This window comes from Orbicella franksi, chromosome 12 (assembly GCF_964199315.1).
Source record: "Orbicella franksi chromosome 12, jaOrbFran1.1, whole genome shotgun sequence".
Taxonomy (NCBI): domain Eukaryota; kingdom Metazoa; phylum Cnidaria; class Anthozoa; order Scleractinia; family Merulinidae; genus Orbicella; species Orbicella franksi.
In genome coordinates this window covers 25,715,585-25,830,275 of record NC_138156.1, presented here as the reverse complement: position 1 = coordinate 25,830,275, position 114,691 = coordinate 25,715,585, and the positions used below count along the sequence as shown (strand labels likewise).

General features: G+C 38.7%; 10 protein-coding genes and 1 long non-coding RNA gene across 17 annotated transcripts; 6 read left to right on the top strand and 5 right to left on the bottom strand.

Annotated features, from left to right (window-relative positions):
- Positions 1-1,117: 1,117 nt before the first annotated feature.
- On the bottom strand, positions 1,118-5,577 carry LOC145463252 (acid-sensing ion channel 1-like). Its single transcript, XM_081446989.1, has 5 exons — positions 4,677-5,577; positions 3,889-4,143; positions 2,971-3,124; positions 2,285-2,350; positions 1,118-1,558 (listed from the first exon to the last, which is right to left on the bottom strand). The coding sequence occupies exons 1-5, from the start codon at positions 5,238-5,240 to the stop codon at positions 1,344-1,346; spliced, it is 1,254 nt and encodes a 417-aa protein (XP_081303115.1). The 5' UTR covers positions 5,241-5,577; the 3' UTR covers positions 1,118-1,343.
- Positions 5,578-24,946: 19,369 nt separating this feature from the next.
- Positions 24,947-28,929, bottom strand: LOC145464268 (uncharacterized). The gene is made up of 2 exons (XR_014041410.1): positions 28,206-28,929; positions 24,947-25,732 (listed from the first exon to the last, which is right to left on the bottom strand). It is a non-coding gene; the product is annotated as an uncharacterized LOC145464268 (long non-coding RNA).
- A 4,092-nt stretch (positions 28,930-33,021) lies between these two features.
- On the top strand, positions 33,022-37,314 carry LOC145462581 (flotillin-2a-like). 3 transcript variants are annotated; one of them, XM_081446145.1, is made up of 4 exons: positions 33,022-33,299; positions 33,982-34,075; positions 35,461-35,659; positions 36,042-37,314. In XM_081446145.1, exons 1-4 carry the CDS (start codon positions 33,251-33,253, stop codon positions 36,108-36,110), a joined length of 411 nt encoding a protein of 136 aa, XP_081302271.1. In that variant the 5' UTR covers positions 33,022-33,250; the 3' UTR covers positions 36,111-37,314. The 3 variants fall into 3 exon arrangements, with proteins under 3 accessions (XP_081302271.1, XP_081302270.1, XP_081302269.1); XM_081446144.1 differs by having other exon boundaries at positions 35,461-35,705; XM_081446143.1 differs by having other exon boundaries at positions 35,461-36,128.
- A 677-nt stretch (positions 37,315-37,991) lies between these two features.
- LOC145462578 (uncharacterized) lies at positions 37,992-48,637 on the top strand. The gene is made up of 7 exons (XM_081446140.1): positions 37,992-38,175; positions 38,446-38,533; positions 38,957-39,025; positions 39,363-39,488; positions 42,901-43,040; positions 43,859-43,926; positions 44,696-48,637. The coding sequence occupies exons 1-7, from the start codon at positions 38,159-38,161 to the stop codon at positions 45,478-45,480; spliced, it is 1,293 nt and encodes a 430-aa protein (XP_081302266.1). The 5' UTR covers positions 37,992-38,158; the 3' UTR covers positions 45,481-48,637.
- A 101-nt stretch (positions 48,638-48,738) lies between these two features.
- Positions 48,739-49,890, bottom strand: LOC145462579 (uncharacterized). The gene has a single exon (XM_081446141.1). The coding sequence runs from the start codon at positions 49,676-49,678 to the stop codon at positions 49,007-49,009; it is 672 nt and encodes a 223-aa protein (XP_081302267.1). The 5' UTR covers positions 49,679-49,890; the 3' UTR covers positions 48,739-49,006.
- A 1,880-nt stretch (positions 49,891-51,770) lies between these two features.
- On the top strand, positions 51,771-52,856 carry LOC145462580 (uncharacterized). The gene has a single exon (XM_081446142.1). The coding sequence runs from the start codon at positions 51,928-51,930 to the stop codon at positions 52,597-52,599; it is 672 nt and encodes a 223-aa protein (XP_081302268.1). The 5' UTR covers positions 51,771-51,927; the 3' UTR covers positions 52,600-52,856.
- A 2,786-nt stretch (positions 52,857-55,642) lies between these two features.
- On the bottom strand, positions 55,643-62,939 carry LOC145463906 (serine racemase-like). 4 transcript variants are annotated; one of them, XM_081447697.1, is made up of 7 exons: positions 62,796-62,939; positions 61,390-61,567; positions 60,426-60,656; positions 58,875-58,997; positions 58,473-58,526; positions 58,095-58,266; positions 55,643-57,604 (listed from the first exon to the last, which is right to left on the bottom strand). In XM_081447697.1, the coding sequence occupies exons 2-7, from the start codon at positions 61,561-61,563 to the stop codon at positions 57,318-57,320; spliced, it is 1,041 nt and encodes a 346-aa protein (XP_081303823.1). In that variant the 5' UTR covers positions 61,564-61,567; positions 62,796-62,939; the 3' UTR covers positions 55,643-57,317. The 4 variants fall into 4 exon arrangements, with proteins under 4 accessions (XP_081303823.1, XP_081303826.1, XP_081303822.1 ...); XM_081447700.1 differs by having other exon boundaries at positions 61,390-61,534; positions 62,796-62,937; XM_081447696.1 differs by lacking the exon at positions 62,796-62,939 and having other exon boundaries at positions 61,390-62,097.
- A 51-nt stretch (positions 62,940-62,990) lies between these two features.
- Positions 62,991-78,493, top strand: LOC145463901 (E3 ubiquitin-protein ligase BRE1B-like). Of its 2 annotated transcripts, none has more exons than XM_081447693.1 (21): positions 62,991-63,180; positions 63,734-63,901; positions 64,683-64,959; positions 65,630-65,766; positions 66,091-66,300; positions 66,913-67,038; positions 67,134-67,226; positions 67,449-67,529; positions 67,985-68,120; positions 68,619-68,662; positions 69,082-69,159; positions 69,301-69,518; positions 70,741-70,825; positions 70,936-71,118; positions 71,784-71,912; positions 72,271-72,420; positions 73,929-73,988; positions 74,229-74,300; positions 74,799-74,867; positions 75,390-75,491; positions 75,936-78,493. In XM_081447693.1, the coding sequence occupies exons 1-21, from the start codon at positions 63,079-63,081 to the stop codon at positions 76,107-76,109; spliced, it is 2,694 nt and encodes an 897-aa protein (XP_081303819.1). In that variant the 5' UTR covers positions 62,991-63,078; the 3' UTR covers positions 76,110-78,493. The 2 variants fall into 2 exon arrangements, with proteins under 2 accessions (XP_081303819.1, XP_081303818.1); XM_081447692.1 differs by having other exon boundaries at positions 70,741-70,831.
- Positions 78,494-78,536: 43 nt separating this feature from the next.
- LOC145463904 (ARF GTPase-activating protein GIT2-like) lies at positions 78,537-93,410 on the top strand. The gene is made up of 21 exons (XM_081447694.1): positions 78,537-78,715; positions 78,865-78,998; positions 80,302-80,414; positions 81,179-81,284; positions 81,635-81,721; positions 82,344-82,474; positions 82,887-82,981; positions 83,339-83,384; positions 83,759-83,810; positions 83,945-84,017; positions 84,467-84,564; positions 84,697-84,808; positions 85,396-85,502; positions 85,907-85,945; positions 86,313-86,396; positions 87,339-87,407; positions 87,945-88,031; positions 88,531-88,780; positions 89,554-89,746; positions 90,251-90,314; positions 90,424-93,410. Exons 1-21 carry the CDS (start codon positions 78,655-78,657, stop codon positions 90,619-90,621), a joined length of 2,199 nt encoding a protein of 732 aa, XP_081303820.1. The 5' UTR covers positions 78,537-78,654; the 3' UTR covers positions 90,622-93,410.
- Positions 93,411-93,504: 94 nt separating this feature from the next.
- LOC145463905 (ankyrin repeat domain-containing protein 13D-like) lies at positions 93,505-106,865 on the top strand. Its single transcript, XM_081447695.1, is given in 17 exon segments — positions 93,505-93,872; positions 93,875-94,041; positions 94,159-94,294; positions 95,952-96,076; positions 96,274-96,319; positions 96,601-96,654; positions 97,849-97,938; positions 98,636-98,705; positions 99,071-99,184; positions 99,936-100,081; positions 100,608-100,687; positions 100,968-101,067; positions 101,558-101,676; positions 102,422-102,500; positions 102,623-102,874; positions 103,558-103,699; positions 104,330-106,865. Coding segments are annotated over 17 exon segments (2,031 nt in total). The 5' UTR covers positions 93,505-93,784; the 3' UTR covers positions 104,553-106,865.
- A 2,339-nt stretch (positions 106,866-109,204) lies between these two features.
- Positions 109,205-113,744, bottom strand: LOC145463907 (uncharacterized). The gene is made up of 4 exons (XM_081447701.1): positions 112,673-113,744; positions 110,501-110,854; positions 109,823-109,951; positions 109,205-109,340 (listed from the first exon to the last, which is right to left on the bottom strand). Exons 1-4 carry the CDS (start codon positions 112,761-112,763, stop codon positions 109,303-109,305), a joined length of 612 nt encoding a protein of 203 aa, XP_081303827.1. The 5' UTR covers positions 112,764-113,744; the 3' UTR covers positions 109,205-109,302.
- Positions 113,745-114,691: the final 947 nt, after the last annotated feature.

Sequence of the window (114,691 nt, the reverse complement as noted above, 5' to 3'; positions counted from 1 at the left end):
TTGAGAATATATCAGCTATATTCCAAAAGTCACGTGACGATGCATCTTGAAAAGCTTGGCATAACCATCTCAAGTCAGTAGGTGTTCATAATCCTCCACCATCATCCTCAAACGCGTCAAAACATGGCGGTTATTGTGAATAAGGTCCGTTTTGTAAGGTCTATTAACCTGGCCCGCAAAATGGAGCACGTTAGCTACTCGAAAGTTGCGATCTTCCAGAGCTATTGTTTGCTACAAAAGATAAATTAGAAAGCAGAGAGACTCCCTACTTCCATAGCTTTGCGGTTTATCAACTTTCCATAATTACCGCGAAATTCGGACCTTGTCGTCGCGTCTGCACTTTCGTAAGCACAACAAAATAAAAAGATCCACAAATTCAAACACCGACAAGATACTGCAACCCAAGAAAAGACCCATGTTTCCTCCAACGTCAGCTGTGAATCAACGAACAGGAAATGATGTTAGTAATAGGTAAAGGCAAAGTAAGTCTGAGTCGGTGAAGTGGTCCACACCGCCGAAGTGGTTAGGGGTATTTCTATTCCCCCTGGATGGTATTCTAGTCCACTAGATGGTTACTGCCCCCCCCCCTCCCGCCCAGCTAAAGGCTAGAGAGCTAGAGGGCTGTGATAGTTAAGTGTCTTGCTCAAGAACACAACACAGTGTCCCGGGCCAGGGGTAAACCCGGACTGCTCGATCCGGTGTCCGGCGCACTAATTTTCTGGCAACCGCGCTCCCCGCAGTAAGTTTGCACCAAGAGGAAAGAAAAACTGAGAAAAAAGTGGAGTTAGCCTGTCTGTATTAAACTCCACGATGGCAGTAGTAAATTGTTTTTTTATCAATAATAACGACGACAATAACAGCAACAAAAGTTTTTGTTCCTTACATCCAAAATCATGAATATCATAAGCAGGCTTCTCTTTCGTTACTTCGGTAATGACGCTTTGGTAGAATACGTTTAGCTGAAGTACATTCCTCCTGAAAAAGAGGACACCATTTTGATATTTTAGAGCAATCAAATCTAAAAAAATTAAATAAGTAAGTTGCCAATTCCCTCTAAAAGGCGCGCCTACAGTGAATCATGGTAGTTGTATTCACCAAAACAAATATCCAGGCCAAGATGGCGAATACAACTACCATGATTCCCTGCAGACGCATCTCATAGAAAGAATTGGGCATTATGCAGTTTTCCTAGACCAAATAGGAAATACCAAGAGATTATCAAGGTACTTACCTTGATAATCTCTTGGAAACACTCAATAATTATATCTCGTGCTTTCACATTTCACTTACGTCGTATCCTCAGATGTGTTTTATGACAGTTCTTCATTGCCTTAACTTATTTTTCAAAAAGAATCAAACTCGACGTACCTAACCATTGCTTCGATCTCACTCCACGTCTTGTCAGTGGCATTGAGAACTACGGATTCATTGATCATTCTTCTGACCAACATTGGCAGCAAATGTCTTGAAGGATAACTGGAGCTGGATAATTGGACTTCGTAATGAATAGTCTCGCATTTTATCGGACAGTCACATTCCAAACTTCCCAATAACTTGCCTATAGAAGTTTATATAACAAGTCAAATTACTCAAATTATTCTCACATTTTGATTGGGTCTTGCTTATGATCTATTGGAGGACAGACGTCTGGATGACGTCATTAGCAAAGTTTTTCCTTCTTTATTTTATAAAAGAGATAGATTCCATGTCGCCCTACGTCTGTTGACCTGTTCAGTAATAGATCACAGAAGACGTCAAAATGTGGTAAAAACGTCAGTGACACACTCGGCTATCGCCTCGTGTGCCACGTTTTTGTTTTTACCACATTTTGACGTCATCTGTTATCCATTACTGTGCAGACGCACCGCAACATGGATTCTAATATTTGTTAAACAGATAATAATTTTCTAATTCTGTGAATGGTTCGTTTTCGTATTCAGTTACCGACCCAGCACCCCGTAGGATTCCCAATTTCTCACAACCTGCTCATGTCTGGCCTCGCGTCACAGTCAGGAGAGCAAACGGCAATTTACATTAAAAATAAATAAATTCCAGGCATTTGCGGGCTTATTTTCGCCAGGGATAAAAAGTTTCTTTTAAGTCGCTTGACCTCATTCAGGAATCGGGATGGGTAACTCCCATTTAGACCCCGTTAAAATTCGTCTAAAGAAATTTTTTTTGCTCAAGCACTACGCTCAGAAGATAAATTCTGCATCGTTATCGAGTTCATCTGGACCCTGCAAGGAACAGAGATCTGAAAATATAAGAGTGCTAAGTAACTTACCGTTCACAGGAATGACACAATTCAACAGTTCTTTGGGTCCACAATAACTCAGGTTTTTAGTTTCGTCTAGAAAAACAAAGGAACGCCACAATAGATTGGTAATTGAAGCACGCTATTTCGAACTTTCAGGGGAAACGAAAAATATTTCGAAAAAGCGGGAGTTCAGAATAGCCGATAATAAATGACTGAAGAGCAAACCAAAGGGAAATAGTTATGAGTTCAAAGTAACGGGAAATTGGAAATAACAGAGTCCGAATTACCAGGGTTCAACTGCATCAGTAAGTCACCTTAGCCAGGGGGTGCGGTGGTGGGGGGGGGGGGGGGTTGAAGGATACAAAGTCTTATACGGGGAGGCTCCGCACCGAGGTCAGACCCCTTACCCTGTTGAATACCATTTTGACAGAAAATGAACCCCTTCCGTATACCTTTAATTAAAAAAAGTACCCCTTGGTTTTCGGGCAGAGCCTCCCCGTATAGGTCATTTTAGAGACTACTCTCCCTTGGAGGGTGGGGGACACCGGGAGACTGGGAGTTCTGTCTGGCAACCTCGTTCCCAGGGTCTTTTCCCTGGCTTGGGGGTGGGGCGGGGGTGGGGCCCCACCCCCGAAGCCAGGGAAAAGACCCTGGGAACGAGGTTGTTCTGTCTGGGACATTTCAAGTAAATAACACGCAGTTCGTCTTCTCACCTAACTGAGCCATGCCCAAGGTTAGACAGTGACACCTGTCAATTATAGCTCTAGTCCAGCACTCTAAGAAGCATGCGCTGTGAGAATAGGTTTTGAAGCTCGCCAACTTTCTTTCGCCACACTTTGATTTATACGGAGGTCCAAGACGAATAGTCTGAAGATAATTTAAATAAAACCAACTGCATTATACTGCTATTCACGTCTTATTCTTTTAGCTTCACTCGTTTTTATAAGAATATTGTTTTTCCGGCCAAGGCTGAATATTTTTATTTTGCTACCAATTTTAGGCTGAAATATTCATATGAATATTCTTAGATTATAGCGTACGATATTTCTGTTTCTGAATGTATTTGGTGTAATTAATTAATTAAAGTAATTTGGAGCCAGCCTGCTGGCATCAAAGTCTGATATCACACACATAACGTCTTGCAGAAATGTTATTAACATCGAACACACGGCTCGTGCTGTCTTTTTGGCTAGTTTAGCCGTTTGGAGAAAGGAAGAATTTTATACGGTTTAGTTAAAAGCAAATAATTGTATTGTATTTGTATTTATTTACACATTTTTATCACACAAAATTACATTATTTTCAAAATTTCAGCATCGGGTTTATTCTGAAAATAGTCTTAAAATTTCGCAAATTTTAGCATCGTCGACATTCTTATAAAGTACAGTCTGATCTTATGAAAAGAGAGTGCATATACTTGAAAAGCACCTTAAAATGTGCATGTCGTTCATGTGGTCACAATTTTATAAGCAAGGACATTTTAACTACTCGAAATTATATAGCAACCCCCGAAAGTTAGAACTAGGAAAAAGTTGGTCAATCGAAAAGCAAACGGGCCGTTTAAAAACTTGCGACTGTACCGTGTGCAACTAGAATTCAAACCGTGAAGGCTGTTTCAAAGGTTTCATTACCTTATGACGTTGTATTCGAACAGTGTTACTAAACCCCGGAGACACATCTATCCCATGATTCTCCATGTCAGGCCATTCACTTTGATCATGAACAAGCATGCGAAACCCTGTCCCTTCGAACACGTTAAACGCTCCATAATACTGCTCGGGCTGTGCGTTGAGTTGAAGTAGAAGTCCCTCGCTCCTTCCCGCAGAGGACTGCTCAAGTAATGGGTAACCAGGCTTGCCAGAGTTAAACGTGTAGCAGAGACCACGCTGAAAGAAGAAAACAATAAGAACGAAGTAAATTAAAAGAAAAAATACCTATTTCGTTTGCTGCCAAACCGATTGTACAATTTGTGTTATATATACCAGCTCAAACATTAACTGATTATTTCACACTTTTTATTACAATGATAACGAGGATTGTTTTGATTATTTTTTCCTCTCAGTCTGACAAGAAGTACCTATTTTGTTTTCTACAATACGTTTGGCTTGATACCCTAAAAGTTTTGAAAAAATATACCTCGAACAGTGAAAACATTTTACCAATTTTATCTTCAATAGGATCAAACCAAGATTTGCTACAATAATTACTCCTACTATTCTAACTGAGATGGTTCCCTCCTTCCGCGAGTGGAAGCGGCTAATAACAGGAAAAATATAATAAACATAAATGGTATAGTCATATTTGACACTATATACGCTTAGCTTAATATTTAGGGGTCTACTCAAGTGTTAAGTGCAAAGCTAGTAGTGACGACGTATGCATGTGGAGAAGAAAACAGCCAAGAAAACGTAGTCCTTACTAGTAGAGAAACAAACACGAAGAAATCCTTTGGGCCGCATAGGCGTCCGTGCCAACGGCACAAAGATAACATTTCCGATATGTTATGGCCAGCCTCTTTAACCACGCGCTCAAGGTCTAGCGTAAACGGTTCGTTCGCATCATCGTTCAACCTCTCGCCAAACACTACAGATTCCATTTCATCCATGAACTTTTGAGCTTCGGTTCCCAGTATCTTATCTTTACGCAGCATGTTAAGATTACAGATGGTCACCGCTGGAAAGGTAATTTTCTCGTCACGTTGTTGTTCCTTCACCGTCACGGAATCGTGGTCCGCAAGCTTAGAGAAACCATACAGACATTGCATAATCAACATTGCAAGCCCAGTTACCAGTAATAAACCCCACACTATTCGTCGTATCAGCGAACAGGATCCGAGAATAAAATGGAATCCATGAAGTGTCGTGTACGAAGCAAACTCGTCGAGAAGCTCTGATGAAGCAACGATTCCACCTTCGTCTGCATGTTTTGTCTGTGGTTTTTCCTCGCCGCTTGTTTCCAGTCGAACATCTTCGAGTGCCATCATTTTTCTTGTTCTGTATGGAATTTTGTCAACTGTCTGGACCTTTGCGTAGAAGAGCAGTAAATTCACTATTTATTTAAATTATAGTTAAAATGTCCGCCGTTAATCGCTTCTTCAAAATGGCTGCTGTAAGGACTGTAAGGTGGGAAAAAGAAAATCCCAGCAAATAAAAAACTACATATTCAAATTTTGTAGTCACTTTAAATTTCAATTACGCTTTAGGTAGACCCATGTAACGATATATTTTATTTTAAGTGACTGCTATTTTTAAGCCGCAAAACAATTAAACTGAAATGACAAAATGAACGAGTTTCTGTCAGTGGCAACGACAGTGGCCGGATTGGGCCAAAATCAGGAGAACTCGGTTTCTGTTAAGAATGTCATAATTTATAATTTCAGTTTTTGAAAGAGAAAAGTCCCTTCAGCCAGAACACCCGTGGATAAATAAATATTTGAATTCCACAAAATTGGAATATATATTGACTACCTTAGGACTTTATCGGTTTTATCTACTTTTTTCCACATTAGAATATCGTACATAATCAAAACTATAACAAAATTCTCGAACATAATTGGCTATCAGCAGCCCAATTTGGGCATTAATCGGACAGTGTACGCGTCATGCTTGTAATTGGACAGTACGCGTCATTTTGCGCGCGCTGTTGCGGTGCACTTCATTGAGTAAACTGCTGTGTTTTTCAGCATACATAACGATGTTTAATCGTTGAGCGCTCAATGGATAGTTTGTTCGTTTCTCGAATTTTGTCATAGTTTTGATTAATTGGTAACAGAGCTTCGCGCCATCCAATTCAGTCTGTAATCATACTCGTGATTAACAAATCGGACTCCCGCTTCGCGGTCGTTCGATTTGTTTATCATTCGTATGATTACAGACCGAATTGGACTCCACTCAGTCCTATTACCATTATTTACAATGCCCGTCATTAGTTATTATTATTTACTCACCTGTACAGTTTTAAACGGACAAAGTAAACAAAATCTAGCAATCGGTTGCTCTTTTAATTTAAACGTTAACTGGCCGTTGGATGCTATAGCTAAGCTGTTATTCACTTCACTAAAAACTTGTAAATCTCTTCGTCCCTGCTGGGTTTTTTAGAAAAAGGTGTGCAACTTACTCTTCGACAAAACGAAATATTTAGATATCTTTCAAGCAGGATGCTGAAAAATTTAAATTAATTAATTAATCGACTGGTACAAAGACACCGATCGCAAGTCTGTTTAAAATGTATGTTAATACTACTTATGGGGATCGAAAAGGACACGATCTTTTTTTTTGATGTGGACACAAATAATTTATTTTCATTTCGTTATCAAAAATACTAAGCCATGTCAGCAATGCACGACGTTACTTAAAAGCAAATTACATGGAAGAGGGAGTTTGTCGAAAATGGTAACTGAAAATTGTTTATTTTGCCTACAAATTTAAAACAATTGACCCTCTAACAGAACATAGCAAATCTTTTTTAGTTGAATAATCTACTATTTCTTAACGGGCTTTCATACTGTATTTCTGTTTACTAGAACGAATTGCAGTTTCTGGGGTTGACCAAGTTTGCATCTAAGCCGTTCAGTTATTGTGCTCAATAAATTATTAAAGAGTTGTTCATTGCTAGATATTATGAAAAAGGCAAAGCATTGTGGCAATCAATTTTAAAATAATTTCTTTAGCCTCAATTCCGGTTTATTTAGTGTACTTTTTTAATGTATTTTCCTGACTTTTTGTTGTGTTCTTGATCGTACGTATTTCAATATGATGTAATTGAGTTTTCTACGTACATGTCTCTAATTCTAGTTGTCGATAAAAGTAACAAGAAACGGAACATCAAACCGTGCTTATGGCGAGCGCGCGCCTTAATTTAGTAGAAGTAAAAGCAAATTTAAAGTAAATGTCTTTCACTGAGGTACAATAATAATAAATTTTTATACACTGTAATTTGTCTATCGATAGTCGACCTCATCGCTAGATGAAGACTCCGGCTAACAGTATTCAGTCGGAACGTTGCGATCTATAAATCACAAGTGACCACATCGAGAGACAAGCGGCTATTGCGCTAAAATGTTGTAAAAAAATTACTTCACAAATACCTTAAAGACATATCAAATCGTTTTCACTTGCGTCCACTTGTGGGAAGACGACATGGCGGCTAAATTCTTTGCAGTTTTAAAGGCATTTTGTCAGTACAGTGAGGACAGCTGTCTGAACCACTCTCACGGTCTTTTCAGGTTTACTTTCCATAGCAACCATCTATCCTTTTTATCTTGCAAACAGAATCCCTGCATCGAATACCATTGATTTGTTTTCGAGGCTTAAGAATATCGGCAGAAGCAAGTTTTAATTTTAAAAATCATTTTGGTAGACACGAATGGGTTACTTAGCAGGAAAGAACACATTTAGCTGAAATTCAAATTGAAAACAACTTCTTGAGATTGAGATGTTAAATTTCAATTTTAATTAAAGAAAACAGATTTAAAATTTTCATAGCAAAAAAATACGTGATTAAAAATTCATGTGAAAGTAAATATTCAAGCAAAACTACAACATAAAACTTGTCATGACCTCACCGCGTTTTAAATCTCACTGTCTTTCCTATCTCTGCATCCACTGAGCTCACACACGTGGTATGGTTTACTGCTTATAACAACCAAGCCGTATGGTGAAAGACGACGAAACACAGGGCTTCATTTCCATTTTCGTGGAACACAACAGATCCATGTAAATGGATATAAACGCTGTTAGTGTAGATCTGTAAGCGCTCTCTCATTAGGTGTGCTACTCACTATCAATGCTGTTGTCTGAGCCGGCTAACAGTGTGCGGTTGTTAACAAAATGGCGGCCGCTTCTCTGCGTTTTCGAAGTGTCTGTGAGGAGTATTTAGATAATTTAATAGTCAAGGCGATTCGAAAGAAGACAAAAGTTGCTACGAAAAATGGAATGAAGATTTTTCACGGTAAGAACAAGAGGGAATGAAATGCAAAGGCGCGCACACAGAAACCAACACAAGGCAGCGGATTGTCAATCATCCTCGTGACCAGAGTGGATTCATCAGTTGCTTTGATGCACCATGATCTTTATTGAGCAAACTCGTTCTGGATTTTCTCTCAGTCCAAGCAATTGCCATATAAAAACTCAATTAATACTCAATTAATATTTGCTGCGCAATAAACATTCTCAGAAGTTATCGTTACTGACAATCGATCAAGTGTTTAGTATTGCTTAGAACATTTTTCTTAATCTTACCACAAGTGACACAAGGCAGTTGAAATCTTCTTCTTAACCCCGGTAGAAACTATGTTTTTCTGTCATGAAACTATTCTCGTATCATTACTTTCTCCAGCCCCCTGGGTGATTTACTGCGTAAAAGCCCACCATATATGGAAACAAAGTGCATTGTTTTCATAAACAATTTTACAGTGTAGACAAAATCTCCCCGTGATCACGGAAGCTTTTTATGTTAGTTTCTGATGCAATTTGCATACGGTGTATTTCGGGCCATTTTTTCTTTGCGTGTAATCCTTGGTTTGCTCTGTGACCATAAACACGTTTATAGCTTGACAATACTCCTGGCTGGTTAATTTACTTTGTTACTGAATACAGTGGAATTCCGATTTCTCAAACCTCTCGATAACTCGAAACAAAAGTCGTTTCTCTTCCCTTAGTCCAACACTGTTATTATAACCCTGATTTCTCGAACTAGACACGTGACAGAAAAACATGTTCTAATTGGGCGCAAACATGACGTGCTTGGTAACCAAACATTTCAGTGAAGTTTGAAGGGTGTTCGAGCAAGTTTTACCAAAATGGCAGAAAGAATGGATATCGATGACTTTTTTGAGGATATTGATCCAGACCTGCTAAAGTATGCTTCCGCTTTTCGTAAATGTGGGTTCTCATCAAGTGTTACGATGAAGTACTGGCGCCAACAGGATTTCCAAAACTTAGAAGTGGAAGTTCCAGAAGGACATCGTCGGCTTATCGAGTAGCCGCCATCTGAATCACCTCATTTCTGAAATCCTTGGACAGAGGAATACCTGAAGTTTCGAAGATTTGAAGTTTCGGCCGTATTTGTTTATCGAAAACATAACAACAAATTCGAAAACTTTCCAACCTTGGTGCGAAAGTTTGCTTAACGGCTGTAGAACTTCAAATGTTTGGTTACCAAGCATGTCATGTTTGCGCCCAGTTAGAACATGTTTTTCTGTCACGTGTCTACGCTTAGATGAAAACGACGGTAATTGCTAAAACCACCTGACATGACTCGTAGTCACAAACTTTTTTTACTGTCACTTTATCATCTTTAAAAGTCTCAGTTTCAAGGCCGTGTCCTTAAAATTCATTTTAACACTCCGTAAAAGACTCCTTGAAAGTTTCCCTTTTAAACTCCTTAAAGAGGCTAACTTTTAAGACCCTGTAAAAAGTCCCACTTTTAAGGCACCTTAAAAAGTGTGCCTTTTAAGACTCCAGAAGTGTCCCACTCTAAAGAGTCCGTGCAGAAAAGTTTCCCTTAAAGACTCCTTAAAAGTCTCCCTTTTAAGATTTCTTAAAAGGCTCACTTTTAAGACTCCGCAAAAGTCTTTAAAGACCGCGAAAGTGGCTAAAAGTTCTTTTTAATAATTAGAAAATATAGTTTAAATAAAATTATAACAATATATATTCCTCTAGGCCATTAAGCAGAGACATGGACCGTGCAGAACCTGTGTAACGTTTTCAATCATTTTTGTCTGAGCGCAATCGAACTTAATCGAATGAATAAGTTCGAAAACCGAAATTCGCCGGCTACGATACGACGTGATTTGTTGCAGCCCGTTTGTTCAAATCGGAAATCATAGCTCATAGTTTTAGTTAACCTGAACAAAAGCTCTATTTTTCACATTACGCGTGACAAGAAGAAGGGAGCTTATCTCAAGACATGACTTGCGTTTTACTCGTTCCGCAATAAGTTAATTTTCAGCCAGTAAACAAAACGAAAGTAGATTGCAAGATTGTTTCTTTCAAATCATCGCTTATTTAGATCGACAAACAATTACAAGAAACCAGACCTTGCACCATGTAACCCAAATTCTGATTGGTTAATGGCCGGACTGATATACAGACGTACTTCCTGGTTAAAAGAACGGTTTTTTCAATGACGAGGAGTGTTTCGTGGCGAAAAAAAAACGGCTACTGATAAGGAGATTAAGCCAGATTTGGGTATGCACCAAAGCACACAACTCACAAACAATGTGTGACGATGTGTCTCATCAATTAGATTTTGTTTGAGAATCATTTCTGCTAGGTTTCTAACTGATTTTGAGAGGTCGTATACCAAATATGAAAAAAGCCGAAAACTTTGTTAATTGCTTTCAGTGGCTAAAATCGAGCGAGAGCCAACACGACTTTTCGACAGTGTATTAAATAACTGAACCGTTTGAAGTGTTCAATAGCTTTCATTTGAATGGTGGTACAGGGCTGAGTTTCATCCACTGACTTGCAGACGAATCAAGTAGATTGGAAGTACTTAAATAAGTTCTAGTCAGAACAAATTTCAAAACTAGAAGCTGCGAGTGCTCCAGACCTTCCTCTTAATGGGAAACTCTGAATCAATCGGGACTATAAACGAGTGTTTTTGGAGCCGGTGATATTAGAGTTTAAGACTATTGCGTTCATATCGATGGTAATAGTAATTAAATTAAGTCTTATTTTTAGCTCGATAATCATCAGTTTCAAAAGTTTCAAGGGGCGAGCCCTTTACTCTTTATTCAAACGCAAAGTCAATGGTGCAATTAAATGAAATAACATGGTAACTGAATATGATTACACACAATCGATAAATCGGCTACATTCAGGAATAAAAGTGTTTAGTTCTCGTGAGCGTATTCCGTGTCCGATCCGATTTCATGATTCGACGTGCGCCTGTCTGCAGCTGATTTCCTTGCTTTATTTTTCATTATAAGTCACGTCTTGGTGCGGCTCATCTTTCCAAGAGTCTTTGAAAGCCACATTTTCATCCGCTTGTTGTAGCTTACTCCTTGGAACTTTCATGAATCTCTTGTTGTATAGTATTACCTTATAAGGTGACGATAAGGTCTCCTGAAAGACGAATAAGACGAAAATGATTCTGGTAAGTGGTAGTTTGAAGGCGATAGTCACAGTTTGACCTCTCTCCTGAGCGGAGGAAGTCGATGCGGGGGGTGGGTGGGGGAGGAGGGGGATTACGTTCTGTCTCTTTCTTCTTCTTTCTTTTTTCCTATGCTTTGTTAGTTATTTTTCGTTTGCCTCTGAGGATGTGAGATACAAGGATTATATTAACAAAATATAATTTAGATAGATCGATAGTCTTTATTTTGACACAGGCAAAACATCCGTTGAGCTAAATAAAAGTATTTATCATGACTAGCTATGACTATTTTGAAACTAAAAAGATTCATTTTTCATTCCTTCTTGTCTTAATTAACTGTGTATAACTTTTAATGATTTTAAGAAACTTGAGTTAATTGGCTATTTAGTGTATTTTGGAAACTTTTGTCGTTGAATTCTTCTGCTTCCGAGTTCTGCAATATAGTTCAATGTTTTTGGCTGGATAGTGACCGGAAATGTCGTATTCTGAATTACCCTCGGTGGTTTTAAACGGATTTAAACATGTGTTTTGAGTCAAATTCATTACAATCGTCAATGAGCCGATTTTATTTCAATTGCCAGAAACAAGCTGTTGCAATAAATTTCCTTTTCAATCCAAGGTCAAAAATATCTAATGTTTACCTTAATAGAGAATATGTTTTAAAGAATATCTATGGGTTTCATTTTTATGGCCACTTTAACACAGCAAGGGGGTTAAAGAAATTTAAAAAGGAGTTTAAGGGCATACTGTAATGACTTCACAGGCCAAACAAACTGGCAACACATACATATAAACAATTTTAAAATATAGAGATTCCGTTTCTTCCGCAGTTTATTTTTCGCAATTCTAATTGCGTTTAGTTTATGGATTTGTTCTAGATCATAGCTCGTTAGATCTACTATCAAATACAAAAACAGGAATTACGAAAAACAGAAATATAACTGTAAATAAGTTGGATATCCAAAAAACGTTCACTATTACTTTTAGCGAAAACAGGTGTCGAGATGGTTCGTAACTTAATTTCAAACACGCTTCTTTTTCTAGCAACGGAACATTTTACAGATTAAAAGTAAAGGTACAAAATACTTGCGAAAAAGTGTGGCACAACTACTAATATGCCGATACACAAAGGTAAGTGATTTATCAGTTCAGTTATGGCACTACGAGAGAGTTTCATGATCGCCTCAAAAATCAACAACTTATCGTTATTATCAAGGTTAACATGTGCAGTTATTTCCTTACCGCTGGGTCCGATATCTGATTGCGTCCGGTCCGATACAAATACGACAATTGGCCCTGACTTTTCTCAAAACACAGAAGAACAAGAATGCATGCAGCTACAAACACACTCCTCATCGTTCTAATGGTCATGGCTTCCTCGCTAGCAAGTTGTGAGGTTGGCCTTAAATTGTGGTCTTTTAATACCCAGCGGGTATTTATGTCAGTGGAGGCGTAACCTAACTTTATTGGCTTGTTAATGACACCATAGGGAAGACTTCGCACGTGTTCAATACAAAACGTAATATTTGGTTCCCTAGCGTTGAACGGAACTAAATCACCTGCAAACGTTCATGGCGTCAATTGGAAAAACCTCTCAAAGAAAAATTGCTCTAATGGTTTAATAGAAGTCTATTTTAACTGTCTTCATTAACACGCCATCGCAATTTAGTTTCTCTTTTGTTGTCGTTTTGCGCCTCTGTAATTATTCAAACAACACTTGAACTTTTGTGGTTTCAAGTAATTGTTATGTTCTCTTCTTATGTTTTCTCAATGGGCTGATGAAATTACCAAAAAAAGTAGTCCTTCTTGGTTTAAACTTGACATCCTAGCAAAATGGACCAGAAAAATCCGTTGTCGAATGGCTTTTATAGCGAACCTTAAAAAAAGCATCTGTCATTAAAAATAATTTTGAGTTTCGTCTAATTACTTTGTGAATCACAAAAGCTACCCCAACCTTGCTAAAAAATTAATGAGAGTATTTAAGTAATTCTGTAAATAGAATCATTTGAATTTACAGACCGGAACAAAGCTTGTGTAACGGTATTTATTTATTAATGTGCTTGGAAAGCTCTCGCTCTCTAATGAATGCTTAACAAGTGATATTTTCTTTTGTCTCCGCGATCATTATTCTCTGAGTACTTAAGTAATTTATTTCCTCCGTTTTTTAAGTAATTAATTTCCTCCGTCGCAAAATTCCCCTTTGACCAGCCCAGATAACAGAAAACCAAAGGTGTTTTTCTTTTTCTTTTTCTTTTTTACAAGCCGGAAAGGAAATCCTTTACGCAAAAATGAATGAATTACGCAAATCTATTAAAGGCTATACGAGTCACTACATAATAATACTTACAAGGACTTCGAGACTGTATTTTATTGCTACGCAATAAACTTATGAAAGCAACTGTTATCAAAATGTCGTAATCTAACTAGCTGAAGAAAGCAATTTTAAAAAACCGCATCGTATTTCGAAAGAATTGTTTAAGGTTGGATTTAACTGAAAATAGCCTGTGGACCCTATGAAAATTTTGAAACGCTGTATATACACAATAGCTATCTGCGTTCTGGGAAATATTTTTCTACGTATGCATTAGACTATAGATCAACGTATGAACTAGTGCTCGACATTCATTTCCAGCGTAAGGAACTGTTTAAAATCGCATTCTTAATAACGAGGGTTGTTTTCAGGCTGTATCTAAACTTCAGTGATAATAGTGTCAAACTTGGAATGCGGCTTTTTAAACTAAGCCGAATTCGAATCACGTTCATGATGATGTCAAATGCGCGGAAAACTAACAAGACTCAAATTTGATGAGGGTGTAAAATGGCTTCTTCACATACCTTTGATTTAAACATTATGCTCTGTAAATACCATCTTCACACCACATTTGCATCGCTTTCAAAACGGTGGGAAAAACGCGAATTAATATCGAGCTCTATTCATTAGTGTGGGTTTGTCAAGAACCAGTTAGATCTGAGAGTATCACATTTGTATTTTCTCCATTGAAGAGATTGTTTCAACGAAAATGGGTTGTCAACCTTATAAATGGTGCTGTGATAAAATATTTATTTACCAGTAAAGGTGTTTCTTTAATTACTAAAAACACACTGCTGCTAAAAATATGGCTGTGAAGTCTATTCCTGTGCACCTCAAGGCTAATATACCCAAGGTACATGATTACTCCAGCGCTATCTTGTTATTTGATCTCCAATAGCAATTTTCTATTCAGAGGGTTATGCATGGACCGGGAATTGACACTGATAATACATATTTATCTCGCGCACTTAATCATATGTTCAATCAGATTCATTATGATGTACATGTGCTACCCACCTACATGTAGCAAGTTCGAGAAGACTTGGAAAGGTGTTAATTACCTAGGACCGTGTCGTCCAGATATCTTAAAAGCATGGTAAGTCTCGCCGTTTTTCTTTACAATCCTTGGACAGGGCCTTCGAGAACACAAGATGAAAGCTCTCTTCCCGTTCGTTTTTGTAGCGACGCTGCTCTACGTTCTGGTTAATGTCAGCGAAACGGAAGGACAGCTCTCGTTTAACACAAAACTTGGACGCTCTTTATACAATGTAAGTACAGGAGAAAGGATTAATTAAATTAGAAAAATTGAACTGTAAGTTATTCATGTTTAGAGGGACTTAGACACACTGGGTTTGAGAAAGCAAGAAAGTATTTTATAAAACCTCACGACACAGTATTGCTCAAAGCCTTTCATTTAAACTATTATATACGATAGTCCCAACCGTGGACAGGTTCCTGGAACGAACATTTGCCCGAAGAGCAGTTTCGTACAATTCATCAGTTTCAATTGAATGGTCATCATTTTCGCACAAAACCTTTAAATTAGTCGCAATTGTGTAGTACACATACTTAGTAAACAGTACGACATGAAAGTACATTACACCTCGCACGATCGACCGTCATTACACTAAAAAGTATGAACAACAGTAATCAGACGGTACTGCTCAATGGGTTCATTTGGGTAGGCAGTTATTAAGGTTTTTTTTCCGGAGGGAGAACTCCCACATGAAAAGATCGGGGTTGCTGGTCGTCTCGCTTATAGGGATATAAATCAAGGACTCTGTTCTCACCAAGGGTGTTCATGACGAAACGCCATTATTTTTAGCTGTCAAAGTATCTTTTAGGGTGCACTCGAAGAATTAGTAATAATAAAAACAAAACGCTCTTATTTCCATTTTTAGGCTCAGTTTTCACCGGTCTCTCGACGTCGGTCTACTAGGCCGAGCACTTTTCCCAAACAGCGCCTGGTAATCGAGCCTATGCTGTTTAAGTGCTATCTTTTAGGGCTCAAATAAAGCTCAACCTACACCCAGGTTGTTCTCCTTTAGAAGCTTAGTTTCAATTTTCCGAGGGGCATCCCTGACCTTTTCACATGGGAGCCCCCCGGTATTTTTTTTTTTAATAAACCATGTCATGAAAATAAACAAACTGTTGGGCGTGAAAGAACTGTCCAATAGCATTCAGGAGTACTGTCACACATACGGTTCCGTTCTTTTTCATATGACAAACTAACAACTGGAACCATGAGCTGCAAGAAAAACCTCATAAAAAACTGCTTGCTCAGTAGCTTTCATTTGACTGGTTACGTACTGGGATCTACGTTCACGGCTTAAAAGTTAGGTCTATCTTGCACAGCACAATAAATAGTACCATACGGAAATGGCTTCGTTGCAAACTGATAACAATGGTTACACATGCATATACATATATATGAGGGTTCCATCCACAAACTTAAAAGTTATAACAACCTTAATTATACAGTATTGTAAAGAGTACCACATCAAAGTACTGCTTGGTAGTTTCCATTTAAGAGGGTTTCATCTACGAATTAAAAAGTTGAAACAACCATGTACAGCAAAATTAATAGTACCACGTGAACGTGCTGCTCTATAGCTTCCATTTGAATGGCCACACACTAGGGTTTCATCCACAGACTTAAAAGTTAAAACAACGTTGTACAGCAAAATAGACAGTGCAACATGAAAGCATTACTCAATAGCTTCAATTTCAGCGGTCGCATACTAGGGTTTCATTCCCTGACGTAAAAGGTAAAATCACCTTGAACAGCATTTGAATGGTCTCACATTAGGTTCGCGTCCACAGACTTAAAAGTTAGAACCATCTTGTAAGGGGTAACACAGAACCAACATGAATGTATACCAAGAGAATATGAGTAATTCATTAGGTTTCTTGAATATCTTGTGTGGGAATTCTTGTTTTTTAGAGATACGCAAGAAAAATGATCACAAATGGATATCCGTGGATGAGGCTTCCAAGCGCTGACATGACAGAACAAGAACAAGTTGAGAGAACTCCAGGGATACCAAGAAGAAAGAGGCCTGCCAGAAAACTTCAACAACCTTGGCAATAAAAATGGATGTCGGAACTTTGACATTTAACAACCAAAAACTTGTAACTGTATCTTAAACAGCGAACTAAAGGGAACGGCATAATATATAATACCATCAATTTATCATTTTACTTTTGTTAGATTTACGTACTCGTATTTTACTTGTCCCTCGGTCGCGGGTAATGACTGGAATTTTAGAATGCTTTGTCGTTATAAAAAGAACTTTCTTGTGGCACAAGTGTTGGCGCTAAAAACGAAATTATTTTTATTGTTATCTTTTTTATTTTAAGTGCAGCTTCCAAAACGATATTGTTTGGTTTAGTACAACCCAATAACGCACCCTTGATCATCCCAATAAATCAGTATATTTATTCCCAATGTCTGTATGATTCTGTCAGTAGAATGTTGCATGTAACGGGTGCGGAAGTTAAGGTTACAAAATTGCACAATTTCCTACTAACTGAGTTCGAAGTCCGTAATGAAAATCAGGGATCGAGTTTTTAACCTCTTAAAAGGGTAAAAATCTGATTTAAAAAGAAATTATTCCAGACGTATATTGGTCACTCGTGAATCTTGTTTAGACGAAGTTGCAATACCAGGCCCAACAGCGTGCTTTGCGCGCGTCTGGCTGAATTTTCGACGTGTGTATTAGTAACGGAAAACCGTCTTAAGACGGAAAACTCGTCTGCCGAGCTCGGGGGGGGGGGGGGGGGGAAAGGGAGTGACTCCCATACAAAAAGGACGGGGGTGCTCATCGAAAATTTTGAAAAGAATCCTTAAGGGGTACCAAGATCTTGATTTGTTGGGGATGGCTTAAAACGTTTTTCACCTTAAAGAGGTACCAATTATAAAACAAAACATTATCTCCTGTCATATTTTTTTTCGGTTGAATACCCTATCAGGGCCCCGTTTCTCGAAAGGCCCGGAAACTTTTTGGACCCGGAAAGCCATAGTAAAATCTCGAACCCTACGATTACAGAGCTGTTTTATTCACGTTTTCTTAACATGAACATAGGTTTCCTTCATACAAGAAGTTTCAGGGGTATACACTTCTCTGTTTTTAGATACGGATGAACTAAGAATGGCTTTACGGGCCCGAAAAGTTTCCGGGGCTTTCGAGAAACGGGCCCCTGGTCCCGTAAAAGCTCCCGCTGTGGACATTATGAGGCTGAACGCAGTAGGAGGCACCAAAACCCCTTTTTTAACCCTCGTCTCATAAATTTTCCGTCTACTTTTCCGTCCAAATTGACGGAAAAATAGGACGGAAAACCCGTGTTAGACTGAAAACTCTGTTAAATTCGTACGAGACGCGAAGATCACGGCAAGTTTCAGTCGCGCTTTTAAGGTTTACCGTCCTCAAATTCATCTGAAACGGAATTCTTTTATGACATGAATTTGGCGATTCATAGGCTGTAATGAAAAGATGAACACAATTCCATGAGCACTTCATGGTCGTTCAAGATATGATTTAACCAGATTTTGAACCTCGACTGTCCGGCATTGTCATTTTGGCGAACACAACGAAGCGCTGGTGTTATTGGCTAATGAGCAAGCCGCTTTTCTCTCTAATCAGCAATTCCGAAAGTTGACACCAGAAATAACCTTAACCTGCAGCCTAACTCATATTTTAGGTAATTTTTATTTTTGAAAATATCGAGGGAACGCGGCCACAGTAAATCATAGTGAAATTTAAAAACGTTGTCTGGTCAAAAAGAGGGGTGTATATGTCATGCGATGTATAACTTGGGCTACTTTATAATAAATTAGCGTGCAAACAGGCTCCCGGTTGGGTTCAGTGCGAGCTAGCCGATTATGGTCTAGGGCTAGCGGGGCCTAGCCGAGAGCGGTCCTGGTGATGAGGGGGAGCGCATACACTCGCTTCGCTCGCGGATTCTGCCACTCGCTTTGCTCGCGGATTTCTTTATTTCGCGCAAAACGGCTCACTTCGCTCACCGGATTTTTTTTCCGCCCTCGCTGGGAGCTTGTTTCCAGGCTAACAATAAATAGTTTGTAAAAAATGAATTAATACATATATAGGTTTTATCGCATTCGTTCATACTTGTACAGTGAATCGTCATACGTATTTAAAGCAGAATGGCAGCTATACCGGCGCATTGTAAATGGCTTTGCTGACTGAAAAATGTTAAAAAACGCTCTGACCCCAATGTTTTTTTCCTTTGATTAATTTCGTCATTGAAGTACGAACGTTTCAGTCATCGATAAAAGTAACTATATCGTATTAGAAAGCTCTTGAAACCTTGGCACACCATGACAAACCCCCAGTGCTAAAAATAGCAAAAAATTATTCAATTTATGTCTATAATTTATTTAAATTATATTGTATTCTTTCTATCACACTGTTTTTTTTTTAGAATTTTTAGCGTCTCTTTCATCCTGTCACCCGTTGAAGACTAGAGTTTAGGCAGTCGAAAGCTTGGGTTTTGTCATATTTTTAGCCAGAGAACGTTTTCAAATGTTACGACAATTTTAATTTTGTTGTGAACACTTAACGTGCTAAGCACGTATAAATTCCCCACCTTCCTGTAATTCGGTTTTGTATTAGTTCCGGCTAATGAACCTAAAAATATCAGAAACGTTCTGTCTGTGAACTACTTACACATAAGTGCTTTTAGAAAACCACTTTCACAATGGATTTTAAGCGTTTCTGTAGGTTTCCTCGCCGACAAAACGTATATAGGCTAAATTTAGTGCCAGTGCTACAACAACTTGTAAGTTTTAATCTCAACCATGACATTTTCACCATGAGTGTAAGGCCAAGTTGAAAAACCAACAAGACATAATTTATGGGTGTTTCATATCAGAAGTCTTACAACGGCTTTTGCGTGGAACGTTGGAAGGCACTAGGGTGATAAAAGAGAATTCTAAATCACGTTTCACCACATCCCAATTCACGATTATTTAGCAGATCACGTTTTTTTTTTTATGAAGACAAAACAGTCAGTTCCTACCCACCAACCTCCTCGACCGCCCCCGCCAACACCAAAAGAAAACAGTCAGGAATTTGCTGCCTAGGGCAATAAACCGACTAAAAAACAAAGCAGTACAAAACGGAGGAAAAGTCGCGTAAAAATTAACAACAAAAATCTCTGTTGTTCCCCAGTATATGCAATTAGCCGCCACGTGCGTTTTCAACACAGACGACGTCGAGTGTGCTGCATTTGAACTGAACAGAAAACTCTTGTACAGCGACAAGTTAAACCTTTTTTAGAGTTGATTGTTTTGTATGACTAAGGCATGCCAATTTGAATTTAACGGCGCCCGTATAATTTATAAGTTTGGGCGTAAAATAGAAAAAAAAAAAAGGTTCTATGGATGGTTGAAATTAGCTCGGTTGAAAATGTGATATCGCCCCGTGTTGCTGTTGTTTTTTGCTTGTTTTCAGTTTTATTTTATTTTATTTTATTTTATTTTGGGGGGGGGGAGTGCTGTTGTTGTTGGACTGGCTTTATACGTTGATTTAATTAAACCAACTGGTTATTACTGGGTTGTAGCTAGTAGCAGGCGAACTGCGACACTTTTCTTGTGCAAAATTGTGAAGTTATGTATTTGCCATGCGTTAAAAAATAAGCCGATGTAAAAGAAATACTTTCTTTTTCTGAATGATTAAGGTAGGAATTTCCGATTGCCTACGACCCTGTACTGATATACTTTTTTAAATTATACTTCACACTGTTAATTATATTTTAATTTTTTACTTATACCGCGAGTTCTTTTAAAATGTGTGAAAAATTAATTGTTGAAAAAGATTTGTGTTCGAGGTCTCCCACACTCTAAGATTTGAGTGGGACCAAATTTGTTAGTTTAGAATTTCGACAGAAAATGAGTTCACCGTTCCATACTGATACATACATCACCGAATCTTAAGATTGCGCAACCTTGACCTGCATATTAAATATAAATTACCTTTTGGAGGTTTAATCAATGCGTTTAAATTATAAATAAAGCTGCGGACATGATGTCGTCCTACTCTGGCTAAAAACTCTAGTTAAGTTCTTCCATTTATTAAGATTTAACGACTTTCTCTGGCAGCAAACAAGGGTTATCCGTTCGCATAAATAAAATTAAATATCATCTCAGTGAAAAGGTGTATACATGCGAGCTTAAACTGACTCATCTCAGTGAATATAGTGATTGATGCTTCTTTATCGAGTGGGTTAATCAAAGATAATTGTGGAAACCAAACGTATTTCATTAAAACTTGGTTATCTACAGTAAAACTGTAATTTTAGCTAAGCGCTAACCAGAAAAACCCGGTGGCGAAAAATAGAAACATTAACTCAGTAACAGATAACGACAAGATTACTTCAGTTTACTGTTTTTATCAAAGTTCCAAAACCACTGATCAACAAATGATGAAAGAAAAAACTTAAAATCAAGGCCAGCGAAGTGTTAAAAAGTAAGCAGTGAAGTAAAATTTCACGCCTGCATGTTTCCTGTCGCAAAGACACCTTGAACACCTTCATATCCTGATAACATTATCAAGAGCCATCTGTGAGCCACTAAAACTTAATTATTGGCTGGCAAATACGGGATAAAATCTTATCTTTAGTTTATCTCTCTCATGAACGAAACACGTCCACTTGCAAATTAAGAACTTTATTTTACGTTTTATTATCAACTTTTCTTTACTTTTCTGTCATTTTCTCATTGCACTGTAAGTTCTCGCATTTCTTGACACTTCTTAAACCTCGTAATTACACAGCAGCCCGTACAGGCATGCTGACATCGGTTAAGACTTATTTGATTAGTTTCTAAAACGAAATAAATTACAAGCACCTAGTACAAAATCGACATAGGCTATCGGTATTTTTAATTGATTTGTTATTCCCAGTCAGGCTTATGTTAACCGGCAGGTGGACTGCAAAGCTTCCTGAAGCGGGCCAAAGCGTTTATCAGTCCCTTCATCAATTGATTTCCTTCCATTGGAACTCCCCTTGTTCGTTATTCCTCGTGATTTCGCGTTGATGCTCTGATTCCACCTTGGGATCATGACTTAAAATCTCGTTCCTTGAATGCCCCTGAAAAACATTAAGTCCCTGTTAAAGTTTAAATTTCATTATGGATTAAACATCAAGTTAAATAAAAATAATGCAACAATGTCAAACACTTCGATCTTTTTCCGGCGATCGATTTTTTTTCTTTTTCTTTTTAATGGCATAGAATTTCTCTGGAACTAACTGCAAGAACGATTGCCATTTTACAGCTTAACAGAGCTGGTACATCTTCTCTGAGAGATTTCCTCCTTTCACTGAAAACAATATTTCCAAATTCCTGAAGGATATATTTCATCAAGCTCTGGAATTTAACGACTGTAGAGATATCATGATCTGTGGGTTACTTACGATCTTAAAAGAACGGCCTGTCCTTCGAAATCTTCCAAATCGACAACACAGTTGTCCTTCTGTGTCATGCATGGCTAACAAGGTGAAAACGAGCAATACTAGAACGATAAACCAAGCAAAACGTTTCATCTTGTGCACTTGTCTTCGATGACTGTACCAGAGATGTATACAAAGGAGTCTGCCAGGCCCAAGACTGATTTAAAACTGAATATCTTGAGATGAAGAAAGATTCCTTTTAACACATAACGCCTCTAATGTAGGGCAGCCCACACTCTGACGTAAACATGACGTACAAGCAATCAGCAGACCAAGTTTAGGAAGCCGTTAAGTCAACATTTCCTTCGGGGAATTGAGTTTTATTTAGCAACGTGTGTGGTGATCGAGAAACAAAGTAGATTGATATACCTTCCTTCATGATACTCCGTGCTCGAAAGCATGTCAAACTCTTTCTTGTAGACATTTAAGAGCTTATGACTAAGAGACGCTGTTAAAGAGATGTTATTCAGTTAAATGAGTGAATTCCGTCGAAAAACAGAACCGTGTTTGAAGATGTAATACTCAGATTTACTACTTCAATATTAGTTTCGTTGTAATTGAGAAGTGGTGAAAATTGCTGTTTATGGTTAATTTCAGGTGTTGTTCGCCCGTTCCGCAATAAATAAACTATATATAAAGATGTCATATTCAACTTCCCAACTTCTCAACTGAAAGTCTCGTAAATATCCTTGATTAGTTCGTCAAATGAACCAGTTCCTTCCTATATTATGGGTACATGCAAAACTCGAGTTTCATATGATTAGCTAGACATCGTGTGTTTGTGTTTATTTGAGGACTTCTTCAATATTTAGGAAAGTTACATTACGTGTACTGAAAAATTCAAAGCTGATTATAAAACACCTATATAAATCTTGCCGTTGAATGCGATTCGTTTTAACATTAACTAGTAGCTAGAAGGTGTTAGAACAAGTGCGAAACCGCTTCCCAGAGCAACAATGAAAATTGTGAGTAAAAATACAGCTGAAACCAGGATAAGACATATTAAAGTGAAAAAACGTTCTCTGGTTAAAAAAAGATTAAAAACATAAGCTTTCGGCTATCAGTCTATAACCTTCGTTAAAGGCTATAGACTGATAGCCGAAAGGTTATGTTCTTAATCTTTTTTAACCAGAGACCGTTTTTTCACTTTAATTGCAAATTATATTAAAACGGAATCTCTTGGTTGACGTTTTTCAACACGTACAGCGCCTGAAAACGCTTATTAACTGTGTTCATAAAAGCATTGTGTGGCACAGCTTTTGTATCAGTTCTGACCTTCGATAATTCAAAACAAGGTAGGCTAGTAGAGCATCCTGTTTCAATGAACCACTTCTTCCAGAAACAGTTTCAGCAATTAAATTTCCTTTTATGTGACAGCTTCTTACCGCGCTGACAAATGGATTTGCAAAATACAGCCAAAATAGACCGGTCAAAGGCTAAATTACTCACTTTAAATGCTTCCCTGTTTAAAAATAGAGCAGTAATAGATGACATGAGATCGTCAATGTTGTGCTAACTTTAACAAAAACAAGCCGGAGCAGTTGGGAAACATTTGCTAGACTTTTCAGAGTAAATTACCTACTCCTCGTGCAATGTATTTGTAAAGAACATTGGCACCTCTGACTTAATAATAATACAATTTTTTTCTACTTATTTCTATCCTTCCTCGTGAAATCACTCACAATAATAATATACATCAGTTGAAAAATATCGACTAAATGCCTATTCGCTTGCCACAAGAAGTTGCGATTTTTTCTTTTCTTCTTCTTCTTTTTTTTTTTGGCAAACCATAAAAAAAACTCGTCAATTCTATTTTTGGGTGGAACTGATGACTCGACTGAAAAACGTATTAAAACTCACCCATTTCCAGGATGCTGTATAGAAATAAACTAGAACAAGAAAAGTTATTGTTTTTTTTTTGGAATGAATCTTTCCAACTTCCTGGTGAATGAAACAGCTGTAAACAACCTTTTGGAATGTAACGTCTTTTTGAGTTCGAGCTTTGTCCAATTTCTAACTGAAACCCTTAAAGAGACGTCAAAGGTTTATGAAGAACGTTTGAAATGCCAAATCAAACACGCCGAAAATAACTCAGACTTTCAGGTCAATAAGGCCATTTTTCATCTTATGTTGACATATCGCACGTTTTAGATGTATTTAATATACTGATGCATCTTCCAAGATAAATCCGTCCATTATACCTAGTATTTCCTTTCCGGTCTTACCCACTCACTACTTTGAAATTAGCCAAAAACTCTTCCATATTTGTTCATTTCTGGTTTGTTTTCGATATTGAACAGTGTTGAAAAGGGCCAAACTGTTTAGAAAAATCACTGTAAAAATCACGTAAAATAACAAGTTACTCTCGCTTTACTGAATAGATCTGTCATTTTGTTTTTGTTTCTTATAATTTATTAACTAGCTTGTTGTTGGTTGGGAGAACCACTACACCTCCAGTTGTGGTTTTATTAGCATTACGCTCTTCTTTAAGAAGACACATGTTTGTAGACAGAAGTCAGGACCGTTGGTAACAGCTAGTATATTAAACATCGAATCGAGGTGGTCGTCACAAATTATGTGTCACACCTTAGCACAAGGGATTCTCGTGCCCAGAGCCTTCCGTTTCTTCTTGCTGACGTGGTCGAAGAGGTCTGGGAACAAGCTCAGTATATGTATATAAGCACCGATAAGAAGATGAAGACCTGCAGACATTATATTTCTTAGTTATTGTAGTGCTGAATTATATTTAGCCAGGGAACTGGCTATGGTGGGTAAAATTTTGAAATACCATGTGCTGGAACAAGAAAAAAACCAAGGTCCTCATCTTGAACTTCTCTCGGCTGGAACAAAGACTCCTCATGAGCTGGTTGACGTTCGCTAAGTACAGGAGGAGGCAGCGTAACCGAGAGGTCAGGGCGCCGGGTTCAAGTACCGCTCTGACCACTAAGCTGGAGTTGTTTCGCGGCAGACCCTAGTTCGACTCCTCGGTCATGCTTGTAAATAACCAACCGGTAGGGATTTTAAGCCTATTATGTTTAGTTGATATATTTGTTTCTTTCCGTTTAAGTGGCATGCCTGTGAACTGGCTAAGTGGCGGTAGCTAAGCCAAGAGATTATCAAGGTAAGTACCTTGATATTTTCTTGGCTAAGCGCATTGACCACTATAAACAACGACATTTGAACATTTGACAGACTCGCGTTGATTCGGTTTATTTATGGTTTGTTTGATTATATGACTGTGACGCAACCCTACAGTCAAGGGTATTTTATTTTGACATTAATTACACATGTACTATTTTTCTTTAATTAAACGATACTGAAAGACAGCGGTAGAATAAATTTTCTCGGTTTATCAGCCTGCCATATCTTTGACAAGAATATTTTAGAATCATTACCTTAACTAGATATAAGTAGTCGCAGCATCAATTTGCAAATGATTGTATTCGCTATTAATTCAAACGTTTTCAGACACATCCGAAAAACTTAGGTCTACTTCGAGTCACTTCATGTCTTTTTTCCTCCGGCTGTTCTATCACAATGTCAGTTCTCTTCTGCTCCATCGGTGAATCGTCAATTGGAATTGTATTTCTTAAATTTTCCTTAAAAACAAATGAGAAATAGTTAAATTTTGAAAAGGGTCCAAATGAATTACGCTAACTTAAAGTTATTGGTGATAACTAAATATTACCCATTATCTATATTAATTTAATCACAACTGAAAACTTTTAGCAGATACCGTAAAATCCCACGTTTAAGCCCAAACGGTTACAAGGTTCCTCCCCCACCCCCCGGGCTTCGCGGCTTTTGAGCAACATTTTGCCGTTCTACCAACCTCGAGCAAGTTTTGCCTTTCTGAGCAACTTTTGAGCACAATAAAAGTTTAGAGCACATATTAAGCACGAAAAAAATCAACGAATTTTTAAATAGAAAACTTCAATTTATGCGCTGTTTTTTAATGTTTGTCAACTTTTCGAAACGTAATCTGTCACTTCATTTGACAACGTTCGGCGAGACGTCAAATGATCCATTCCGTAAGACTTAAAGAGTGTCCTTAAATTTCGCTCATATTTGCGAGCTACTCTTCAAAGCTAGGTTTCAAGCTACAGTATTTTTCTTGACTGTTGTTAGCAATTATTGTGAAGAACGAAAAATAAAGCTTTTAATTACCGTTTATATCAAAATATCTAGAAGTTGAGGTAGCAACTTTTGAAATTTAGGTGGCAACTCTTTGGATTTTTGGCAATTTCACTGCAAATTTTTGGCCTGATTCCAGTAAGCATTTTTCCAGCATTTTACGAGCACAACCGTGACAGGCCTATCCAAAACCCCTTATGAAGTTATATAAGCCCAGGACTTTAAGGCGGGACCTAAAATTCTGAAAGAAATTCGAAGTTTTGTTTTTCACGGAACTCGAATCTTAAGGTACTGAAGTTTTATTTTGACAAGTACTGTTACTGTAAGTTTAAAGCTCGTTTTCTCAAGACGAGTTATTTTCGCCATCGAGAAAAGATATCTTGGGAAGGATTTACTCAATTGAGCTAAAATTTTCAGGATTTGTTGTTCTTAGTGTCCTGTGGGATAAGCATAGACCTTTTCCATGCAGTGCATTCTGTCGAAGTTATGTATTGAAACGTATGCTAGATTTTCTGTATCAGATTTAACTGGTCATCATTTCATGTGTTTTTAACTTTTCAAAAATCTCTATGCTTATCCCAGCAAGCTATTTGTCTTCTTTTATAAAATGTAAAAATTATTCCTTTTGATCAGTTCTTGTAGGAGTTATCTTTTCTCAAGTCAGCCCTGGAATTCCCCAGCAGGCGGCAGATTTAATCAGCCGGTGTCAGGTTACAATACAGTTATAGGGTACACAGGTATTTTCTCCATAATTTTTTGTCTTTAAGCTTATTAAAAATGTGTACTTTGCATGGTTTGGAGTTATATCTTAGTCGCGAGAAAATGTTTAAAACATAGTGGTAACTGACTGGGCAGTGGCAGACCAAATTTTGAACTAACAAAGGCCCAAATTTTACTGTCTACTGTAACTGTTGAACTAACCACTGAGAAATTTGACAAATGCCCTGATATTTACAGTGCGTTTACTGAAACCGGGTCCACCCAGACAATGATAACCAATCAGATGGCCGAAACGTTTGCTAATTGAAAAATGAAACAAGAGAAATTTCGGTGACATTTGAACAAATATTCAAAAAACAATGATATTGAAATTTATTACTCAGCAAACTGGCCCATGTTAAAGGGATAATTATCATTGATTCCCTGAGCGGGCGATCCGAATTTTGCGATACGGACCCCTATGTTTCGGTGAATTACGCATGCTATAACAAAATGTTGCACAGAGGAAAACAGTTTGCAGAGTAGAAATCATTTGTACCTCATATATATACATGCACCTTTTCCAAGGATTCTTTGGAGTTCTTTACTCTTCATATCAACACGCCCAAGAAAGTGTGTGTGTATGTGTCTGTGGTGGGTGGGGGGGGGGGGGGGAGGACAGGGGGTGGGAGCCCGGGAAAGTAGGGGGAGGGAGTCAGGGGAGGGAGCTGGAGTTCTAAGAGGGCGGGAATTGGGAGAGAAATGTAAAATGCTAATTTTTGTCATAAAATACTTTCAAAAACAAGACCCAAAATGTTATTTAACTAACATTTAGCTTATTTTGAGACTTCTTGGCTGACGGACAAACGAAAATTCACCCTTGAGCTAATAATAACTGAGGCTTACTTCCAGTAAAATTGGAAACCCTTTTACCTTGGTTACGTAACGAGGAGCAGTGCTGGAAACAAAGGAAACAAAGGGAGAGGAAACGCCTTAAGATTGCGCAGCTAAATGACTAGGATGTGTTTAGAGTTTCCTTATTTACAGGGGACGGGAGCAGGACGGACAAGGGCGGGAGTCGAGAGATAAAAGTACGGGAAGCGGGAGAGCAGGGTACGGGAATCTGGAGGTCCTGACCACTCCCCCCCCCCCCCCCCCCCCCCGCACAAGAAAACTAACAAAGTTACATCTCTCATTCCGAAATTTAACTCCTGCGGACTGGAAAAGTTCAGTACTCACCTGTTCTAAAGAGCGTCCAGGTTTTCCGTTTGGCCAGCCTGGGGTAAATGACAGTTGTCCTTCTGTCTCAAGTGTGCTAAGAAAAAAGCACAGCAACGTGACTAGAATCACACACAATGTAAAACCTTTCATTCTGTGACGTCGCTGCTTTTGCCCAAACTCCGCAGACAAAATCTCGCAAAATAACCAAATTGAAAGTAGCCAGGTTAAACCTACACCGAATGGTTTGACTAAGAGAAAAACACCTTTATATAACGCCCTTGACAAAAGTCCACTCTTTGTTGGGAGTCACGCTAAATTTCCGTGTTTGATAAGAATGCCAGACAAACTAAACCCTTCGGAAGCAATCTCGTCAACTTGATTTCAATTATGAGGCTTTCAGTACGTGGGAGCAGACAAAAATGAATAGATCTCGTATATTTCCTGTTTTCTTACGTTGATGACAAAAACGTTTCTTAACCCTCACTGAAAAAGACCATTTAATGTACTTGTCTTTTATCTACTCTAACTGATATAGTAAGTGTGAAATGTGTTTCGCGAGGCGGAGCAGTAAGCGAACGCTGAAAAGATAAGCCTCCTACATGACGTGATATGTTATCAGCGTAGATAAAACGTTTTCTTTACTTCGCCTAAAATCGACGAATTAAAATAAGGTTCGCTCACTCTTCTAAAGAGTGAGTGGCTGTTCTAAATGTTCGTTACGTTACGTGATGCGTTATGTGATGATGCGTTACGTGATGCGTCAAGACTGGCATATGCTGTAAGCTCAACAACTTCAACGATTTTGTAATGCTGGTTTTGTTCAGTTCTGAGTGATGTTCTTTCCATTTATAATCGATGTCTCCAGCTGCGTTCAGGGTAAAGATAACGCATCATATTTACTCATAGTTTTCTCGCAACAAGTAAATTGCTTCCTTGGTCAATTAAGTCAGCTCGAATATTGGGTCAAAGAAAATTACCGATAAATATCTTTCACTTGTTTGTTTAACTGTATGGGGCTGTTTTGCTGTGGGATCTCTGAACTTTTCTGATTATGCAATGGTGCATTTTTTGTCCTCTTTTTGGAGCTTTACTCAAGATTGCTGCAGTTGTCCATGTAAAAAAATGAATGCGAAATAGTATTTATGTCGACTACAATTGAATCGTGTTTTTTCGACTTCCAAAGGAAAAGAGAGGAAAAAGAGGTAAAATTACAGTTTTGGCAGTGAGGGGAGGAAACGACCTTTGGTTCGAATTATCAGAAGGTTTGAAAGATCGAAGGTTTGAGAAATCGCATTGCAGCATTTCATAAGCATTTAGTAAATTATTCTCAGCTTTCTCACTGTACAGTGAATCAAGTTTAACATACAGCCTAAATATTTTCGCTTATTGAATATTATTTTGAGAAAGTGTACTATTCTTGAAATAACACAACCTCAATTTGTAATATTGAGGGAGGTTGGTTTACGACTATTACTAGCCACTCTGTTTGTTACTTCGTGTCATGAAAATTTGAATATAACTTCAGTTTCTTTCGCCGGTTGAAACTATGGAAGTGAAAAGACTTCAGTGAAACAGCCTGAGATGACAAGGCAATTTTTGACAACTCTTTCAAAATCTGTTCTATATCTTTGTTTGCCAATACAGTTTGTGGTTTCGTAAAGGTGCTCAAAATGCCTCAAGGCTTAATTGATCATTTGTTTTATCAAAAGAACGGGCACCATTAACGGGCTAATGCTCTCTGTATAAGTTATCGATGATTTAGTCCAAGCTCTTAGTGCTAAAACACAACGTAACAGCTGCACCGGAAAGAAATGCCTGTTTTGGACTTCGACATCACTTTTAGACTTTAATTCTTTCGTTTAAGTGTTTCCCTCTGTATAAAAACCGATATGTAACTACTGTTTCAAAGACTGAATTATGTTAAAGTTTAATGCTACTTCGCCATATATATATATATATATATATATATATATATATATATATATATATATATATATATAAACAACAACAACAACAAGAAGCTTTATTACCAAATAGAAAAAAAGTTAAACTTTACAATATAATATATTGATACAAAAAAGAGGTAATGTTTACTTAGGATAACTATAAAGCTAATCAAGCTGAGTAAAACTAAGTAATGTTTAAGTACAGAAGATAGGTTGGCACTAAAGTTTGATGGAAGCAATTAATTAGTCAATAAAAAAGAGACGAAAAGAAGAAATAAATAAATAGATAAATAAAAATAAAATATAAACAACAGAGCAAAAAGATGACAGGACAGTAGCAGGGAGAAACTTAATTTCCATTCAAGGGTCACTCTCCTTTCATTCGAATTTATAAACTAAAAACCTAAGAATATATTACGAAATAACATGGTTTGCTGAAACAAATTTACAAAATAAAATTGAGAAAATACAAGAAAACTAGTGCTACTTCGATCGAGCGCAGGTAACTTAATTAAAGGAGGTAATGCCTGAATACACATTGTATAAGAAGGGGAGAGAATTGCCCTCAGTTAACCACTTGGATCTGAATAGCTGTTTTCTGATTCATAGAAACTTTCTGTTTACTTTGCCATCTAATTTTAATGAGCTCTTTGACGATTAGTAAAGATATTGGCACGCCATTGAGTCGCCTTGTCCCGTAATCGAAGGCCTGGGGTTACAAAAGTACTTAACTAAATTACCGTTTCTGCGATAACTTGGATATACGTCCTGCCCACAGATTGATAACCACTCTGATAACATGAAAATTAAATGCTCAGGTATTAAAAGGAATTGAAATGTAACAGACACGAAAAGAAGAGGCGTAGGAATAATAATGAAAGCTAAGGTCGGTGCCATGTTTCCCTTTTTTTTTTCGAGTTTCTGTACTTCATGTTGTGATAGTTTTCTTCTGTGTAATGCATCCTAAAAGCTCTAGCGATATAATGTCATGATTCTGAAATTAGCGTTAGTTTCTTTGTGTTAGTGGTGTGTGTGCGTTATTATTTTAGTATTAACGTTATAGTAGTGTGCCTGTTAATTATTTTTTGGTTTTTTCTTTGAAAGGTTCAAAAATATTATTGTAAGCAGTGTACCAATTTTGTATTGTATTAACATTCATTTTGTAAGTAGGTAGGGTAAATGACAATGTTGTAAGTAATGATAGAAATCAAATTGTCCTTAAGTTTGTAGTAGTTTTTATTGTAAGTAGTTTCAGCAATGTTTTGTTTTGTGTAATAAATAAATAAATAAATAAATAAATAAATAAACAAACAAACAAATAAATAAATAAAAACTAATCATTTTAGAAAAACACGAGGTTGGTGGGCCTATACCGGAAATAAGATGGTACTGCTGTTCTATGGCTTAGCTGTCATCATAATACACCCTTGAAGCTGTTCAACACTTATGATAATTGCAGTTGGATCCCATTTTCTCAGTCGAACCTCGAATTTTCAAACCTCCAATAACTCGAACCAAAATTCGATTCCTTCGTCTCAATCGTGCACTGAATTTTATCCCCGACTTCTCTAACTACCCGATTTTTCGAGCTAATTTTCGTTTCCCTAGCTTTTCCCTTGGAGGTTCGAAAAATCGAGATTTCACAGTATTGAATATGTTTTGACAAAATTGAGCGACCTTTTTACAACAGCAACAGCTGAAAACATGAGCTAATATGCATTGTCAAGCTGTAGAGAATACTATCAAAGATTAAATGTGGCTCTGAACAATGTGAAAGGACTTAAATTTAGATCATTACCGATCAGGATTTTCCCATGACGTACGTGAAGGTTTTACTTTTACGGTGAAAATTTTGTTTTCACATCTTTACATTGGTTTCGCTCTCATATATCCGTTTATTCATTTACAGTCTTTATACGTGCTTATTCTTTCACTTTTTCATTCATTCCTTCATTCCAATTCTCCAAATCATTCTTTCGCTCAATCATTTGTTCGTTCTCTCCTTTTTCGTTCATTTACTTATTTTTCCATAGCCATTCATCCGTTGATTTATTCTGTTTTCGTTCACTTGTTCATTCCTTCATTCACTTGCTCGTTTTTGTCCTACTGTTTTTATATCTAATCATACCTCTTTGGTACGCTTCCGTGGCATATCACTGAGGCTCGTTTGTTCTCGCCATGGTTCTCATTTTTGCGAGACGTAGTCGAGCCAAAATATCCATTGCGAGACCAAACGAGCCAGACATGATATTTACCGTACCCAAATTCGGCCAAGTGAGCACGATGTCGTAGCCATATCATTCGCGGATATTAGGATAGTACACACGGCTTCTGATTGGCTAATAATTGCGAGTTTGGGTCCGGTAATGCGTCATCACCCATACTTACTTGACCTATTGTAACCTTATCCATATGCACCTTCAAAACCTCGGTCTTGAATTCAATTCATACCGATGTGTTTTGTCACTATCATCTATTCAACGACCGATTAACACTAGTATTCTTCCTTGCGTTCTTATGTTGATCAAGGCTGGCGCCACAAAAACGGAACTAATAAAAAAAAACAGGTAACCGAAATAAACTTATCTCGTTTTCGTTGTGCGTACAATACAGGGGTCCAGCCCAACATCACCGTCCAATATTTTCGATGTTCAATTTTTCCTGTGCACGTTTTTGCATGAACTTTTAGGAGCGTGCTTTGTTTGAAGCGAAATCCCTAGCGCACGTTTCTGGCAGTTTCGTGTTATTTTAAAATAGCTTAGCTTCCTTGTGACGTTGTGTCAAGCCGGATGAATTTAATACGCCTCTATATGCATTCCGACATACAACAATGATTAACTCGTTCGGGAATGTCAAATATTTGCCGATAATTCCATCATTCTCGACTTTATAATGCCATGCCATACCTTGTGCGGCCTGAATAGAAGTGTTATCAATAAACGGCTGATATTCGGTCGTGAAGAATATTATTCTAAGTTAAACTGAGCAAGCCTTTCTCGCAGTCAGACTCGAGACTCGAGACTCAGGTCAGCTTACCGCACATTATTTGGTCTGAAAGGTAAATAATTCGTTGAACTGCACAGTGGAAAGGCGAAATCGAGCTTAAACATCTGAAGAATGGGAAACTGTCACATGGCAAGCGATAGAGAGGCTGTCGTTGTGTCAGGTAAAGTTTTGTTTCATTGTATTGATCTGAATTCGTTAACAAATATTTTCCGATTTTGAAATTTATAATTGAACACTGGTATGTATATTTTAGGGTTCACTCGAAGCTAATGATTGAAATGATGCTTCTCTCTACCAACTAACTGAAAGATTCAGATTGACGTGTTTAATAATAGCGAATTAAAGAAGATAGATAGTTCGTATTATAGCATCAACACTGAAAATTCGTCTCCCAAGCCCCGTAGTCCGCAGTACTTTAGTATTGAATATTATATATTTTTTTCCCTTTGGGTTATTATTGTTTGTTTTTATTGGCAACTGTTTATCGATTTAGCAGGGCCTTCCACAGTAGCAGAAAACACTGTTTAGAGTAAACACGGTTTGAAGCAGACTAGAATTTAAGATGTCCGTCCTGTTGGTTTCAAAATACGAGAGACGTTTTGTGATCACTACATGTGGTATGCATTGAACTTCCAACAGTGTCTTGAATCAGATTGTCAGCGATCACAAAATTGAGCTGGTTTTCGATGAGAATTCTTACACTCCATATTTTACCATTTCTTCCATTCAGAAGGCTTAATTTACTTGCGATCTGATAAATAATTAAATGCCATTAATCGCGCACACTATGTGATATCATAACTGTATACCTGAAAGATCAATACATACACATCTTGTCACAGGGGGATGTTGTATTCCCAGGACTCAGAAGTATAAGGCCGTGGCAGGAAACTGGAAATGTTTGTGGGCCTGGGCAGGACTGAGTAAAGTTGACAGGTATGGTAAAAATTTTCAAATTACGTAGTAATAAATGATTTAATGATTACGTTGGAAATTGGGTCACAAAAGCCAGTATCAAGAGATATTTGAGTCCGTTCTCGAGATTCCTTAGTCTGTTTTGATTTTATATTTACAAATCCGTGTTGACCGTGATCCGACTATTTTAGACACAAACATATTCTGGCATTTTAAGCATGTTTTTCTAGACGCGTGCCCGAGAAAAACACCTCCATTTGGAATGAGGATACGTGAAACTGGAATATTTGGTTACATGCCACAGACATCACGAATTAGACGAAAGTTTATTATAATTTGCGAACTTTTGTCATTTATTTCCAGAAAAAGGACTTGCCTGTGGACTCCTGGCTTCTTTTATCGCTCAGTGATCTCTACGGCGATACAGTTCCTCTTCCTTAAAAAGGAGTTGGTCATCACAGGCTATTATCAGTCAATGGCGAATTAATGTCGGCCTGAAAAATGTTAACGTAGAATCATCACGTTGTTTTATCACGATATCGGGTCTCTCTTGAGTCTGGAAACTATCGTTCATATTTGGTACCGAAGCAAAATGCAGTGTAAAACGCAGACTGCGGACTGCGGACTGCGGACTGCAGAACGGGGTTAAAATGCAGACTAAGGGTAAAATACAGACTGGAGACCAGGGTAAAATGCAGGACTGCAGTCTACAGACGTTTTTAACAACTTCTTTTAACGTTCAGCCTGAATATCACTCAGGTTCACTCGAGGCTAACGCTTCGATTAGCCTGTTTACGGTTTGCTCTTAGTTGATGGAAACAGCAACACGACGGAGTTAAAAAGTCTGCAGCCGTCTGAATTTTACCCCTAGTCTGCAGTCTTCATTTTATCGTCAGTCTGCAGTCCGCAGTCTGCGTTCTACACTGACCACTCTGAAGCACACAACAAAGAACTTTGTCAGGTTTCATAACAATTTCCCTCTATTAACTATGGTTTCACCACTAACAAAATAATTTCCTCTGGCTCAGCTTGCAACTGAGTATAGTCGACTGTGATAACCTCTGAAGTCGAATTCTCCTTATTAGTATTTCGAAGGAACCTATTTTGAATGGTATTTCGCACGGTAAGTTTAGGTGCTCCCCTTTCAAAATGCCACGGCAATTTTTGCCACATGCAAAATCATGATACTTACTGAACCTCTTAAATCTAACAGTAGCCTGTTCCAGGCTCTCGGTCAGGGGGACGATCGAAAAAAAGCGCGGGCGACGAGTGTGGTCTGGTGTCCCGCTCGTCACTGATCCCGCTCTTCGCTGATCCCGCTCGTCGCCCGTCCACTTTTACGATCGTCCCCACTGATCGAAAGCCTGGAACAGACTAATTATAATCTAACCGCAAAATTTCCACAGGTTAACTCTGGACGTGTTAACATTCAAAAAGGTTTTCAAGAGTGTGAAAACGGCGCGAGGCAGGCATGTTTCAGTGTCAGTTATAACCGAGGTACAAGTCATGCAGGATCTGCAGCACTTTGCACGAGCTAGCGATTACTTCCTGGGAAAGACAACCGACGAAATAGCAGAAGTTATCCTTCATGTTCTGGAAGCACACGTGCGTGACATCTATGAGCATGTAGCTTTGAAATACATCGAAGAAGGTGATAAATTTTCTGTACCTGTCAAAAGTATAACCAGAAGTCTTAAACTCAGACTAATCACGTGGATTATCAGTGATAACCCACGTTGTTTCCCGCGGAACGGTCCCAGAAATCCTTGTTCCAAAAGCTAGAGTTTGTAATCAGTGTTGTGTCCTCACGCAGTTTCCGGACGTGAAAAATACAGGGTGGAAACTGCTGTTACGGACTTCAGTTGTCTTGGGAAACATCGAGGTTCTCAGGAAAGCAAAACTAACTCGAGACCGGTAATTAAGTGTATGATATTGGCTTGTTTTGAGGTATGTGAAAGTTAAACCTTTTCTCTTGGCTTTATTCCAGATTCAAACCACTTTTCAGGAAGAATACAAAAGGCGGCCACTCCTGACGTGTGGGACCTGGGAGTGTTGATTCATAACTTGTTCATCACAGACGTGACTCGAGAGGAAATGTAGTGCTTATTCTAATGGCTGATGAACACAAGGACGTTTTCATTGGTTCGTACATGCAGTATCAAGATGAAGCCTGACTCTTGACGAGTCCGCTGGTTACGTGTATGCCATTTGTTGCGTGACCGCGTTAACGAGCACCTGATAACGCTACACGAATTCTAGTTAGAACTTTAAAACCTGAGAGTAAACGTTTCCATTCTCCCAAACTGCTAACACATTATTTCGTATAAGACAGAGTTGTTCAATAACTCGCGTCTCCCTGTTGCATTTCCAAGACAGCAACTCTTGGTAGCTCAGTACCCGTATATAATTGGGAACCTACTGTTCCTTAATGAAGTTATACCGACACACGTTTCTTTAACATGATGACTAGACTAAACGCATTTCGTCCGTCCACGTTTTTTCTTTGCCTGTATACAACCACCCACTTTTCTTAGAGAAACTGGCGGAGGCGCGTATACCTCCCCTCTCCCCATCCCCTCCCCCCAATCACCGATATTCTTCAGGAGAGTGAGATACTGAACACGGGCTACCTGTTTTGTTTCTTGTTAGGTTTTTTGAGCTGTGAATATATTGTCATTCCTGACCCTAACTCTTTGTTAGCCGGGCATGTATACATGTATATACGCTTTCAGTCTCGAGTTATAAAAAATAGCTTTTCGTTTAAGAGAATATTTAATAAGAGTATAAATTATAAATAAACGCCAATTGTACTGCAAGAATCCATACGTACTAGCTAGGAAATACTCTACAGAAAGCATAACCATGTAGACTGTACCATCTAACGATTATATTTGAGTTCGCTTAAATACAAAAGATTTTAAAATCAATTAAAAAGTAGAAAAAAATATGCGTTGTCTGTACTCAAAATAGTTAATCGAGATTTTCTTTCGCTTACAGGACCCTCACAGTGACGTGTAAACTTAGTTTAAAATTCCTCCTATTTCCTCCCAATCGATTGTCTATGAGTTTCTGACGTGGTACGAATTTAATTTTACATTGCATTGCCTTCTTACTTTTTCCTTTATATCTAAGCACTATTGCCCGAGCGTGAAAATCTCAGTAGTTTCGGACGCTGAAATCCTGTTCAGCACAATATTCTTTTTTGCAATAACTGCAGAAATTCTCGCGCGCTCATTGGCTAATTTTCATTGTCAATAAGCCGGCAGACGCATGAATTGCGATGTTGACGCAACGAACGACAGCGGACAAGTTGACAATTTGTTATTGTAAAAATCAAATTGACGTCAGTTTCTTATGCGTCTGTCCTGTTATTGACAATGAATTTCATCATAACATTGTCAAAGATATCTGCGGAGCTGTTATTGCAGTTGAGTCTGCCCTCAAATATTCTTTTGTTTTAAAAGGCATTCAAACGAAGCGAAAGGGTCATTATAATGCAGAATTGACCCTGTCGCCTCGTTTGAGTGTCAAGCCTCTGATAACTGCAACAACAGCTATTCTGACAATTTTATGACAAAATTCATGATCAGTAACAGGACAGACGCATGAAAAACTGACGTCAACCCCTCTACACTCAACTTTGTTCCCATGGCTTTTTCCCTTTCCCGTCCGCCATGGGGATGAGGTTGGTCCACTTGATTGTTGGCTACAAACTATATATAACTTGGACAACCTCTTGAAAACTTACCTAATTTTCTTGTTTCATACGGTATCTTGCTAGAACATATGGTGTGAGTGCTACTGAAGCGTGCAAAATTGTCTTTACTGAAATTCTAGCCAGTAAGCGCTGGCGCGAAAATGGAGCTTGTAACCGAGTGCGTCGCAGAATAATTACGTGTATATAAATGCCTATGTGACCGCTGACTAACGGGCTCAATTGTATTTGAAGACCTTCGAGCAATCAAAACGACAGTCAGACATAACTGATGTGGAAAAGGGATCGAAAATCGAAAGAACTATCGGATTATTGAGAGAAAAGTGAATGCTAACGATAGAATGATACTCTTTCTCGGAAACTGAATAGCCAGAAACGCTGTTATCAAGATGGGAGAACCAAAAAGGTTGGTCGAACTTTATAAACTCTAAACTTGAGCTCTATAAAAATTATATGGTTGAGCTGTAAATTACGTGGTTGTTCCATAGTAATTGCTTGTTGCAATTGTTCGATGTAAACAGAATTGCAATAGGTTTTATGTTGTATTACAAAATTTTGAAAGGTAAAGGTAGCTGGTGTTCTGAATACAACATTTATATCGATCACTTCCATCTGCCTCGAGTCTGTACAGTATTCTACTGTGTTTCGTTAACTCCACTGTACATGTTACATGTAGGTATGGACTTATCATTCCAAATAAAAAGGCAGCAAACAAACCAGTGAAGAAACTGGCGGTCTTTAGTAATGATTCCAGTGATGATGAGGTAATTTTATTTCAATAATAAAATAGTAAAAGAATAATTAAACAAGGAGTACTGTTTTTTGCCTTAAATATTTATTCTTATTGTGTACAAACAGTGTAAGATCTTATCAAAAGGACGATGATTATAGATGTAAATATGTCATAATAGTCCTTATCATGGCCGACAGTGAGCCAACACTTAAGTCTGAAACATAACAAAACTGTCAGCTGACTGTAGGCAGTTTGTAACTTAACATTTTTCAACCAACAGATGGTCGACATTTGACAGACCTTTAGCTAACTGTCAGCCAACAGTTGGCCAAAAGTCGACCAACAGTCGGCTGACAAATGACCAACAAGATTTTTTGGGAACTGTTCTTCACTTTAAACAGGTAATTTAAGGTCTATTCATTATAATTGTTATGGTGTGGTTCAATTTATTCAGGAAACTGCTCACAAAGAAGTGAATTTATCCCTCATCCAAGAAGCACAAAAGAAGAGGCAAATGAAACAGGTACGTGTAACTCTTTTGTTTCGGTTGCACTCTCAAAATATCATGTCTCCACTTGTATCCTTACATTTCTTTAATTGTTAGTTTGGAGAATCTGGGGTTATATCAAGATCATTTCTCCTGGATGATGACTTTTTTTTTTCTTGTTGTGCGTTTTGTAGATAATGAATCCTTATTTCAAGGTACTAGTAGTAGTACATGTATGAAAAGAAAGCAGGACTTAGCCTCGAAAAAAATGTCCATAGCAACAAGTATCCCAGTCCTTATTTATTATTCACAGACCAAGCAAAATTTGGAACTCTCCTGACTCAAAAGCATCTTTGTTATACTTTCTATACAGACACAGATTGAAATTCAGAAAGCATTGAAGGATGACCCAACGGTCTATGAGTATGATGCTGTGTATGATGAAATGGAAGAGAAAAAGAAAGCTATGAATGTAAAAGTTCCAGAGAAGGACAGAAAGGTATGTGTACAGTTATTGTAGCAAGAGAAAGAAATGGCCAATTCCCTCCGTGAGATGTGCTTGTAGGTAACTGTATTCATAAAAACAAATATCCAGTCCAATGTAATGAATACAACTACCATGATTCAGGGATTTCCTTAATGTTTTCAGCAGGAGGGTAACTGGTTTTCACAGGGAGGCAAAACTTTTTGAACTGAAATTCTCTATAAGAAAAACATTCCTCTAGATGATCAAACCAGGCGGGCAAAATCATCCTCACAGCCAGTCAATTTGCCCGTGCCCAACCCTTAATGAAACTCCTGATGATTCCTTGCAGGCATGTATCATGGAGGGAATTGGCCATTAGGTAGCTTTTAGTATTTGTTGATGCCATTATTACATGAAGAGCGCAAACTATATTTTAGGCCTCGTCCACATGTATCTGGATATTTTTGAATCTGCAACTTTTTCTCTCCAGATTCAAAAATTCCCCCGTCCACATGTAGCATATTCAAATTGAATTTGCCTGTCCACATGCATCTGATGGTATCCAGATTCACTCTAGAGAAACTAGGCCTACACGTTGTGCTGCCGTATTGGTTTATTAGGGAACTTAAGCACGCACGTTTTTGAGACACGGACAGTAACCCGGAAGTGAGCTTTTTTCACTTAAAACTTGCCCTCACACAACCATATTCACATTGCTAAGTATCTTTTCTTCATTAGAGATGAGTAGTATAAAAATCTGGGGGACAATACGGTCCAAGCATGCGAAATCTTCTCTTCCGGTTGCCGTCCGCGTCTCAAAAACGTGCGTGCTTAAGCTCCCTATTGCTTGGTAAGAGACTGTACACGATTTTGCCAAGTCATCGGATTTGAAAATATCCAGATTCGCTGTCCACAAGTTATCGGATTTGTTGCGGATTTATTTTTTCCACTCTGGAGAGCAGATTGAAAAATATCCGGATTCTCTGCCGAATTTGCCAGATAGGTGTGGACAGAAGCTGTATCCAGAAAGAAAAAGTTGCGGATTCAAAAATATCCAGTTACGTGAGGACGGGGCCTTACAAATCATGAAATTGGAAAATTAACCCAGCAGGGATGGTTCACAAGAAGAAGGGAAGGTCATGGTGCAGTAGTGAGAGCAGTTTTTTTATTTTAGTTTGTTAATAGTGGTACTAGTAAGAGCATTCGCCTCCTACTAATGTGAGTAGGTTCAAATCTTCGACCCAGCATTGCAAGGCTGTTGCCTAAGGAAATTTTTAAGGAGCCCTTCGGGCTTCTTCTACCAAAAGTTAGGAGCCCAAGCCACTTTTTCAGGAGCCCAAATAAAATTCTCCGTGGTCAATCCGGGGGAGGGGGTTGGGGAGGTTGAGGAAGATGGCGGGAGGTTAATTGCGGAAATTTTGGGGAGGAGTCCTGGGGCAGAGATTTTTCATGAGACACTAATATGGTCTAATATCAATCAAATTTTATAAATAAAGCATTTAGCAAAGTGATCAGGTCATGACTGAGAAAGAATACTATTTCTGGTCAAACTCAATTATTGGTGTATCCATGCAGGTGCTGCAGCTTTTTTTATAAAAATTTAAATTGCTGCTTTTGTTTTTGAGTTTTGCAATTCTATTTTAAAAAGACGAAATACATTGTACAAATCATGAAATGCAAGCCACAAATGAAAACAAACAAAAATGAAAGAGGCATTTGGGGGGGGGGGGGGGGGGTTGAATTTGGCCTCATTGAAATGTGCGTTCCTTCCCCAGGCTTGGGACATTAGTATAAACTAAAGGTGATTTTGAGGCAGCATTACAGCAATATTGGCCACTTCTTTGGAGAAAATAAATTCTTGTATATTGGGCGGGGTTGCGACAATTGATTTGATAATTTAAAATATAGAACCCTAGTATGCAAAGAGAATTGCAATGATGTGTTCTTTTTGGTGGCTAGTTACTTGAATTATCCTTTCAGAACCTAAAGAAATTCATTCAGTACATCTAAGTGAAGTTTTCTGAAGTATCAGACAAATATTTAGACACATTTATCTTTTTTCAACTGTAAATATAATGTCAGCAGGATCATCACTCCAATTCCAAAAATATTTGTTATCAAAGTAGTTAATTTGCAACTTGGAATCAGTAAGGCATCAATAGAGACACAATCCATTGGCATACATGACGTACAGTTATTCAATACTGAGCTTGCAATGCATTATAGGGCGATTTTCAAACATGGCTGTTTTCGGCTGTTTCGTGAGTGGACAGAGACTTTGTTGCCGTGCTTTTGCCCAGATTTCTCGTGATAAAAGCAAAACAGGACCAGAGTAGCTGTTGTTTTCCGTTTAATTTATTGTGTGAGGGATTTTTTGACCAATTTCATGAGAAGATTGAAGTCATCGGACATATATTACATGGGAAACAAAACTCCATGTTTAGGCGCCCACTCGGGCTCCTTGAACAAAACTTTAGTCGCCCGCACTCGTAAGTTAGGCGCCTCAGGCGACCGGGCGCCCGTTAGGCAGCAGCCTTGCAGCATTGTATAAACTGAATTTGCAGGTCCTCATCCTTGCTCATTCTTGCTCTTAGAATAGTTCTCCAGATTTCCTCCCTTCAAACCAACAACATCTAAATTTCAATTTGATCTGAAAGCAGATGATTAAATAATATTCACTAGATGGATGTGTCTTTTTTAATAGTAAATACCCTTTTGTATTTTAATTGTTGTTGTTTTTTTTTAAATTTAAATTTTTAACCTGCTTTTGGCAAATGAATATAATTTTACTTTAGCCTGACAAAATGAATCATTCTCAACTCCAAAATAAACTCAGTTTGTTACATATACCCTGAGCACTACACAGACAAGCAAATCTGATGACCCTGGGCACTAATTAATATTGAAAGATGGAAGCTTGTCATAAAGTGCACCTATTGAGGATGAGGTGCCAACACATTCAAAGCAGGCAAACAGCAAGCTCAAAGCTTACCTGTCACATTATTTTGGACGTGTCTATGTGGCGAAAGAGTAGCCACCTTGGGACTTTTCCTGTTTTCTGTTTAAAAAGCGGTGAACTGTTCATGAGAGATGATAAAGTTTGCATAGAAGGGTTGAAGGTTACTTACTGTGAAGGTAGAAAGACCTGAAAGGGAAAGCCACCGTTTTACCTTGATGAAAGATAGATGAGTTTGAGTCACCTACTTTGCACTACTAGTTCCCTTCTCCTTTCCTTTTGAACGTCTGTCACACGCCTGCACACGCCTGCCACACAGCCTGAATTAAGACAGGTCAGTGCGTACAGAGCCTGTGGGATCCCTTGATGGCATGATTTAAACGGGACAACTTTTCCTATGTAAATGTGTAGTAAAACTGAGGTGGGTCCAGAAAAACTGGCCCTAAATCTTCACTGGTACTTTTTGTTTGCCTTGTTTTTGAAACTTAGCCTAAGTACATTGCGGGCCTGTTGAAGTCAGCAGCTGCTACGAAGAGGGACTATGAACGGACTGTAGAGCGGCAAGTACAGAAGGAGAGAGAAAAAGAGCAAGGAGAGTTTGATGATAAAGAAGCTTTTGTTACAGAGGCGTATCCTTTCAAATTTATATTTACTTCTAAAATTTACACTATGAGTAGTCTCTATTTCGCTCAGCTCGTCGTGTGTGACGCGAAAGAAACTCTCACACTTGACGGACTAAGTGAAAGAGGGACTATTCGCAGTCTAGTTAAAATTTGATTTAACACCCTCCCTTCAATAAGCGCCTCCTTCCTAACCAGTGCCCCCTTTTCAACATGTTTGTATTAATAAGCGCCTCTATTCCAATCAGCGTGCCCCATACCAGCTCATACCAATACACGTCCCCATTTACGTCAGCCTGTCCCTCCCTACTCAATGACCGTGCCTCCAGAGTTAATTGAGTTCATGTATCCGTGGTTTATTTCCCTTTTAAACAGCTCCAAGCATACCCGCATTACAAAACAACTATTCTTCTTATAGCTTTCTTATTGTCTCGACTGTTATTTCCGTGTGAAAAAACGAAAGAATCGCCCCGTACCTACCAAGCACCCTACCTTAAGCACTCAGAATTTCATAAGTGCCCCGGGCGGTACTTGGGAATTGCAGCTTGAAGCTGCCCAGATTCGAGCCCTGGCTGGGGCCATTTTGTTGTGTTCTTCAGCAATACACACAAACTCGTAGGGCCTCTCTCCAACTGAAACTACAAATTGCTACCGGCAAATTGTTTGGGGAACCTCGCAAACTAGAGGAGGGAACCTGGTGATGGACTTGTAACCGGATTCAGGATATAGGGACCATGATATTGAATTGCACAGTCTGGTAACCAAAGGTTGGTTTCCGCTTACGAAAGGTTGTCTGTGAGAGTGTTTCTTAACTGAAATTAAATCAGATTCCGTAAGAAAATGCAAGAACAAGCAGAGGAGGAAGAGAGACTCAAACGTCAAGATGCCATTGACGGTAAATATTTTGTTATGTTTTCTATCCTTCGCAGCTTTTAGTGAGCGCTTCAAGCGTCACATAGCGTTGCGTAACGAGAAATGTTGCATGACAACCCACATAAGTCCTGTGAAGGTATGAAGGGATGGGCCTGTCTTTTTTTGAGGCAGGGTTTTGCAATTTCCAAACAAAAAAAATACTGCACAGCAAAAACTGCTGAAAAAAAATCGTGCAAGCGGAGCCATGGGGAACAAAAATCTAGCAAGTGCTTTCTACTATCCAGCTGAGACCAGTTTCACGAAGGTCCCGAAAATTTTTCGCACCCGAAAAGCCGTAGCAAAATCGCAATCCTTATGATTACAGAGCTGTGTTATGCATATATTCTTAATATGAACAGAGGTTCTCTTCAGACAAGACGTTTCAGGCGTATACACCTCTCTGTCTTTAAATGTCGATTAACTAAAAATGGCTTTGCGGGCCCGAAAAGTTTCCGGGGTTTTCGAGGTCCTTTTTTGATGTTAAAAAATTCTTGCATAAGCAATTGCCCATCAAAGAAAATTTTGCACAACCTAAAAGTGTGAAAAAAATTCCATGCCCCAGAAAAGTCCTCAATCAACCCCTCTTCTCCCCTCTCTCCTGTCAAAAAAATTTTGATGCGTCCCTAAGAATCGTTTTCTGACTGGGTCAACACGTAAAGCCTCTAGCCTCAGGTAGCGTTGCGTGACGGCCAACGTAAACACTGCGAAGGTGTTGATAACCTCGAGATTTATTGAGCGGTTTTCTTTTTCAGCTGCCAATGACGTGACGAAGCAAAAGGACTTGAGTTTGTTTTATCGAAACCTTCTGGATCGAAACGTATCTTTGGGCGGCTCATTCACCGGCGAGGATGCAACGAAGAAAGATTTGCAAAACAAGGAAAGACACGGTAGATCCGAACAAGAGGATAAGAAGTCATCTCAAGAAAACCTGGACGAAAGAAAACACGAAGAATATAGAAATAAGGAAGGGAAGAAACATTCAATTGTTGACGAAGAAATGCGAAGACACCCGAGAAGTCCTGTTCGGCATTCGAGAGAACACGACCATAGCAGTCGGAATCGGAGAGACAGCGAAGGACACGAGGAACATCGAAGACGCTCGCTGGATTCTTCCGACAAGGAACGAAGACGACATAGTGGTAGGAACTTCGAGGATCGAGAAAGTCAGAGACATCCAAGTCACTCCGAGAGACACCGATCAAGCCGAGATGATCGCCGGCACTCAGAAAATTCCGAGCGGAGTCGAACAAAGCACGATGATCGACGAGACAGAGTTCGGAAACGCGAGCACCGTGAAGAGGAAGATCATGAGGTAGATAATGGGTCCGTGGCCGAAAGGGATGAAAACGAAAGTGCAAAGATTGTTAGAGAAAGTAAAAAAGCGGAGGAAACATTGAGCAAGGAAAGTCTCAGCAAATTTGCCAAACGCAGTACAGGTGAAACTGTTTTGTCAGCTAAAGAACGCTACCTCGCGCGTAAACGCGCGCGCGATGCCGCTAACGATGCAACGCGAAACCCTGACGACAGCGACGATTAACACTGTTCTTTCGTTTGTTTGATTGATTGTTTGTAGCCAAAACGGTACCTCTTAGGCGTGAAAAAAAAAAAAAAAAAATTCAAGCCACGTCCACAAAACAGGATCCAGGTAATTCTTAGGGGTTGTTTTCAAAATTTCCGACGAGCACCCCCGTCATTTTTGTGTGGGATTTCTCCCTCCTCCCCCCCTCCCCCCCCCCCCCACCGGGCATCAGTTACCCGAGGTTTTCATTATCGAACTTTTACGGCTGTTGAACTTCTTCCCAGCTTACTGACTGTGTGATAATTTAACACTGCAAACCTCTAGCCCCGATCATGCGATCAGTCCTCTCGGGGCATTTAAATCCTTCAGATTATCACTGGTTACAGTTCTTACATTCAAATGGCTTTCAGAGCTTGTACTGAAGAACTCGAAAGCGGCCACTCAGAGTGGTCCATCTACGAGCTTTGCCTTGTGGTAATGGTGACACTCTAAGAGAGGTGGCAAACCTTTATAGAGTAGCGAGAGGAAAAAAGTCGTTGCTTCATGGCCACAAGTCTCTGCAAGGATGGACCCCCCCCCCCTCGATTACATCTTGAGCGGTGCTTTTCTGACCCGTGACTCACAGTGAATGATTTGTGCTAGTTACTTAGCTCGTTGCCATTGGCTTAATTGGTGGTTTTCAGTGTCACGCCATAAAAAATAGATCAAAATCAAAATCAAAACCGTTCAACAGATAAAGTCCAGAATCTGATAAAAGAAAGCAGGTAAATATGCCAAGACTCTCGCCAAGATTCAGGTCACAACAATTTTTCTTATCCAAGATATGCGGAAAAACTTTTTACCTAGATTTATAGAGATTTGTATGGAGACGCCATGCTGGTGCCCATCCGGATGGGCATCAACATGGCGGCCGGAAACCAACAGAAACATCTGTCACCGAGTTTTGCTACAAAAGCGTGCATTTATCCCTCGAGGAACTCAAAAACATTAAAATAATACTTTTTTTGATACAAGAATTGTTCAGATAGCCAAATTCCTCGCAGTAAGTCACTTTTTTAACCAACATGACAGCTCTCTCCGCCGTCATGTAAATGCCGCGTCACGCCAAAGTTTAGAAATTCAAGCGTAGTCTATCACAAAACCAAGAACCCATTCGGAGCAAAAATTTCTATGAATATTAGCTTTCAGCTGCTCTTATACATCATTTAAGTAAAATCTCAGGAAGATCAATAGTTTTGTAGTTTGAATTTTAGTGACGTCATGTGAAAACCGGCAATAGTACTTTTATAGCGCATATTAACAGGTGGATATGTTCACATGCGAGGGTTATTTTGAAGCCAGGGGACGAAGCCGCAACGACGGTGCATTAGGCGCGTCCTCTTTATCCGGTAAGCGGTCACACTAGACCTGGCAAACTGGCCTCCGATGAAAAGAAGAATATGATTGGTTCCTAAAATAGACCGCTCACGAATCAGTTTCGGTGAATTGTTTTTAATTCATTGCACAAAAGAAAACAGGAACATAGAAATTACTTTAATTTGTTGATCACTTTCGCTGTTAATCAATGTGCATTCTTTCGCGAGAGTGGATCGGGTAGGCGCATTATTTTATCAGCAAGGTTTGTTAAGGGCCACTATAGCAGATATGAACATGTTTGTCCTGTCCGTGGGATTTTTCTACACAAGTTGAAGGATCTTGTTTACTAGGGTCTCTCCTGGGTATCCTGTTTACTGGGGTAACCATCTCTCCTTGTAAACCGAAGTTAATTGCACTCGAAATAGAGACTTTTCTTAGCGAATAGTAAACGAAACCTACGTCCTACAATGAAGCGATTAAGATTGTTGAGGCTTCGAACTGGTGAACTAGCTCTGTATTTGTGGATTTTAATAAAAACACACGTACCGGAGGTCGTAATCCGGCCGTGTTTCTTAATGGCCATTCCGAATACAGGATTGTTTCGTTCTTTGAGCTTCGTCTTTGAGGAACGAAATATATCTAAGCTACAAACTTAGAATAGACCAAGCATTTATAAATATATGAGGAAAGCGAAACAAACGATTAAGATTCGACTCTGGAGCTACCGACGGAGATTGTCGTGCTGATAGATCGAGAAAGCGCTTGTCAGTCAACCGAAACGCAAATTATTAAGTCGAGAACTCCCGGGTTATTAGCGTACATAAAATGGACATTTCATTCAAAATAACAGTGAAGTAGAAATATATTCATTTAACTGAAAGTATACTGAACCTCATTTCAAGATCTTGTCGAAGGATTCTCCATGATTTCACTAGTACGAAATATGCAAATTTGTGTAGCTTGTGTTCGTACATAGTAATTGACTATGCATATACTACGGTCGGTCGACAATAACGAAGCGAAAAGTTACCTCACCTTTGTATATTGTTTGTCGAAATCTCTGCTTATCTCTTATGTTAAAACTAACTTACAGTCAAATTACCAACTCTTCGTGTTCATTGACATCTTTATAACTCTTTAAGAGCTGTAACTTAACTCCTCAGCCATTATTTGTACCTTTATAACCCAAATGGTCCGCAAATTGTCGGTCTTCATCCTGGCCTAGATTACAACTCGGCGATCTCGACTGGCGACCCGCACTTCGAAATGAAAAAAATAAATACATCGCAGCCTTCTAAATGGTAGCTAGACTCCGAATTGTAATGCTAGATGATACAGTTCTTTCACTTAAAAATCTTGTCAGTTTTGATAAAATATGAATCACAAATAACCCAAAAAATGTTTTGACAGCCCTCGAAGCTCAGTCAAAAGTCTCTTGAGTGTTTTAGCTCGGTTCCCGAAGTGACGCCACTAGCAGCCCGACCCACAGATCCCGCTTTGCGCGGTCGTGAACATAAAAATTACATGTTCCAACGCCTGTAGAAACTCAGGGATTTTATCAATCGAGATAATTTTTACGCTGAAGTAATCAGAGAAACTAGTAAATTTTATTAAAGGAAAGACATTTTGGGGGCGTTAGTGACACTTGAAGCCGGATATGGTCTAAACTCTTCTCATGCTATTGTTTCCGGATAGCTGACCGTGTAAAATGTGACAATCGCAAGTTAAACATTTTATTTCTCATCGGTACAATCGCGAAATGTCAAGCTCAGATTTCCCAGTTACTCAGTTTGGGCATTCAGTAGCTGATCATAGGTCGTCATTAGCTGATTACAACGTTCAGGACCCCCTTGTACGGAACGTTTACGCCAGAACGCCAAAGAAGGCGGTGACACGAAAAGCACAAACTTACAACACAGCTTACAAGGACAGAAACAAAGTTTAATTTCATTAGCTAACTTACAATTCAATGTTTTCAATAGGTCTGCGTTAACATACAAAGGCCTCTACTCCAAAAAAGGCCGGCATTATATTTGTTCGTATCTGCGAGTATTTAATTAGAGAAAAAATAGGCAGCTAAGCAATATTCTCACATAAAATCAAGAAAAGTAGATAATCATGTCTAAATAAAATGTTTCTCAATCAGTCCTTGTGGTTCATTAGTGCTGTCTTAGCTTTTCTTTCAATCTTAATCCAATTTTGGCGAGTCCTTGTACACGGTCACCTCAATGTAGTTGATAGTGTAGCGTTCGATGCTCTTGTAGCGATACAACTCGAAGGTCAGGCCCTTGCTTAGCTTCAAATAGTCGGAATACTGGGCGACAATCTTGTGGCCGTCATCGATGGCGCAGTAGGCAGATCCAAACAGCTCAGATGGCTTGAATGACAGCTCAAATTGATCAGGATTGGTCCTCTGCCTGCTAGCCACTGTTGCTGCCACGTTGGTGTTGGGGTTTCGCAACTTGGCTGCCGCGGAATCGCCTTCAACAGCTCTGTACGGACCAAGCGTGGCGTAGTCGTGGTTTGGATCCAAGAGCTGAATACCCACGGCAAAATCCCCGTCAGATATCATGTAAGACATTGGATCACGAATCTGCTGCGGCTCGGGCAGAACGACGCCCACTTTCATCTTCACCGTGATGTCTTCACTATCTTCCAGGCAGCCACTGGGAATAAGAGGAACACGGAAAATGTTCTCCCAGTCGGAGGAGTCTGCTTTGATGATAAGGTTCAGATCATCTCCCTCGTGCGGACAGTTCCAACGTGCGTTGTTGCGCAGCCAGTTGGGGAGCATCAGGCGATGGTAGAGAAGTTTGGGTCTGACAGCCTTGCATTTGTCATCCGGCTTGTCCTTCGGCATTCTTGTTTTTCAGAAAGCAAATGAAACTGTCAAAGTCAAGCGCTTGGTTCTGGAGCGTTAGAGCAAGTGACTCTACAAACTCAGCCACGCGAATTTATACTATCTGATAACAAAACGATGGGAGTGACCCACTTGTGCGATGAGGTCAAGGTAAAGCGCTTTCGGAAGGTATTAATGAAGAATTGGTCAAGTACAACACGATTTTGCTGGCCGTGATGAGTGGGCGAGTAAGTAACCACTGCCCGGAAACAATAAATGCAAATTCAAATTGAAGTACATCGATGTCGATATTAATGCATGTCAATCATGTGCAAAATCAGTGTATATGTTATACCCCGCCCGTAGCAAAGTTGTTTTCTATGGATTTGATGCTCCGTCCCTCCGTAGCTATTAGTTATTAGTATAAATCTACTAGCGCTCTATCAGGACTGCCGTTCTCGTATTGGCTACGTTCCTCACTATCAACTCAACAATTAGATTCCGGTGCTCGTGATTCCTATCGCGTGATATAACACGTGATTGTTGAAGCGCAGCCCGATTCAATTATACCCGCAAGGGAGTACTCCCATTTTAAAAGGACTGGGGTGCTCGTCCTACCATTAGCGGTTTTCGTACCTCTTGGGGTGTTCAGCCTCAAAAGGTCCACAGCGGGAGCTTCTGCCTGATCTTTTAGGGTATTGGGCCGAAAAAAATGTAACTGGAGATAGTGTGTTGTTTTAGAATCGGTGCCTCATAGGAGCGAAAACATTTCCAGGCCGCACCCGCAAAACAGGATCTTGGTATCTCTTAGGGGTTCTTTTCGAACTTTTCGACGAGCACCCCCGTTCTTTTTATATGGGAGTCCCCCCTGGCGACTATCACATCATAATAAATCTCGACCTCATAATCTAAGTGTTAATCAGTCAATAAAAGCTACTTAAGATTGCTGCCGGGCTGATCGGTAGCAGTGATTGTTAATTGGCAGCGGTCCTTAGCCTCCAACTCAGATGATCTCATCACGCACCTTGAGATTAATCAATCAAGCATTTCAAGTCGCCTTCTAGACCAGTCTAGCAAGTGTTCTCAACTGTTCCGGAATGAAATTAAATGACAAAGCGGTGGCGGGGGGTTCTAATTCTGGGAACAAACATCAGAATGATCAATGTTGTTTGGGTAAATATAAAAACGGATTTGCCTCCCCCGCAAGTCACGTTTTTTTTTTTTAAATTTTAAGTAGGTTATAGGTCGTAATTTTGAATCACGTATTCCAAACTAGGTGAAAATTGCGCAAATTGTCCGGCCGACATAGCCACAAACGCAAATTTGCGATCTAAGTGAGATTCGAGTTAGCTTTAGAAGAGTTAGAAAAAGGAGCACACCGCGAAATTATTTAAATCAAATTAGGCCAGACAGACGTGACTGCGTTTCAGCTACCGTGCAATCGAGAAACGCGAGCTCGATCTGACGGAAGCGATTCGAGGAATGTATTTTTAGCGAAACTCCAAAAGTAACACAAGCTTCTTCGGTTTCAGAGTAATATGCTTTGTGTAAATTAATGTATTCAAGAAGAGATTCCTAAAACTGCTTGGCTCACAAGAAAACAAAATTAAATAAAACGAAAATACTTCTCTTCATTTTGTAACATAAAGAGCTTCAGAATATTTTTAATAGCAATTAGTAAAGACGCTTATTACATAATCTCACAGGGCCACTTAGCTATGACCACTAAAACAAAGAACTGAAAAATTTGCCACCTCGAGAACCCCGATTAATTCCAGGGTTATTTTAATCGGGTCGAAAGAAACTGTTAGCAGGTGAAATTTTTTTCTCAGTGCAGAAATTTTTATCGGTCCAAAACTGAGACTAAATATAAACTGGCGTGTTAGAAAGTTCTGCCTTGTTTACACAGGTTAGCCATAATATCCGGTGTACTTGAATTTAAATACGGATTTCCATTTTTTTTTTCTACAAAGAAAATTTGAATATGAAAAATGACAGCCCCATAGCGTTAACTCTTTCAGTCCGCCCCTCATACGGTCAGCAAATTAGTCTTGACCACTTAAAGGGAGTATTCATGAATATCGGTTTATTTTTAGACCATTTAAAAGAAAAGCACTTTGCTTTGTCTCTGTATAATCAGGTTACACCCGTCGCTTTGTTTTATCAGACGCTTTAAATTCGTGTCAGCAGTTTGCAGAGTCATTGACTCCGACAGCTCCAGGACCGAGCGCTTGAATTCGACATTTTCATTTGCTATCGAAAAAACAAGAATGCCGAAGGACAAGCCGGATGACAAATGCAAGGCTGTCAGACCCAAACTTCTCTACCATCGCCTGATGCTCCCCAACTGGCTGCGCAACAACGCACGTTGGAACTGTCCGCACGAGGGAGATGATCTGAACCTTATCATCAAAGCAGACTCCTCCGACTGGGAGAACATTTTCCGTGTTCCTCTTATTCCCAGTGGCTGCCTGGAAGATAGTGAAGACATCACGGTGAAGATGAAAGTGGGCGTCGTTCTGCCCGAGCCGCAGCAGATTCGTGATCCAATGTCTTACATGATATCTGACGGGGATTTTGCCGTGGGTATTCAGCTCTTGGATCCAAACCACGACTACGCCACGCTTGGTCCGTACAGAGCTGTTGAAGGCGATTCCGCGGCAGCCAAGTTGCGAAACCCCAACACCAACGTGGCAGCAACAGTGGCTAGCAGGCAGAGGACCAATCCTGATCAATTTGAGCTGTCATTCAAGCCATCTGAGCTGTTTGGATCTGCCTACTGCGCCATCGATGACGGCCACAAGATTGTCGCCCAGTATTCCGACTATTTGAAGCTAAGCAAGGGCCTGACCTTCGAGTTGTATCGCTACAAGAGCATCGAACGCTACACTATCAACTACATTGAGGTGACCGTGTACAAGGACTCGCCAAAATTGGATTAAGATTGAAAGAAAAGCTAAGACAGCACTAATGAACCACAGGGACTGATTAAGAAACACTTTATTTAGAATATTTAGAACTTTGAGGTAGCTGTCTGTTTTGTTTTCTTCATTAATTGGGTCGGTAAACATCACTGTGTACGGTGATAAACTCCTTTATTCCGATTCACACTAAAGTTAGTTTCCTGATTAATGTAAACGAACGTTATTGGAATAGTTATCTTTGCATGTTGACGCATACCTGATAAAAAAAAGCTGAAATGTAAAATTAAACTTCCATTCAGTCCTTACCAATTGTGTTGTACTTGTTTAAATTTTTCTCGTGTCGCCACCCTCTTGGAGTTTTGGCTTTAAGGTTCCTAACCAGAGAGTAAACGTTGTAATCGGCCCAAAATTACGTGAAATCAAATACCTGCAAATACTAAATGCCCCAACGGAGAAATTGGAGAATGATAAATGTTTCTACCAACCGAGAAGCAATAGGAATCAATTCTCGATGGTCTTTATATAGTCCACTTTCATCAATAGCGACGCACGCTTATTGCAATGGATTGTTTGGATGAAGGCAAACACGCGCTAGTGATTTTCAGTCAAAGCGGAAATTTTTTTTCAATATTGACTGGCACGACCGGCACGTCGCGCGAAAAAATTGCAAACCAACCTCGTTCCCAGTGGGTGTGGCTCTCTCGGTTACCCGAAAACGTTTGTTTTTTTTCGCCAAATCCGAGGTTCTTGCACTTTAAATTTGAACTTTAATTTTCTTTTCTTATATAGAGTTACAAGAATTGCTTGCCCCCGCAGCTAGTTTCAGAACTAATAGAGGCGCGCAGGGACAATGTTATGTTCATGCACGTTTCCAAGAGCTAAAGATCTTCTAGAAGAGTTCTAATGAAGCCCGGTCCTCACTTGCGGCACAAGCACAAGAATAATTATTATGTGGCCAGCTCCATGAAGGGACAAGATGAGCCAAATCTGCGTTGTGATTAGCTACCCAAGCGGACAAGATGGAGCTATTTTGCCCGCTCGGGACTACCCGCCGAGTCCCGCAAGAAAAACTTTCCCGAAGACGTTATAATAAATCCTATATTGACCAAGCTTGTTCGTTCAAGATGGCTGGATATTGGCCTCGTTCTCGTTTGCTCAATAACCCACATGTATAAGCGTAAGCATAGGAAACGTGCACGCTAGTGGGGAAGGCTGCGACATAAACTAAGCATATAAGCTTCCTTCGATGTTATGTCCAGTGAGGACGTGGTTGGCATAAACATAAAGTGCTCACTGATTGGCTGAAAGTATTTCTCTTATGCTTATACTTCAGCTTATCTCCCCATTGGACACAATAGCGACCTAAATATGAGCATAATAAGCTATGATCTTTATAAGAAATTACGCTAATGGAATAAATGTCGGAGTCATGAGTCTTGATGAAGATGGAACAGAACTGAAATTCAGTTAAAATTCAGGCTATGTAGCTGGCGATGGGAAAAAACAAGAAAGGGGGGGAAAATAAACTACAAGTATATAAAGATGAAAGTCGAGAGCTTTTACGAAGGGACTTAACAGTCCAACTATATGTGGTGACAGATAATTCACCCACCAAAGCCGCGAGCTGTGTTATGTTAACATAAGTTGTCTTTCCTGTGGTTCAAGGATTGTCCAATTTTAAAAGTGAAAGTGGCTGAAAGCTGTCTTAAAGCTTGCAGAAGCTTAAAAGTGGACAGTTTGTAGTCATAACGCCATTTTTCTCTTCAGTACAGGTAAACTACTTGAATAAGAGATCGTAGAAGACTGAACATTTCACCGCCTAAGGTTCTAGACTAGTCTAGACGGGCTGGATAAGACTCTTTCTATCGGGGGCACCTTTACCAGGTCTTTCCACTTCCTCTCTTAGAAAATATGAAGAACGGAGGATTGGGGAATGGGAACAGGGAATTCGAAATGGGAAATTATTAATAGAAAATAGAATTTTGCACCGTTAGCTTTGACTCATTTCTCTTATTTCCATCTAATGTACTGGCTTGAGAGGCTGTGTTAACTGTTCTTGCAGTTCTCAACAGATATTAACTTGAGAGATTCTAGGGTTCTAGCGGGAGTAGTTATACACTGGTAAGAACGGGACATACAGACAAATTAAATTCCAACTTCTGGGGATTGTAAGCCACGAGCCCGCGAGTTATCCCAGACAAGAGAGTGATCGCGTCCCCACGTAGCGTCTTCCAGGCGTTCAGTTAGTTGGGGCGCAACGGCGAGCATAAAAATATAATAGGTTTTCACCGCGCTTCTCCCTATTTTTTCGTTCACCGTTTTTCGCGCTGCCCCCCAACTAACTGAACATCTGCAAGAGGCTAGTCCCTAAGTGTGGGCCAATCGCACGCAAGCTGACGAGACTGACAATGTCAATTTTATCACCAACATTTCAGTCTGTCAAAAAAGACTGAGAGCTTCATCAACGATATGTTTTTTAGTGCAGAGTGCACTATTGGGATGGTTATGGGGGTTGCCTGCCGCTAAGGAACTAAGGCACTATGGCGCTATGGCGCTATGGCCCTATGGCGCTATGGCCCTATGGCGCTAAGGTGTAAACTTTAATGTTTGTTTAATTAATTAATTTCAATTAATTAATTAGTCTAGAGGCAAGGAAGTAGTGGGAGTAGGGTGGGAAAGGTACATGTGTACTCTACGTAAAACATATTCCATCGCCGTCGCTTAACTTTGAACATCGCAAAACTATATATTTGTTTCAGGTAACCCCTTGCTCTCCTTGTGGTACCATTCTCCTTAGAACAAAACTAATTTGCCCTAAACGCATGCGTAGATTAGTTAGGGTTCGTGGCTTCTATATTAGGGGAAGGATACATTGCATACGGAATCACGCACAAATGTTGAGTGGTTTTCCTTATGGTAGAGCTCAACATGTAAGACGCATGCGTTCTAGCATTGTTAGTGTTATACACTATCTTTACACGCAGTATTTTATATATCGTGTCATGTGACCAAGGACGGCAGTTATTTTTCAGGTAGCGCCAGTTGTCTCTTTTTATTGCAAAAGTGAAACGTTACTGTGGCTGCCGCGTAGCTTTTAGAATTACAAACAGGTCGGTTCAACAAATATCATCTGCTGTTTTCAATCTACAATAGTGTGCTTGTCAGAGTTCAAATATATTGCTTCTCCTTAGCGACTTGTTTATTTCTTACCTTAATTGTGTCTGTAAGAGAGACCAAAAAGTTCTCAAGTTAGTGGCGTTAATACTCCGCAAATTGTGAATTTGTAACAAAAGAAACCAGGAAACTGCTCAAATATTGCTGCAGACGCCGTGGCACCTAATGAAAGTTCAAATTAATTTAATCAGTCTTTGAGGAGACTCATTCATATCGGCCAAGTAGCGCTGTTTATCTTCAATACTTTTCGTTGAAAAGCTTCTCAGCCATCAATATCGTTGTGTGTTAATTTTGAATTGTTTTATTGTTAACAACAAAGGTGGCAACAGAAAAAGAAAGTGGTATTTCGTGACTATCTGATAATTAAATTAGTTCTTGTTCATCGGTAAAAATTTGCATTTTTAGTAAAACATCGTCTCTGTTCCGTTTCTTCATCACTACATCAGATATTTAACTTTCTTTCATTTATCTCCAAAAAACAAGGACATCTTCCGTATGTTTTGGAGAAAACAGGGGTTTCATATTACATGGCTTTGCGAGGAAAACAAAAGTATCAAGTTACAAAGTTGGCGTGAAGAGCTAAATTGTCACGTTTGCTGCTTCAGCGTATTGTTGAATTTAAAATGAACGAAAATCAACTTAAAGCACCAGTAGTAATTAATTTGTACGTAATGTTTGGACCTTGAATGAAAATACAACCTTGAAACATACACACTGCAAAGGGGAAAAGCCGTAGCAGACTACCAAGGTAGACACAAACCGGAAGTGAACCGAGCAGGGGTGAGTACTTATGGGACTACTGTATCAGAGCTATCAATTGCGCTCTGCACTATCTGAGATTGTCTCACTAGTTTTTATTTACCACACCTAATAAAAAAAGAATAACAATTAAAATAGAAAAATGATATATTAAAGAATTTAAAAACAGGTGGCAATGAAGGCCAAATGAAAATAATGCTTGTAATTTAGGCTTTGTGGTAACCGTAATATAAGTGATTTAGACTAGTTAACAAGACTTGTTTGATTGTGTTTAGAAACTGGCAATTTCAAACTATAAACGAATGGAAATAAATATTAGATATCAAGAATTTTAGGCGAGTCTACAGACTGTTACAGAAAATCAGAGATATCTTAAAATGTGTTGTCTTTGTCTCAAAAGTTATGTTTGGATGGGGGTTAGAGAAACTGACTCGTAACAAACAATATCGTCAGTTGAAGAGTTAAAACACCTTGATATCTCGAAAAAGTCTGCATTGATTCTATGGTAGAGCAGGTTAAAAGCATGAACATTTCTTGCGTTTCGCATTTCTTGTCTTATGTCTTACAAACAGAGTTGTCAATAAGCGAAAAACGGTGACTAAAACCTTCGGTGGAGAGGTTTATCAACTTATCAACTCTAAGAAACGAATGTCAAGAAATTTTAGTATGGAAAGTTCTTTAAAAATAGGGCCTGAAGGTGCTTTATGTTTAGAGTTATTTATAATTCTGGTCAGCATTTTTGTTAAATCACAAGAAGACCTTTGCACACGCTAGTTATTCACTCCAGCTATATTTAATAATTGTTACTTTTTCCAGGGTAGATTATCAAGGTCCACGTTTCCACCGCACAAAACAACACCCACGTTCTGCAGACCAGGAAGAGCTTTGAATCTCTCTGACAATACCGCTGCCACACCTACAGCTGCAGAGGGCTCAATTAACAGTTTCATTCGTTCCCAGACCACCCTCATTGCAGATATAATTTCTTCTTCTGTAACTGTTATGACGTCAGTTACATTGTCCCTTATGATTGGCCAGGTTATATGGCCCACACTAGTCCTTAAGCCATCAGCTATGGTGGATGGAGGCCCTGTTGAGAAGAGATGCAAACAGTTTAAATTATTTCTCCTTTATTGGGAGTGAAGTATGGTAGCATCATCTTGAGGGTGTCACAGTTCCTATTCATTAGTGGACTGGACTCCAGAATTAGGTGATCTGGATTTGAGTTCAGTGCGAGGTCTTTGTGTTCTAAGGCAAGCAACTAGGGGTATTTCTTCCTCTTCCTCCCTGGATGGGATGCTTAAGTCCATTGCAGTGTTAACCTCCAGCATCAAATTTTCTGCTAACCATTTATTTCACCTGGTACATGGAGAGAGGCACTGTGAAAGTAAAGCATCTTTTCCAAGATCACAACCCTATGTCCCTGGCCAGGGCTTGAACCCAGACAGCTCGTTCCAGACTTGAGCACACTAACCACAAGGCCACTATGCCTCCACAGCCAATCTAGTGACTTAAATTATGTAGCAGGCCACCTAGGCTTGACGTTGTACTTCACATTCTACCATTATCAAAACACTTGCCTGGTAAAGGAATTCTCTCTCTGGCAGCAAATGACTTTGCACAGTCATTGGCATTAAGAGGCTCTGCAGCATAAATCTTGATATCAGGTTTGAGCGATTTGAGTGCGATACAGATTCCACTCAGCATACCACCACCACCAATAGGGACTACTACGGCATCCAAGTTTGGGACCTGCTCAAGAATAATGAGATTACCAGTGCCATAAAATTAACAATTATTATTCCACCAGCACATCTTGGATATGAGATACCCTATACAAGCATTTCACATGCCCAATACGTTTCTAACCTCCCGTAAGCAACCTGTCAAGCCTAGGTGGTCGCTTACAGGAGATGGTCACTTACGAGAGCTTAGACCATATTGGGTCAAAATCTTACCTTGTTAGCATATGGTAACTGCAGAGTACCCCATCTTTTAAATGTTTTATTCGTCTGAAAAGTCAATTTTGAGAGAAATCCCGTCCTTCCCATTGAAAAATTTTTGTCTTTGTACTACCTAGGAATGCGATATGGTTACAACACCTTATTATTCAATTTCTGCTCTATTATCTGTCAAGTGGTTGCTTATGAGAGGTTAAAAATAACAGAAGATTTCAAACTTTTAGCTCTAAAAGTGGTTGCGGTTGCTTACAAGAGGTGCCAAATATAGTGATTTGACTTGGAAACCTTTGGTATTTTGGAAAACTGGTCGCTGAGGAGTGGTGGTCGCTTATGAGAGCTGGTCGCAACCAGAGGTTCAACTGTATATTTGTTTTTCAACAAAATACAGAATAAACAAACCTGTTCCAGCAATTCCAGACCAATAGAACCCTGGCCAGCTATGATGTCAGGGTGATCAAATGGAGGAATAAGATATGAATTGCTTGTCTCCTTGAGGATCTTCTGAGATGTTGATTCTCTCTCCTTAAATAAAATACATCCACACATCCACATTAATTTATAATCACACTGGATCCACACAATTGTAGTCAAAAATAACATGAAATTTCCTATGTCTGGTCCTTGTACAAAGGTCTTTTCTCATCCTTAACGATGCTACCAGAGAAGCTAACTGCATACTCTCCTGGCAGGGACTCCCATATGAAAAGGATGAGGGTGCTTGTCAGAAATTTTGGAAAGAACCACTAAGAGGTACCACGATCCTGTTTTGTAGGCGTGGCTTTAAATATTTTTCACCCCTAAGAGGTACCAATTCTAAAACAGCACATTATCCCCTGTCATATCTTTTTCAGTTCAATACCCTAAAAGGTATCGCAAAAACTCCTGCTGTGGGCCTTTTGAGGCAGAACACCCTAAGAGGTATGAAAACTGCTTTATTAACCTCTAAAAGGTACAATGGTCATACAGTGGAACCTCGATTTAACGAAGTTGCTGGGGACCGGCCAAATTTGTTCGTTAAATCGAGGGTTCGTTATATCGAAAACCTCGATATAACGAATTTGAGGGGAAACGATCAAAATGTTCGTTATATCGAGGTCATAGTTAATGATTGATTTGTAACACAGGTGACTTCTATCACGCAATTCAAAGCAATTTTCGTCATCCAGAAGTGACGTTTTGAGATGCAATTCATTAAGCATGGTGGCTTTCAGTATCAATTATTTTCACTTTTGAGCAGACACGCAGCTTTTGTTTACAAAAAACGACACTTTCAGAGTAGCGATTTAAAAATGTTGCAACGTAGAGGTTATACAGAAAATTGTCTATGTAAACAAGGAAATGGGCTTTAGTGTTGTTATATTGCACTACCCAACATTTCCGGATTTCAAGGAAGATAGAGCAGAAGTTAATTGATGTCGAAATACTATAGTGCTAATGTCTATGACATATAATAAGCCGTTGACTGAAAGACTGCTGTCTCTTTACCATAAGGATTACACGGGTTTGTTGACTGTTGATCTGTTCAGCGTTTATCTTCTGTCGCGTGTTGATATTGTAATTCATTATATCGAGGTAGATTTTACGTTTGGGCTTCCGGATTATGTTCATTATATCGAAGAATTCGTTATATCGAGGTTCGTTATACCGAGGTTCTATTCCATACATTTTACTGTAACTTTGGCCGGGACATAGAATATCGTTATATCGAGGACTTCGTTAAATAGAGGTTCGTTAAATCGAGGTTCCACTGTACTCCCTTATATAATTTATTGCAAATTCCACGGGGAAAGGGGGTTCAAAAACTATTTTTTTAAAGAAAAATATGATCCAAAACTGGAATTTCCAGAGGGATGGTGGGAGGAGGAGAGGGGGAGGGGTTCAAACCAAAAAAAACCCTTTGGCAGGGGTGCAGATATTTTCTGGAACATCTATATTGGAATAATGGCATACCTCTCCTGACACACCGCAGTCAACAATAGTTGCTCCGTAGTCTCTAACAGCCGCCTTCTTGACTAGTGGTGCATTTCTAGGCATGGCAATGGAAGCCTTCAGACCCATGATTTTTGCTGACAGTGCAATAGCTTGAGCATGGTTACCACTGCTGTGAGTGACAAGCACAGGTTTCTGATCAGCAGGCAGGGAGTTTAGCAATTGAAGAACGGCATTCATTGCTCCTCTGATCTGGAAAAGTACCATTTAATTTTAATTTAAAATTAATGTTAGTAGTTTCAATTATTATTAAGAGAATGCACCAGTATTATAGTTAATAGAGGTGCTCAAGCATATAATTTATAGAGGTTTCCAGATTACAGACTCTCCTAGCCAAGGGAATCAGTTTCCACCATTTTATGGAAATCACTCAGATTTTTTAGATTGACAGAATGATTTAGAAACCCAGGAAAGGGGACTTGAAAGAATTAAAATCCAGAACATATTCTGGGAGAGCATGACCCTGGAACCCTGTTAAAGCTTGTACCTTTTGCACTCAGCATTTAAGAAATTCATTACCATGTTGCCTGCTCTCTCCTAATGGTGGAGAAGATGGGAGAAGTCTGAATGGGTGATTACACTGCATGATGTCCATAAAGCCATGTATGTACGTTAAATTATTAGATGGTATATATTTATAGACTGAGGTTTCATACATACATTATAACCCCACCATTAATATGGCCTCATCATTGTTATGGCCACTTTATTCTGGTCTGCACAAAAGCTGGCAGTCAGTCATGTTCTTATTGATAGAACCCCTTTAATATACAGCCATGCGGTTAATATGGCCAAATTTTTGTGGCCCGTTGGTGACCAGATTAACGGGGTTCCACTGTACTATCATTAACCCAAACAGTGGTAGCAAAAGAGAGGCTAATTAGCAGTTATAAATTATACTTCATGAATATGTTATTATACTGACCTTGAAGGCTCCGATTTTTTGGAATATTTCACACTTGAAATGAAGTGCTCTACCTGCCATGCTGTCTAAAGTTGAGGACGTCATAACAGGTGTTCTGTGTATGTGAGGCTCAATTCTTTTTGCAGCTTCTTGAACATCTTTAAGGCTTATTTCAACAGCAGTGTTGGAAGCCATATTTCTGAGAAGTTTCAAGCCATTAAGTTGTATATTATGCATGATCAAGCTAACTTGCCCCCTTTGCCCATCTCAGGCAGAGTTCTTTATAAGCTTTATATAATTCATCCAGAAAATCTGATGAAAATATATGTTTAAATTTTAGTGAACAACTAAGCTTTTTTCCATCTCAGTTTGAAGTCCTTTCATTCTTGCCACCTGCTGGAAGAGACAGATCACGGACCCAGAGAAAGTGATGGGGCATCCTTCCACAATTCACCAATTCACATATAATGTGAAACTGATTCGGAGAAAATTGTTTGGGAAAGGGGTTAAAATTGTGACAGTTTGGGAGAAAAGTATCCTGGGGATTTATAATTTCATGAACAGAAAAGATTTGCTAGCACACCACCTTTATAGGTTCGATTTCCACCACTCTCTCGTGGGGAGGAACATGTGCTCCTTTCCCAAACAGCGGCTGGCAATTGAGCCTACGTACCCACCTTGTCAATAATCTAATGCTCTAATGGGATATTCCATATCTTATTCCCCCCCCCCCCCCCCTCTTACCCCTATAGAGGTCAGATTCTGGCAACCTTTTTTTTGTGGTCTGTACCTTTGAAGTTTGCATCCAAGGGTTAAAAATTTTGTCAGCCCTTTGAAAAAACTTTCCAACAGGCCATGTGCCAGAGGCTGCTCTCCGGAAGGGGGTGGGGTGGGGTGGGGTGCGGATGGAATGTCCCAATGTATTCATCTACATAAAATGCAATGGAGATTTAAGCTTTCTACATCAATATCTTCTATACTCAGGGAGACCACAGGCATTTTGGAGATTAGATGAACTGAATTTATTTATCATGCATATAGTTACACAAAATTTTAATTTAATTTAATTTAATTTATTATGCACAACCCAGCTTAAGCTACCAAGCTTTAATAGAGGTTGTCGGTCTGTCTGTCTGTCGATGTAGGATTTCATTGAGGAATTTGACTCAAAATGGGAGGGATAGGGGGGGGGGGGGGAATGGTGGGCGTTTGATATACACATCTCACAAGCATAATTAGTGTTGATATCGTAATACCCTCGTAATACGACCGTAAACACCGTTGTGGCCCGGCCCGGGCAACAAACAAAACTTGAAATTAAAGATTACATTTCCGAGGGGTTGTCCGACCCGAGTAGGGGATGTTGAACGTACAACTGCAAATTGTTCTCCCATTCTTATTGCCAGAAGGAATAAATCGATTATTACCTGCTCAAAACTTGTAACACCTCCTTTCCGTATATATATATAAACGTTTGCCAACCTGATGTCGAGAAATATGGAACGACACCCGGTCACCCTCCGCTTCGCAAGTGGGTAGAAATTGTTGCTATTATATACAGTACCTACTGCAATATTGAGAAACTGCTGATAAGGAAAGCTTGAAAGCGAGGTTAACTTCGTTCAAAATGGCGACCACCAGGTGTGCGAAAGCTAAAATTAGTTAGAAATCAGCTGTAAAGAACTGATCGCCTTCATTTAAGTGGACGGAATGAAACGTTCTCAGTCAGAATCGTCGGGGGTACCCCCGGCGAAGAAGCAGGTTTTAACAAAGATGATTCCGCCCATGAACATTGGTTCTGTTTCAACCGAGGTGAATTGACAGTTGTTGCCATTTTACGAAAAATACCACGAAATAGAGTTTCCTGTTGCCGGTGGTTTAGATCTCCTTTGGTAGTTTCTTCATCTTTGGGCTTCCGTAGAGCACTTTGCGTACTAATGCTTCAAGTCTTGATTTTCGCAACCTATCTTGAACAAATACAAATTACAAGTTAAGTTTGAGCTTATATAAGGCGGGGCTAGTAATTACTTAACTGAGCTTTTTTGAAACGTGTAGCTCACTTATCAGTCACGTCTAATCCATCAAAATCGATTAAAAAGAACAGATAGTGAGTTAGTTTCCCAGCTACATGGCCATAATGCACATGGTACATTTGAAGGTTTGTGTGTGACACGTGTATTCAAACCTTGAAAACTGAAAACAGGTTGATGTACATGCTCATTTCCATGAGTAATAAAACAAATGTTGTTTCTAACAACATTCTCTACAATAGGTGGATTTTTCTCAGTTCATTTCCACAATAGTTTGCTATTAATAATGGAATTAACAGAAAATGACATTGATTGATGCTTATTACATTTTGCAGGATGAAATGAACTTGAAGGTCTTGCAGTTTCAAAATAAGAAACTTGGTGAGAGATTGGAAGAATTAAAGATAGAAGAAGAGAAGTTAAAAGAACAAGTGGATGAGCTTAAGAAACAGAGAGAATCTGATCTGGATATCATCTCTGTCATCAACAGACATTGGATGCAGGTATTTTAAAATTTTCAAAATACAAGGACACATGCTTAAAGTGTTATGGCCAAAGGTTTTACACTATGAATGAAAAGAGAAAAACAGTTTAAGGGAGGGTTTTATGGCTCGGTGCATGTCTCTAAATCAAAATATTTTTTGTTTGCTTCTTATCGACGTTATTGCTTAAAAGACCCCAATCAGATGTAGTTCAGTTATCAGAATGACAGATGACCCAAATTCTCAGTAGATTTCAGTGAATTTTACCTTCGCTGTCGACCGTTGAATATAGTGTTGACCCGTACAATTTATTCTACGGCTGATGATTTTATGGCTACATTGTATTTGCATGTGAAATTAGATAACTTGCTTACAATTGGTTCATAAACAATGAAAAACTGGCCTGTGCCAAAAAGTGTGCACAGGCGTATAAATAATGCAGACATGTGCCGAACCGTGAAACCTTCCCTTCAATGGTTGGGTGTTTTGTATGTTAAATTATAACATCCAGTTTGAGCCCTTGTTGGTTTCTGTGTGACATTTAAAAAGGTTTTTTTTGCTGTGTTTCATACATGTACAGGTAGTATTAAAATTATTATGTAGTGTCCAGATATTCTTTAGTTCATAATACTTCTTAGAAGGATATGGTTTTACGAGGAGGCAAGTTCTCTTTGGTGATTATTTTCTTGATTGCCATTAACTTTACAATCAAGTAAGTATTAAAATTAATATGGAGAATTTATAGATACACCATGTATCTCTTAGAGATATTACAGTAGATGTTCTTTTCTTCACTTTACAGCTTGATGAAGACATCAAGACCATATTACAAAGATATGAAGGTATCGTGGAAGAGGACTCAGAGCAGACATCCAATGAGGCTACTCTTTCATACTTGGACTACCTGGCCAATTTAGACTCGGAAGAAGTTCGGCAAGAAGTGGCCAAAAGATCTGCAGCCACTAAAGAACACACAAGAAAGCTGTTACACTATGTAGAAATCTCTGGGCCATACTCATCCACAGTGTCAAAAGAGAAACCAAATAGTGAGAATCAAGCTGAGGAAGAAGGACATAAAGGTGCTGTGACACAAGAGAATTTCTGTTTGTTTTCAGCAAAAAAAAATTGTTGGTATATAAGGCTGAACTCAATTGTCATGGCTTGTTACAGGGTTGTCATTAAGTTTTGAATCACCTGAGTGTTATCCACACCTGTAACAAACTTGTTACTTTGTGGGTGAATTCTACCAACAACGGCAATTTCACCCATAGCATCAAGGCAAAATCAAGTGTACTCAGCCATGACAGTTGTTACAGGTTAGAGCCCTTAATGATAGCCCTGTGTTACACAGTGCAGCTTAGAAATAAGGGAACCAAAATAAACACGTAATTCACTAAAAATCAAGCAAGTGTTAATAAATAGTAGCTTGTTGGGGAATTTGACAAGGGATCAAAAACGTGAATATGATAGCGTTCATTGAAATTTTGACAGTATGCAAATTTTGCACTGAAGACCAACACTTTTTCATTCCTAGAAATGCCCTTCGTTTGTCCAACAATGTGCTTCAAATAACGAAACTTTTACGCACATTTATATGCATAAGGGCACATGCATATGTGAAAAAAATGTGCGTATATATTGCGTATCCTTACTGGTAGTTGGCTTATTTCTGAGCTGCACTGTAGATGTAACTATAAGCAAATCCTTCATAACTAATTCTAATGTTGTTTATTCTATTTTCAAATTAAGATCAGCAAGGCCAACAAGAATCAGCTCCAGAGCCAAGTTCTACTGAACAGCCAAAACTTGACTTGGATGCAGACAACAAACAGCTGAGGGAGTTGGTCACCTCACTTCATCAAAAACAGCAGACTACTTCACTAGAGGTTCTCGCCTTCTGTTGAATTATTGTTTGAAACAAATGGACAGAGGCATTTGCAAAACCCAATGTTTAGATTACTTGATTCTGGTTTTCATTTGTGACTCAAGCATACAATGTGGACACTTGCACCAGAGGCCATACAAACACATAGAAACATAAGCACCGGCATGGTGATCAAAGTACTTTTTCGGCATTTCATTGGACTCTTGTGTTCGTATGTATGCTTGTGTTGCTTGTGAAAAGGCTTTAGTAAGCTGTATACCTGTACATGTGAATTGTTAAAATCGTGTTCAGGAACACTTGGACTGAGTGCTTCTATCATTTTCAGTTTTCAGAAATTCGTGATAAGTATGCCTTGGCTCAAAAAGAGATTGCTCAGCTTAACACTGAACTTCAAGATGCCACGTATGAACTTCAAAAGGCCAACCACAGGGTGGACAACTTGGTGAAGAGGCTTAATGAACTGGAAGATATGAATAAGAGACTGCGTGAAGGAAATACAGCACCAGGTGAAGCAGGGGAAAGTGAACCAGTGCAGGTAATCATGGCTGCCATGGTATTCTGACTTATGAATTCTATTTCAGAACCATTACTTTGATTGAAATATCTCCGTCGAAACCTGGCCTAGTGGTTCAGGTATCTCTGGCCAAGTGGTAGGTATCTCTCAGAAAGTTCATGCAATGTGAATGGTCAATTTTTATGTGGGGAATTATACAATATGGCACATGGATTTATCTTTCTCAATGTCCCTGGCCCATGCAAGAGATGTCATAAGGATTAAAACTGGAACTTTTTTCTCTGTCCATATGTGAGCTATGAATCCTTGGGGGAAAAAAAACTTGGGGGCATATCTTTGTAAGTGTAGGACTCAAACTTGGTCAGAGAGAGGTGCATGTACTGTAGTAATTTTTTAGCATGGCTTTCTTGGAAACCAATTCACTGCAATTGAAGAAATTCTGTGTTGAAATAAAAATGCCTGTCTTTCTTTCTGCCAGTCTATCTGTCTGTCTGACTGTCTGTCTGTCGTTCTTTCTATCTGTCTGCATACTTGTAAAAAGTGCATATACATATAAATGTAAATGTAAACTTTTTTCATATCATCGCACATTTAAGTTGAAAAATTTTGCATACATGCACATTGTTGTCATAGCATGATGAAGTATCAACTGAGTTAGAGGACCTGAGAGATTTGGCCAAGACGAGACTTGAAGAGCTGGAAAAACTGAATGAAAATTTCATCACAAGTCAACAAGAGCTGGAAAAACTGAAGCTGGAGGTTAGGAGATGTAGCTTAATTGATGCAATATTGAAGCTTTATTTTACTAAGCGAAACCTTGTTCAATGTTCCATTAATTTCTCTTTACCTTCCAGATAAACCAAATGCCTGAAAGTGCTGTTCTTCAGTCAGCCCCATACAAATGTTTGCAATCACAATTTTCAGTTCTATATGGAGAGGTCACCCAGGTTGGTGTGGTTGTTATTGACTAAAGTTAAAACTTTTTAAGAATGTAAAATCTGAAGGTGATTCCTCAAGTCTGTTCAATCATTCTTGTATGAAAATTATGTTGAGTGAGGAAACCAGCCAAGTTCTGCAGTGTCAGTTTTTTGAACCACTCACAGGGTAGTTTTGTGGGTGTCTACTGAACTATCATGTAACATGATAGATATTGTGTTTGTTTTTTAAAGCTTCGTCAGCAACTTGATGACACCCGACGTGTTCTGAGCACCACTAAAACACAGCATGTCCTACAATTGGAACAAGTTGAGGTACATTATTTTGGTCGAAATACTGACATTGTATATGCATGTGTAACTTAATACATATGGAGCAGTGTACTATTCCTTGTACATCATCACAGTTGTTGCTTTCTCAAGGAAGGCACTCCATAAAATTAAAAAAGTGCAATGTTTAGAGAGAAAGCCACATCAGCCTTACCTGGTTTTCAAGCTGGTCCACAATCCTGGTCAAACCGGAATTTGGAGTGTTGTTTTTTGTGGAGGGAGGAAAAGCGGAGAACCCGGAGAAAAACTCTCAGAGCAAGGCGAGAACCAACAACAAACTCAACCCACTTATGACACCGGGCCAGAATTGAACCTGTTCCTTATTGGTGGCAGGCAAGCGCTCTCACCACTGAACCATTCCTGCTCCCCAATAAATACATTGACATGTGATACATGAAAAGCTGGGCAGGTGTGATGAAATATCAACATTTTCATTTCAGTCAAACAATGTGACAATACAAAAGAAATACAAGGCTGAAGTCAGTGAACTCCATGATGCATTACTGCAAGTAAAAAGAGACTACGACCTGCTAAGAATGGAGTTTGAACAAAACCTCAAAGCAAATGAACAAACAGGTTTGACAATGTACCAGTAGATAGATTCCATTTTAATAGAGATAGGATACCTAATAAACTAACAGAGATGGCTTGAGGTAAAAGCTGTACTACAGTAGGCACCATGACATGTGACATGCATTATGTGTATGTATTTCTAATTAGAACATCGTGATGGATTAAGAAATTGTGACGCTTAAGAATTTCGAGTTCAGCTCAATTTGTTCCAAATATCAGTCTAATGTGCATCAGTGAGCTGTTGAAGGCTGGGCCATGTGTGACATGCTGATCTGATTCATTCCTTGCAGTGCAATACATGTACCGATAGGATACATGTAGTACAAAAAAAGGTATTGACAACTTGCTAATAAAGTTGGATCAGATCTGAGGAGACTGAAGATCTTGCATCTTCCCTCACTATGTTAATTATGTCCAGCTTATTACTGCTTAATAGTTGTATGTACTTGCCGTTGAACTAAACATACATACATACACATGTTGACTGCTAATTCTACACAGGCCCAATGACAAAAGAGATGAGCCACATGCTGAACAGTTTACAGGTAAACAATTTTATAGTTTCGTTTTCTCTCACTTTGTTAAATTTTCAGTTCCTAAGAGAGGAAACTTGTCTCTCAATTTTGTAACCCTTTTGCCAAATGAATTTAATGAAACGTTCCTTTGCTCAACACTAGTCAAGGCACAAAACAGTGTTGCTTCTTTGCTGCAGTTGTTGCAAAAGAAGAGTATGATTCTACTTTGTGAAGTGCTCTCCTTGACGAAAACGTAAACATTAGGAGATACCTTTATTTCAGGATGTGCGTAACACTAGACGATTTTTCATTTAAGTTTGGTCAACAAAATTGCTTGTCAAGTTGCACAAAAAATTGTGTAATGTTATAGTGCATTTAACAATCATTGGTGATAATTATTAAATAAATATAATTACTATTCTGATTGTCTGTTTTATTGATGTGATTAGAGTCACAACCAGCAACTGAAAGTTGAAGTGTCAAGATATAAAAGGAAATTCAGTGAGGCCCAGGTTCAAGTCGTTAAGGTAACTACACCTGACAGAGCCTCCTTAATAAAAGTGTATTATGTCATTCCAGCGATGTGTCTTGCTGCTTTGACCCCTAAGAGTATAAGATCAGTTTAATTGCCAAACACGGCATGATATCTTATTTTTAATTTTTGTTAGCTAACTGAAGAACTAAAGAATACCAAGGAGTCAGGCAAGAAGGCAGAATCAGTTGAGGAAGAGAACCAGGCAGAAGGTCAGAAAGAGCCAGAAAAAGATGAACCAGAGTCCAAAGCTTTAAAATCAGAGGAAGAAGGAGAGATAGAGGAGGGTGAAGAAATAGCGTCAAGCAGTAAATCCAATGACATGGAGCTCAAGGAACTGCGGGCAAGCTTGAAGTGAGTGTTATGTGATGAAGTGAGTTGATACTAGGGTGCTTAAGCAAACTACGACGACGACGGCAACGAGAACGTCACCAGACAAAAGGTTTAATGAGCAGAACAATGGCTGTGCACGTGCGTTATAAATCTTTGTACATTTCTTTGCCGTCCTCTGCAAAACAAAACCGTGAAATGACCAAGTTCTGCGTAGTCTGAGGAGCGCAAACGACGACGGCTAATTCTTCGTATTTATATTGGAATTGAACGCTGTCATTGCGTATTTAGCCTGAGCACGTTTTTAGAGCCTTTGGGGTACGGAACAGATCTAGATAACTGCGAATTTCGCTGGTAAAATATAAATTCATTTTTCACTGAGCGTAGTGCTCGGCGTGGGATTCGTCGTTGCTTAAGCTCCCTATTAACAAAGGACACCAAAGATCTCCGACTAGACAACCATATGACTGTGGCATGGTGCATTTCCTACATGTACATTTCTACGCGCTCACAAAGTTTTATTTCAGTGCGGCATTGTCTTTGGTTCCCATTTGAGGATTCTCAGAGGTTTAGGGCCTTGGTGTCAGCTTCAGCTCTCTCTGCAGCGTGATAACACTCAGAGCGTGCTCTGATTATTTTCCTCAGTGTATTTTTAAATACTGTAAAAGTTGGTCCATGAGATAGGTCGTTCAGTTGCAATGCACACGTGAAGGTGTAAAGGATGACTGCAACGTAGTACATGTGCCTGAGCGATTTGGCCGTAAATTCTCGGTAGTCCCGAGTTCAACTCCTCCACCGCGTTGTGTAAATAGCCAACTGGTCAGTCCCCTACCAGTTGGGATTCTTAATAGTTTATATTCTATTTGCAATATTTGTATAATTATTTACAGTGTCCGCAATTAGCGCAACAGTGCTAAATACATTTGACACTTAAATAAAGTTATTTATTTTTGCATTATTATTCTTTTGTCAATGAGCTGTGTCACTGATTGTAATCTGCTTATGGTTAGTGTCTTTTCCGGTAAAGGTTACCTGACTGAATTGATCACTAGTTTGTGTTAAATTCACTTGTTTGTGTAACACATTTCAAGGCTAAAACAGAACTACATTACGATATAACCCTTTTTGACTAGACAGAGAGCCGGACAGGTAAAATCTTTGACTCTAGTTTTGCTTCCCCTGCCGAAATTAAACTATTTTAACACATTCCTGTATCTTATTTCTTTACTCTTGAAATTATGTGCAGGAAATCCCAGGAAACTCAGAAAGAGATGAAGCTGGTGTTAGATGTTTATAAAGGGGCAGCGAAAGATCTCAGAGATAAAGTTGAGGTACATGTATGTACATGTAATCTTTTTAGTTTCAAGCTTTTGCTTTTTTTTTTATCAATAGTTGCGTTTTTTTTCCTCTTACTTTGCTAACGCTTGCATTTGTTGTTTAGCTTCTGTCGGAGGAGAAACGTCTCAGAGAGCAGATAGAGGAGCAAAAAGCTCGGATAGAAAGCCTTGAGAAAGAATTGGAGAAGCACAAAGGCGCCCTGGCTGACGAGGAGGCGATACGAAGGCTGAGGATGGCTGAAGAAACAATCGAACAACTACAGAAGAATCTAGCTGCAACAAAACAGGTACAATTACTATTTTGAAAACATTCGGAGGTATATTTCGAACGTTTAATTTTCGGACATTTTGTAGCTCATTTCAGACAAATTTCGGACAACAGTTTCGGACACTTTGCTGAAACATAGCTAAAGTAAAGTACACTTATAAATAATGATAGTCTTACAGGAACCTCAAGGTTTTCGAATACACCGACGACAAAATAACACAAATTCTATCCAGCTGTTTCGCATTTCGACTCGTGTCTCAACTAGAGTTGGCTCCATAAAGCCCGGCAGAAAGGAAATAAGAGCTTTGGCGTTACTTCAAAGTTTCATACTATAATGTAAATATTTCGGACGAAATTTTGCCCAAGTAATGTAACAGGATTATCTTAAACTTAAGCGAGGGTTAATCAACTGCATCTTGGCGTTTCCTTACTTATCGTCAAGAGCGTGAAAGCACTATATATAGCGATTCAGAATTGCTAACGATGGGCAATGAAACGACAGTTATGCAAGAAAAAAAATTGCTACAGCTATAACCGCTATGGTCATGAACAGTATGGACTTATTTTGAAAATTGTGCAACAATATGTCTAACGAACTCGTTTGGAAGATGTATGGTTTTTCCGTCCAAGGTTAAATGAGTTGTTAAACAGCTCTTTTGAAGTTTAACTTGCTCCTGATTTTAGGAGGAAGATGCTGTGCTGGCAGAAATGGAGTTCACTGGACAAGCGTTCGAGGAGATGCAAGAACAGAACGTTCGACTGCTGCAACAGCTTAGAGAAAAAGATGATGCTAACCTTAAGCTTATGTCTGAGGTGAGACAAAATATTTCACGACCGAGCCTCGATGCCACTTTCTTGACCGTTGCTTGTTGCTTTAGACTTTATAACAGTGTGAGAGTAGAGCAGTTTTTGTATTTGAGCATTTGCATTTGATAGCGGCAGTTTTACGGGGAATTTGAGAAACAAAGGGTAAAATTTGCTGCAGTATTATGGCTCTGCACGTGAGTTGTACATGTATCTTTCTATATTTCTAGCCTCGCTGTCCTTTGCAAAACCATTGAGAGCAAGTGTTATTATACAAACACGACAGAATATCGCCAATCTTTACTCGTATCTTTTCTAGTAAGCCATTGTTGAATTGAGTTCTTTTTGTACTTGTACCTGTGCTCAGCGCATCAAAGGAAATCAGATTCAAAAACAGATCCGAGAAGAGATGGACGTGCTGGCTGATCAAGTGACTTCCCTGAACACGCACCGTGAAACACAGACCCAACTGGTGAAGAAACTTGAGGAGAGAGAAAAGGCGTTACAGAATGCAGTGGTATGGCTCGTGTTTCTCACACTTCCCGATAAACAGACGTCTTTAGCTTGGGCGGTTTGTTTTCCCATTGCTGGCCACGTGATGCTACTCTTGAGAATTCTTGCTTTCAAATTTTTAAGTAGTCGCATGTATATGAATGAATAGTTTTAAGAAGGATAAAAGAAAAATTCTCTAGAGAATATAAACCGCCCAAGCTGAAGAGGTCTATTTAGGCCCCAACCGCGCTAATGCGTTTTATTTAAAAACGGATTCTTGCTGATGCGTTTTCGCCAATCATCCACACTAAAGCGCCCGAAAACGCTGATGAACACGGAGGCTTTGAAAACGGTTTCGAAAGTGGAACGTTTTGAAAACGCATCGTTCTGGAAACGCTCCGTCGTTTAACGTTTTTGGTGTGGGCGGGTGAAAACGGTGACGAAAAAAGCGTCATATACTATCGCTTCCATCAGCGTTTTCGGGCGTTTTAGTGTGGACAATAGAGGGAAACGCATCAAAAAGTATGCAGTTTTCGACTGGAAATGCATTATTGTGGACAGGTGAAAACAAAACGAAAACGCTAGTGTGGTCGAAAATATTTTGCTTCGTTTTCGTCGAGACGAAAACGGATACTTTCAAAAACGCGTTAGTGTGGTTGGGGCCTTAGTAAATGGTTTGAATCTAGGAGTATCAGTAGCTCGTGTAGCGTGATCGTCTGGTTGAAAATAGTTCAGACTGTTGACAAACTTTGCACGAGTATTACAGCCTATACCATCATGACTAAACTGACCAATCAGTTTCAACGTACCAGGCTTATGACACCATCGGCTGACGAGGTAAGGTAAGGTAAGGTAAGGTAATTTATTTTACGTCAAGAACACGGGGAGTGGTTGCCCAAGTCTCCCGAGCCAGGGGCTCATGATAAAAGTGTTTGACATACCATGTTAAAAAAAAGATTTAAAAACTATATATTAAAAAATGCAAAATTATCATACTATTAATATCTTAAAAAATATGCGTTAAAAATACAATATTAAAAAACGATAAAAATACAACATGTCTATAAAGGAATCATTTAAGACAAGAACTGCATTGGCAGCCACCAAAGTTTGTTGTATTAAGATGATTGATAAAAGCTGGAACGTTTGCTGCATTTTTTGCTGCCGGCGGTAACTGATTCCAAATTCTAGAGATGATATAAGAATACGAGCCGTGGAAGAATCTACTATTGTAAGGGCGTTGTTCTACGTTTAGCCCGCTGAACACTATTCACTTGACTCACAAGATAACTTCTGCTCAGGTTGTCGAAACGTCAGTCACCAACAACAGCACTACTGTACTCTCGCTCTAACGGTCACACAAGAACACTCGATAAATTATTACATTTTTTCCGTATTCATTTGTTAGGATCATGCTGGGAGGGTGTTAATGGGCATAACAGCTTTATCCGTTAAACGATCTCAGTTAAACCTGTTAAATGCTAGTCTAATTTAAAGTTGATCTTCTAATTTCTCTTTTCTCTCTTGATTCAGACTTCACTGGAGAAGGAACTCAATTTAAGGCAACAAGCGATGGACTTACACAAACGAAAGGTCAGTTTACCATCATTTAGCACGCTTGCCTTACAATAGTGCAAGCGAGGCGAAGTCTGCAGGGGGCAAGGGTAGGGGGGGGGGGGGGAACCGAGTGGTCCATACCGCCAGAGCTTGTACCGGTTTCCTTAACGAGCGTTAAGGAATATATTTTTTTAACCCTAAACCCATAATGTCCCCATAATGTCTTTGTATGTTAAACGGCCGTACTGTGTCTTGATCAATGCGTCTTTGTTCCAGGCTATAGAAAGTGCACAGGCAGCCCAGGATGTTAAAATCCGGTTTGACTCGTTTCAACAACAATTTCAAGAGGTATGTTCATGTTACACACAGAAGGCATTATCTCTTCCGTATCGGGCTCCAGTTCACTCCTAGAAATACCCCAATGTAGCCTATGAAATGCGTCCGATTTGTCCGTTTGTAATCCGTGTTAATCTACCCCAGATTGAACCATCCTCCTTCTTTCTCTATATATTTGTTACAATCTCTTGGTTTTATGATCTTTCCTGTTTGAAAATTAATGTTGTTACGTTTCCTGCCTCCTTCCTGTTAAATAAAAGATTTTTATCGTCGGCGTTTCAAATTTTGGAATGTATATTTCAAACGTCATATTTATTAGATCTATTGGTTTATTAGCTAACGCAGTCCTTTATATTCAGCATTGAATTTGGACTTGCATGGTAAATAAATAAATATATTATGTCGAAAAAAATTTCGCTTTATAGGCTCTAAATTAAAGGGAATTTTGTAAATTGCAAAATTGGCTTGCATGTCAAATTTTATATAACTGTCATTTGTATCAATTCCAAGGCGCAGGAAAGTCTGTCGGAACAGACTCGTGCATCTGAAGAAGAAGCTTTCAAGTCTCGTAGAGTCCAGGTAAACAATGCTCGCTGCTTTTTTCCAACTTTTTTAGCCTGTGAACAGGCTCCTCATTGGGTTACACGGCGAAAAAGAGAAACCGCTGAGCGGAGCCGGTCAATTGTTGTTTTTATGATAACTGCAGAAATTCTCGCGCGCTCATTGGCTAATTTTCATTGTCAATACGCGGACAGTCACATTAATTTATGATTTATCCGATCCGTAACGGGCGAGAAAGGACAATTTGACAATTTGTCTGCGGATCCTCTCGGCTATCGTGAATCTACAGCTACTTTGACAATGTTATGACGATTCGAAATTCATGATCAATAACAGGACAGACGCATGAAAAACTGGCGTCGATTTGTTAACAAGCGTGCAGGAAGGGGTCTGGGGAGAGAAGTGACGAAGGACTCCCACCACGCTGGCCTCGCTTTTCGCCGAAATTCTTGACATTTTCTTCCTCTGCTTGCTGGACATCGTGTGTCGTTCATTTCTAAGTGCACAAAGAACTGATTCAGTTTATTTTCACTGTTGTAGGAGGAATGCGCAAGTCTTAAGCGGAGACTCGAAAAAGAGAAGAAAAATGTCTTGTATGGTGCAGCGGATGAGATTCTGTTGGAGGAAATCAAACAGTACAAGGTAGAAATAATTCACTGCTACCAAGTACACCGGAAGTGTGAATGACTCTGTTTTAACTAGTATACCGGAAGTGTAAATGACGTTATTTTACCATGTACACCGGAAGTGTAATTGATGTTGTTTTGCCATGTACACCGGAAGTGGAAATTATGTTGTTTTACTATTTTTACTGGAAGTGGAAATGACGTTATTTTACCATGGTAAACTGGAAGTGTAAATGATGATGTTTTACCATGTGCACCGGAAGTGGAAATGACTGTGTTTTACCATAGTGTACTGGAAGTGGAAATGACTGTGTTTTACCATAGTGCACTGGAAGTGGAAATGACGTTGTTTTACCATAGTACACCGGAAGTGTAAATGACGTTGTTTTTGTTGATGTAGAAAACTTGATTCGCATATAGAAGATGGCCTAATATCTCTTGAACGTTTCTTTCTTTTTAGGCAAAACTGACGTGTCCTTGTTGTAATACCCGTAAGAAAGACGCCATTTTGACCAAGTGTTTTCACGTGTTCTGTTTTGAGTGCTTAAAGACCAGATACGACACGAGGCAACGAAAATGCCCCAAGTGTAACGCTACGTTCGGCAACAATGACTTTCATAGGATTTACCTTTAGTAAAGGATGGCCAAGAAAAGGTTCATCAGTGTCACACAGCCAGTCACGTCACTGGGAAGGAACATCGCGTGACCCATAAGGACAGAGAGCAGAGAAAGAAAGAAGCAGTGGCGATTAAAATTTATAAAGGAGTATAATAGGAACATAGTTGGCCGTTTTTGCCGCCGCTGCGTATATATAAAAAAAAAAACAGCAGCATCGCCTGCTGGTAAAATCACGCGACGAAGGTAGATTTGATACGGCATGTTGCTTGGCAACGCCACTGATCTTGAACGACGATCGTGGGCACAGTAATTCGCCCCAAGAGAAGCCACGTTATCAGACGTTGTTCGTTGACAATAAAAAAAGGCAGTTTGTCTCGAAACGAGTATCTGATGCATTTTAATTTAAAACAAGCGCGTGAACAATTAGCCTGAATTTCATTCGTCCCCTCGCACAGCCCCGAAAGACATCGCATCTTTTTAGGGTGTGCGACTCGAAGAGGCGCCTGGAATTCGCAGTTCCACGCAAAATTGATGTTAGACCAGATTAAATAACGGATTTTGATCATCTTTTTATCCCATTGGCAAATTCCAGCCTCCAAAGAGAACTCATCTATACGCATTACTCAGCTGAAAAACTTGCTGCAAAAATGAGTGTTATGTTCATTTAGACTTGATATCGGGCATACCAAGATGCATTTTAAGCTTCTGAAAATAGTCAATTTTGGAACTTATGCGTACTGCCTCGTTAAAGCTCGAGATCACACTTCTTCAAAAGACGCCAAAACCCTTTAAACATATGCAGAACTTGCAACAGTGCCACGGGTAAAAAAGTAGAACTGTGATACTCTTATTTAGAGTTATTTACTTTTCCTAACGTTGGAAAGTGTATAATACAAGTGAGTAGAATTTAGCCAATTTTCATATTTTAATATGAAAATTGGCATCATTACGCATAATTACAGGGGCGTAGCTAGGGGGATCCTGGGGTACCCGTGACCCCCCCTTTTGTAAGCCTTTTGTAAGAAAACAACCTACAACAGGTGGCGAAAACGACATGAGAATCTGTTGAGTACCCTCACTTTGACACAGTGTGACTCCCCCCTCCCCTTGAAAAATCCTGTCACGCCCCTGAATTGCTGAGGCAAAACTCGTCTTTCCTATTTTTGCACGTTTCGCAAAAACTATAAACTTTTAGAAAGTGACAATGGTATATTCGAAGGTAGTTCCCTAAAAGTGTTCCTAGAAGTGTTCTTCAGGATGTTCAATTTTCGAGCATGGCCATAGATTCTAGATATTTACAGGTAGTGACTCCAATCTCCATGTCTAACTCGTCCCTCTCCCACCTCTCGCAGACCTCTCCATTCACCAGCCAAAGAAAAATCGAAAGGGACACTCCAATTCTTTCAATGCCCGACCTCGATAAGGCTTCGAATACAGGTCATCGCTCCCGGCCCTTTTGCCTAACCGGCTCAGTTTTTTGCAGGGTAGTCACTTCGAGCAACTCTTTTTTCCCTTAACTTTCTCGTCCTCGCGCCCGGGAAAAGTACTCTGTAAATCTTGAGGTGGGGGTGTGCCTCTGGACACTGAAACCCTTACCGCATGCATGCTAGACTGTGATCACCTTGATTTTGTGAGACTACTAGGCACCAAAAACACCTATCCTAGTACCCCAGACTAGCTATTTTTCATGCGCAGAAACTTCATTACTATCGTAGTCCAACATACCTTAGGTAAAAAAACAAACAAACAAACAGAGACAATATGTTACAAAATCACTTCCAAGTTTCAATTTTTAGTAGAAACCGCGAGTAAAGAGCCTTGTTCTAAACTAAATTATTCATACACTGGCCATGCACTTTCCCGGTAAATTACACCTTATTCTAGACCAAAACTGTCAGATTTCTATGACCTATCCCAGACTAAACTGCCTGAAAACCAGACCCTCCACAGCAGCACATACCAATATAGCTTATATATGGGAGAACTCTCCGGGGCTCCTCGAGCTCGTGGCCATTTTCCTCATACGTGTTCTCGAACTTTCTTTCATCGAACCGGGTACTGACCGCAGTGTTGTGTTTTTGTGGTTCCTGAAACGCGAGCAGATGGGATTCCTCTGGCATGTGGGCGAGATGACGTAATTTTTCAAAACAATAATCTTTATTGACCCTTACTTGGGATGATTACAGGAGAAGTAATGTATACATTACCGGTTAATTAAAGAAAATAGCAAAGAAAGTAACTCCGTGACTCTTTTCCGGACTGTGGTTGAAAAACAATGCGTATCTGTAACCACACCTACTGATTGAACATAGCACGCGAGTTGTCGGACATTCCTCGGCGCGTTAGAACTTCGCCCGGGCGGAAGCCGACCTGTCAACGAGCTAAGCCGATATCCACAACGCATGACTGATTCCTTCAACGCTGACCAAAAATATGCGGGCATTATTTTTTCTTATGAATCAAAAAAAGAGTTAAGACGAAAGAGGAAGTTGAGATTCATGCTTCGATTTGTCCCAAGCAGGCAAGGTTGCTTAGTTTTTAGCACCTTTATGGCTTGAAATATGTCTTCAAGGATGAAGCTACGTCCATCGACAGAAATTTGTGCCGACTGTAGCGCGCCCGGTGAGTGTGATGCGCTCGATCTCACTGAATAATTAAGCCCGCGAATTGCGCTCACTTCGAATTAATTCTTTATTATGTTACCCGCGGATCTTTTAGAAAAATCTTATACCGTGGATTAAAGACTGATCGTAACTCTGCTCTTTAAACAGGACCAGAATGGGCTTCTGTAAATCGTGGTGTTTTAATTTGCGACGAATGTTGTAGCGTTCACCGGAGTTTGGGTCGACATATTTCTCAAGTGAAACACCTGAGGCATTCTTCATGGAGTCCGACCTTACAAGCGGTTTGTACACATGGAAATTTATTATACTCCTTTTAAAAACTGTTTCACCTTTTCTTGTATAATTTCTTGGAAAATTCCTAAATTTTGAAGAGGAAATCTTAGGTTGACTAAGAAATGTACCGATGCATCGAATGGGCTCGAGCTCTTCAAAAGTTGATTCGTGACTTCCGATGTAAAAAAGACATTTGGTAATGAATTTATGATAGTTTGCCAGCGTTTATTTTGAAGAGAATTGCGGTTTATTTGTTTCACGTGATGATGTTAGTCCTGTTATATTTTGGAAGTTACTGATTCTCGTGATAAAATCTTTGTTAAACCATGTTTGTTGCATGTGTCAGTGTTAAGACTTCATGAGAAAACGAATCCTTCGTCAAATAAACAAATTACATACCTTTTAAGTCTATGTTTGGAGTTGGAACTTTATTCATGGACTGCCCGTGCCATATCCTTCGACTTCCATGTTTGGTTGGCTTATATATATTATTATTATGATCCTCAATCTTCATACCCAGAGCCAAACATTTGATAGACTTGTGTATTACGAGAAGCTTAGAGTATGTCAAACTTTTTAAAAGAGCAATACATGTTTTCTTATGTATCGCTTGAAAGATTTTACTGATTGTAATGCTGAATACGTTTTTAATTTACAAGTTTCTCATTTTAAAAAGAAAATCATTTTTGTATCGACAACGTAGATCCACATAGAGTCCATTTGCTAAATACAGGGAGAAAGCGACCGCAGGTGATAAATAAATCCTCTTCCAAAACGTAATAACATGATCCGTGAATTTATTCATTTTCATTTAGTTTTGCCTTCTTTAATTAATATGAACAGAAACTAACAAGGTTGAAGATTACATTTTTAATTAAAACATAAAGGGATTCTCTCAGATTTTCTCGAAAAGGTTTTTTTACGATGATATTTATTTCCTTTGAACTACGTAATGCATTACCTCTGTTATTCATATTCTAAAGCCTTTTATTGTAACCTGTGTCAATGATATCAAATTAAATCACAGCCCAATTTTTTTTCTAAATGAATTTCCATCATATTTTAAAAATAGTTATTTTTGACTACAAGTAAAATAATGAAATGTCAAAATTCCAAATTTTATATATTAATATAATTTTATTTTCTAAGCAGCTTATACCCTAGTCAGTGAATATAATTATCAAAATTATTGCCATAGTTCATTGCATTTATTTTTTTCTGAAAAAAAAGGAAATTTGCAAGGTTTTTCTTTTGAAATTTATGTAGAACAAATCAATTGATACAATTTTTTTATGAATTTTTTTTTTCCAGATGGTTCGACAGCTTGTAACAAATGGGGCAAATTCAATATGGGAACATTCACTTCTGGACCCAAATCAAATGAAAAGTGGAGTAAGGAAACCTAACCAAAAAGACCATGTTCAGTGAGTAGACAGCTTGTGTTAGGGACCAGGGGGCCAGGGGCGGGGAGGTGGTGGGGGGGAGGGGGCTGGAGTAGGTGGGAGAGGATAGGAGGACTATGGGGAATGGAGGGGATTTTTGATATATGTAAAGTTTTCAGTTAAATAGCTGAAACATGGCTCCTTTTAGACTTTGCTTGCAGGATGAGTCTATTTATCAAAGGGAGGGTTGAGAGAATGTGGAAAAAATAATGAAGATCTCATGTATTCCTCTGAATCCTAATAATCCTTTGTTTAGACAATAAAATTATCCACATTGAGTGGTTGGAGAAAATGTCCATACTATCCCCTCCTAGAGTCACTGGAAAATCTAAGATGGAGTGGGGGGGGGGGGTGGGGGCAGGTCTAAGACAGAAATTTGCAAGAGGTGTTCAATTCCTTGGAAGCGTGGTTAATGTGAAGCCTGTCAAAGCATGTTTTGATGTTTATCTACAAGTACTTGTTTTGAAATAACTAGAGCTTCTATCCATGGATCAAGTCATCAAAGACTGGGATTTATGCTGCAAGACAAAACTCATTTATGGACATTTCATGGTACCACATAGTCATTACATATTCAAGCTGTGCATGTGACAAAAGAATAACAGAACAAAAAATCGAAATAGTTTTCACAGGATACTCCCGCTCTACATACAGTAAGTGCGCTATCTAGTACCCTAAGAAATACATAAAGGCCAGTGTGAGAAAAAATAGTTTTTTTAATATAATGCTGCCTCTCCTCATTGCAGTCCAACAAAATCAACATTTATTAAAGCCAAGTACCAGAGGCTTGCATTTGTTCCCCGTCTTCCCTGTAAGGACGATGATACTATCACTGTTTCTGACCTCAGTCAGGTAACATACTAAGTGAGATGAGTAAAAATAATAATTATTAACAAATGAATCACTTAATTTATTAAAAAGTGTCAAAGTCAAATTTTATGATCCTGGCCATTTGAAAGAATATGTAAAAGAATAATTATTTTTCCGTCTGTAAAAATATCCTGAGTAAGTGGTAAGGTAAGGTAAGTAAGAATTAACCTGACTGAGCTTGATCAGCCATTTGTTGTTGTCTGTTCTATATCTTAATTAAATCCATGTATGCCAACTGTAAATAAGGCATGTCAGTAGTTTGTCTTGGACTATCATTCTAAACTGTCATGGTAAATACAGATTATGAATACATGCTACTGCTCTTTTTGCAGCAACTTCACTCGAGTGTAAGAACTGGAAATCTAGAGACATGTTTGAGGTTACTCTCTCTAGGTGCTCGTGCAAACTACTTTCATCCAGTAAGTACCTGGAGGAGAGGAGAGAGGGATGAGGAAGGAGAGAGGGTGGAGTAATCTTTAGCTAGCTAAAAAAAGTTACATTGCTGGCAACAAATTTCAGACATTATATTTAGGACCTTTAATTTTTGACACTTTTTATCTCATTTCAGGCAAATTTCAGACAAAAATTTCAACTTTGTTGAACAGAAATGTACCTCAAGTAAATTCGCGCCAACAAAGCACAAATCAGACTGAAACAACATCGCTACAGATACACTGATGAGAAAATGAGACGAATTCTATCATGTCAAATCTGTTACGTATCTCAAGTAGTGTCTCAAGTAGAGTTCTCTCCATAAAGTAAACTAAAAGTTTTGAGCTGCTTAAAAATTTTATTCTGTACTGTAAATATTTTGGATACTTAAAACTGTGGATGCTTTAAAATTTCAAAAAGTTATGTTTCAGATACTTTTTGCATTCGAAATTAAAATACTCAGCAATTTTTTGTTAGTGATGTATACAGAAAAAGACTCCTGGTTACTTTATGGTATGTTCTGAAGTCAGCGCAAGTTTTTAAGCCAGCAGGATTTGAACAACTGAGTCAACAACCTTAACTTCAACTTACACGTCCTTGTCTCCCCAGGATAGAAGTAACACCCCACTTCATGTTGCTGCTAATGCTGGACAAGCTCTTCAAGTTGAACTCCTTATTGTGCATGGCGCTGATCCCACTAAACCAGATATTAATGGAAAGACACCAGTAGACTATGCCCTGTAAGTGTTGCACATCTTGGTCAAGGATGGTAAAAAATGTGAACATTCAATTAGGTACATGTAATTGGCTTTCAGAGGTGTGCAAAATAACATACTGTCTTGTAATTTTGTGATAGTTTTGTACCAACAGTGCATACATTGGTAAATTTACTGTTGCACTAGGTTACGGTCTGGGGAAATATTCTCTGGACTTGCATGTTCTCACTTAATGTAATTCATTCATTCTAATCAGCTTGTGATGATGATGATTCCACATGAAGCAAAGCTGCAGGTGGAAATGTAAAATGCATTTTTCAAAATATAATTTTTCTTTAGAAAGGTTTGATTAATCTCAATTTGTTTGATAAGATAGATATACAGTGCATTTCTTTAAATTTATTTTATGACCATTTGCTGCTTGTTTGCTTTGCAGGGAAGCTGGCTTCCCCAATATTGCACAACGACTCATCGAAGTTCAGTTTGAACTTACAGACAGACTCACATATTATTTGTGTGGCAGAAGACCTGGTAATCAGTTGTTTGTTTCTGTTTCAGTAAATGTAGTGGTCAAACTCCTTACACAGGGCTGTCATTTAATAAGGGCCGTAACCTGTAGCACCTGTTACTGCTGAGCATGCTTGATGAGTCCTTGATGTTACAGGTGAACTTGCCTGTAGCTGATACAATATTAATTTGTGAACCCATAAGTGACAAATTTGTCGCAGATGTAGAAATCACAGCTAGATGTGAATCAAAACTTTATGACTGCCCTGGATTATAGCTCACACACAAATTGAGAAAAAAAAATATGGTAATACATGTCAGTAGCTATTTTTATAAAGTAACAAGAGCCAATGAACAGATATATATTTTTTGTACTTTCAGATCATCAAAATGGTGTGCACTATCTCATACCAACCATGGCGGATAGGTATTGCTCTTTTCCAAATCCCATTGAGTTCCAGTAATAATTATTATGGCATTCCTCTTCTGAAAATGTGAACTTAAATTGTCAGTTTGAATATAGTTCAAAATCAAAAGTAACACTAAATCTTGATTTACTTTTTATAAAATAATAAACTTTGTTTCACAGGGCTCAAGACTTACAACTGGCTAATGGCATGTCAGATTTAACTGGCTAAGACAATTTTAACTAACCAGAATTTCAACTACAGTAGTCAGGTTTCTATTGGATTTTACTTAGTCTGGGGTTGTGCCTCGCATGGGTTACATGTCTAGCATGTAGCTGTAAGTGAACCAGTAAGTGAATTTATTCTTACTATTTTACTTCAAATCTCTTAACAGCCGTTTGGATTTATCTGATGATGCTAACAAAGCGAAATTGAAACTACAAGCTGTAAGTTGTTGTCAGTTTATAATTATTGCACCTAACTTAAACTTGATTGCAGCAGTTCTTTTTTTGCATTGTTCCCTGTGTCTTGACAATGTATCGATTTATGTTGTAGTTGGTTATTGTTTGTTCCTCAACAGTTGAGCCACCATTTGTTTGAAGAGCTGGCTTCTGACGTGTATGATGAAGTAGATAGAAGAGAGTGTGATGCAGGTATTGCTTTCAATTATTACTCCTGGTATAACATCACTTATTTAACTACTGGTTAAATCTGGTAGGCTATTACCCCTGTTACATGTATAGCATCACTTATTTTAATAGTGGTGAAAGCTAGTAGGGCTGCCTCTTACCTTGGTTACGCTGGGCATAAGTATATTACTGTATTCATTTATTCCACTAAATTTTTATTTCTATTTTTGCGTGAAGAGAGAACAGCTTGATACGTGTTGACATAGCCAAAACTGGGCTGGTCTCTCTCTCACTGTGTATCACTTTGCACAAACATTACATGGCTTGGAGGTATGAAATTTCTCTTCTCATGTCGCAAAATATTTCACTTGTTCACTGCGCTCACTTGTGAAATATTTTTTAACACTCAAAGAAAAGTTTTGTGTCTTTGCATGGCCCTCTAATATCCTTTATTTCTGTGCATTCATCATCAGTTTGGCTGGCTACTCAGAATCACAGTGCTCTCGTTAGTGATACCACAACAGTACCATTCCTTCCTGTGAATCCATCATTCTCTTCAACAAGAAATCAGGTGAGCTGCAAACAGTAAAATGAAGACATTTTTGCAATTACAATTATTATTGCTATCATATTGCATAACGATGTTGTTGAAAGTTTACAGAAGCTGAGTATGAAGCTCTTTATTTCATGGTTTGTTTTACAGGGAAGACAGAAGTTGGCACTATTTAATGCCAAGGAATTTGCAACATTAATCATTGATATATTGAATGATGCAAGACGACGGGAACAGGACTCTAATCCTGACCTCACACAAGGTATTTATAGGTGTCACAAAAACATTTTATTATTTAGCCATTGTGTCTTTTGAAACTCTTTTTTTAGTTCAATGGTAACATTTAGTAAATATTTTGAGCAGTATTCAATGTACTTCTAAAGGTCATCCCAAAATTTGTGAGCATTCTTCCAACTTTTGGAAAATTATATGCAATGCTTCCAACATGGTTCTCATTAAGTTATGATTTACCTGTCATCTTGACCTTCACATGCATCCGTAGCAAACTTGTTATCTTGAGGGTGAATTAAATCAACAAAGGCAATTTCCCTGTAACATCGAGGGCCTATCACACTCAGCTGTTACAGGTGTTATGGGTTACGGCCCTTAATCACAACCCTTTCCAATACCTTTTGCAGTGTGCTAATTTGCTATCTTATATTTCCCTGAAACATGTTTTAGCCCCCTAATTCCTGGTAACTCTTTTTACCACATTTGCTGTAAACATTTGCTCATCTCCCAAAACAGCAGTAATATTATCAAAGTATAAATTCGCACTACCTGTATTGAGAAACTTAGTTTTGGTATAGTATTAACTCTTCTCTTTCTTGCCATGTTTATCTTGGCCAGGTTTTGTTGAGTCGCATATTTTTCCGATCGAAGAAGATGCTTACGATCACGAGTATGATGAAGTACCTTCAGATGAGGAGGCAGTTGATAAAGAGTCCACTCCAGAGGTGAGGAAACTGTCTGGGGTCATATCATTATTTCTATCACATCATTAAGTACATCATGGAGGGGTGGTGGCCTCATGTTTGGTGCACTCACCTCCAGATCGAGTGGTCCAGGCTCGAGCCCTGGCCGGGGTCATTGTGTTGTGTTCTTGGGCAAGACACTTAACTCCCATAGTGCCTCTGTCCACCCAGGTGTGTACATGGGTACTGGCAAACTTAATGTTGAGGGATAACCCTGTGTTGGACTAGCATTCTATCCAAGCCGCTTCACTCTGGTTCTCTCAGTTGTAGAGCTTGATTCAAGTCCTCAGTTAAAGTCCTCAGTTAAAGTGTTTTTAATTACTAATGTTGATATCATAATGGTTTGTTTTATCTTGTTACAAAATGTCACATTCTTGTGATTTCAGAACCCATCAGAAATGACTACAAAAGTGCAGATTGAAAAGGTGAACACTTCAAATGTTCCTTTGTTTCAAGACTTTTAACAGCAACACTGTAGGCAGTCTGTGTAAATACTGCTGCTACCATATTTGCTACATTTAGGCTTCATCTGCTAGAATGGTTTGTGTGCAGGCTAACAGACAGCAGTGATACTGAGAGATCTTCATGGAGACAGGGTTATGCTAACGAGTTCTAATGACCAGTTTTAGTTTAGAGCGATTTCCACTAGAGTGTCATTTGAAGGTTTTGCAATAGTACAGCTACATTTATTTACTTCAAATTTTGATTGGTTCACTGTATTGTCTGTTGTTGTTGTTGTTTTTTTTTAACTCATTGAAAACCGCTCCAATATGCATTTATTGCTGTCTACAGGGAACAACTACAAGCTTCCTGGCAGAAGACTCTGTGCCTATGGAGCGTTATGTAGCAGTTGAGAGTGCTTTATCTACAGCTAATGTAAGTAGGCAAGTGTACTTAAACTTGACAACATAATCGGGGAAACTGTGTTAGAAGAATGTACTAATAAAATTAAGGTCAAATGCGTAGTCTGAAGTTATGAGAAAGAGAGAGTTCCATTTCTAGATTGCAGTTGTAGCTGATCAATTAAAGTCAGTGTGGTTAGTTTCAATCTGTATTGGAACAGCTGGACCGTACAGGTTCGATGATAATACAGTACTCAGAGCCCTGTTGATTTGTACAAGTTTACAAGGCCTTAACTTGGGGATTCTCGTAGAGGCCCCATTAGGGGCTCTGAGTGTCCCGCATCTCGTTAGTGTTTGGCCTAAATATTCTGCATCCCGTTGATTCCAGTTGCAAGAATTAACGATTTTCCTCATTCTAAATCCCGTTTTATATGATGAAAATATCCCACATCCCATTAATTTCCCCCTAAAAATATCCTGCAACCCGTTAATTTTATACCTAAATATCCCGTACGCCGAAAACCCCTTATAGCGGTGTAAGACATTTGCAGGCCGCAGAATGCAGACTTTTTAACTCATCGTATTCTCAAGTATTGCCATTTCCATTACCGAGAGCTAACCGTAAAAAGGCTAACCTGAGCGCTATTTAAGCAAAGCTGAGCGATATTCAGGCTAACCAGAACGCTATTTTGGCCCAAATGTCTGCAGTCTCCTGTCTGCAAATGTCATACACTGCCCTTATAGCGCCTCCACACGCGTTGACTTTTTTGAACTTGGTTGATTCACGTTAACACTCGCATAAGGACAAGGCAAATGTGAATAAGAAGGCGAATTACTTGACGCACCAGTGTGCATGTACTTTGCAAATGAATTAACTGAAATGTGCGGCAAAACAGATAATTGAATTTGATTACTAATCGTAAAAAAAAACCTTGCCAATGGGTAGAACTTTTATTTCAAATCGTTGCTTTTTCAGGCTCGTGTTCAGCAGCTCCTACAAGTGAACGCAAATCAAAGCCATGAAATTCAAAATCTTCAGGCAACGGTGAGGAGTTCTGACTTTATAACTGAAGAACAACAACTAGCTTTATTTGCATGATCACAAATACATACACTGTTACAAGAGCTTTTGTAAACTCTAGAACAAAACAGTAATGATTATCGTGAATATATAATAAGGTTATGATATAGCAATCAAGTTACAATGGGTTGATTTGAAAGAAGGATATTGCGTAGATCAAAGCAAGATGAAATGAATTTTGCTGATTGAACTAAAGTATGCAACAATTCGGTAGAGGGGTCTTGTCGAGCATAGCGAAAGACAGAAGGGTGGGTTGACGAAGCACCAAAACCATTCTGACATGACTTGTGTACTTTTGGGGGCACTTGGCGCTGCATGCTAAAAAAAATTGAATGGGTATTTGTGCAATCAAATGTCTGGGTTTTTTTTGTTTTTGTTGTTGTTGTTGTTTTTTTTTTTGCTTTTTTTTTTGCCTTATACTGCTTTCATTGCACGCTTCCGCTCCCCTTCGATGCTTCCGATGCCTGTTTCTACTAACAAAGTCGTTTCTGTTGTTGTCAGGTTCACAAGCTAGAAGATGAAAACAAAGCCTTAAGAAGTCAGTTAGGAATTCTTAATGGCAGCGACGATAACGTATTTTCTCCTCCGGTGAGTAACACTAACTTCTTTGCGACAATGGGAAGGAGACTTCACGATTGTAAACAAATCTTGCAACCGGCCATTTCCCCGCCACTTAACAATTCTTTCTGTTGCCATTTGCGCCATTTTTAAACAGCAGTCTATATCAAAATAAATAATGGTATTCAGTTTGGTTTTGCTTCGCTTAGCCTCTGTTTTGTTTGTTAGCTTGTTAAAAACCGTCATAGATGCCTAATCCAATCAGGGAAAACATGCGTTATCTCAACCAATCAGTACTAATTGGCTTTCGCGCGTCTTCTCCAGCTTGATTCTTGCTACTTGTTTTTCCCGCGCTTAAAGCAGCTTGCGCGCTTCGAGCTCTTGTGACAAAATGACGTTATGTCTTGAATTTTAACGGCAATTTTAAACCGCTTCGTCTTTGCTTTGAACGCGCGGGTGGGACGGGACGTGGGGTTGCGGAAGGAAGGTTTAGAATTTTTTCACAGTTTACATCTTTTCGTTATCTCAGGCATATCCGGACGCGAGTGATCAGGATGATCTTGTGGAGATCGAAGACATTGAGCCATACGCTGCCCCAGGTTCTATCCTAAATCGCCCAACTCAACCCACCACCCCGGGGCAGACTCGCACGGGAGATGTGAGTAGAACTAAATCCGTCAATCCTTATGACAATGTGACTGACTCTCCAGACGAACCTGACGAGGAACGCAGATATCTGAACGTTGAGGAGATGAGAGAACACGAAAGAATGAGCTCTTGTGAGTATTTTCTTCTTGTCACGGTGTAAGAAAGATATTAATTTGTTAATAATTAATTCTGAGAAGCACAATCGAACTTCTGTCTGTAGGTGCCCCCCCCCCCCCGCCCCGCCCTAAGCGGACACTTAGTCACGGTCCTTGGCTATATTCAAGCAGTCCATTTTTAACCTCCTTAAGCGAACACCTCCAAAATGGCCGCTTTTTCTGGTCATTAGGGGGTGGTTGCTTTGCGGTTTTATCAATAATTTTAGAACTACATTTCCGTGTTGTAGCAAGACAAAATAAGTAGTTATTTCCCGATCTGTGGACGTAGTACGTATTGCCGCAAATAAAAACCTCAACATGTTGACAGGGAACAAAAGCAACAAAGAATTTCCTGTATTGCAGTCCATGTAACAATTAGATTGTTGGCTCTCGATGTCTACCGCGTGATGCGCCCTCGTCAATTTTTACGCTGAAAAATCGAAAACGAATAATCTAATTGTTTTAGTATGAATCTACTAGTCGCTCAACACTTCATCTGAATCGACTTCACAGATACCTCGAAAATGCGGAGAAGCGGCCGCCAGTTTTTTAACAAGGGCATGATATGCTTCTGCTACAACAGAATAGATAGTGAGTAGCATAGCCAATCAGAGAACGGCATTCGTGATAGAACGCTAGTAGATTTAAACTAAAATGGTTTTAACTTCTTGAGTTGACTGACTTGATAAATGGCAACTTTAAATATCGTTGGTCTACATAAAATCATTTTTTTGGTGTTCTTTTTCTAGCCGATAGTCCATTCGATGAACAGCTTGACAGGGAGGCGGAGAAACTAATACATGCCGTTGATGATCTAGTTCACGAAGCCACTAAAGACGCCAGACAGCAGCCGTCACAAGAAGATGTGGTGCGGTGTACCGAACAGATCACCAAAAAAATTCAAGAGCTGTTACTGTCAGCACAGGCTGGAAGACACAGCTGGTAAGCAGCTCAATTCTCCCTAGACTTTTTCTCACATCTTCTGTTGTTTAATTTAGGAGAATGTGGTCTAACAATTAGTTGCTTCCTTAAAATGTTTCGGTATCAAACTCTCAAAGTTTGCCTTTTTGAATTTTCCATAAAATGGTTCAGAGAATTTAGTCATTCTCAAAGTCATTCTTGCTTTTGAAACCAAACTGACCTTTATTGCGTGAAATCCCGTTTAAGTACAATGAATTCAGCATGGCTTTAAAAGAAAAACACTTAAGGTATCTTCTCTAGGTTTACTGTAAGTGTTACAGTTGAAATACTGTTCATAAATTAATAAATAAATAAATAAATGAAGTGTATTAAGTGTGTATCGATATTCCTCCGATAACTAATTTCACGCTACATCTGTAGACTGCTACACAACATATTCGTGTTAGATATTTGTTGGTACAACTCGAATGCAGTGTACTTGAACCATCTTAAATTTAGTTCACGTGACTATGCTCTTTTTTTCAGTTTCATTCCCTGTTCAAGTAATATTTTCACTGCTGTTAACGACATGGCAAGTTTATTTCCGGAGGTAAGATTTTAACTTTGCTCATTTGGGTTGCTGGAAACCGCTGGCTTAGTCTTTTCACTGACTGCACTCAGTGACCGTACTTATTGTCTTATACGTCATTGTTTTACAGGACCCGGATGTGGACAGCATGCGTGTGTCACTCCAGCTGATGAAGAGTAGCGCCGCCAGACTACAAGTGGAGTGTAAGAGTGCTGTGTTGCCTGGCAACACTGTAGACATGGCATTTCTCACTCAGCAGGTCATTCAATGTGCTTATGACATCGCTAAAGCTGCTAAGCAACTGGTGACGACGTTTTCAGTTGATTAGAATATCTCTGACTAACCACTGAATGCAGCGTGGGGTCCGTAGATAGAAAAATCTAGCATTCCCTTTCATTCTCAAAATCAACACTGAATAGGCCGCAAGTCAATTTACCGCAAAGAACCGCCTTCTATGGTTTCATAAATAGCTCCGTTTAAAACTAGTATTCGTTTGCTTTCGTTTAAATTGTGACATTTCATCCACATACTTAAAAGTTAGAACAACGTTGTACAGCATAATAAACAGTACCACGTGAAAGTACTGCTCAGTAGCTTTCATTTGAATGGCCACACACTAGAGTTTCATCCACAAATTTAGAAGTTAGAACTACTTTAAACAGCACCTCATGAAAGCACTGCACAATAGTTTGCATTTGAATAGTCACTCTAGGGTTTCCTCTAAATACTTGAAACCGTTGATGAGGTTTGACTTTGCGAATGAAAGGGTAAAAGATACTAGGGTTAACATCGTGAAATAAATTATGAATATTATGGAAATTATCTTCGAAGTAAGTAAGCATCTTACAGAGCTAAGATCAACAGATACTACGTCTTAAGGCTACGTGTAGAGAAATCTTTTGCGTATTTTAAACATTGCAGAACCTCGTTAAATATTTTTAAACTTCAGTGTAAGCAAAAAAAATATGATCTTATCTCTGCAATTGCTTTCTTTCGCTTCGGAGGAAGAAATCAGATTTCTAGTATTTGTTCACTAGATAAAGTGTTTTAAAATTATATAATGCTAACTAGCTGGATTATGATACGAAGTGATTCTCCGTTTTAGACGGAACTTACATATTTGTCTGTCTCGCGTTTCTCTCTCTCGCGCGCGTCATCTTCGTGGGGGAGAGACATGCGAGGGCGTGCGCGAAACATTGGGAGTAAAATCAGCTGTTCTCTTGTCCAATCGCTAAAAGAATGCGTGGTGATTTCGTCGTAATTGCCTGAGCTCTTGTGTATTTGGCATGGTTTTCTCGGCAGCCACTTCGAGAGAATCTCGAAGCAATGAAACAGATTTTCTGACTTCTAAGTCTACTGTGGTGTCCTCTCAAGAGAAGTGTCCGCTTATGAGAGGTTGTAACCGTACTGTTTGTATGTAACTGGGAAGGGTATCCGTTAGCGAAGCTTCGAGCTTGCTTCTAAGCATGCGTTATAGGGTGGAACAAACGGTAGTTTATTTGTTGTAAGCAAAACGTTTGAGAAAAGCCTTAACATAACGCAAGCGAGGCTTGATAAAAACTGAATAGCAACAATTTTTTTTTTTTTTTTTTTTTTTTCACACACAAACAGCTAGACTGTAAAATGAAGCGTGTAAAAGAGGAAAATTTTCATCTGATAGCCTTTTCAGTTGCTCGGGTAAAACGTGGGCGTTTCTGTCTAGCCAAATCAGAGTGAACGAAACATGTAAAGAAAACATTTTTCATGGCTAGATGAAACTCAGATGCACTATCGAAGGAACAACTGCTGTCGACTAATTCTGACCAATCAAAATACAGCACGAGTACTTCATAAAGAACACGTCATAAAGAATCGTCACTAAGCAACCATGCTGGCGAGAGGCGCGTTAAGTAGATAATATAATAGACCTTTTTCATTTGGGCGGTTTCTTGCCGCATGTCAGACCATGTGATGATACTCTTGAGAATTCTTCCTTTCAAATTTTCAAATAGTCACGTGCATATGAATAAATATATTTTAGACGGATAAAAGGACAATTCTGTAGAGAATATCACGTGGTCTGTAATGAGAAAACAAACCGCCCAAGCCAAAAAGGTCTATTGGAGCAACACTTTTTCAAAGAAATGTGTCCTATTTTTTTTTTTTTTTTTTTTTTTTTTACAATCGAATAGATTATTGATATACTCATAAACATGTACCATATTATACAAATTATATTATTAATCATACATAATCCCAAATAATTGACCGTAATTCACATATATCGATGTAAAAATAACGACGATTCTTACAAAATAAGCTTAATTGTTGAAAAACTTGTTGTTTCAGGCTCTGGTCTTTGAATTCCTAATCCTACAATGCCTATAAAGTGATCTTCAAATAGCAGTGATGAAATAAAATCGACAAAAAGAGAACGCTCTCCCTCACTTCTAGTGTAGCTCCTTGTGTCTTAAGTATTAGCGGAATGTGTGTTTACAATGTTTACCTTGAAAACATCAATGATCATCGAAGTTATACACACACTTTAGCAGTTGTGAAATTAAAGCCTGAAGAAAATTCAGGTTTGAACGGGATCTGAACTCATGACCTCTGCGATACCGGTGCAGTGCTCTACCAACTGAGTTATCAAGCCAACTGGGAGCTGGCCGTGTTGTGAGTTCGTAATTACCGTAGAATGTAAAGAATGCAAGTGAATATATGACAGATCATATATTTCAACTGTGGAGAAAGATATGAAGACATGATTGATCATCGCAGTTATATGCACAACTTAAGCAGCTGTGAGATTAAAGCCCGAAAAAAATACCGGCCTGAACGGGATTCCAATTTCACAGCTGCTTAAGTTGTGTGTTTAACTGCGATGATCATTGATGTCTCTATATCTTTCTCCGCAGTTCAAATATGTGATCTTTCATATTTTCACTTGCAATAAACTTGTTGCGTAGGAGTTTCAGTCTATGACCGAGCTACAAGTGTTCAAACTCTGAATATCGAAAGGGCACGGCACGATAAAGCGCCCCAAACGAATCAAGCACTTTGTGTGACGCTTGGTTAAAAACTCCTCACTTTACTAAACTCCAGACCTAAACCTTTTTGCAAAGAATGTGTGGGCTGGTTAGTGCTTTTGCCTCCCAAAAATTTTGAAGCTTTGTAGAGTTAATCAGTATTGCACCTTTTGAGCCGCAAAAAGCTAAAATCTCATAAATTATAAATCCAAGTTTCAAAAGCCCGAAAATATTAACGATTTGCAGCCAGTGTGCAGCGGAAAATAGTTCTATTCTTAAGCCTAAAAAGCATTTAACGAGTATTGAGTAAAAATAGCCTACCTCGCTTCAGGCGTGTGTTTCCTTGGAGGAAAAAGCAGTGAAGTTTAAAATCCCCTCAGTGGCCATAAAATCGATATATCGACCCAGAGACGCTAGAGACCCCACATCAAACAAAGAAACACACTCCTGAAGCGAGTTAAGACTAGTTTTATTCAATGCTCCTCCATGTTTTTCACCCTTACAAACCGCATCGGAACTTGGGCTACCTGTGGTAGGACTGAGTCAGTTGGGTGGCAAATTGTGTTCAGCGGATGTGCAAAAATGACAACAGCCCGAAAATGGCGGCCAGTGGAGGGAAGGACATTTTGTGCGCTTCCCCTCCCGGAATTTCAAGAGATAAAATCCTTTCAGATTTCCCATTGCACTGGCACGTCTGGCATAAAGACTCTTCCTCGCTCGAAGAGGAACTTGCATTGAACAAGGTATGTGTTCTAGCATGTTTTGTACATTTGGTTTTCACCGCAAGCCGAGAAAACAGGAGACATGTTTTATGCAGCACGATCAACAGTTTTTTCCGTCTGTTTGTGGTTTATTTGTAGCACGATAAAGAGCTTTTGGATCCTCGCGGGCGGACACCACTTCATCTGGCGGTTTCTTTGGGTTATGTGGATTGTGTAAAGTGTCTTCTTCGCGGTGGCTGTGACGCTAATGCGATCAACAAGGACGGCTGGAATGGTAGGAAATTAAAAAGATGTTAAAAGGTGCACGGGCGTTGGAAAGTTTTTGTTGGTCTCCAGGCCTCACGGGTTTATACACCAGCTTAGAAAATTTACCTCGAAATCTCAAGTAGTAATTTTTAATAATGTGTACGTTTTCATTAAAAATAACAGATACTGAACTAAAGAATGTTTTAATATTACCTCGATTTTGAGCGAGGACAAGCTAAGAATGACAAATTTATCATTGTGCTACATTGGTTTTGTTGACAGGACATTTTAAGCGTAATTAGATATTTGCTTGTTAAATGCAGAATAAACTTATGAAAATGAAAAATGGTCATCCCTTCTCCCTGTTCATTGATCATTTTGATTTGAAAATAAAAGAACTTATATCTGGTTGGGGTGAAAAAGCAAGGAAGAAGTGTACCTAGAGCACAGTATCCAGGAAGAAGGGTTAAGTCACTGTAGTGTTTCTAAGAAGGTTTTTATACTTTAGGTAGCTTCCAATGGGGAAATTGTTGTACATAATTATATACTTTTGACAATGCAATGTATAGAGACATGAGCATTTCCCCTCCCCTGACGTTCAACTTGTTGATATGCTGAGATGTATGGGAAGAAAGAGGTTGGTATGGTTCAGCATGGGGAATTTGACACTTTAAGGGAGGGGCTGGGGAATTTAAACAAGTTACCTCAAAATCATAGTCAAGAAGACCTATAAGGACCACCTTGATCGTCTGTAATGTTTTGACTTTAAAAGAAGAGTATTCAAAGCTATCATATACTGTGTTTGAAGGTAAATTATACAGTTTTGCTTGTGAAAATGTAATCCCCTTTATATTTTCATAACATGAAAGTAATATTTATGACATAGTGGAACATCAAAGTAGGTAATCGATGCTTTCTTTCTTTCTTTTCCATTACTCTATTTACCATGTATTTCCTTGGGGCTAGGGGTATTGGATCGTGTGTACTCAAGACATTGGCAGTCAAGTGTCGATTAATACTCAATCGATACCCTTGATCGACCCCTGATTAACACCTTGGTTGACACTCGAATAACACTTGATCCACATCTCAGTCAAGTGTCAGTCAATATATAGGAGTCGGTCGATACTCGGCCAACTATTGATCAAGTGCCAATCTAGTGTCAGCCGAGTATCAATCAAGATGTCAATCAAGTGTTGATCGAGAGTTGATCAAGGGTCGAACAAGGGTATCGATCAACACTCAACTGCAGATGCCTTTAGTACACATGATTCATGGTATTTGCTTGCCTGATATGAATCTGGTGTGAGATTTGAACACCAATTTTGATCAAGGGGGATGGGTACAACTTTAAAAGTTCACATGTTTCAAATTAGAGGCAGCATGGCTGAGTGGTTAGGGTGCCGGACTTGAAATCCAGAGTACCACTCAGACCACTAAGCTAAAGTTGTTTCTCGGTAGACCCAGTTCAACTCCTTGGACATGCTTGTAAATAGCCAGCTAGTCTGCCTCCCGCCAGTTGGGATTTTTAAGCCTGTTATGTTTATATTTTGCAATATTTATTTCTTTCAGTTTAAGTGGTATGCATGCTAGAAAACTAGCTACACCTGTAGTTGTAGCAAAGTGATCAACCACTATAAACATTCAACATTCGACATCTATAGATAATGTTTTTTTTCTTTTAGTATCACATGAAGCCATTAGCACAGGAAACCCTGAAATATTGTCACTTGTGGTTCAACATCGTGACTTTCAAAGGGGAAGTCAAAGGCTTGCTGGAATTCCTGAACTTTTGGATGAACTCAATGCTGTAAGTTCAAGTCATGGTTGGTTTTGGTTTAACTTCTGATTGGATGACAAAGTGACACAAATTTCTTATGAAGCCAATTGCAATTAGCCTGTAGTAATGTAAAACCAAAGCAAATGTGATAAAATTTACTTTCAGCACTTAACTGAAAATCATGTCATCGGTTATTAACTAAAATGTTTTCTTTCTTGACATTGCAGACTCCGGATTTTTATGTTGAAATGAAGTGGGAGTTTACCAGTTGGGGTAAAAAGTCAAATATTAACATATTTTCTTATTATCATAGCTAAAGAAAGCATAACCATTACACTGCATAATTGAGGATTTCTTCCAAATCGTTCTCCATTGAAAGCTGGAGCCCTGATTTATTTTTTTCTGTATAGATGTCACTTCCATTCAGAGATATCAATATCTTTGTCAGAATGCCTCCTCTTCTCTGATCTTGGACCTTAATGTATTTTTGATCGGTAGATAGACTACAACATTCATTTTCTTTTGTATTAATTCCAGTCCTCCTTTTTTAATAGTGCCATTTATGTCAAGGATGTGTCCAAGTGATACTTATAAAATATACAAATGTGGTAAGTAATGACTTTGATCAAAGGGCACATGTCTCAGAGCTCAGTGCAAATTGATCCTGGCACACTGCTGGTCAGCTTATCCTGTTTTCTGTCAACTACATGAAGTGACAGATCCTGACTCTTGTTATTCCACATGGATGTGATGCTAGTTTATTGAAGGTTACCCTCCACCCCTCATGATCATTTCCTTGTGTTACCCAAACAGTGACATGTACAACATGAGTAGAGGTACTGTGAGAGTTACAGGACATTTCTTACCCAAAGTGACTTTGACTTGATCCAGTACTAGTCTTGTAGCACTCTGGCTGTCTGGAGTCCAACAGGCAGAGCAGTTCCCACGATCTCACATTTAGTTAGTCCCCTTGTACATGTGAAAAAGAAAACCTTCAAGCCAAAATCTTCCATAGTAATTAATGATGAACATGTAACACTACCCTCCCCCATTTGATTAAACCAATCAGAAAGACTATGAAGTACAGAAGTTTTGCTGATTGTAATTGCGGTAGCACAAATGTCAAATAACTGTTAGCATAGACGTAGACATAAACATAGCAAATTATTTTTCTTGGACAATTCAGTCCAAGTGGGAGAGGCACAATGAGATTGAGATTAACCCTATGTGAAGCACCAACCTGTGAGACAAGGCCCGTATACAACACTAGGAACTCCGTGCCCTAAGTACTCTTCGCAATAAGTGTGTGGGTTCTTTAACGTCCCCTGCTAACCATGTAACACTGAAGAAGCATGACTGATGTGGCAGGGCTTATGGCCCATAGTCCTTATCCAAAAAAGACTTTCAGAACATCTAACCATTTGCAGATGTAATTACAAAGGTACATGTACATGTAGCACATTCTCTTCAGTTCTTTTAAGACCCCGAGTGTTTGTCCAGTCTGGGGCTCAAACCCTCAACCTCCCAAAAGTTGTGTCTGATAGCCTAGGGCAAGTGAACGCTGTGGTCCTGCTAGTGGATTCTATCCTTTACTTGTCTAATGGGTAATTGAAGTTTTCTGGGGTTAATTTTGAGAAAATTCTAATTCCAATATTACTGCAGTATAAACATGAAATTATTAATAATTTTAATTTTGATTTTTTAACTAATTAATTGTGCTAGTGGGTTTTATTTTATGGGGGCTAGTAAAAATGACTATCAGGCTAGTACATCCTGATTGTCTGTGGCTCTTTTTATTACAGGTGGAAGTGTACGAGCAGACACCACCCTAATTGGGTTTGAACAGAATGACTGGCAGAGAGGAAACAGGAGTTATGTTTTCAAGGGTGGAGGTATGGTAATGTGTTAAGAAAATTGCTGTAATTATTAATATTATTATTATTTTCACCTCAAACTCAACACTGAGAGATAAGCTCAGAGAAGAGACTTGTGAAATCACTTGGACAACAAGGTTATATAACAAAAATTGCTACTAAATATAAGGCTTGGTATCCATGACAACTGATCTGTGAACAGCAGGTACTGTGATGATTATTAGTTGAGTAAGGCACAACAGAGCTTTGGTGACAAAGGTTTGGACTCAAAATTACGGCGTTGACATGGCCAACTTTCCTCCTTTCCAATGGTAACAATATTGTTGCCTGCAATTTTACGGGTTTTGCTGCCAATGATGTCAAAGGCCAACAAGTTGCCACTGGAAACAGAGCTAGTTGCCCATGACAACAACACAAGTTGAACATTAAAACCTGGCCACAAAACGTTTGTTGCACCTTACTCAACTGATAATCTTAGTTTCAGATACCAGTTCACTGCACTTTTTGACACCCCTGACCCTGAAGAATTATTAAAAACCATGGGTAAAACATTTAGGAAAAGTTTGTAAATTTAACTTCTAAACTTCGAAACTTCAAGCTTTTATGGCAAATCCTGCCTTAAGACTTCTTGAGAAAAATTTGGCTTGAAAATCTGTTTCATGTATGTAAGGCTGCATTCCAAATTTGCTGTTTTCTGTGGTTGATTTGTTTTCAGCTGATGGAGGAGAATTTTTAGAGATTGACCATGATAAAAAGAGATACTTTAGGGAGACCCTACGAATCAGGTACATTGTAATAATAGTTCAGTGCATACCTCCAACTTACAGTAACTTGTGATCAATTTTGTTTATATGTTTGATTTGCAAAGTTGTTTGTAATGTTTTAGTTGGCATTCAGCTACTTTTGCAGATGGCAACTTCCTTCATTCTTTTCTGCCCAGGGTATACATGTATGCATATCTATAGAAGAGACTTTCTCTTCAGTGAGTAAAAGCAGGTAACAAAGGATCTTCTCCTAGGGCACTTAAGCTTTCTTCTACTTTCATATGATTTACCGTATTATTTATGAAAAAAAGGAGAGACTGGAATGTTTATATCACCACATGACAATGGCATGATTGTTTTTTTTGTTGTTGTTGTTGTTGTTTCAGAGATGATTTTCGAGACCTGGAGGGTCTGAAACCCTCAGATGATGCCATCAATGCCAGACTGACAACACCAGCTGTTGCCACTATGCTTAACACTGATAATATAGCATTTACAAGGTAAAGACTGGTCTAGCTGACTATTAGATACAGTTGTGTAATCATGATGTCAGTGTTCTATCTCCAGGGCTGTCATTAAGGGCTGTAACCCCGTACCACCTGTTACGGCTGAGTATACTTGATGGGCCCTTGATGTTATGAGTGAAATTGTCTTTTGTTGATACAATTCACCCCCAAAGTTACAAGTTTGTCACAGCTGTGAAGATCAAGGTTATAGGTGACCCAATACTTAATGACAGTCCAGGGGCCTGTTTCTCGAAAGCCCCAAAAACTTTTCTGGCCCGCAATTAAGCCATTTTCAGTTTATCTGTATCTAAAAACAGAAAGATGTATACGCCTGAAACTTCTTGTATGAAGGGAACTTCTGGTCATATTAAGAATATGTAAATAACAACTCTGTAATTAGAAGGTTTGGGATTTTGCTACGGCTTTCCTGGTGCGCAAACTTTTCGGGACCTTTGAAAAACGGGCCCCTGGTCTCTGATATGGTATAGAATGTAATCATAGCTCATTTGATGCCACATCATTAAAGGGCTATTTACATGGGACATCGACCAAGCATGGGTCACGATGGCTGAATTTTGGGTGAGGTCTTCTGTATGTAAATGTTTATGAAGCGAGATGCAGTTGTGAGCCATTAACACATGCAAAAAGAGATTGGGGACAATATCCAACTGTAACAGGCACTTGACGCTTGGGCTATGTTGAAGCTTTTAGCCATTTCTGAACTGTCAGTTAATTCTTTCTTTAGGCACAAGACCATGTGGGGTTGGGGTGGAGACAAGACGGAAGTGGTGAATGGCTTTGAATGTAAGGTTTACACTGCTACTGGGGTTGAAGTGCTTACTAAGACAAGAGTGGAGCATCTGAACGCTGAGGATAAACAGGCAGCGCAAAGTGAGTTCTGAATCTAGATGTAATTGTTTTTTTAACTTATGTCCCTTAACATTGCAACTCTGATGAATTAATCCCAATCATAAATTATTAATGAATTGCAATTAATGAACCTGAACATTGCAACTCTGATGAAAGTGGATGGAAGCCACCAAGAACTCAGTGCTAAACACTACAGATTGGATAACAAAAACCTTAGCAAAGAATACCTAATGTCATTGTGCAGTACTCTTTCCTAAGTTGTGTAGTGATCCTGTGAAGTGGAGGTTAACTGCAGCATGGAATATTACATTGCAATGTCAAATGCGGTGTCCATTCTCTCATTTTACTTAATAAAATCTATCAAATATAATTTAATTATTAATATTTAAGTAATTTATACATATATACAAACCAATCTATTCTGGTAATCACTGGTATAATGACTTTTCTTGAAATAGAGCAATTAGTTGGCTGCAGAAGTGCTTTGGAGAAAGTTTTTTTCAGCAATAGCAGCTGAACATCTGTTCTGGAAACTTTTATTCAACAGATACAAATGATTCATTTGCTGCAAATGGTCTGCAAACACTGTTGGGTATTGAGGAGGAGAATTTGTCAAGTAATATGGAGGTAATTTTTCAAGTTCTCCCAAGTTTCCATGTGTAATTTAACTTGACAGATAATGACAATGTATTTGCTATTTATCTTCTTTATTCTTTTCTAGTTCTGTATTCTTTCCTAGCTTGACTGTGTCAGTTCCGTGTTTCTATCAAGTTATAAATGAAAAGTAGGCTTTTAGTATGTGCTTTCTTACATTTTTTTTTTGGTAAAAAAAAAAATAATCAATTTAAATCAAATGTTGAAAGTTATGAATCATAATCAAATTATTGGCTTGGTAATTTCTTCACAGGATGAACAGACTGGTCCTGTTGCAGACCCCTCATCTACTAACCCTTACCGAATGAGTATAGAGGAATACTTTAATCCTTCATCAGAAGCAAATTCAAGAGGTAAGATTGTAAAGTCATGATTTACCATTACATTCTGATTTAACCCCCATCCCCCTAGGTTATAGTCCCATCTTAATGTATACCAAAACTCTAACTCACCTTTAAGCTCTCCTTACCTTCCCCCAAATATAAGTCCCCCTTACTTTGGGTTAATTATGAGGTTATGAAGAAACTTCATACTTACTAAGACCTCTGTGCTTGGTGTTCATGTTTCCTCACTTGTGCCTTGCGTTTCTTGTTCCAAAAAAACATAAAACAACTATATACACTCTGCATCAAAACAGTCATTCTTTATATACTGCTTTTAGGCCCACCCAGACCTTTTCTTCATTTTGCATATGTACATGTACTGTACCCTATACTATACACCTACTTAGTTTTGACCGAGTTATTCTCACTGGCTGATTCCAGATTGATTATTTTGATTACTAAGTTATTAATAATAAATTATGACACTGTAAAAACTAATGAGTTCTTTCTCGACATGAAGATATTGGGAAGTTGAAAGAGATGTCAGTCAAGAAGCAGAAATTCAAAGCTACAATTTCAATGTGTGACAAACACCCGTTGTCTCTTCGGGAACAAGTTCTTCCAATTATCAAATTGCTGGTGAGTAGACAGACACTGTCAAAGGGGGAACTCATATTGCAGGCCTGTTTGTCTCAAAGGATTAAAGTACATTACTTGCGAAATTCATGTTTTGTGGGCATAAATATACATTAACTGTGTTTCAGCACCGAGAGTCCGACTTTGAAAATTGTCCAAAATGAGATGAAAAGTGTCCAAAAATTAAACGTTGAAATGTACGGGCAGCTTTGTTGTTGGATTAGGTGGCTGATTTTACCTCAGCACCCTAATGTTTATAAACATCATAACTGCTCACTCAATGGAATGGGAATCAATGTTATTTGTTACGAACCACAGACCTTATCTTTGAGGCCGTTTCCCAACAGCTTCATTGATTTTCACAGCTGCAAAGTTGTTTCATCAAGTAACACAAGAAAGAACGAAGCACAACGCTTTGCATCCATAATGGAGGTTGACATGAAAATTTGAATTTACTTCATGTAAGTAGTTGCATGAAGCAAAACAAACTCTCGAGAATGCACAGTATGGACTGGAAATCATCTCTAAGTATTAAAAATATAACCCAGCAGAATAGACAGTCAAGGTGATGAAGAACACAGGGATTTTTGCAGTCAGCCAACTGCTTTGGACAACTCTGTACAAGGCAATTCTTATATATAGATATTAGTGAAATAGTGTGACATGGCATCAAAGTTTAAACAACCTATTTCAAGATTTCACAGTGGAAGTAATTTTATTTTTGTGATTCTCTTGTTATGTAATATAGGCCATTAGCAACAGTCACTTTGCCAAGCTGAGGGACTTTATTGCACTACATTTACCAGCAGGATTCCCTGTCAAAATAGGTACTATCGTAAATAAGATCCTTTGTTGTTAGTAATTCTAGTGGATGAATATGATGTAAAGGAATAAAAAGGCAAGGATTTAAAGGTCTCTGCTTTAACACCATGATTTATAATCTTCATAGAAATTCCGCTGTTTCATGTCCTGAATGCCAAGGTGACATTTGGCAATATTGGTGGTGGAGAATCTCCAGTAGCTGGGGTGCATGCTATTAAAGCTGATATCCAAGAGATTGATAAGGATAGTGAGACTCCTGTAGAGCAAGAGGAGGAGCCAGGCTCCTCTGCTGTGGGGATAGCTGCTAGGTGTGTCATAGAGTCAACTTGTTTTGATGCTCCAGTAGGATACAGAGAGGTTAATTTGGATCAGCCTGTAGGTGAGTAATATAGCAGTGTTCTAAAGTCAAAATGGATGCAAAAGTTCATACTCTCTCACTGACATATGCACTGGTCGGCAGCTTGGGAATTCCTTTAAAAATCAAACTCAGTACATGACAAGCTCCCAGTTAGTTTGATAGCCCAATATATGCAGTGTACTGCACTGGTATTGGAGATCAGAGGTCATGGTTTTGAATCCCATTGAAGTATGAATTTTCTTTCAGGTAATTTTTTCACAAGTGCTTAGGCTGTGAACATAACTACGATGATTGTTCAATAATATCTTTACATCTTCCTGCTCTGTTCAAATTTAAGATCCTTCATATATTGACTTGCAATCTCCTTAAAACAAACAGATGAGCAGAATAAACAATTTTTTTATATTTTAGAGGAGTAATCCAGGACTTTCAACAGGCCTTGACACGAGAAATGACCAAAGTTTGGGATACACATAACTAGGATGTGATTTGAATAGTCATGTACATGTACATGTACATGTTTTTAAGATGTTTTCTTGGCACTGAAAAGTAGGCAGTCAATAATAACTTGATTTACAAGTACTAAATAAAGATGAAACAGTCTGTGTGAATTATAATCTTTAGAAGTCCAGAACTGGATAATTTCAAGTGATGAATAAATTAAAATGAATATGCACCATTCACAATCTGTGCTTATTTTATAGCACCTCTCAGAGATGAAGAAGATGAGATGCTGCAACTAGCAATTCAGCAGAGCCTACTGGAATATCAGCAAGACCCAGCACAGATGATTACACTACGAGCTTTGAGAGACAGCCAACAGATGGAAGAGGATGACCTTCAACGGTAACACCTTATCCTTACCCTAACAAAGGGGTTGTGTACATATGCCCATCTCCTCCTTGTGGACTATGCATGTATACAGTGCTTATAATTAATGCATTAAATGTATGATGAGACCCATGAGAAATGCAATGTAGGTATCTGGGGTGGATCTAGAGGATTTCAAGGGGGGGAGGGGTGGGGTCAGTAGTTTGTTCTATATGTATCAAAAGAACTGGGGCTTTACTGTAAGTATGTACCTGTTCTGGCACTGATGAGGCTACTTACATGTGCATCTCCAATTCCTCAGACTAGGATCTTGGATTTCAGTCTCATGTTGTTTAACTCAAGAACTATTAAGCAACAGTAAACATTCTCATGGTCATAATGCCATTCTCTTGATTGTGCTAAAGTCAATTAAGTAAGTTCAATATTACATTTGGGTGAAAAAGCAGACTTGAATGCACTTCAGGTCTTCAATACCATGTTTGCAATGGGGGCAGGGGGGGGGTGGGTGCTGCGTATTGGAAAAGAGCCCTTTATTAGAAAAACGTCACTCAACAAAGGGGCTTATTGGAAAGGAGGGTACTAAATTGAGTCATTAATAGTGACTGTAATAACTTAAAGTAACTGAATCTTATGTCGTGGTTGCAGTGCTATAAGGGAGAGCATGAGGGAAAGTGGCATTGAAGGGGAAGAATCCACACAAAGCCCTCCTGATGATAGACAAGAAGGAGATGGAGCTGTTGTCTATGATGAAGACTTGCAGTTGGCTATGGCACTATCTGAACAGCAACTGGAAGAAGATGAACGACTAAGAAAACTAGAGGAAGAGGAGCTGGCAAAAGTCATCCAACTCTCTCTGGCAGAAAATTAATAATTAGAAATTCTTTCAGCCAGATACAGGTCAACTTCCAAACTCTCCTCAGGGCTTGTAGAACATTTATTTTTGTTAGTAGAATTTGGTTTTGGTCATTATGTTCAAGGTGATCGGAGCTTCTTTTCTCAATTTTGTTTACCTGAATTTGTTACAAAAGGTAAGGAGAAAATAAGAAATGATGTGAGATTTATGTAACTGGGCTGGCTACTTTGGTTTTGGTCGTATGGTTTTATATTTTTTTGCCTCAGTTGCACTGTTATAGGAATCACACTGTAACAGCTTAAATAAATGAATATGATGTAATTATATCAAATACCAGAGACCGTGTTTTACCACATTACCAAGTACTGAGAACAGAGTTGAAAATACAATGTAGAGCAGAGTATTGTTAATGTGTTTGACAAGATTAGTACATGCAGTTTGCTTTAGCAGAAATAACTTGCTGTTGATGACTTTTAGACTTAGGGTTAGTTTTCGCCTCTGTCGGCTACGAAAAAATAATTTTATTTAATCTGTAATGACATTTATTCATTTTAGTCATTTTTAAAAAACAAAATTGATATATTATTGGTTGTAAAAGTGTTGGTCAGGAATATACGAGCTGTGTACCATAGGGCACCCAAATGTAAAGAGTGGAAACCACAGGAAATCCAAGCACAAAGAACAGGAATGAAAGTTGAAACTTAATAATGAACTTGCTGAACAAACGGTGCATCAATCTCAGCAATACAAAAATTATTTTAGATACAAACTACAGGCTTTCTTGATGTACACACTGGCAAAACATTGTTTTAAAAGTTTTAGAAGCCAAAAGCTTTCAGATTTTATTAGGAATACTTCTACATTGTGAGGTAGTTATAACAGGTAGGTGGCGTTGAACTGGCAGTTTTTGTAACTGTGTTCCTCTTGCAATCTCGCTCCCAGAGCCCACATGTCTTTTGGTCAGCACCAGCCAAAAGACACATGGGCTCTGGGAACGAGATTGCCATGTTTTAAACCAAGGCACGCATGCACCGTGAAACTGGAACTCCTAAAATCTTGGAGTCTGGAAATTGGTTATTCCAGAGCTCTGTGTCTTGGTGCTGACCAAAAGACACGTGGGCTCTGGGAACGAGATTGCTCCTCTTGTGCCTCCTGGACTTACTAACCTATTGTACAAAAATCATAAGACATGAATTTTATTACGAGTAAAGGTTTTGAAATGCACAAGCAAGTAAAATTTAGCAATAAGAACGAACAGTATTTTGAAGTCATCATGACACCATTTTCAACTGAAAGATAGGAAGTAAACTGTCAGAAGAAGCTCTGTGCGTTCTTGTGAATTGTATTATTTTTCTTTAGTTTTGATGGTTAAGGTTGACAAAGTCTCTGAACAAAGTTACAACAGTTAAGAATTTGTTGTATTCTATAATAATATTAAATTATTAATATTGTATTTAGCCAGCTCCTTAGAGAAATGTTGTACAAAAATGACACAAGTGAGATGTTATGTATAGTACTCTATTTATCAAACTAGTAAATAGTTTGTTTGTTTTTGGCAATTGTTAGTCTTGATTGTTTTCTTTTACTTTGCTTTATCATCTGTTTCCCTCTTAAGAAGAGGGGGCCTTGTATTACCCACCTAGCTGGTGTGTATTGAAACTGCCTGGAAGATACTTCTCTACCTTAAAATTATGGTCATCAGCCTCCAAATTGCATAGTCTAGAATTCTGAATTAAGTCATTGAATAACAGCACAGATAACCTAATTTAGTCAATTTATTTAAACTCAAACTACATGTAGATGTGGAATGAAGATCTGGGAGATATCATCGTTGCTTGAACATTTGTGCAACTTTGTCACTATTTTTAGATTTTAGAATACGTAATCTGTTTAATCTACAGTAATCGTCGTACATTCTCATTTGCTTTAGGAAGGGGTGTACTTCATGAGATTATAACTTCGGCGGTGGGGTTGCATGGAGACTAGATAACCAGAAGTTAATAGTTGGTGGCTGGTCTATCTTTGAGACATGACTGTTGTAGTACTTTCAAACTATTACAAATGTATGTTTGTTGTTATTTCAGAGGTACAAAATAATTTGTTCATTGCTTAACATTTGACTTGTACTTATTTTTATACAGTTGGGCTCTCTTCTTGTTAATCCAATTTGTTGAAATTGTAAAGCTTACATGTATGCGATAAAAATAACTTTGATGTTCTTAATATTTAGAATGTGCCATGACGTAGCAAGTTACATAAATGTTCTTTCTTTTATTTGAAACGGACAATAAATTGTGACATTTTTGATGGTGTTACAGTGTGTAAATTCTGATGTTCAAGTTTGCAGATGACACAGGAAAATAACACTTGAATCATTCTTCTTCTTTTAACTGCTTTGCTCTTAGCAGAATCACAGTAATAATTACATAACTTTTCAGGCATTGGTTATACTATTGAACTTACCTTTATCCAGAATTTAAGCCCTTTACCTGGGGGATGTTGCACTTCTTTCATAAGCTATATATAACTTAAAATGTAAAGCCCAATGGGCTTTATAATTTTATATTCCCACAACAGGGACCCTTGAAGCACAATGTAAGAGTTTGTTTGGAGATAAGAAACTACTGTAAACTTGAAATCAATCAGGGCACTTATTTCTTTTTGGAAAAACAACTGAATGTTCAAAGCAAAACTTTAATATGGTAGTTATTTAAAAGAAAGGAACAATAACAGAAACTGTACAGAACAGTAACAAATATATGTTGACTGGATCAAGGAGACTGGAAAATAGAATAGTTATCCCTGGATCCTTCCTGGCCTGAACAACCAGCCAAGCAATTGCCACAAAATTTGAAGGAACTACACACTCTCATGGACATAAAGGTTGAGAAACTCAGACGAAGACCATTGTTTTTGTGATGCAGCATTCCTTATGTGAGCAATTAATGAACCTCCGTTGATATGATGGCACTGTAATATTGTAATATTAAAATAGGGGTGCTTATTAGAATGGGGCACCTAATAGGGGCACTTAATAGTCAAAACACATTCGAAGGGGTCAGTTATTCAAAAGGGGGCGCTTATTTGAAGGAGGCGCTAAATCAAATCATTACGGTATTTCAACAATTAAATTGGCACAAATTAAGGTTATTTACCCTACAGTGTTATTATAAGAGACACAAGGATACAAAACCTAAATTCCCTCAGATCTCATTTAACATGCCAAGGTGAGAAGAAATGTCGCGAAGCAATGAATCTTGAAAAAAAAACATTTAACAGGGAATTACTCTCACAATCAATTTAATATTTCAGTTACTAGCCTCCATGCAAATTCTGACATATGCTAGGATTTCGTGCACATTCAGGAGATCTTGTTATTAACTTATTGTCAATGACTGGTGGTTGATATTATTGGAGGGGGATGGCCCTTAACTGTTGGGACTTTTTTTTTTCTAAAATTTGAGGGGGTGGGAGTTCCATTTAAAGACAGGGATCCCTGCATTGATGAAGTCAAATCATAATTATATTAGACAATGGAAACACTGTAATTATTTGTTTTATTCCATCAAATGTACTTACATGTACACAATATTATGCAATTATCAGTTATTTAATACAACCTGACCTTTCGTATGATTCTCGTTATTGCCCCCCAAAAACAGGACAAAACTGAAGGTTGTATGTTCTGTTGGTCAATGAAAGATCAAAAACTGATATTTAATATTAATATGGGCAATCTTGAAAATGTTTGAATTACAAATTCTATGAATTTTCCAGACTGTACAATGAATGACTTGCTACTTAATTATCACAAAAACAACGGCATGCTCAACACTGCATACGCATTGTTATCACTGGTATCCCAATGTCCTTGAATTTCTAATGGTCAAACGAACCACTTAGAATCCTACTGGATTCTGCCTTATAGAAGGTACACTTATTATATGTAATACATGTACGCTGTAATATACCAACATGTGTCAACATTTCAATCTACCTGATAATTATGTTTATCCCTTTCTACTGAGGGAATCATGGTTTACTAAACGTCCTAAGTGAACAACTTTGAATCCAAAAGGATTCTTCTGTCAGTAATAACTGTTTTCATCTGTAAAGAGTCTAGTGGTAAATGAATAAACCTCAGGCTCTGCAATGAATTCATCTTCACTATGAGAAATACATATCTTTTGAGAAGGAAACGCTGCCTGCTTGTGTACTAAAGACGAACTACATGAGTGGCCTTTTGATGCATAATGTGATTGTCACAAAAGCTATTATTATTTGGTCTACCTTAAGTTTGTTATAATTTTATATAAATTAAATGGACCTGTTATTTACAGCATGCAATGATTCCTCAATCAAGAGGCTTAAGAAAGTTACTTTTAAAGATACTTAAATAACTATTCTACATCTACAACATGTACAATCATCAAATGTACTTACAAGTTCAATTAAGAAAGCAAATAAAAAACCAAACTCTTTTTTTGGACCTTTTTAAATCACTGGTAATATTGTAAACCATCTAGTATGTTCAACCAGTTTATTTGCTCTAGATTTTGGTGCATACCTTCTTATGTTAAACATAGCATTAGTTTAATTTCCAAATCTTTTAAAAATCCCTAGAACATGTGCACAATAAAAACTAACAGCAATCAGAGCTGGTCTTGTACATGAAATTGGCATTTGAGTACAAGCAAATACCATTTTTTGAAGTGGATGTTTAACTTGTTCTTGCTTCCCATCCTGTGACTTAATACTATTATATTTAGACTGCTGCTTCCACTGCTGCTGGTGGTGGTGGGTCTGTATTGCAGAGATAAATACAAGAAATGGGTTATGACTGACTGCAAGTTACAGCTACATAACCACCTTGAAAAGTTTACCAAAAATATTTCAAGTTCATTATATGTAATCCATGTTAATCTTCTTCACTCTTAGCTGTCCTTCTTCCTTTATGGTTTATTATTATTTCTTTGGTGTTTTTCTATCTTATTAAACCACTATTTTCAGGTTTCCTTCAATTTAAGGTCATTTTGTACATGGTCAAAATGCCATGACTGAGATCTTTGTAATTTACTTATGATTTTGCACTCATTCTTGTCTATCAAAGTCTTGAGTGAGTAAAGAAGCTTAAAATTAACTGTAAACCATGCCTTTAGACTGAGGAATAATTCTAAAGATATTGATAATGCCTATGCACACTGAACAGTACATGTATTTGATGTCCTTACAGTCTCTTGTGTATCATGCACTACATAAAGCAATATTATTTTCATGTCACCAACCTCTTTTGCAGCAGCTTTTTTTCACACTCTCTAGAACCTGCTTTCGTTTTGTGCACACAACCAGAACCAGAATCAATGCGGTAACAAATCCCAAAGCAGCTAGGCCAATCTTGTATGGAAGCACATCCTCTGTCATTCATGAAAGGATTCACATTAATATCATTGAATTATAGAATTCCAAGCGAGAGTAACCTTGGGCAAATTTGCAGCTCACTAATAACAAGTGTAGATGCTAGTATACTGTAACTCTGGTGACAGGTCAAAGGTTTTGAAATCTCAGGCACTTCTACTCAAACAATAAGTATTGCATTATTACTAAACTCAAATCGGTTATCATATGAAGTGATAGGAAGTGTTTAATGTCCCCCTGGATGGCATGGGATACTGGGTGGATATGGAACTCAGTATAACTTTGAAAAAGCATTTGTTGGTCAGTGAAGCCAAGTCAGTGAAAAACCCTGGATGGTACATCTTCCACCACTCAAAGAAAAAAAGAAACTAAAGGAGTTTGAACAGGGTACAGGACAACAAGCTAAGCATCAAAATCACAATAGAAACACAGACATTATTATTATCATTATCATTGTCATTATCATAATCATCATCATTATCATTATTATTATTGTTGTTGTTGCTGTTGTTGTTGTTGTTGTTGTTGTTGTTGTTTAGGCATCACACCTGTCTTTTGGCCACCAACAAATCTGTCAGTACTTGGCCCCTTTAGACATCTGCAGTTAACTCCATCTGGCAGCTCCCCCTCAGCCCAATTACATTCCAAGTTACACTCGCAACTGCAACTTGTATGATTATAAATTTTGATAGTCTTGTGATGCTGTCCTAATGGACCCGTAACTTCGACTTCTATTTCTTTCTTGTTAGCTGCTGTACATGGTTTTTGGCTGGGTGGTATGTTAACATTACAAGTTCCGGAGCAGCGATACACTGTTATGTGGTATGGTCTGTAACCTTGAGTTTCGGAAACCACCACTGGTCTTGGTTTACATCTCTCCTCTGGCAGTTCTATTGATGACACTTTCATTGGGAAAAAAAGGAAATTATACATATTAGGGCACTTTCAATGGGAAAAAAGGGAATTCTTTATTTTAGGTAAGCATAGTCATCTATAATTTATCAACTTTAAGAAGACCATAGATGTGCCATGTCTGCAGTTCTCTCTTTTCATAAACAAAGTATCGTAATGCTTAAGGCTTGAATTTTTTTTGGCTAAATTAAACCATAGCATTGTAACACTTTAATTTAGCTAAATTTTGATAGTTCTTACGTATTCACCTTTTTTATATATAAAAAAAGAATATTTGCTTCATTTTTTACAATTTCGATTATCACAACTTGTTGATTTAAAATTTGATGAATGAATGTAAAATTAACTAATTATTTCAATGAAACCTGGGCCAACTTTCGCCCAATTAAGAACACAATGTAATTGGTGTAATTTTTAGGTGTTTGGTTCAAAATATAGGCATATCTTCATAACATTTGTCAAAATAGTTTGGTGAATGAAATAAACAATAGAAAAAGTCAGATGTAGGAGGAAGATGAAAATAAAAGCTACGTTGTTCAATGAAGGTAAAAATATAGGTATTGTTTAGTTCACAAACTCCGGTCAATTTTGACAGCGAGATTGGAAACTTTTAAGCAGCAAACTTTGGACTCTTAAGAGGCCGTCATCAACTCTCATAAAATATTCATGCAAAACGTCCCAAATAATATATTGGTCAGTTTTACCACCTCAAAGGGGAAAAACGGGTTCTTACAGTATATATATAGTCTCAAAAACGATTTGTTGGTTAATCAGTGCGGTTAATCATTTGTTTACCTACACCAGCAGTCAGATATCGATCGGGTTTTAAGTTGCTGGAAACACTTGGACACTATTATCTCTTTCAGGCGTTAAGAAAGGCAAAATTCATTACAAAAGCAGAAGTAATCTGTGTTTGCTGGTGTTAAAAATCCCGCAAAGTAAACTCGAGCGCCACTGTTTTGTACATAAATAAAATCACATCAAAGGTGTTAAATTCCACACATTTCTTGCCACAAGCAATGCTGTTTGTATAATCAAATAGTGATTTCGTAAGCAGAATTTCTCAGAAATTGCGAAAATTACAGATTTCCCACATAACAACCAACAAACATCCCTCGCTATAAAGCGTTACGGCGCTATTGTTGCCAAGCCACGTTTATAATCACGAAATATTCCCATGTGTGCAATTTTTTCGCGGAATTTTTTGTGTGTATCCGTGTGTGCGGCTTTTAATTAACTGCCGCTCCGCTCCGTCTGTGAGTGTTCAAGTCGCTCGCTTCGCGACGCAATAGTCTTTTGAAACAAAGCAAAATTGTCTTCGCCTTGAAAGATTTCACATCGGAATAAAAATAGCTTTGCTCTGATTCGTTGGAGAAGAGTTGAAAACTACGCACTGCGGATCAAACGATAAACTATGTAGCGTGACTCAAAATGTAAAAGTTTCATTCATGCTCTCTAATGCAGATCATTCCGGGATCATTTTCAAAACGGTTCGTAAAATTTTAAGCAGGGAAATTCTAATCGAAATCGACGATCTTGTAGCCTCCGTAAAGATGCAGTGATTTCTAAAAACTTGTTATCAGAGAGGTATCAAATTGGCCAATGTTTTGATCTTTTATTCAATTACATTTGAAAATTATGTGTGGGGCAACACACCTTGAGGGTGATGGCAATGATTATGATCTCTATGCGTAAATGAAGTCTCTTAAGGGCTACCTCTTCTAAAGATGAGACGAACTGTTCATACACGTGTAATTTGTAGTATGGAAATTAATGTGGAGTATTGGAGTCGACATGCTCTCACTAACCTGATCGCAAAACAAGCGACACCACAACAACAGCTAACACAGTTGATATCCTTGACAGTGATCTACAGCCATTACAGATGCCACGATCCATGTTCCTTCGGGTCTTTGTATAATACTGGACGGAGTTAGTTACGTCTTGTAGTAACTGCGGAGACACCAAGGCAATAAATGAATGAACTGCCGAACGAGGAACTCGTAAAAATTACTCAAACGCCCAGCCTTCCCGTCAGTAAGGACCAATCAGAAACGAGGTCAGGCTTAGCAAACTTCCGGTGACACGACGCTTGAGCCTTGAGCACCGGAAATTAATCTAAACACGCGCTCGCTGTTGCAAACTTGATTTTACGACCTGGCTCACATTCATACAGCCTGGATAGTTGATTTTTGCCGGTTTGATAATTATTTGAAGAGGCTGCCGAATTATTATTGCACTCTTTGTTGATTTCCTCATAGTGCAATTCGCTTATCACAGGCCCTGACCTTTCTGCATCACTGCTCCCGTCTCCTTGTTCTTTAGTTACACATTGGTTACGTGAAAACCCCAGCCCAGATTGATTTAATCTTCCTGTATTGTTTTACTCGTAAAGTACACACCCAAACATCTCTAGAGGAAGTTGTATGACTTCGAAGCACTTCTATTACCATACGCTGATAATCTAACTAATTAAAATATATAGCTCGGCAATTAATCGATATCAGACTATGTTACCAAGTTTGTTGAAAAAATTTAGTAGCAGGGTTTTTTCTTCCTAATCTGCGTTCAGATATTGTACGTCACTGCAGAGGGTCTTAAAAAAAACTTCCCGCTCCATAGTACACCTGGGCGAACATTCTTTTGAGCGTATCTGGCCTGGACTGGGCGGAAAACAGCACACCTGACGTTAGAACTGATAACTTATAGTTTTCGTTGACTTCCTGAAGTTAAGAACAACGATCAATTTTATCTACGTTGTTCCTTTGTGGTTCCTGTGAGTGATTCACAAGCGTGAAGGCATTACCGGTGAAATAGAAGACAACTACTGTGTGTCCGTCCGATAGAGAAGGAAGTTTTTCCGGTGCCGGATATTTTCAGTTCTAAGTGGAGTGTAGAGAAAAATTGTTACCTGAAGCAAAGTACAAAGAACCAACGTCCTGTTGTGCGGAGTGCTGTTTTCTCTGAGATTCACTTTAGTTAACCCGTCGACTAGTGATTAATAATAATGACTGACCGTAATTGGTCCTGGGTTCCGCGGTTTAACCTCGTATTTGGGCAAATGTATGAACACTGTATTGGACGTCATTGATGACGTCAATTCAACACAATCAAGCGAAATACTCAATCTCGAGCGAATGTTTTCAGGCGAAAGAATTTGTCAACAACTTCATGTGAATTGAATCAGAAAAAAATGGTCAATATTTCAGCTAATCGAGTCATATCGTTGACGAAGGGAGGACGGAATAAGAAAGTTATAGTCTCCATGAGTTAGTCTCCCTAAGTGTTGACAAGTATGACAGTATGCGTCCATTCTGCGCTGAGTTAATGCACATGGTTTAGCTTTTTAATTAAATCGAATGTCTGCATGCATGACCGAACGACTTAATTACTCTAATCAAGGTTTGTCATGACTTTAAAAGGCAGGATAATATCTCGTTATTACGCAGCACATTTGAACATTTCTTCATACCGAACGAATTATCGGGCTGATAATGTGTTACTTCCGAAACAATCACCTTTTCAAGGTTGTTGCGGACAACGCTCGATGCAAACTTTGCTAACAAGCTCTGATAATCTTAAAGACTGGACTTCAAGAGCGAGGTAATTACCACGTCAAAAGAACTCGCTGAAAGTTTTTCTCTTTCGTGTTAATCCGAGCGTCTTTCAGATCGCCCACAAAACAAGATTAAAGTCTTACCTTTTAGAAAAAGAAAGCCTTGATCTTGGTTTAAGTAAGTGATAAGATTTCCCTAAATGATCTCCCACCAACTTATTAATGATTTCAGCTTTTATATTGTATGGGAAATGTTGATTTCCCCGGATTG

Coding starts and splice junctions, on each gene's coding strand:
- LOC145462578 (XM_081446140.1), top strand. Junction 39,026..39,362: donor AGAAGAGGCAAATGAAACAG/GTACGTGTAACT, acceptor CTTTCTATACAG/ACACAGATTGAAATTCAGAA. Junction 43,927..44,695: donor ACGTCAAGATGCCATTGACG/GTAAATATTTTG, acceptor TTTCTTTTTCAG/CTGCCAATGACGTGACGAAG.
- LOC145462579 (XM_081446141.1), bottom strand. CDS start 49,678: ATGCCGAAGGACAAGCCGGATGACAAATGCAAGGCTGTCAGACCCAAA.
- LOC145463901 (XM_081447692.1), top strand. CDS start 63,079: ATGAAACGTTCTCAGTCAGAATCGTCGGGGGTACCCCCGGCGAAGAAG. Junction 72,421..73,928: donor AGGCGTTACAGAATGCAGTG/GTATGGCTCGTG, acceptor CTCTTGATTCAG/ACTTCACTGGAGAAGGAACT. Junction 75,492..75,935: donor AGGAAATCAAACAGTACAAG/GTAGAAATAATT, acceptor CTTTCTTTTTAG/GCAAAACTGACGTGTCCTTG.
- LOC145463906 (XM_081447696.1), bottom strand. CDS start 61,605: ATGCATAATATACAACTTAATGGCTTGAAACTTCTCAGAAATATGGCT. Junction 58,527..58,874: donor GTCTGGAATTGCTGGAACAG/GTTTGTTTATTC, acceptor TTGACTTTTCAG/ACGAATAAAACATTTAAAAG. Junction 57,605..58,094: donor AGAGAGAATTCCTTTACCAG/GCAAGTGTTTTG, acceptor TCTTCTCAACAG/GGCCTCCATCCACCATAGCT.
- LOC145462580 (XM_081446142.1), top strand. CDS start 51,928: ATGCCGAAGGACAAGCCGGATGACAAATGCAAGGCTGTCAGACCCAAA.
- LOC145463907 (XM_081447701.1), bottom strand. CDS start 112,763: ATGGATCGTGGCATCTGTAATGGCTGTAGATCACTGTCAAGGATATCA. Junction 110,855..112,672: donor GTCGCTTGTTTTGCGATCAG/GTTAGTGAGAGC, acceptor TCCCAATGAAAG/TGTCATCAATAGAACTGCCA. Junction 109,341..109,822: donor AAAAAGCTGCTGCAAAAGAG/GTTGGTGACATG, acceptor TCTGCAATACAG/ACCCACCACCACCAGCAGCA.
- LOC145463252 (XM_081446989.1), bottom strand. CDS start 5,240: ATGATGGCACTCGAAGATGTTCGACTGGAAACAAGCGGCGAGGAAAAA. Junction 4,144..4,676: donor TCGTGTTTGTTTCTCTACTA/GTAAGGACTACG, acceptor TTCTTCTTTCAG/CGTGGTCTCTGCTACACGTT. Junction 3,125..3,888: donor TTCGAATACAACGTCATAAG/GTAATGAAACCT, acceptor AATTATCTTCAG/ACTATTCGTCTTGGACCTCC.
- LOC145463904 (XM_081447694.1), top strand. CDS start 78,655: ATGTCTTCAAGGATGAAGCTACGTCCATCGACAGAAATTTGTGCCGAC. Junction 82,475..82,886: donor ACACCAGTAGACTATGCCCT/GTAAGTGTTGCA, acceptor TTTGCTTTGCAG/GGAAGCTGGCTTCCCCAATA. Junction 82,982..83,338: donor TTTGTGTGGCAGAAGACCTG/GTAATCAGTTGT, acceptor TTGTACTTTCAG/ATCATCAAAATGGTGTGCAC.
- LOC145462581 (XM_081446143.1), top strand. CDS start 33,251: ATGGGAAACTGTCACATGGCAAGCGATAGAGAGGCTGTCGTTGTGTCA. Junction 33,300..33,981: donor AGAGGCTGTCGTTGTGTCAG/GTAAAGTTTTGT, acceptor ATCTTGTCACAG/GGGGATGTTGTATTCCCAGG. Junction 34,076..35,460: donor GGACTGAGTAAAGTTGACAG/GTATGGTAAAAA, acceptor AAATTTCCACAG/GTTAACTCTGGACGTGTTAA.